Genomic DNA, 144,179 nt, shown 5'->3' on the forward strand with positions numbered 1-144,179 from the left:
CATTCCCTTGGAGTTTAAAAAAGAGACAGACAGTGAAGCGGTGTAAAAGAAATAATTCGCTTAATCTTTTCCCAATCCTGGCACACACCTTGTCCTTTTAAGCTTTCATTTTGCTTCTTGGCTTTCTATCCTTTCATAGGAAAGTTTTTGATATGGATTTGGAGGATCCACAACTGTGTAAGACATCACCCATTTATTTTCGAAGTGCTGTTTGCACCAGTATGCCAGGCCGTGATCAAACAAAGGATAAGACAGAAGAAGGTAGGAGGCACAATATTTAGCTGTCTTCATGGTCAAGAACTAGGACATTCTTCTCAAATTTCTTTATCATCTACCCTTTACTGCTATACAGAAGTGGGGAATTTCAGTAGATGCTGTTTTTTCACCCCACATTATTTGCTGAACCAGCCAAAATTCTTCTCTACATGTAGTAAAAGTACATGATTATGTCTTCCTTTGCATCTGGTCAAGATGGGCATACACAGTAAAGAAAATTAAAGTTAGATATTGGTCCAAGTCAGAACACTGAATGCTACAACTGTGGTTCTGCCCAAGTGACCATTAGGTGGTGCATGATTATCAGACTTTCCTGACACACACAGAAAAGTTGCACCATCAGTCTGTTTGGTTCAAATAGAGTGCATACAGCTCTCTAGGTTTTCAAACAAGGTTTCCCAGTCCTAAGAGATGCCAGGGATGGGATTTGGGACCTTTTATTTGTAAAGCATGTGCTCTACTACTGTGCTTACATGCTGGATGATTACTGCCCTTTACCCTTTCCTTTTACAGTTTGAGTAACTTAATCACTGTCTTGCACTTTTCTAAGAAAAAGCCAAAAGGCACAATCACTGAAACATAATTTAGCTCTGTAAGGTTGTCGAGCAAAGTCTGAACAAATGTTAACTGCTAGTTAATATTTAATATCTTAACATTTCTGTCCAGAGTTTGCAATCTGTCAAGTGGTATGTTATCTGTCATATGATACATAGCATGGAGTCTTTTTCTTAGAGCAAATGTTCAGTGGCAGATTGCAAGAATATTTAATCTCTAGAGGTACTTGACACTTAGTTTTACTGATAACTTTTTGCAGCTGTATAAGCAATTAAATATCAGTTTTCAATATTAGCCTTGAAACAAATTTTTAAGGGGTTCATAATTGGCAATGTGGGGGGGGGAGTTTTCTAGCACAAGCAACATCAAGTTCATTCAGAACTCTTTCTAACAGATAACTATATTATGGGTTTTCTGGGATGATATGGTTGCAGGAGTTAACAAAGTTGCTCACTAAAATTAACTATACATATCCCAAGTATATTGCAGGTGAGGCTGCAAATACTAATTTATGTTGTAATACCATTTATCTGAAAGTTTGGACAGGGTCACTGCCTAAATTACTGGGAAGCAGGAGCATCTACCTGCCCCCCCCCCCCACCACACACACAACTTTTGTGATGGTCCTCTATAGCCTTTTGAAAACATTAGCTATAATTTTCCTAAATTTAATTATAATCAGGTGTAAGATTTTGGATTTAATTGATTCCCTCCTTCCTATAACATGAACACTGATGAGCAAAAGTTTGGTAAGTTTTCCCATGGGACCCATCAAGATGTAATCAAAGTACTGTTTAATGCTCCAATTCTATGAAATTGTGGAAAAGGCTGCAGAATGCAGTAGGAATTGCAGGATTCAACTTGCTGCGAACAACTGCCTTGGTTTGATTGTTTTTAACAAACAAGTTTCTAGTCTGTATTGCTGCAAAAGCATAAGTGTGTGAGTAATGTCTGATGAAATCACAAAAGTATGTTATGTCCTGTGGTATCAAGAGTTCAAGCAGCAAGAGACTCTTAGAATGCCCACAGAACTAAGGCTACAATTCTATACAGCAGCCTTCCCCAACCTGGTGCCTTCCTGTTGTTTTGTATTATAGTTCCCATTTTCATTGACCACTGACCATACTGGTAGAGGCTTTGAAATCTGTAGTCCAAACTTCTGGAGGGGCCCCAGGTTGGGGAAGGCTGCTATGCAGACTTCTCTGGAAATAGTCCTCTGAAAATGTATGCATGGTGTTATACACAGCTGCAATCATTCACATGTTTATGTAGGAGTAAGATGTATCTAAATTTGGAGACTTCCAAGTAACTGCATTGCACTAAGCTATGCATTGTGCCAAGTAATCCAGATTTGCATCATCCACCCAGCTGCAAATACATTACTTTGGCTCAGAGTATCTTCCTTTAGCTCAGAGTATCTTCCTAGAGGTTTTTACAAGTGGTTCCCAAGCCGTCAGTTTTATAGCCACTTTCTAGGGTCAGACCATTGCTTTAGCAAGTGAACCATGTTTTGTTCCTTCAGACTATTCTTTGGGATGATATATGATGTCATGTTATAGAGCTCTCATAGAATTCCTGTAGCACCACTTCTTGTAGAACCACTACAGATGTAGAGAAGAGGATTTAAAAGAAACCCATGCAGATTCTTGGTCATGGTTAGGTCCTCATGTTTTACAAAGTCAGAGGCCCATCCACAGGGTTGTAGGACTATTGGTGTGGACATCTGTGAAAGCTGGTATTGTGATCCTGCACAGTTCCAAGCCCCGCAGAAGCTCGCTCGTGTGAAATTCTGTGTGTGGCCTTCTGCAGGGTTAGTTTTAAATAAATTAATGCCACAATTAGTCTGAATCAGGGATGAGTAAATAATATGCTTACAGTTACAGAATTGCCTGTACACGTAAAAAGAGGAAGAAGAGATTTGAAAGTGTTCCAGCTGTACTGCGTTTCTGGTAACAGCATGGGGGAACAGATCTTGCTTGATTCAGGATGTGTGCAAAGAATATTGGTTGACCCTCAAGTACTGGGTAATATACATGCAAAGTGAATATTTACTAAGTGCTTGTTGTTACTGAAGGAACAATTACTTTGTTCTTTTTACTGATGTACTTTGTACAAATTTGGACAAGTTTTGGTTCTTTACTGAATGGGTGCACTGCTTAAGCGTACATCCATGGGCAATGTCTGCCCAACTCAGTAGGCAGTATAGATAGGTGACTGGAGAAGCAGAATTCCAAGCACATAAGCCTAATTTGGAAAATCCTCTAAACCAGGAGTAGGCAAACTTTTGAGCAAATGGGAAATTTGAGAAACTAGCCTGGTACACCATAAAATGGCCGTCGTGCGTAGGCGTGGCCTCAAAGGACGCAGTAGCCTGTGCAGAGACATTCCAAAGAGATTGAGATGGCAGCATCCAGAGGCTCTTGCTTGACTTTGGAGCAATTCAGGCCGCCAGTAATAAAATACAAAAACACTTTCAAAAAAGAATTGGGAGGCTTAGGGTGTCAGTAAGCGCCGCGCTACCTACCAGTAGCCTCCCTGGTTTGTGATGCTTTGGACTAGAGTTCATGAGCCTCTGCCAGCATAGCCTAGAAGCAGGGCCGGCCAGTGCAGGTCGCCCGAGTGAGACAGCAAGCGGCACCCCGCGCGTCAAAACACATCCAGACCGCCAACGGCTGCTCGCCCTTGACGCAGAAAATCCCACAAGCCCGTCGCCCCCACCCTTGGCAGCATTTTGATAAGTTTGCAACTCATAAGTCGATCGCGACACCCATGTTCAGCTGCAGAAGCTCAGCACAGACGTTGTACCAACACTTCTGCAATACGAGGAGTACGGAAAGGGAGTGGACAAGGAGGGAGGGAGCTTAAATAAAAAGAATTAAAAAAGGTGAAGCACGACCGTGTAAGCCGACTCCTGTGGAACTGCTGCAGGCGCTGAAGCCAAAGGGGAAGGGCTTTCTGTTTCTTTTCACTCGTGGCTGCAAGGAAGGAGGGCAGAGTCGCGCTGCTTAGACAAATGTGGCTCTGCCCGAGGCTGCAGGACACGATCTGGAGGACTTTATTCCCGCTCGGCCGAAGGAGCGAGGTAGAGGCTGCCCGCCATGGCTCTGCCGGGAGGCTGCTGGCGCGTGGCTCTCTCGGTGTTTTTCCTCACGGAGGTGCAGGTAAGGCTCCGGGGGCTGGAAGGGAAAGGCACCGCTGCCTGCAGCTCTGTCTCAGAGTCCCTGGAGCTCCGAGAGGGGTGCTTGCTTACATCTGCACGCTCTGCTCGGAGGCGCCTGCGACGGCTTAGCAAATAGGTAAAAGTGCAATTTCCACAACTTTTTGCAGTTGGGGGAGTGGGAAGGGAAGGGGACGCTGAAGCGGCTGGGGAGAGCTTTGCTCCGCATATTTGATTTCTGAGAGAGATGTAACGGGTTGAATCCAGACACAGATTGAAGACCTATACATACCTGGAAGTAAAGCCCACTGAACTCATTGGAGCTTACTTCTGAGTCCAAAGGCGTACGATTGCCTTGTAAATTAGTCGCATTTAATTCCTGTTCAATCAAACTGGTTGGCCATGACTACATTTCACATTGATTTAATTGGGCCTGGGGTGACTTTCCATGGAGCCAGCCAATCTGCTATTGCTTGACATTTACGTCCACATTTACGTCCCCATCCTAAATAAATTTTCTGTGCAATAATTCCTGTTGATTTCGTTGAAGTTTTAAGTATGCTAAGGATCACCTTTCCATGCAATAACACAAGGATACAGAAATGGGGGGGGGCAAGGTAAAGGTAAGAGGGATTGCCCGTTTGGGGTGCACTTGCTATCCCCCCTGCGTGTGTCCTCTGCACCGTTTTTTTAAATGGACTGCAAATAAAAAGTGGCAACATAGATCAAAGATTGGAAGTGAAAGGTACCAAGTAGCTATTCTGGCCACCCGAAAAGCTTCCTCAAAGGTAAAATCTTGGCTAATCAGCAAAAAGTCTGTAGAGGGAGTTCTAAGGAGAAAGCAGCACTTCCGAGATGGCTCAAGATCCTGCTGCCCTGGTTCACATCCTTGCAGAGTAGAAGACCCTAAGTAGGGCTTCCTCTGATTACATTTAAGCAAGGAAACATATGACAGGGAATACTCTGCAAAGGCAATAAAATAGCTCCAGAGAGAGGCACTGAGAGGGCGGCCATACTTCAATCCTTTGACACTCCTGCAGCTCTTAAGCAAGGATAAAAATCGACCTAGAGCCCCTTCTAAGATATTGAGCAAAACAAGACAACCTTGTCTGGATATATGAGACTGGAAAGGATTTCCGAAAAAAGACTGGCAAGGGATGTAATTTTCATGTGGTGAAAAACAACCCTAGTAAAATGCATACAAAGCACTGCTCTCCATTTTCTCTTATTTTGTATTTTCCAATCAGCATTGGAACCCACCCGGTAGTTCATCCAATTCTGGTTTCCATCGCAGTCCATTTTTGCCAGTGTCCTTCCAGCTGGAAAGATTCCGCAATGATGTGGCTTTCACCACTTCCCTTGGGAAGCTTTCCTATAAATCAAACTTTATTTACATATTAAAATGCTTTCTATAAACAGGGTAAATTTTGTTTTTATTCCTCACCTCCACCCTCCCTCAAAAAAGGTTTGACTTATTACATACCTCCCAACTTTTCTCCCTCTTTATATTTTCAGTATTTTATAAGTGAATTGAGTGGCTCTGGCTGCATAATAATGGCAAATCCACAAAGAAAACCAGAAGGAAACCAAAGCATTAATTCTGTTCTTTTATAAAGACCGAGTCTGTTACTTTTCAGACAATATCATCCAACTCTTAATGACAGCCAATTAGCAAATAAAAATACACAGTATTTATTGCTGGTCTTGAGTTGTGGCTACAACATCATGAAGTAACCAGGTAGAACCTCACCTTTGCTAGAGACATGGTGGGTGATCTCGGGCTGTGCACAGCCTCCCACCAAGTTTCATTAGTGGCTTACTTTATATGGTGGTTGTGAAAACTGAAACAATATAATGCATGCCAAGCACATAGTAGATTTTTAAAAATACCTGTATAAATACTGGAAATAGTTTTTGTCATCATTCAGAGTGAGTGTTATGTGTTATGTATTCAGTGTTACAATGCAAAATTACTACCTTGAAATGTTTGTTTGACTTTTATTTTAAGGAAATGTTTTAACAGCTACATGAGTAACAAAAAGCAAGTATAGCTTTTCCTACTATATCATTTCCACCAGGGGAAATGCTTCACAATTTTTTCTAGCTGAAAGAAGGCATGTGTACCCAGATATTTGCCTCTTTAAATAATATCATCCTGTACAAATCCATAAACTAATATCATGGTATTTCACTATGCACCAAGGGTCTTAATTGTAAAATAGCCACATGCAACAAATAACAATAATCCACTTCAGCTCCAGGTGTTTCTGGTTCCCATCCATGTCTATTGCAATGCTATGTAGAATGACATAAAGATAAGCACATCTGGACCTGCTGATCCAGACTTCATTAATGCAGGTTATAGTCCTCATGCACTAGGATGTTGGTCAAAACAGCCTTAGCTGGCAATTGCTGGATTTATAGTTTGTTGTAGGAAAAGTAATTGAACTCTGTCCTGACTCCTCACTGAAGAGATCAAAGAAAGCTGCCCCTGCTGGACTAGGGACCTTGGGATACAAGTAATCAGGGAGCGAACGACCAGAGCAAGTGAACAGGAAGAGTAAACAGCAGTTTGGCAACAGAGTTCAGCAGGGGAGATCCCTAACCTTTTCCTTTCTGTCTTCCTTTCCAACTTTGTTCCACCCCCTGCCCTTGATTTTGTTCCTTTAATACATTCCCATTCAGTGGTAGGACTGTGTTGTTAAACTTTAGGAAAGACAGGAGAAAGCACTGGTTGTTACAACAGGCCCAGCAAGCATGAATCAAAAAGGTAACAGAAAAAATGGACTGAGAAAACATCCCAGTGGTGGTAACCTGCAACATCTGTGCAGCGGTTTTTCTGCCTTAAGTCAACATGGCCTATATGTGCAACAAGCACAAGCTTGTAGCCCTGTTAGAAGAAAAGGTGAAAGCATTTGAGCAGCAAATGTCCACATTCAAGGTAATAAAAGAAGATGAAGAGTTTTTAGAAAGAACATGGAACTGCAGCAACTAGGAGTAGTACAGAAGCTAGAAGTGCGACAGCAAGCTGAGGCAGAAGAGGAGAATCCTGGGGGAAGGGAAAATGAAGAGGAAACTCCCAGGGGGCGGAATTGCTAGAAGACACTCTGCACCAGTGGAATTAGCAGAACTATGGAACCGCTTTCTGTTACTCAAGGATGTGACTGGAGGACAGCCTTTACTGGAAGAACCAGAAGCCATCCCATGCAACACTGAACAAGAGGCTAAAGGTCAACCAGGTACTGGCAGTGATACCAGGGCTTGCGAGAACAAGAAGAGAAGGGTGTTAGTTGTGGGAGACTCCGAATGGAAACACATGTATGTCAGGAAGACCCGTGGACTCGTCAGGTACGCTTTCTCCCTGGAGGACAGATCAGGAATACGACTGACAGATCGCCAAGGCTCATATAGCCCACTGACATGCACCCCTCCTCCTCGTGGGAACAGGTGACACTGCCAGGCGGAGCTTTGAAGAAATCATATCAGACTGATCTGAAAACAAAAAAGGACATGAATAGGAAGTGGAAGGAAGGCCAGGCTACAAAGAGAGAATGCGGGCAGGCAGCAGGAAATAAAAGGGATAGCATCAGGAAGGCTAAAGCTAGGGATGAACTGAGGCTAGTGAGAGATGCTAAAAGCAACAAAAGAGCCTTCCTCAAATATATGCAAAGTAGAAAAGAAAAGAAGGGGGATTTCATCAACTCAATGTGGATGGCAAAATGACAACAGATAACAAAAAAGGCAGCAATGCTCATCTTTTGTGTGATTTTTTTTTTTTTTTGGTAAAATAAAATATTAGTAGTTCCATCCATATAATATGTTGTATTTGATAGGACAACAAATATCTCCTTATGTATACCAGTAGGTCATACTTATCCTCAATACAAAATGGAAAAGATAAATTAGTAAAGATGCATATTAAATATGTATCTTTATTAATGCTTACATATTAAATATGTTACAATTAAAGGGCCAACAGGAATGAATTAATATATTAAGTGGTTAATTTCATACTGTACTATAACACTTCTGAAGGTCAACACAATCCTAAATTATACCAGCATGATTGTTGTTGTTGTTGTTGTTAGTTGCGAAGTCGCATCCAACCCATCGCGACCCCATGGACAATGATAGTGGACGTTAATTTCAGCCTTGTATGTCAGGCTTTTATCATCACTCTGACATCCCCCTTATTACTTCTGCTTGGACTTGAGTAGTGCAAACAAACCTGCACTCATGTAGTGAGGTTTTTCCATGGCTGCTGCATCCACAGGTATCCTGTCTCCCAAGTGTGGGCGTGTTCTATGGCAGGGGTGGACAGACTTGCTCGACAGAAGAGCCACATATGGTGAATGTCAGATGTTTGACAGTTGCGAGACATTAACAGATTTATTTATTATGACCAAGCAGACATTGTTAGCATTATTGGGCTAGTTACTGCTAGTAGAGGTCTTGTGAGTCTCCATCTTGGTCTTGAGGCATTGAAAATCCAGCTGATACACTGTCAAGACTATACAAATTAGCTGTTGGCTGGGCTGCTGTTTGGTGCTCAGAGCTGAGGTCACATGACTGAAGCACCTCAATTGGTTATCACAGCAGCAAACTTGCGCCTCATTCCCTGCTTTTTTTCACACAGACTTGGCTGCCAGGCTTAGCTGCTCAGAAGTGAATTTGTGTTGGACCCCTCATTTCATGCACCAGCTTGGTTGCTCAGATTAGAAGTTGCATAAGGCTTTTTCGGCCCTTCTGTGAGCCACAAAATAAACTCTGAAGAGCCACATGTGTCTCGTGAACCTCGGTTTGGCCACCCTTATTACATAGGATGGAGGACGGTAGAACTGGCAGAAAACAATAATGATTGGTGCGCACTGAAGTATCTTATATTTGTATAAGTTGTATGTCACAAACAGGCAAATCTTTCAGATCAGTTTTATTATGGTGTTTATATTCTCTAACAATACAAAAGTTACTGCTGTTTGATATGTAGTATCTAAATCAAAATTGCTCTTTCAATATATTTTCCATGCAATTGTCAGGCTTTGCTAGTTCATGAGGCCAATGTTGTGCGATCCCCTCTGTAATGACTGCGTGTGTTTTGTTTTCCTACATTCGTAGCAAGAAGAAATTAGCTGCCTCCTAATCTCAGGGCTAGTTAGTGTGGTTTATTTTTCAGCACTTGGTTTCTTGCAGCTGAATATCAGAGCTGCTCCACAGAAAAACCACACACACACACACACACACACACACACACACACACACACAGTTGCTTGTCTAGCCCTTTATGTTTAAGGCTTTGTGTTTTGAGGTGATAAGAGAATTATGTCTGTGGGGCTCACACACACTCTGATTTTTTTTGCACGTATTCACATGGAGTTCCTGCTTGATGCTGCATGCATTGAGTGATGGAATATGTCAGTGTTGAAGCCAGCATTGTACCTAGGGCAAAGCATTCCTAAGGTATTGGCATGCTGAGCCCATAAATTGGCTTACATTGTAGTGATCCAAGTAATTCAACCTCCTTCTACCTGGTACCCTCCAGACATCTTGGACCTCAGCTTCCCTTGCACCAGGCATCATGGTCAAAGATTTTGGAAGTTCTAGTCCAAAACATCTGTAGTGCACCAGACTGGGAAAGGTTGAAGTACCAGGTCACATTATTACAGCTCAGGTTCGATTCTGTAAGTGAAGTGGAACAGCACCATCTGAAATGCATCACTGTTGTGTCCCTGGGCAAATCCTTCCCAATATTCTGGCACCAGATGGCCTGGTAAGCCACCATAAAAGAATACACCTTTGGGGAAGGAAATATCCCTTCTCCCTTTTTAAAAGCATTTCCAATTTTTTTAGGACAGAGGAATATTTCCGAAGAGTTTCCCTGCCCCATTAAAAAAAAAAAAAAAACCCTAGATATAGGAGGAATGAGAAGGAAAAGATAGAGTGGGAAATACTTCCTTTCCTGACCCAGTCTCTGGTGTGGCGGGTTCTGGAGTTTATAAACTGAAGCTTCACCAGAAAATGGATTTCAGGAGGATATGTGCAAAAATTAAATATTCACAACAATACAACCAATGTAAATATCATGACAGTAAAACTGCAAGGAAAAAGCTAAAAGTACAAGTCTGAAATTTTAAAATGCCAGGGTGAATCAAAAGCTTTTAACTGGTACAATATGCACACTGGACCTACGGAAGTCAAGGTACTATCACAAAGGTTTCTGTGACTAAATAATACCATTTGCTCATAGATGGAACATAGAGAACCCCACACTGATCTTAATGTACAGGCAGCTTAACAGGGGGAGGTGCTCCTTTGGATATTTGGACCCCAAAGCATGTAAGCTTCAAGGAGTAAGCACCAGCACCCTGACCGCTTCAGAAATGATACAGAATGTTGGCACTGGGGCTAGTGATAAGCAGTAGCTGTGCCCCGGGCTCCTTCCTTGGTGCCTGCCAAGATGCCCCACTCCTCCTAAATCTTACTTTTAAAACATATCTATATTTTCTTCCTGGCAGCTGGGATTGCTTCAAAGTGAAGTGGGGCCTCTGGCAGCTGCCATCTTAATTTATCCTGGATGCCTCTGGGCAGGTTGCTTTGTGATTAGTCATGATTACCCATGGCAGCCATTTTGAGGTTGTGCCCAGGATAATTTCTCAAATTTCCAAATGTGCTCACAGGCTGCAAAGTTTTCTTACTCCTGAACCCTACACAAACCATTCAGAACTCTAGCAGCCAAATTCTGTATTATTTGAATTTCTGAACGGTTTTCAAGGGCAGCACCACATAATGGCACATTTCAGAAATCTAACCTGGAGCAACCCAACCTTCCTTTTCCAGTCTAAAGGCTAAGGTTGTTTTGGTGTGTAAGGGGGGCTGGTATGCAATAGCAAGTGTGGCCTATGATAAGAAAAGTTGGAAGGTGCTAATTGCAGGGGGAAAGGGAGGGAAGGAGATCTCCAAGTGTAAAAGAAAAATAATTATTGAGCCTAATAAATTAATCTTATGAACCTGGAGACTTCCTGCCTTTTTCCTGGCCATTTCCCATGTCAAGGAGGACAAGAGATGGGTAGAATAATGTTTCATGTGGACTTCCTTACCATAATCATTCCTTACCATAAATATACCATAAGATTGGTTACAGATAGAGCAAGTTAAAGAAGGAGATCTGTATTTTCTTTTATATTGGTAAGAACATTGTGGGGAAGGAAGGACTGCATCATTCCATCTTTCTTCCCTTCCATCTGGTCAAAACTGGCTAGCTGATTGATCATCAAAGTGTGGCTTTTGCAGATACACCTTAAGTTACTTTGTGGATTATTTATTTAATATGCGTATGAATTTGACTTCTTCTGGATTGAAGTTCAGGTTACTGAGCAAAACTTTAATTTGGCTTTTTGGTACCATGTGTGTGAAGAGCCTAAAATCTGTCCCCTCTAAAAATTTCTTAGGAATTAGCCATTAGGTGTGTGTATATTCCAGTAAGCTTTACAACTCACTGCTTCCTTTCTGAATCTTGCTAAGTCTTTGGGTTCAACCACATCCTGGCAACACGTTCCTCATTCTAATTTTGTACATCTTGTAAAGAACAATATTGCGTTCTGTTCCATAAATTAAACTGGGCATGTGGGGGGTGGGGGCATTGGAAAGTAGTAAGGCTTTCAAACAAGCGATAGATTTTTAACACTAAATCTAGAGAAGTGAAGTAACTCCCCTATAAGCCAGTTGCAGGCAGTCACATCAGGCAGCTGGTAGCTGAAGACTGATGGTTGCACCTTATAACATGTAGCCCTCGAAATGTCCCTGGGCTGCAGTGCCCATTCTCCCTAGCGGTGTGTGATGCAGTTATTGTAGTCCAACAACATCTGGAAGGTCTCACATTCTAATGTGCTACTGAGCGGCCCTCAACTACAGTGTAGGATACTGTCTTGTCACCATGTTGAACTAAGAACCAGCTGCCAACCCTATCAGTTTCTGAATGTGGAACTGGAGATAGAAGATTTGCTTGTACAAATCTTGTACAAGACTTGTTTGTAGAGACCTCAGGCGTCAACATGTCATGGGCTGATCCCGGTGGCAGGCAAGAATTCTCTTAGAATCAAAACATTAGCAGAACTATAAACTAGAATTAAGTAACTCTTGTGTTTTACCCTTTATTGGTTGTCCCTCAGATATGGGCTGGTGGTCCATACCTGGACTCTGCATGCACAGTTTAAATTCCATGAAGGGATGGAATAGGAAACTTATAATAGTTAGACTCCTTTCACATGGGAAGGATTCAGGGACCTTCCCTCCTGCAGTTTACAGTGGTGAAAATCCCAAATTCTCATTGACTGGGTTTGCACAACATGACAACTCATCATGGCTTGCTACCGATGCTGCAAAACAAACTCTCTTGCCACTCTTGTCTAGCAGCTCCTGGACTATTGCCAATGCCAACTGCCCCAAAAGTGCCCAAACAGCAGTTGGGAGCAGCTGGCATTGCTTTTCCTCTGCCCCACCGCAACTGCAAGCCATTTTGGATGTGCCACCACTTCTTTTCCCTTTAAACTTTTCTTTAAAACTATTTTGACAACAATGGACAGTCCCTTCAGATGTCCCAGCAGCATCTCAGAAGAGCTGCCCATGGTTGCCAAGCTTTTTTTTAGATGGTTCCTTTTAATTTTGCCAAAGAGTTGTCATTTAGAAAACAAAATAGAATGAGCCACACTTGAGCAACTATAGAAGTTTATAGTTACGCAAGTGCAGAACAGAGGAGCCTCAAGTGGGCGATATGTAGGGAGGTGTCTGCTGGCAAAGTTCAGCTGGAATCCACCCTTGCCCCTGCCCTACAGAGACTGCAGGTAAGTTTGTTTTTCCCTTTGTCAAAAGGTGAACTGACAAGATGTAGCAGAAATAATGAATGATCTTAGTTCACAAGAAGAGGGTCATCTTAGGGACATGCAAAAGCGCAAATCATCCCATTTACTGGAATACCTTTGACAGCTCTCCATTGCTCAAGTGGGGTTTATAAAGGGTTACAAATGGAGGAGCACGAAAGTATACAGGCACGTAGACCAGTTTACATTCCTTCCCTCCCCCCCCCAAAAAAAAAAAAAAAAAAAAAAGACAGGATTCTTGCCGAGCCCTACCCTGGAGAAGGCAGGGATTGGGCCCAGGGCCTTCTGTCTGCAAGCCATGTGTGGTTCCATTCAAGTACATTCGCCATGCACTCGTACATTCACTGCTTCATGTCCTCGCTCCAGCAGCAAGTATTCGGACCGTTTGAGTATTTCTTCTTCATTGTGGGCTCGTAGTTGTCAAATCACTTCCAACATTGACCCCGCTTTCTCATGTCTTTTCAAAATGCACAATAATGCAATACAGCATGGGTGACAGGGGAGTATCTCTCTTTTCAGCAAACAATGTATAGGATTTGAGTATCTCTTTCTTGTCTGTCCCATCCATAATTTACTCCTTCTTATACAGAAGGCTTTAGAATCAAGGACGTGAGTTTAAAAGAGAAATCATGCTCTCCTGTCAGTTTGCTTTAGCCCTTTGCATTTCCTGACTGTATATTTGCTTTATGGGATGAACATTTTCTGATGTGGTTTATGAGCCTCATTGGAAAGTTGACATCACAAAAACCATTTCCTTCACAGTTTAAGGGTTGTTTTGAATTAAAGACCTGGAAGTGAATGTCTGGAGCTCAAAGGACTCTTCTTTGCCCTATTTGAAAACACAGTTCTGGTTACAAGAAGCTACCTCCTGATTTTTTTTTTTTACCTGATATTGTATAAAGCTGACAAGAGCTCAGCTTGCAGTTTTACGAAAGCTTGAAAAGCAAAATTCCACCATAATACTTATTACACTTTCTGCGGTGCTTACACTGGATATTCTGTGTCTGAGGGTTCTTTTACATGACTGGTAAACAATCATATTCTCTATTCCTTTATGATTTGCAATTATATTTAATGAATACATAAAACAAAATATTAAATTTAGCTTCGTGGAATTAAATAGGGAACAAAGACAAGAAACATTTAAACCGTGAAAAAAGAGTTCACTACCACAGATAGAATCCCAGCTTCACAGTTTATGATGTACACATAGATTCCAGGAAGCAAACTGCTGGTTCAGCAACAGCTCTCTTCATAATCTAGGTTCTCTTGCTTCTCGTATAAAGTAAAAATGGTGTTTTTTACCCCTTTTTTAAAAGTTGCAAAACTGCTTTGGAAATTGGGAAAAGGGATGTTGGTGATGTTACAAGCATTTAGCCAATAAGTGCAACCCACACAGTTCTTTCTCCATTCCAATTGGACCATTTAAAAATGCAGAATGCATTATTTTAGATCCCAGCCATGGAGAGAAGTTTGGGCTGAACAAGACACTACCCTCATTTCACAAAGCAACATCACTTAAAGTTTCAGTTACATTTGAAAGCTCACGTTTTGACAGCTGTCAGGTATAATCAGAGGAGAATATACATTTATCTACTGCCTCTGTGAGATAATGTGCTAGGAGGCAGTCCCCCCTACATTTCCCACCCAAGGCTTCCCATTCCCACACCCACACAACTGAAGATACACAGTTGCACAAATGGGGGTAAAAAAGTTTTTAAAATAGTAACTTTTGCAGATATTGCAAGAATTAAAAGGAACCTAAACATTTTTAAATGCTTGGCAACTTCAGACCTCTGGCAGTCTCCGCAAAGGGAGGGACCGCTGAAGGGATTGTCCATAGCTGTCAAAATACGGTTCAAGAAAGCTCGTTTGGGAGCTGGCTTTTGCAGTCTGAAGGAAAAGACCAAGTTTAAACAGAAAACAAACATGAAGCAAACCAGAAATAGCTCATGATTAAAGCAGGAAAATACATTTGTCCTCCCGTGGAATTTCCCGCAGTACTCCAGAGAGGACTGAGAGGGGGCACAACCCACAGTAAGCCCAATTGTCTTTTGGGTGCACTGTGGGTAGTCATTCACCATGGCTTATTTCCAGGGTTGGTTAGCATGACATAAGAATCCATCATTTCTTGTGATGCGGATCCAATATCATCCATGATAAAGATGGGAAGGGTGTAAGCAGATGGAAAATTGAGCAGGTGAGAAACAGAGCATAATGGAACTTTTATCTTAGTTTTTCAATAATCCTGGAGAGTGGGAATGGAGGGAGGAAACATTTTTCCTGGGTTTTTTCAGATTTTTCCTGGGTTTTCCCCAGGCTTTCACATCTAGAATCCAGTAAAAGCAATCAACATTTTAAGAACAAACCACATGCTAATTCATTTACCTGGTATGCACCTTCCCATCTACTTTTATCAACTTTACTTCCACAAAGGTAATCTCACTAACCTTTTAGAGTGCTTTGAAAGTATCACTAAAGATGTGACCAGTTTGATCCCACAGACATTTTTTACTTGGGCTTCCAAAATGCTTTTGAGAAAGTCCCTCGCCAAAGTCTGCTGAACAAACATAGAATAAGGTGGGAGATCCTCTTATGCAACACTAATTGGTTAAAAAAACAAGCATCAGAGGGTAGCAATAAATGGCAACTTCTCCCAGAGGAGTGATGTAAACATTGGGGTCCCACAGAGGATATTTACTTGGACCTGCACATTTTAACTTACTTATAAATGATCTGGAATTAGGAGTAAGTAGTGAAATGCCCAGGTTTGCTGATGACACCAAATTATTTAGTGGGATTAACACAAAAGGAATTGTGAGCAGCTTCTAAAGGCTCTCTCCAGGCTGAGCCCATGGACATTAAAAAGGGAAACATGGTTCATTGTAAACAAGTATAAAGTAATACCTGTCAGGGCAAAAGCTTCCAGCCTCTGCTATAAGCTGATGGGATCTCAACTAGTAGTGACTGACCAAAAATGGGATCTTGGGGTAGTGCTGGGCAGTTTGATGAAGCCGTCAACCCAGAGTGCAGCTGCTATGAAAAAGGCAAACCGCATGTCAGGCGTAATTAGGAAATGCATTGAAATAAAACTGTCAAGATCATACTTGGGTGATCTTTGGTGCAATCACATTTAGAATACTGGACAGAATACTGTTCTGGTTGCTGCATCTAAAAAGGATTATTGTAGAGCTAGGAAAAGTGCAGAAAGTAACAACAAAAGTGATCAAGGTGCAGAAGGAACTCCCTTATGGGGAACAGCTACAGCAGCAGGAATTGTTTAGCTTAGAAGAAGGAGAGTTAGGAAAGACATGATAGGGATGTACAGAATTATGCATGGTGAGCAGAAAGTGGAGAGGGAGACATTTTTCTCCCTTTTCCATAACACTACAGCCTGGGGTCACCCCATGAGACTGATTGGTGGGAAATTCAGGACAGATAAAGTACTCCACACAGTGCTATGGGTGCTGTTGTCCTCTTGGCCTGCTCCTGGGTTTCCCATGGGCAACTGATTACCCATTATGCCAACAAAGGGCTGGAACACGTGGACCTTTGATCCAATGCAGCACAGAGCTTCTTACGTTCTTAAAGTAGGTGTATTTGGTCCGTGATCAGGATTGGGAAATGTACCATCTCTCTCCCTCGCTGCTTGTCTCCTGAAATCTCCCACACTCCCACAGCCATGGGCATTAGAGAAAGGAAAAAAACCTCCATTTTTTCTTTTGTTTTAACTGCTCCTTCTGGCAAGATGTATCTGGGGAGGGTTAGACTTCACCTTCTTGTGTATAGGGGTATTGATCCATATTGCACCCAACATGCATAGTTTGGATGAAATAAAAAATCGAAGGGTAGCTGCACACTACATAATTAGCAGATAGGGTTGACCCAAAGGGTTGCTCGTTGTCTGCTGTGGCCAGTCAGGGCAGCCTTATTTAGAAGATTCATTCTGTAGACTATAGTCCTCTGAATTTTAGTTTTTGTGGGATAGTCCTTAAATCCCACCTTTCATTTTCAATGGCATGACATTTAGCCTGCATGTCATACGAAGTGAGTGAATAGTTTTCTTGCAAAGAAAATATCCATTCTTCTGTGCTCCACTGCCAACCTTGTTTTATACCAGATGGGGTCTGTAGACTGGAAGTTCCCCATCCCTGTTTTAAAAGGCTGGAACTCTGTAGCAACAAGAAGGGAACTCCTCTACCTGCACAGCAGAGCTTTATATCAGAGCTAAAGCCAGCCACTCTCAAACCTGGAGAAGCCTTTCTGCTGCATTTCAGACTAAAGTCTCAGGGCAAAGCCTGCAGAGCTGACAAATAACAGAAAACTGACATCCATCTTCTCCAAGCATTGAGCCAAATCTGTATCTGCTGCTTTGCAACTCCTCGCTTTGCCAATACTAATTGTCTGTGATGTCAGTAGCCCTGACATTGGCACTGCTGTTTTCCATTCTTCCACTTGCTGGAAAAAGAATTGCATTTGACCAGTAATGTTGTACAGCAGGCTGAGTGGTGGAGAAATGCAATATTCTTTATAAACAGGAGTACTCATTTGGGAAGGAAACCAATTAGCAGCTGCAGTACATTTTCTTATGTGCCGAACCCAAGCATCACGCCCTGTGTTTCATGCCCTTTGCCCCAAAACGGATTTCTACGTACTCCAATGAGACTTGACCCACAGTGTTCCAGCAAAGGAGGCAAAACGGGGCAGCCAGAATAAGTACTGTGCTTCTGTCGTGCAATGTTAAAAGCTTAAGTTCTCATCTGCCGACTATGTCAACTACTAAAACACAGTGCCAGGGTTTTCTGACCCATCTGCAAGATGCACCTGCTGAACACAGGAGGCCGTGCCCCCTAGTTCCAGATAGTTATGGTTACCTTCACACGGCAGGCGTACTTTAAACCAATTTTAAATTTCAGAAGAATGAGATTATCAGTATAGAATAAACCACAAATGGCCTCAGGTTATTGGCCAGAGTGGCTGTGTCAGAAAACCTTGGAAAACCCCTTGGTTGTTCTTCCAGGTTTTGTTCTCTGCAAAAAGAAGTAAGAGGCCCCTGTAATTTTATCTGCTGTCACTGATGTTTCTCACTTGAACAGTTACTTGAGCAAAAAAAAATGATTTTAACAGCCCATGACACAATTTCTTCTGCAGTGAGATTGCTCAATAAATTCATAAATAAAAATTATCTGAGAGTAGCTGTTTGAATTGTGCTGATTTCTACCCTTTCTGCTGTACCTGTTTTTGAACTTGGTATTACCAAAACTGTCTCTCACTTTTTGTAAATCATTTTCATTCAGTCTGATAGGAAATAAATTATTTTTGAAAAATATTCAAAGGAGAACAGTTGGGGGAAATTATCATGGGAGTTTGTGTGCTTTATGAGGTAACTAAAGATTGTGCGTGTCCTGCCTTCGTTTGTCCACTCTCCTGTGTGGCCAGAAGCCAGAAGCATTCCCAACTGTTCAAACTTCAACTAAAGCCCAGAAAAGGACATCATCATGTAAGTCCTCCCTTGGTGGACTTTTTTCAGATCAGGAAATGCAAGCAGCCAGGGAGGCTGCAGAATGATGGAGACATGTGTAATAGAAAGAAAGAACAAATGCAGAACCTAGCCAGCTCCAATGATCAAATCGGCTTTAAGAGCAGCACACAAGAAGTGCTTAGGGAAGAAGAGAGAAGAGAACTCTTGAGAACCCAGTAAAGAATTTCTCCTCTCAAGAGAAATTTGGTGAAATTTTCCCAAATGTTGCTACCCACAAATTGGGTATAGGACTTCTAGAGGTCATATACACGCAGTTATATTTCTTATGTGTTTCTGTACTAGCAGATGGGTAGGAAAGATGTAAGAGGGCCGGTATAATTGCTTGATATAGTACTGAGTGGGACCAGCAAGGATTCCTAGCTCAAAATCTTCCAGACAAACCATGCGCTGAAGACAGTGGAATTTTTCTTTGCAATTGTGCAAAGAAAAAGAGTATACCAACTTCTATAACAGTTTTTACATGTCTATTCCATGTGTTACTGATTTGCATGTGTGAATGCAGTTCATGTGAAGTTCTGCTAATTTCTTCTGCAAAGAGCAGAAAATAAGGCGCATGGAATCCATCTGTCTGAGAAGGAATAACCACTTAAACATTTCACTAAACTTGTTCAGTTCTTCCTACTTGCCTGTCTGGAAACATACAGTTCTTTCTTACTAAGTGCTGCTGAAAAAATATGTCCTGGTGAGAAGAAACTGCAACTTGCTTAGAGGCAAAGGCTGCATTCCTGTACATACTTACCGGGGAGCAAGTCCTGCTGAACGCAGGGGCCTTACTTCCAAGCGGACCTGCGCAAGGTCGCACTGCAGGGCTGTGAAAGTCTAGTAAGAAACTGACTCAAAGTAAATAAATTCTGTGTGTTGACGTTCATGGTTCTGTTTGCATCGTGATATAAAGGAGAAAATAACTCTCTATTGCTTTATTGCCAGTGGCTTATCAAGAAGGTGGGAGATATGGCTGTACAAAACACTTCCATTGTCCTCAGCGGCTTTGTTCCAAGGTGCAGTGGTGACTGAAGCAGTGCAGCAACAACCCTTTCTGTTGGACCCGGGTTGGAGAATGGGCTTCTTATGTTTTACTACAATGGGAACATGGACAGAAAAAAGAGGAACTGTCACTGGATTTAACAAAGAGGTTTCCTGCTCTCCTCTAGTGTTTGTCTCCATGTTCTCTTGCAGATTTGCATACTGTTCCTTAAAGCTGGGGACTTTTCCCCTATTTAAATCTAAGTCATTGTTAAAGTTTCTCATACAAAGAGGAACTTGCAGATTGAAGCCAAAAAGGAAGAAAGCTTGGTTGGTTGGTTGGTTTTTGATCACATTGCGTATGAACTTTCTGGTTACTCAATTGGGTCTGTACAAATGACCATTTATTCAGTGGAGAACTGCCATGGTATGTGTATAGCTGCTTGAGCTGGCCTGCTAATGGTGAGGAAACAGTCTAGATTTGTTGTTGTTGGCTTTTTTTTTAAGCTGGACAGGGGGCTAGTGATTGGAAGGTGGGAGGCCTTGAATTACCCCTTCCTGAGCAAGGTTCTTGAGCAGGTGGTGGCCAGCCAACTACAGGCACTCCTGGATGAGTCTGATCATCTGAATTCATTTCACTCAGGGTTTAGGCCTGGTTCTGGCACAGAAACAGCTTTGGTCACCCATTATAATGATCTATGCCTGGAGAGAGACAGGGAGTGCAGCCCTGTTGGTTCTCCTGGATCTCTCTGCAGCTTTCAGTACCATTGACCATGGTGTCCTTCTGGGGAAACTGTCTGAGCTGGAAGTGAGAGGCACTGCATTGCAGTGGTTCCACTCCTGCTTGCATGGCTGGTTCCATCCATACGTGGAGGATACAGCTCTGTCCTTTGGATTCTCCAGTATGGGGTTCCCCAGGGGTCAGTTTTGTCCCCCATGTTGTTTAACATCTACATGAAACCACTGAGTGAGGTCATCCAGAGTTTTGGGGTCTGTTGTCATCAATATGCTGATGACATGCAGCTCTATCTCTCCTTTTTGCCTTCAGCAAGGGAACAGTCATATGTGCTGAACGGATGCCTAGCTGTGACAACTGAATGGATGAGAGATAACAAACTGAAGCTCTACCAGAGTATAGGTTATTGAAACCAGGTTATTCCTGTCCCAATAGAGGCACAGCTGGCAGGAGGTCCTCCGTGCCACTGAGGCTTCCTGAGACTCAGTTGACAGATGTGTCAACTCCCAGCCTATGAAGCTGCTCCTCCAGGGAAGTACGGCCTCATCTCAAACAGGTTGAACACCCTTCATCCCGTCAGAAGAGCTGCCCACTGTCAGCGCCTCACTCTTGTCTGGATCGAATTTGATTTGTTAGCCCTGATCCAGTCCACCGGTACAGCCAGGCACTGATTTAGAACCTTCACAGCCTCAGCTGTTGAATATGAAAATACGTCTTACAGGTATTGACATAGTAGTATAACCATTCATTGGGTAGAAACTGACTTCTATAAAACATGAAAACAGTTTTTTGGTTGCATATTATTAAGATTCAAAAAGGATAAGTCCATCAGTCATCCATGAAAGTTAAGAAAGACAAGAAGCAGCATGCTGGATTAGATAGGCTCTGGCAAGCCAGTTCCTGCCTCCTCTTGAGCAGTCAGAGGCAGGTGCCCCATGATGATTGCTCGCTTGCTTCCTTGTCCTGCCCAGCCATGTTATACATATGCCAGAGCGCTCTGCAATATGTTCCTTGCATGCTATATGATAGTGGGCTACAGATGGCAGTGGCTACATTGGTGCTTTAAGGGTCCACCTGGGCTAAAATGAACATTTACTAGCACATATCCAGTGTGTATAGGAAAGTTGTTGCAAGTTCACAGACTGTCTTTTGCAATATAGTGATGAATGTATATCAGCAAATTATTCAGTGGACCATGATTATAGTGACTTGAGGATGAGCAGGGACTGGAGGTGGATAAAGGCACATACTCAATAGCATGAGCTCAGTAGAAGTCCTAAGTAGACTTGTGTAGAATTGCACAATTACTGTCTACAAGCAGGTCCTCATCTTCAAGTAGTAGAGAACCAAAACAAAACAGAAGCTTACCCTTGTGTTGGAAGTTGTAACATCCCAGGGCTGTGCGGGGGACATGATGCCTCTTTGGAGAAACCCTTCCAGTTTCTTTCCTGGACTTCCAGAAAGAGAACTCCTAGCATTACCAAACAAAAGACTTAGTGCAGCAAATCTCTCACTCCTTAATGGGTGTGTGTGTGTGTGTGTGTACAAAAAGAAGTTGTGGGAAGGCATGGAAGCAATACAAGCAAAAAGGGGGCCATGTCTCGACCTGCATCAAATTCTATGAATGAAGCACAGTGATTGCTCAATAAGAACCTAATCCTGAAATGACCAAAGTTCCAACTGCTCCTATTTGTTAGAATGTAGGACAGACACATAAGGTGAAAGTGGCTTAACAGAGTTGGGGGTTACTCACGGGGAACAAACTTGTGTCTTGCATCCTTTGCTGTTTTCTCTAGATAAACATTTTTGTACATTTCTGAGGGGCTCACGAACACGCATCTGGAACCCTGTCAGGCAGTGAGGAAGGTGCTGGGAGAGCAGATTTTGCAACGGGGTGATTTGCAGTGTGAAAATGGTAGACAAACAAAGAAGTGTTTAAGCGCACCTTTATCCTTCACATCCTCTCCAACTTACCTCCACTGCGTCTCAGCAGAAAATCACAACTCTCCAAAGCTGCTTTTTTGGCCTTAGGTCTGGTTTGCCCTGGGCAGCAGCAAATCTGTAGCTTCTCCATAGCATGAAGTCCCTGATGCTGCCTAATCTTGGAAGCAAAGCAGGCTTGGGCCTGGTTGAAATCTGGATGGGTGGCTTAAATGTTGCGAACCGCACAGACCACTTCAGCTATGGGTGGTATAAAAAAGTAATGTAATAGCAATAATCTGTAGTCGTGATGTGGTAGTAAGCTATACTTTTGTGCTATGAAAAGCTCTATCTGTTGATTACAGATCACACTGCCATTAAACTTTACTAGGCATAAAAACAAGCCAAGTGCCCTGAGGGGTTTTATGGGCAGGTTTCTCAATCTCATACTTGCACATGCATGCACAAATATGCACAAACATAGATGCACCGTACCAAGCCTGGTGCCTTCCAGGTGTTTTATTTGTTTATTTAAAGTTTTTATATGCCGTCTCCATTGCTGCACAGCCTCGGGACGGCTCACAACACAAATAAATAAAACAAATAGAATTACAATTACAATTAAAACTTGGAAACACACTGGCTGCATAATTAAAACTATAAATATTAAAGATTATTAAAATACTGTTTGAATAAAAAGGTCTTGGCCTGGCGCCGAAAAACAAATAACGACGGCGCCAGGCGGACCTCTCTGGGGAGCTCATTCCACAGATGGGGTGCCACCGCAGAGAAGGCCCTCCTCCGGGTACTTTGCTTCCTGATATCTCTTACGGAAGGCTCTCGGAGGAGAGCCTCTGCTGCCGATCTCAAGGGGCGGGAGGGCAAATATGGCTGCAGGCGTTCCTTCAGGTATCCGGGTCCCAAGCCATTAAGGGCTTTATAAGTAATTACCAACACCTTGAATTGAGCCCAGACTTCGATGGGAAGCCAGTGAAGTTGGTAGAGGACTGGGGTTATATGAGAATAACACCCAGTCCTCGTCAGCAATCTGGCTGCTCTATTTTGCACCATCTGAAGTATCCGGACTGTCTTCAAGGGCAGTCCCACATAGAGCGCGTTACAGAAATCCAACCGGGAAGTAACCAGTGCATGCGTCACTGTCGCTAGGCAGTCGTCCTCCAGGTAGGGACGCAGCTGATGGATCAGCCGAAGCTGATGGAAAGCACTCCTCGCCACCGCCAACACTTGAGCTTCCAAAGTCAGCTCCGGGTCAAGGAGCACTCCCAAGCTGCGGACCCTGTCCTTTAGAGGGAGTGCAACCCCATTCAAGACAAGACCCAAGTCACCTACCCAGAAGTTCGAACCACCTACCAGCAGGACCTCCGTCTTGTCTGGATTGAGCTTCAGTTTATTGGCCCTCATCCAGCCCATTACCTCAGCCAGGCACCGGTTCAGTACAGCCACTGCCTCACCTGGATCAGTTGAAAAAGAGAGGTAGAACTGGGTATCATCAGCGTACTGGTGATTCCGCAGCCCACACCTCCGGATGACCTCTCCCAGTGGTTTCATGTAGATGTTGAAGAGCAAGGGGGACAGAATAGACCCCTGCAGAACTCCATGGCATAACTGCCATGGCGCAGAGGTAAAGTCTCCCAGCACCACCTTCTGGAGTCGGCCGTCAAGGTAGGAGCGGAACCACAGCCAAGCAGTGCCTCCTACTCCCAGCCCCCCTAGCCTATCCAGAAGGATACCATGGTCAATGGTATCGAAAGCCGCTGAGAGGTCCAGGAGAACCAACAGGGACGCACTCCCCCTGTCTCTCTCCCTGCACAGGTCATCATACAGGGCGACCAAGGCAGATTCAGTACCTTACCCAGGTCTGAAGCCGGACTGAAATGGATCCAGATAATCAGTCTCATCCAAGAGAGCTTGGAGTTGTCCCGCCACCACCCGCTCCAGCACCTTGCCCAAAAACGGGGTGTTGGCCACTGGTCTATAATTGACAGCCATCTCTGGATCCAGGGACACCTTCTTTAGGTCCGGCCAGCCCACCACCTCCTTTAGAGGGGCAGGCACCCGGCCTTCCTTCAAAGATGCGTTGATGACCTCCCAGATCTAGGAACCAATCCCATGTTTGACTTTGGATAGTAGCCACGATGGGCAGGGGTCCAGTACACAGGTGCTGGTACATACTTGTCCAAGCACCTTGTCCACATCATCAGGCCACAATAACTGAAACTCATCCAACAATGTGTGACCAGATGGTAACATTGGCACCTCCCCTAAGGAATCTGAGTCACTAGCGGAGTCCAGCTCGTGACGAATCTGAGCGACTTTCTCCTTGAAGTGCTGGGCAAAGTCGTCACAGCGGGTTATCGATGGTTTTGTACTTCAGCTCCCATCAGCCTCATCCAACCTAGTCAATGGTTAAAAATTCTGGGAAATATTTGGAAGGCATGTTGGGAAGTGCAGCTATTTTGCCTGTGTAAATCATAAAGAAAAACCCGGCTAAATCCAGCTGAAGACCTTTGTGACCCAACATCATGTATTCTACAGCTCTTAAGCAGATCTAGGATTTATTTACTTTATTTATTTGTTTGTTTGTTTGATTTATATGCTGCCTGATTAGCCATAGACTCTCTGGGCAGCTTATGTACATGGCAATATACATGGCTATATGGCAATAACTCTCTCCTAGGGCCGTCAGAGAAATCCTGCAGTGGAGCAGCTTTACCTGAGGTGTGAAGCTTCCATGGACTTGCAGATCATTTTTTAATTTTTCATAAAAAAATAAAAGATTAGCATAGACTGAAGCACGAACATCTTCATTTTTCCAGGCGTTTGCACATTTTAAAAGTGTGAATTCCCACAAATGTATACAAATGCATTTTTGCAAATCCAGTTTTGTTAATAAGCCAACAATGGAACAAAAGCACCTGACAATCCCAAAACTTAAACAGAATATATTTTACAGAGTCTGTACTTCTCTACTCTCTCCCCCTGTTATGCTTAGCAACTGGTATTCAGAGTCAATCATCTTGTGATCCCAGAGATTATTTAGCATACAGCCATTCTTAGCATTCTCCATGAATCTGTCTAATCCCCTTTTAAAGCCATCTAAGTTGGTGGCCATCTCTATTCTGTGGTAGTAAATTACATAGTTTAACTGTGCAGTTTTATATGCATAGCTAATCATAAGCATTCAAGCCAACAGTATGTTGAATTCTTATTGTGTCGCCATGTTTCAAAACTGAGTTATTTTTAGATGGCATCTATATATTTCTGTATATTGAAATCCAGGTGTATTGGGCTATGCAGCATTTCAGCAAGCCAGCCAAATAATTCCAAACAGTTACCTAAAGTTATTATAAATGTATAGTTCATTATTTAGCAAACGTAGAAGAGAGTGAATTAGATTTCTTTTGAAAGCTGGCAGTTTCCCCTACTCACTGAGATGATCTTCTGTTACTGGAATTTATTTAAACCCAGGAAGCACATGTTAAGAAAGCTAATATTTTTATGGATATTAAAATGATATCAATTTATTTTAATGGTAGCTATTGTGCTTTCAATAAATTTAAAAAAGTGCAGGGAGAGGTTAGTGGGTAGTTGATGAGGTTGTAGATGCTGCCTTTGGGTGTGTTACTGGAGAGAGGTTATTTGTTTCAGAGAATTGGAGGCAGTTTGGCGGAAAGACTGCTGCTTGCAATAGAAATCCTTTTCACTTTTGTGTCTAGTAAACTAGTATATCAAGTTTTTGTAGTGTTTCAAAGTTCTGTTTGACCAGAGGCAGTACAGGAACAAGACAAATATGTAAGTACATTCTGGAAAGTACTGCTTTTCTCAGATTCGTCACTCTCTTAAAGTGCAATCTTATTTTCCAAAAGAAAAACTATTACAGTTCCCAACATGCTCTAACCAGCACATCTTTATCCAGTCTTCTTTGGGCTGGCATCTAACTTCCAGATTAGCCTTTTATTGTGCTATTTCCTTGCCTCATTTGCAGAATTTTATGATGAGTCCAGACACCATCAGATTCCTTTTGTACCCTTCCCATGTTTTCCAATCACTGTTGCTTTTTTGTGCCACAGCAAATCCATTAAGGAGAGAGATATGAATAAGTTGCATAAGGTCTTCTGATGGTTGTGCTACAAGCCTCCCATCTGGAAGCACCCTCGCTTATACTTCCTCAGCATAGCAGCAGCAGCAGGAGGAGGAATCACAAGCGACAGAGTAGGAAAAACACAGGAGAGATGCATGTCCTGCATTTTGTTTCCATCCTGCCAGAAATAAGACAGAAACCGTTATCCAAATGTGGCCACCAATTGCACGCAGGTATCTATATGGTTTCCGCATTCCCAAGAAATTACAGTTGTAGTTAACATGCAAGCTAATTCGCATTCAGAAGTGACACTCTGATCCTTTAAACATTCCCTAACCTAAGAAAGACTTACTGTGGTGTCATTATTTGTCTCTTTTCCTGTCCTTCAGCTGTCCTTACAAATCACCACTCCCTGTATCAGTGAGCAACACTATGAATATTTGGGACGATGCTGCACCAAATGTGAGCCAGGTAAATCTGCTGAGGATGTTCTTTATATTCACTAGTCAATGACTTTTAAAAATAATAGTCAAATGTCTTGTTCATGGCTTTGTTTTCTTTTTTCAAGTCAGATGTTCCTTTCTTGTGTGTGATTTGTGTTGCCATTTGCCATAAAATGCAGAATATGTTCCTGTCTAGGGAATGTATTTGGCATAAAACAGAGTGCAGAATGGGGCTGCTGTCCATTCATTCAGTTAAGGATAACTCATCAGTAAAGACCACAAGGGGCATTCTGATCCTTCTAGTGCCAGTATATTTCTTTGGTGCTGTTATGCTGGACAGCTGCCATTCTGGACACACTTACGTAGGCGTTAGTACCACTGGATTTGATGGGGCTTATTTCTGAGTAGATTAATGTATAGAATTGCATTGCTGAAACTTGCCTCTGCAATGAGCAAACAAGATGAACTTGGGCACAGTGCTCTCTCTGTCTTTCCAACTACCACTTCAATACAGGGAATAATACTGACCTACCTTGCAGAATTAAGGTTTACCACTAAATACTGCATCTGAAGGTCTTTAAACATGTGTAAGTACTATACAAATGCTGTACTTGTGAATATTATTAAGAACATTTCCTAGAATTTCACTTGGCCAACATTCCCAAGGCTTTTGCATCACATCTGCTTTCAGAGACTCAGGCTGCCCATGAGACCCATTCACTTCACTCATTCCTACACACGATACAAATTTCTTCATGCCTTTTCTGTTCCCTCTGCAGTCTATGTGCTTTCAGCAAATTTTCAGTAGAAGAGTCATGCAGATGTGTAGTTGAATCCTTCATACTCCTTGGGTTTCCCAAAATCCCATTAAGATTGCCACCTCTCTACTATTTTTTGCAAGGGTTTATTTTTATCTGAATCATTAAATGTGATGATGATGATGATGATGAAGAACAATAAGTATACCACATTTGAGTTAATTGCTTTCCAGTCTTTCTGACTGCTCAGGATCTTTATATGGCAAAACAATGATTATCTGATATGACTTTTCCTAATAGATCATGCCATAGAATTACATGTCAGGAGATGGTCATATATTTTTCTCAAGTATTAGCAACTTCAGTAAACAGGTAGCATATTCAGTAAATAGTGTCAGCTTCTACTTGCCCTCTTTGTACCTGAAGATGTTTCATGAGTTTCTCTATTACCACAAGGTCCCGGATGTTCTGTGTTCATAGGAAAAAAGTAAGTTCGCGTGCTGATTTCTAGTAGCAGCTTTAACAAAGCCAGCTACTGTCCAGGAAAATATCAGGGTGTCTTGTTTTTGTATTAGAATCCATATAAAAAAGTAGTGGTCCCAGTTTTGTGGATAAGATTGCCTTTTGTTGTGTGATCTCACTGACCTGGACCCAAAACATTTGCACCACTGGACAATCCCACTGCTGGTGGTGTTTGCCCTTGGATGCAAAATGTTCCTATCCTTTTAGGGTCCGCATGGCAGGAAAGAAAAAAATGGGCAGGTGCCATTTCCCATATTCCACACTTGCAGTGAGACGTCTGTGCAGAGTAGGTGTTTGTATCAGCTTTTGGTAGCCAGATTCTTTACTTTTGCAAACTCATCTCAATTTGAAGTTTCTGTTAAACTGGAGTGACCAGGACTATAATTACACATTTAAGTTACATTCCTTGCAAGACTCTAGAAGATTTCTTGTGTAATTGAAATTAGTAACTAATATATATATTACCTGTGTATATGTATATGTTTAAATGTGCACATATGAACATGCACAAACAGAAGGAACAGCCACAGCACACGTAATCAGAGTGTTTCACAAAGAAATCAGGAAGGATAATTAGAGATCATGATCCTGGATAGATGAAATACAGTCATTTCAGCTGACTGCCATTTTGTAATCTGCACATTGGTACAAAAAAGAGATCCAGTTTCCCAGGAGTAAAAAAACACAATTTAAACAGAGTTTGTATCAACAAAATGTTGATATGAATAATTAAAGAACAGCATATCAGAGCCCAAATCATGATCAGTGAGCCAGTACATTCAGGAGAAATGAAGGTGTTACAGAGCAGTTATTAAGACCTTGAATCATAAAGAAAAATGATTAGATTAGATTAGATTAGAGAATGCTTACCGGGCTTCATGAGCAGGGAAGATAATTTCCTCTTAGGTGGAGTCATGCTGGAAGAAGAGAGTGTTTCTGAGTTCTTGACCCTTTCTATACCTGGAAGTTTGTTGGCAGTTAATTGCTAATTTACTTTCCATTTTGGTATAGAATTGAAGTCTGAGCACAATTGCAAGGATAGTTTTGTTTCTTCCTTTTCTGCTACATAATCTCTAGGTAGCACTGTGATAGAGCAGAATACTGCAAATACACAAGAAGAAATTGTGCTTCCTTTCACAATTAAACATGACATTTTCCCTACTCTAAAAGTCTCACTGAAAGGACTAGTTAGACACAGAAGCCAAACTAGGAGGGCTGCAACTTTGTCTAAAGAAAACTGTAAACAGTCATGAATACTTCAGTTGGGGGTGTCAGAGAATATTAAGTTCCATTATGACTGGCAGCTGATAATAGAACCTGAAAACTGAATGCTTCAGCTTTTCTGCTACTGAACCCACTCCATTTCCTGGAGGCTTCAACTCATCCCTTATTCTCAGGGCTGGTCCTGGCCATGCAGGTGCTACCAGGGTGACTGCAAATCACAGCTCCACCCTGTGGGGCAGTATTCTTGAAACAAAAATTTGAGAATACATACTTCAGTATTTGATGAATGTTGAATATCACCGCTTCAACCTTGCTAGAGTCGAGCCTGTGGGAAAGCGCAGCTTCAGAATGCAAGCTATAAGCAGTCTCTTATCCTGCCCTCAGGAAAGTACATGTTTGCAAAATGCACCACAACTTCAGAAACGGTGTGCCATCCCTGTGGTCCAAATGAATATATGGATGTCTGGAATGAAGAAGAAAAGTGTTTGCTTCATAAAATATGTGATCACGGTAAGGAAACACAGGAAATGTTTATACTTCCCATTAGAATACTTAAGCACCTGTGTGACCATATTAATAAAAACAAAATGCTAGATTTGGGCAAGATCCACCTAGTTTTAATTTTATATGGGCAGTTTAAAATCTAGCCATCTGACAAGGAGCTGGCTTTTAGAAGAGTGGAAAGAGATTTGGATTAAGGAGAAGGCGAATGTGAACTGCAGGGAAAGAGGAGTGGAAGGGAGGAGAAGAAAAGGCTTCTGAAATTTCATGGGCAATACAAGCCTCCTACAAGTAGAGTATTGGCATATGCAGCAGTGATGCAGACTTTTAAAGGTGAGACTTTGCCAAAAAAAACTCAAGCTTCCTTTTGTTAAGGTTTCACTGCCGTCCCATATCTATTCAGCAATTGCCCTATATTTTCTTCTGTGATACCACTGGTAGGCAACTGATCTTTTCCCTGTTCCTTAACCACAGACACAACAGGGAGTTGTCCCACACCTGTGTTAATGGGACCACAGTAGAAAATGACTCAGTATCCCACACGAGCTGGGAACTCTGTGTGCACCTCAAGGCACCCAGCAAGGATTCTGAATCAGGCACCCCTGCGGTGTGGACATGTTTGATGAAAGGCTTGGTGCTCAAAAGGCACGACATTGACTTTAACTTCCATGTTCATTACATGTATAGGAAAAGCTTTAATAGAAGTGAATCCAGGAAACAGCACCTTTCAACGGCAGTGTGCCTGCACGGCTGGCTACCACTGGAGTGAAGACTGTGACTGCTGTCGGCGAAACACCAAATGCCCACCTGGTTATGGAGTGAAACATCCTAGTAAGACCTGGATTTAGTTTAACATCTCTGGGACCTTTTCAGCATTCATATTATATCCCCCATTTCCTGCAACGCTTCTGTAGAAGTCAGCAGCCTGTTTCACAGGCTTACTGGGTCAGCAGCGCTCTTTGTGTGGTGAATACATCCACCTTCAGAGCCAGTGTGTGTAGTGGTTAGAGTGTTGGACTGGGAATCAGGAGACCAAGTTCTTTGCCCTGGTTGACCATGAAGCTCCCTACATAACGTGGCCCAGTCACTAACTCCCAGCTCAACTTACCTCTTATGGCTGTTCTGAGGATAAAATGGAGAGGAGGAGGACCACGCAAGCAGCCTTGGGCTCCTTGCAAGAAGGGAAAGGGCAGGATATATAGTAAAAATAAGTAAATAAAAATTCATTCAACAGGTGTCCCATGTTGGAGGACAACTCAGGAAAAGTCCAAATTCAGAGTTGCCACAGCATGTCTCCCCCACTTTTTTGATGGGGGGAAGTGACACAAATCAAGGCTCCACATGGAACATCTGGCTCACACTTAATCCTGGTCGGGCATGCATGTTAATGCACATTGCGCACTCCCATGCATGTGAGGCAGATGACTGGTCTAATACGTATATGAAGAAGGCTAAGGAAAAGGCCAGAGATAGTGCAGTGCTTGAATTTCATTCTGAACTTAAGTCTGATTGCCTATTTCTCTTCCTCGCAGGAGATGATAAAAATAGCATGCAGCAGATAACCCACATTTTCCAGTTTTTTGCTTTGTTTTAGTGGCTTGGTGTATATTCATATCATGTGTCAGTCATGCTCAACACTGTTTAGAGATCAGGCTAGCTGAATGCAGCCTCTCTCACTATCTAAACATGTTTTGGACAGTTTCACATAGAGATTTCTCTAGATGTCATGACAGAGGCCAGTCTTCTTCACCCCTCTCTTTTCAAGCAGATCAGGGCAAGAGGCATCTAACTGCAGTCTTTATTTTATTAATATTGGCAGCTAGGCTGATTTTGTGATCCAGAAGAGGAATATTGCAGAAGTGATTAACAAAAGACACTGGTAAAGTTAGAATGCAAGCTATTTGGGAAATGCAGCTTATGCTAAGAAGTTGGTTCCAAATGGAATCTCTCTCCTTCCTGTCCAACTAAAAAGCTTTAGCTGCACCCCCAGGGTGCTTCCTGCTGCTTGTGAGTGAGATGGTGGGAATACTGGCCCTTACTCAACTGGTCTGCTCTTTTGATATGACACTAGACCAGGACCAGGGGTCGGCAACCTTTAACACCCAAAGAGCCATTTGGACCCGTTTCCCACAGGAAAGGAAACACCGGGAGCCACAAAACCCTTTTGACATCTAAAATGAAGATAACTCTGCATATATCATTTTTTACCTTTATGCTATGTATAAAAAAACTATAGTGTGTTGCATTTATGAAATCAGTGAACTGCTACAGAGAAAACAAATTTTTATTTCTGCATGCAACAAAAACATTTTGAACTCCTAAAAAAAACCCAAGGAAGTAGATCCATATCTTCATTAAGATTTAGCTGCAGCTCTTGTTCAGTCACTAAAAACTGTTATTTTTAATCTTACATTATAAACTAGTAGGACTTCTTTCATATATTTTGAATAGGAGAACAGCTTTCTGCAGAGTCAAAGTCAGTGCTAAAGGGCAATAACTTGGAGTTACTTTACAATTTCTGCTAAAACTCCATGTACTTCAGAAACATGCAAGCTGTTGTTCAGGTGAAAAGGAACTCCCAGCTCTTCAACCAGTTTTCACTCTTGGCTTGAATTAAAAGTTTAGCTGAGCTTCCAGGATCATAGTTAAATCATAGCTGATACAGCATGGATGGGTTTCCTGGAGGGTGCAGGTATGGTCAAAAAGAAGAACCATTTTGTAAGCTTTATTATAATTGACATATTATAACTGATACTTGTCTTAAGTCAGAAAAGTGTACTAAGATTTTGTTTAGCGACAGAACTTGTCTTCTTACATGAAATGAGTTGCTTTTGTTTTTTCTTGTTTGCACAGTACAGCAAAATAAGAATACAGAGTGTCTGAAGTGTCCCACAGGATTCTTCTCTAATGTCTCTTCTGCAACCGATGCCTGCAGAGCATGGACTAAGTAAGTGCCCTGAACCCCTATAATAAAATAACAAAAAGGCTGAGGAAATAGCCCGAAATTTTTTGGCTTCGGTTTTTTTTCCCCCTTAGGAATATTGTGGAGAACTTGATAATGTGCTTGTGCCACTGTTTGCTCCTTGAAGGGTAGAATCCAGAAGCCCTAATTTTCATGTTCATGCATATTTATTTCATGCAAATGTGTGCACAATTTAATTTGCCCTCTTTGGGCTTCACCATTTTGCAATAAAGGAGAAATACTTTCCAGTAGCAACACTTACGCATCCATTTTTTATCCCACTTTCAGACTTGCAGTGAGGAGGAAGAAAATTGGAAGAACAGAGGGACAAATTGGGAGGAGAGAATATTGCTCCTCCTCTGAAATTAAGCAGACAAATTGGCCTTCCCTTGCTACCATCTCTGTTAAAATTATTTTAGCGAATAAACTGAAAAGATTAATCTGATTGATTCCTGAATTACAGGAAGCCTATTCAGGGCAGTAAAAGTTGCAATAGCCTAAAGATATGTGGTGGCTTAATGACAATTCCCCTCTCTCTTTAGGCATTTCATATGTTGTTGATTAAGTTCTGACTCTTTCCAAGGAACCTAGGATGGAGTGGGTGTGAAATATGCATTCTCACTGTGTATCCAAAACAATCCTGAAAAGGAAGAGGGAGGTATGCTGATATAGCAGCTTGTCAGAGAAACCCCACAAGCACACCCTTTCTTTTGGATACTACTAACAGCCAAAGTTTTCTTTGGGCAGTTCACAGCAATTCCTGTGGTCAAGATTTCCCTGGTGCCATTCTCACAATCTGACATTTGAGAATCACAGGGGCTGACAGGCTAGGAAGAAATGTTTACAACTCTTTTACTAGACCTTGGAGCCTCCTTCCCCAACCTGGTGTCCTCTAGACCAGTGGTTTTCAACCACTGGTCCACAGACTGGTGCCAGTCCACAGAAGAATTCCTGCCAGTCCATGGGGGGGGGGGCTCATTCCACTTGCTACAGACCAGCAGGGGGGCTAGCTATGCACCAACACCTCTTCCTTGGTTGGCATCGCATTCATGGGGGGTGCGCTGGTGCCACCAGGGGGGAGCCAGGGTGCGAAGAGACAGCATGGTGGGAGTTGACTGAGGGCCACACTGCACCAATTTCAGTATTTTGTTCTTTTGTTGGAATTTTTGTTGCTTGGTTTCTGGTTGTTTTGGAGAATTTTCATTTTTTTGGTATTGTGTTTGGAAACGAATGCACAGAATACTGTATTATGTGTATGGTGATTTTTATTTCTGCCTTAGTGGTCCTCTAAGTTGGTTTTCCTGTTTTCACTGGTCCCCGGCTGTGGAAAGGTTGAAAACCACTGATCCAGATGTGTTGGGCTGTGTTGGGAGGGAGGATGGCTGCCTTGGGTGCTTGTTCTCAAGGACTTTTGGTGGGTTTCAGAGGAATCAGAATGTGAAACAGAATGTGGGGTGGAGTGGGGACAGAAATGTAGGTCAGGCCGAGACACTGAGATGAGAGGAGTGGAGGCACTTATCTCTAGGCCAGACTTCCCAGGTGGGCAGGCAGCTGCTGGGAATAACCAAGATGTACAGTTGGTGGAAGAGGACCTAGAACAGGAGACTTCCTTGCGCTCAGGCGAAGCAGCCCTGGCTCTTGACCTCATGACATGTCATCAGTACAGGAGGGTGGCCCAAATAGAGGATTGGCATGTGGAGAGGAGGCATGCTCAGTTTCAGAAGGCCCTTCCTGAAGGGAGCATTCTGTGTATGCTCAGAGATTCATTCTAGCTGTTTTGTGCTGTTTGGTCAACAATTATTTGCAAGATAAACCATCTGTGGCTTTTGAATGTACGAAGGAGGAACTCCAGCTCTGTGCTAACAGGGATACTGACTGTACAGCTGAGACACCACGAGCTTGTTCTGTATTTCTGCAGTCCCCTATGCATAATGCATTTCCATTTTTTTCTTTCTTTCTAAAGCTGCACAGCTCTGGGAGCTGAGGAAAAAATTCCTGGGAATAATTGGTCTGATGCAGTTTGTAAAATGCAACAGAAGACCTTTTCACAAGAAGGTAAATGCAATGGTAAAAATAGTTGTGCATTTTCATAGGATTTAACTTGGCCTTACCCAACCCTGATGCCTGCCAGATGTGTTGGATTCCTTGACAGGAATTCCTGTGTTGTCCAGGAATTAGAGATGCTGTAGTTCAATATGTCTGAAGGTCAACAGGTTGGGAAGGACTGGTTACTCACTGGGAGTAGAGTTTAGGTAGTTGGACCCTGAGTGCTTGTTAAATATGACATTTCTGTCCTCAAAAAGTAGACTGTGGCCACAGGCAGGAGTGGAGGTGGGCAGGAGGTGAGTCAAATTACATGACCCAAATGTTGCATAAGAAATAGGTTGCAGGTTTATTTACTAGAAGTAGGTTCGCAGTTGCAAGTTGTGGCACACAGGCTGAACATCTTTTTTCTGACAACCCATGTGCCTCCAGAAGGATTGGTCCCACCTACCTGTTGGAGAAGGTAAAAATGCAGTAGCAAGCAACTGATTCAGCCATTCCCATGGCTGCCACCTAGTCCCCTAGGGTCATGGCTAAGATATCAGACACCAAGGGACACTGGCCTGTGACTTGTAGTCCCGGTGTCTCTCAAGAGTTTGTGTTGTTTCCTCAACTGGAACATTGATAAGCCAAACACTAATGTAAGTTCTCTGGGACTTCATCTTCAAAGTCTGGGACAGGATTCATTCAATTTGTTTTGCATGAAACCTAAATTGTAACTGTAATTTTAGTTTTGCTCTGCCTGCTTTCCAATGAAGCTTGTAATATGGCACACCACAGAATTTAACAGAGAGGAACAACTACTAGTCCCAGATTTTTTTCCCAAACCACTGACATTTCTTTTATGAACCAACAGATGCTCTAAAAAAGAGAACCAGCCCAGAAACTGTATTACTCCTTGAATCTAAGCTTTCAAAATGCATTATCATGATTTGTTCGTTTTCCAGAAACCAACAAGTTATTTTATATGCTGTTTGCACCACTCCTTGTTGCCTTAGTTGGCATTGCTGTCCTCACAATTTACTATTGCAATAAGAGGAAAGCTCTGTCAGGTATGTAGCACCCACTTATGACTTTTCTTATGAAATCTACATGTCGTCAGTGCATTTTCTGTTTAAACTCTTAATTTACTTTCATAAAGGCTAGTATATGAATTGAATCACTATGTTTTGTTTTTAAATTAATCTTTAGCATGTTATCAGCTTCTACCCATAAGGTTGGCCTAATGTGAAATAAATAAAATGTTTAAGTCCAGCATTTTACCAAATAGCTAGATTCTTTTTATTTGACTTATAACCATTACAAACAACAGAACTTCATATATCATACAAGGACAGAACATAAACATAAATCAAGTTATTTTAGCAATGAAGTTGCAGTTTTCACAAATATACCTTCTTGATCCAAGGTTAAGGGCTTTATCCTTGTTAGAATGTTCACTTACAGAATACTTCCATCAGGTTATTTGTTTGATAAAATCATAAAGAAAATATGTTTAGGCACACATGTGAATCTTGTGAATGTGATCTTTTTGTGTTGACATGAATGGGGCTCCAAATTCATAAGAAGTTGCTGAATCAGGACTGTTGGCTTCTTCTGTGGAACTCTCCCATTGATGCATAATTCACTTCAGTTGAAATACAGTAATTTGATTCCACTAACTAGAGTTGAACAAAATAGACTTAAATCCAAGTACTCTAACATGACTGGGTTGTGATGAGGGTGAGGCTATGAGTCAACTTAAAAGCATGTCAGACTGGCTTAAGTGGTTTTGTGGCCAGCCCTGTAAATTTGTACTGCCCTCCAGGAAGACTCTTTTGTATTGATTGGAAAACATAATAGCTTCTACTGCAAATCAAACTCTGAGAATATTTTAGTGAGATCCCAGGGCAGTCCTTGCTCAGGATTCTCTCTCTGCCTCTGCACCTGCCATCTAGTGTCAGACCTATGTGCAGATATTTCTACCATTTTGCATGCAGTTTGGCTGTCTCACAGATAGATGGAGGACAGACCCTTTGCACACGGGGCATCCCAGGCCCAATTCCTGGCATCATCAGGTAGAGCTAGGAAAGGATTCTGCCTGAAATCCTGAAGAGCTGCTGCCTCAGAATTAACAGAATAAATGGGCCGATGGTGTGACTGGGTATTAGACAGCTTTCTGTGTCCCGGTCCAGCACTTCCATCTGTGTGTAGCAGCCCAGATATTTTGCAAAGGGACAAGGAACAAGACGGTGCTCTCATTCCACAGCTTTCCCAGAAACCAGCTGCACTTGCAGCCGTACCTTTCTCCAAATGGTGATGGGATAGTATTCTCTGTTGCACCTGAGGGAAGCATCCTAGTTTAGAAGAAACAGGGCAGGCCAGGTGGCACCCAGGTCTCACCCCTGCTACCTTGATGCCACCTACCAGCACCTGCTGCTTGACGCAAGTGCCTCATTCTGCCTAATTGTAGGGGAGGCCCTGATAACAGCCCTTAAGGGACTATTTGCTGCTTCTGCAGTATCTGTCATATTTTTACTTGCCCCTTGGAAAATATCTTGATTTGCAAAGGGCTTTTTCCTGTAAAGCACATAAGTCATGGAAATAGACTTTCTTTCAGTGGAGCCAATGAGATTTTTTTTCCTTTCAAGCCTCCCTAATGCTATATATAATTGTTCCTTTGGCAATTCATGTGATTTCTGTTGCAAGAAAAGAACCAGCCAATCACACGCACACAGCTAGATCATTACCAGGTCAGTCATAGCCTGATGGCGCATGAGATGGAACAAAGACCCCGTTGATACGGAATGTTCTATTTTAGGCATGGACGATCCAGAGAGACACATCTTCCATTTACAGAGCAAGCAGAATCCTTGCAGAGGCCATGTTCACATCAGTCTTTGCACAAAATGCAAAATTTCTGAGAAAAGTAGATGTTAAAATAAATGCAACTATAAACTGGATTTAGAGAATTTACTGTGTTTCCCGCCTGGTAATTTTTTGTGCCTGGTGATTCCTGTGAAGTGCTTAGTTCACAATTAACAGCAGAAGCTCAGTGAAATCTCTTGCCTTAAGGGTACTTAACTGTTTGATAGATTGTGCTGAGTGGGTTTAACTGGACACAAAACCAAATTATATCTGTAATCCATTAATCTTTTTAGGGCTGAAATAGGTTGGGCTGAGTTTGATTGATTGATATCATTAATTTATATAGGACTGAATTGCTATCAGCAGTGTTGGAAGTGCTGATCAAGCAACATTTATATCAAGAAGCCATGTGGTGGGTCAGTTGCATAGCTCCTTCCCATGCAGCCACAGCCTGGACAGGCAGGTGTCTGCAACTCAAATCTTGTTGGAAGAAACACTGAGGAAATGGCTCCAGCTTGGCCACTGTGATAATGAACGTATTGTGAATTGTGATTCATTTATGGTGTGCTAAAATCTAACTGATTTCTTTGTTTCTGCTTGCAGAGGATTTACAATACTGGGCTCACACACTGTGCAAGCAAATAAAAGGGACAAAGGTGAAGTCCAAGGCTATCCATATTTCCACACTGCTTTTTTATTTTTCCAGTCTCTTCCTCTTGATTTTCTTGGCAGCTGGAGAGCTCTAAGTGGTGAAATAAGGTCATAGATTAATTGACAACTATTCAGTAGCTGCCACACCACATAAGGAAGGGCAAGAGGGAACAGTGAGGTTGCAAGGAACAAAGAACCACAAAGGGTCTCCTGGCATTAAGTCATGCAGAATTATTTGTTCTCAGCAACTTCTCCACAGTTTGCTGTTGGGATTTTGCCTTAATTACTAATTAACTATTATTATTTAAACAGGTACATTTTACTCTAAATGATTGGGCTATCCTTGAGGATAGCCTAGGCTCTTTAAAATCTGAACAAAGATCTGTATGATCCATTCTACGTAAGAATTGTTTTCCTTACACATGATTACCCAGTACCTATTTAAGTTTTTACTTAAACAGAACCATGTTTGTGTTTGTTTTTAGCAGGTTTTGGACATTTAGCAGTCCTGAAGCAGGTTCCCATAACTATTGCAATTAGTTGTTTGGAGGCTAAATCTCACCTGTTCTGAAAAGTGCACATTGTCTGCATATATGCTTGCAAAGCAGAATCAAAGCTGGATTAGACAGATTAATGGGCTATTATCAATGACTCTTAGTAATTCTGGCTAGATGGAAGCTCCATGTTCAAAGACAGTATAATGCTAAATCCCATTAATGCTGGAAACACCTGATTGGCCACCATGGAGAGCTGGACTAGATCTTGGAATAGATAGGTTGTTGCTGCAATTTATCATGGTTTGTACATTCCCAGATCAGAGTTCTATCTCCTGGCCATTATGCTAGGCCATCTTAGGATGATATAGTATACGATGCCTTCAAAATAGATAGCAATTCAATTACAAAATGGTGCCAAATTTCTATTTGTAATTCCTTTGTTTCTTTGCAGGATTCTCCTCGTGACACATTTGTAAATGCTAATATGGGAAGTCCTGCTGGTCTTCGGCTTCTGGAAGGGACATATTTATTGGACCATGATGAATATTCCTTTCTGGGTGACTTATGTTGCTCACATGAGCACATGCTGACTAGGAAAGCAGGTTCTGATACAGTCCACTATGGATCAGGAGAAGATTTCCCAACCATGTCTCTTTCAGTGGTGTCTGAAGATGACCATTTCAGGCAGATGCCTATGGAAGATGAATATATGGACAGAATGCATCAAGGCCCCCATTATTTACCTTTACTGAGTCAATCTGAAAGCCAACCCGTGTCACCTTTCTCGGAGCCACTGGAAGTGGGGGAGAATGATAGCATAAGTCAGTGCTTCACAGGAATGGAAAGTTTGGTGGATCTAACAAGCCACTGCTCCTGTGGAATGGACCACCTTCAGGCTTCTTCACAGAAATGCCTGCAGAATCCGTCCCCCTGTAGCAACATGAGGAATGTTGACAACCAAGACGGAGCTGCCTCTTTGTTAATGCCAGAGGAGAGAAATGTTTGCACTGCCTGTGGAGCATCATGTAGAGAATTCATCAGCAAGCCTGGCAGTGCCACAGAGTCTTTCAAAGATAGTGGACCTTCTGCAATTGGCAATTGTGGCTTGGACTCTCTCTCTGTGGATCATAGTGGTTCAGGAAGCAATGCTGATACCGAAAGTGACCCATCTGATGGAAATGATACAAAACCTCAGAATGCAAAAAGAGTGTCTGAGTCAAACTGGAGCAGTTCCGATTTCCCAGCAGCGTCAGGTAAGCCTACATCCAGACATCTGTTATCTGCATGGTGAGAATGGGTGTGAACCTTCTAGTGTCAACCTTTCCATCGTACTTTTGGTGAAATCACATGCAGAGGGACACATAACAAAGCATGGCCATCTCCATCATGAATTTCCTTGGGGCATCTGACTAAATTCTGTAGGGAGACATGTGCCTGGTAGAGAGACATGGGATGGGTTCATACGATACCATAAGCCACCCTATCTGTAATCCAAACTAGCTTGGATTCCCATTTACAGGGGAAGTTGCACTTTGAGAATTGAGCTCAAATGTCAAACTGTTAACCTTCCATTTTATGAGGGTTAATATTTTCAGTTTGGGCTGAAAACTGTATGGATGCTCAGCTGAACTGTCAAAGTGAAATTATAGAAACATAGAAACAGAGCAAGTCAGAAGGGGCCTCCCGGGCCATCTAGTCTGACCCCCGGCTCCAGCCGGCTCCACTCACGACATGCCCACCATGTGCATGTCCAGCCTATCTTTGAACACCCTCACCGATGGGGCCTCAACCACCTCCCATGGAAGCCCATTCCGTACCCTCGGGGTCCTAACTGTCAGGAAGTACTTCCTGGCATCTAAATTGAACCTTGGTTCCCTGAGCTTTGCTCTGTTGGAGCGCGTCCTGCCTTCCTCTGCAGGGGAGAACAGGTCTCTACCCACCTCCGTGTGACACCCCCTCACATACCTGTATGTCGCCAACAGATTCCCCTCTTGAGTCTCCTATTCTCCAAGCTGAAAAGGCCCAGTTCTCTCAGTCTCGCCTCATATGGCTTCCCCTGCAAACCGGCCACCAACCTTCTTATGCCTCTCAGTGGGAATCCCAGCTGGTTTTGTATGTTCCCAAGAGACTAGCACCCCATGGGAACTTGCAAAAAACTGAGGGTACATTTGGGACATGTGACTTCTCCCCTCAAATCCCAAGGATCCTGCTGCAAAAGGGATGAATGATCCCCACAAACATGCACAAGCGATATGAAACACTCTGGGCTTTAGGACACGTTGGAACAGTGTTCCTTTTTGGCAGATAAACAGTGGGATGGGATGGGATGGGATGGGATGGGATGGGATGGGATGGGATGGGATGAGGGGGCAATGATCACAAATCGCAGGTATCTTGATTTTGCCACTAACCATGAATTGCTCAAGAATCAGCAAAAGCATGAACATTCAAGCCCCAAATCCCATTTTTAAAGTGAGGTCTGTTTTTCCCAAAAGTATCCAGGTGCAAATAGGATATGAACCCATATACTGGCCTGAGAAAAAGAAAACTGGAAAGCCCATCCAAACCCCATTTCAAAAACTGAGGGCTGAGTTTGATGCTAAGTGAACCATGCCAACCCTCTGCCAGAGGAAACCCCCTCCCGTTTTGAAGGTTCTCTTGAGGGTGGCAACAGGGGCACACCTGCGAAACCAGGGTGGAGGGGCACTGTGGACACTTGATCTTTCGCAAAGAAACCAGGGGCTCACCCTGCAAAAGGGGGGAAGAGCCCCTTCCCACAATTGTGATGATCAGCTGGGGCTTTGACCTGTCAAGGCAAAAAATGCACAAGTGGAGAATACGGACTTGCAGCCAGGGCAGGTCCTGAGCAGGGTCTGTACCTGCTGGATTTGGGCAACAGGCACCCACCCTAGCCACACCTAGTTCAGGGACTCCTTGTACTAACCTGATGTGAACAAATTGGTTAGGCCTTGTTAAAATAAAACAAGTGCAGTCATTTGCCCGCATTATTGATTAGAAAAATGAAAAGGGGACAACAATTGGCAGCCCTGGGGCATCCTTTATATTCCCCCATTGGAATTGTGAAAGTCCATTTTTTTCCCAAATGGTTTTTTTTAAAAAGGCCAGCTGCTGTGAGCCCAAAATGGTCCTTGGAGAGTAAAGGGAGCCTTTGCAGCTTGTGGGGAGGCTGGCAGTGGCTGTTGCCTGCTAGCCACTTGGCAAGGTTTCTAACACTCTCGCCAAGCAGCTTACCTATAGTTATGGTTGACCTACAGTGGGTCATATTGTTTGGGTTTGGACAACGGGACACTCATCCTGGGTTAAAGAGACCTTTCCGCAAGCTTGGTTTGCCAGGCTGGCTTACACCCTAAAAAGAAGCCACCCTAACAAGTTGTCCCAGACTTGCCTGACATGAAAGTTCACCGTGACTTATAAACCACAGACAGTTGTCACATCGTGTGAACCGAGGCATTGAAGTAGAAGCTAGAGGTAGCGTAATAGAAGCCCCTCACTGGGAGATGCTGCCTGCAGCAACAGCTTCATTTGTTTCATGGTAAGATTTGCCCTTCCATATTAATCCTGCACTTAATTTGAAGGACTGGGTGAATGAGCCAGGAATTTTTATTTTCTCTGAGATTCTGGAAATGGTCTAGACCCAGTGTGGTCACATGCTGGTGCCAGTGGTTTTTCTCCACCCAGCAAGGAAACCTCTATGTTCTGGCACTCTCTAGTCTGGCTAGCTAGCTGGCCAGCCAACTGTTGTGGTGATGGTGGAGGAATAAAAAGCAAATTCCGTCACCAGCCAAACTCCATTTACAAATAGAAATTTACTACTGAGCAGATAAAAACATTAGTTACGATTCTTTTTAAAAAATAGTTACCTTCTTTGCTGTATATAAACACTTGAACAATAATAACCTAGTGCATATTATGCAATATATTAAATATCCTAAATTAAGTATAAGAACTGGAATAGTTTGCATGCTGGCCCTGAGTTCCAGAGCTGGCACTGCACCATTAAAGATTTCAACCTTTAATTCCCTTTTTGCATCATTCATTCTACAGCCTCAGACCCACACAGTTAGAGATTCTGACAAACACTGGAGTTCTCTAGGATTTAATGTCTGATCACATGCCATGATCTGGAACCCTTGTCTGATCAAAATTTAATCCTAGATTGTTCTTCTACCACTGGTGAGGAACATTCAGAAGGCTTCCACTTGTGATACGAAGCTTAGAGGAGCCACTTACAGATCAACTAACCAAACCAAACAAAAAAGGAAATTCATCTCCACAAATAGGAGAAATGGGTTGCCAATTTGCATCTGGTAATGTATATGTATAGATGCAAATTTAGAAATGATTGTTCTAATTTAAATAGAGATATGGAATATCCTGCCACAGTCTGGAAACGTTGGCAAGGTGGCCTGTGTCATCTTTAGTGTGGTACCCAGGTGCTGTTGATGGGCAACTTCAAGGCCCATTTCTTCCTTTTGATGGTTCTTTATACTGGACTTGGAGTGGTCAGCCTTTTAAATAGAGATTAACTCCAGAACAGAGTATGGCTACCTTATGAAGCCTGGAGGTCTCTGCTAGGAAGCGGTTTTCAATGTTGCCATGTACACTCGATGGAAAGCTGGGCTGTGTGACAGCTACAGCGCCCATGGATTTGAGTTTCCCAGAGTGCAGTTTTCATGGATGTGACTCACAAAGCCCTGCATCCTTCATACTCTTTCCCATATTCCTCTGGTCAGAAAGCAAAGCACAGTTTGCAGCATCCTGAGATCTCTAGGCCCTGTGATTCAGTGATTCTGTGCCTAGGAAGAACCTGACAGAACTTGGACTTCACTGGGACCCAATCTGAGCTTTATTTGGAGCTTTGGTCTGCGATTTTGCTCTGGATTATTGCTGGACCTGATTTTGGGGAGCCTGCCCCCTCTGCTGATTTATTTCTATCAGTGACATTCAAATACAGTCTTTCAGGTCAGCACTTCACTTGGGAAGTACATAAAATATGGCAGAAAAGGTCAACTCTTCCTTTTAACTTGCTGAAAGAACTAATTATTTCAGGGCACAGATATAGTGCCCATGGGATTGGACTTTGTGAAGAGGGTAGAATTCACTCCTGCTCCTTTGCCTATAGTTAGTTGAAATGCACAGTGAGGTACAGCTTCTGGATATGTTTTCTGTGCCACACACCACTGGGGCCCAGTACAGATGTAATACTATGCAATCGTTTGACATCGGAAGTGCCACATGGGCTCCTGCATTCCTTCTCCGCAAGACCATTTTCCCAGCTGACCAGAACATGCACTGTGTATGTCCCAATCTTAATGCTGATCCTGGTTAGCTGCAAAGCTGTGGGATGGCTAGAATCAGATCTGAAAGCTTGAGTTTGAATTCACCATGCTTAGTCTTAAGCAGCTGCACATGTAACACTAGCCACAGTCAGCTCCTGAAGGAGGAGGCACGGCCGAGGCTGGCAGGGACACATGAAAAGCCTGCAAGTTACTCTACAGATCCTAACCCAGACTGGGTGGGGTAGATTGGCACTGAATACCTTTGGCCACAGCAGGACAGGTCTTTGTTTCTTCCAGCCCAGTTCAAGCACTGTCACTCTGCCACTGCCACTTGCCGAAGTCGTTACCCAGACTTTCCCACCCTGCTGCCCTTGTAGGGTTGGACTGCATGCCCCTTCATTGAGCATAACCACTGATGATGGGGATGATTGGATCATAATCAAACCCCTTTGGAGGGTGCCACATCAGGGAATGTGGCTGTTGACAGTGATGTGTCACAGGCGAAACTCTGCTGTTACCATCTGAATTAGAAGTTTTCCAGCAATGCAATATTCCCTTATAAAGGGAGCATTTGAGCTCAAATTGCTTTGCCCCATGGCACCAAATTTTCCTTTTGCACCTATCACTTCTTTTCTTTGAAACTTGACTGGCTGAGCACTACCCCCTCATTCTGCCATCTAAGCTTCCCGCAGTGCAGATTTCGTACAGTGCATGTGCACGAATTATAACTGTGTCCTTCCTTGTCTCCTCCCTTGCTCTGACACCCTCTAGGAAATGTGACTGGAAACGGAAACTCCACATTCATTTCAAGCGGACAAGTCATGAATTTCAAAGGTGAAATCATTGTTGTCTATGTCAGTCAGAACTCCCAAGAAGGGTCTGTGCCTCCTGAATCAGGTGATGACGGCTTGGGGAGCCCAGTGCAAGAGGAGAATCTGAACCGTTGTGAGACATTTGCAGGCAATGCTCACCAATTTAAGGAAAAATGTGCTGAAATTAATTCTGCTGACAGCAGGGACCACGAAGGACCTCCCAGTACTGTGAGAGGCTACCAGAGGACTTCAGGGCCTATTGTCCAAGAGGAGGATCAAAACAGGAAGTATCATTGTAATGAAGACTCACAACCTGTCCAAGAGGAAGGAAAGCAAGAACAGTTTCTAAAGTAAGCTTTGCACTGATGAAAACGAATGACTGCTTGTCGGTTTCTGTCACGCAGTTAAAAAGAACACTATCGATCACTCGATGCAGCCTGGAGGACAGGAACTGCACGGCATGAAGCAGCCAAAATCCTTACATTTGTTGATGAGATTGCAAGTTGTTGCGACTGGCAAATTAGTAGTAGGATCTTTGCTCTTCTTGGTGAGTCTCTGCTGTGGAAGCGGAGAGAATACTGCTGAAGGTTTTGATGCCATGTGGTATGTTTCTCTCAGTCTTCCAGCCACAAGCTGAACAGTTGGGGATTTCAGCACAAGATGTGTTGCTGCCACTGCAGGTGTCCCAAAACGGGGGGTTACATTCCCCAGCATCTTGAACAGGCTGCTAGAAGCTCTAGTCTAAACATTTGCAGTTAGCTAGAATAGTAGATTCAGGCTGTGTAGGAACATGGCATGAAAACACCAATTGTTGTGTTCTTCAACCATGAGGTGGCTCTGGCTTCATCACCTTTGCTATGGAGAAGAAAGACAATATTCCAGAGATGTAGTTCTTAGTCCCATGCTTTGAGTGGACCTTCTGCCACTTTTCTGATGGTTTGTTTTAAAAACACCACATCTGCATGCACTGATTTAAATTTTAATTCAACAGCTTGTTCTTTGAAAACAAAATGCATTTGAAAAGGGGCTGCAAAACTGGGAAACTCAAAACTCTGAGTTTAAATAGATCCGTGTCAGCATGTGCTCCAGCCAGTCAAGGCTGTTCTCAGCTGGCTTCTTCTGCAAGGCTGCAGAACTGGTATGGATTGAGTTTGGCTGTGGAGAGAAAAGTGTGCTTGACCAGAGCATGGTGTGTGTGTTCCCAGAACAGCTGTACTAATTTGATTTGCTGCGCAGCCTCTGATTCTGAACTAAAACACCGTAAGAAGAAACTGTAAACTTTGAACATGGGGTGAACCACTATAAATCACACTCTCATTAATAGTGTGAAGGCAGGCTGGGACTGCCAAGCAGCACTTTTCCTGAAGACATGCAGGAAGGACGTGGATGTGAAAGACAGTTGAGGAAGAACGGGGAAAGATGCAGGCATCGCCTGAATTAAAAACCATGCGGGTTGTGCAGTTGCATTGCATTGGCATGCAGACAGCCGTGCCTCTGCAAAATAACTTGCAGCTGATACAAATCCCAGCCTGCAGATAGAGGCTCCTACAAACATAGTTTAAGATTTCTTGGCTGAACTGGTGCTGGCCATACTGAGAACCCAGCACCACGGTGGGAATCTCGCAAAACTATTGAGATGTACATGATATATTCCTTTTATTCAAAATGACTTAAATTACACTCATGATTTTATGAACCAAAAAGTGGATCCTTACCTAGACATTTAAATCAATTTATTTGCTGAACAATCTGAATATTAAAACTTCACTAGTATGTGATGTTTCCCTCAGTTGTATCATTCATAACTAAAAGTTCCAAACTGCCTCAGCAATAACCCTTTCCAAATTTTTCCTTATTTCTAGCTAACTATAGTTCTGCCAGGTTTGTTTAGTTGGGTACAGAGCTGCAGTGAGCCATGCTTCTCCCTCCCAGCAGTATCAGTTTCATCAGCGTTTCTTTGCTAAGTCTTTATTGTTACATAGAAGTCTTTGAGACTACACAAAGCAAAATGTTGAACCCTGGAATTCTGTACCCAAAGCTTTCCTTATGAACCCTTCTGCATCTGTCCCTGGCAGGAGGAGCACTGTGCAACTGGGCATGCCATCACTCTTCCTGTTGTCTCCCCAGTTGGGCCACCGTACAATAGTGACATTTAACTATAGGGTCTACCCCATCGGGGGTCAGAGTTTCCCATCCAACACACTACCCATTTCCAAGTCTACTCCCTCAAGGTCTTGCAGCTCCTCCCCATTCCCATGGCCAAGTTGACTGTTCCGCTTACCTGTCCATGAGCTAATCTCACCCATAACAAACTAGCGGAGTCTCAGGACCTTGAACTGCAGCTGGGGCTGGGACTGTTTCAACAACCATCAGAGTCTGAATAGTCAGTCCCACCAGGAAAGGTAGCCTCCCATGGACATACCTCATCACTGGAATGGCCAGCCCCATCAAAACAGGCAGCCTCTTGTGCACACACCTGTGATCAGACAGGACAAGCAGGCAGGACAAGAGCTGGCAAAGGAAGACAGCAACTTCACTTGACTTATTCCCTCTCCCTCTGCCTTTATATATGGAGACAGAGGGGAAGGGGCAAATAGTGGGAAGGTCTCACACCACTTCTTTGCCAAAGGCTGATGCAAGACAAGAGTAAAGGCATCCCCACCGCAGATACTCGGAAGACTTGAAGAAGAGTTGCATCTTGTTCCACCTTTCACAGGCTTCTTGCTAAAGTCAGAAAGAAGCTACTTCTGCAAAGCCAGTATGAGGCAAGCCTGACCTTCTCGAACTTACCTGCTATTAGTGAGTTATTCAGAGGTGGGAGTTTGCCAGCAGATGACGGGTTATCACCATCGGCAACTTGGTAAAAGGATTTGTGGAGGCCTGGCCCAAAATGCAGCAAGTTGGCAGCAGGGATTGTGGGCGACTGTGGGGCAGTTGCTGATAATCTTCCACCTTCTGCTTCAGGTTTGGTGCATGCCTCCTGAACGTACACCACACAAGCAATCCCACCATAACCTTTTACTGGTTATGAAAGTCAGTTGGGCTGAGATAACACTGCTATACACACACTTTCTTGTAAGGAAACGCCATTGCAGTCACCAATAAACATGCCTAAAAGTGGACTGCAGATTGCCTAAAGCTACAGCCCAGTTTGCATTACTCAAGTGGCCTATTTGCCAACCCCACCTCCATGGTCAGCCCTGACCCACTCAGGATATGCAGAAACCTTCAGGTCAGTTTGTGTGGTTGCGGACCATGCCTGTTCCACTTGCCAGATTTTGTGGCGCAGACATCCTCTCCACTTTCCCACCAGTGATTTAGAGAGTAAAACGGTCCATCTTCCTTAGTGGCTGTGGAAACACTATTCATGTGTTAATCTTGAATATAGAACATGGATCCTCGTTCTATATTCTGGACTAAAGAGCATGGATTCAGACAAAATAATGCACGTGCTTTGTACACCTTTTTCCCTTTCCAACCTGGTATGCATAGAAGAGTTTGAATAGAAGGGTTTGAATGAGTTTGAGGCAATAGTACCAACGTTACCTACTGTACTGATGCGTGTGGGGAAGAGGTCTTTATTTCATAATTTATGGAATAAAATACTGTAAGTATATTTGATTATGAACAGCACACAGCATTCCACCAAAATCCGGAAAAGATGAAGATGAACCATATGCTGCAAATGAGTGTCGGAGAAGAATTTTCTGCCAGCGCTGGGTTGTCTCAGCCCCGCTTCAGTCCATCACAACTTATGCAGGAGCCAGAATGCTCCTAGGATTACTCCTGCTGCCCCCTGCTGGCCTTCTCAGCTGATTCAGCTGTCTCTTGACCGTCCACCAACAGCTATCAGTGGTGGATGCCTGCCTCTTTGCATGGTTCAGCAGCATTCAAGGGCATATGAGTGAACATTGTGGAGACATTCAAGAAGGCATGGCTTACTTCACCCACTTTTAAGGCCAGGGATTTATACTGCTATATGTTTCATCAAGAAGGCTCACATCATCTCACAACATAGAAAGCTGTCTTACACCAGACTGCCCACATAAGTGCTGAAGAGCCTGCTCTGATTCACAATACATCTCCAGGCAGAGGCAGAGGTTTTTCCCATCGTCCTTTTTTTAGTGGGGAGCAAAGTGACTGAACCTGTGCAAAGAACATGATAGCTGCATGTTGTAAGACTAGTCCAGGATGTTCCTGGACCTGTTTCCTTTAGAATTGCTAGGTACAACACAGAGAGTTTGCCTATCTTTTTAAAAGTATGCCACTGCAGCTTCTCTTGCATCAGCCTAGTCCTGTGGACAGCTTTGGATTTTTTAAAAATACGATGCAAGGAGATGGCACCAGCAGCGGGGGCTGAACATTACAATCTGACTGTCAGGTGTGCACTAGTTAATTCAGTTTGTACTCATAAGTCTACATGCTGCTCCAGAATTGAATGTGAAAAGAGTGACTTGAATGAATGATTAACAAAGCCTTGAAATGCCCCTTTATTCCTATAATTTTCTTTTCAGCATCTTTATTAAAATGCTCTAGATGGCAGTAGACATACACTTATCTGCAAGAACTTTTTCACTATGAGCTTTTCCACTGCAATGTATTCTCAAATCCATTTTAAGGAAGGAAAGCTGAAACATGCTTAAGGACTTTCAGGGACAAGTGACATCAAGCTCCAACTTCCCTTATGTCGACATATGGCCTCTTTCATATACTATAGTCCCCCTACCTGCATAAAGAGGGAAAAGATATAATGCACTGCACAAGGGTCTGTGATCCCTGTTCTTGTGTTTTGAAACTAAAGCATGCTACATGCAAATCATCCTAGAACTAAAACACACCAATTATAGATACGAAATTCCAATCCATAAAAAACATAAGAGCAAGCGTTATATTTTCACCCAGTCTGCTTTTACCATTGATCGTAATGCTAATAATAATATTCAAGGCCAGAGATCCTTTTATAATTGATACCTCCGGCATTGCTATTTTTCAATCAGCTGGAACTGGGTTATAGCTAAGAAGCCACATGGCACTAAATATCCCCACTAAAATCCCACATTAAAGTTAAATACCCCCTTTAAACTATCTTCTTTTTCATCAGGAATATGGAAGAATGCACTTTGCAATTATCTAATGAGAGTGCCCAGGTGTTTCACATAGGAATGCCCCTCTCTCAAAAGCACATCTCTTTCAAATCAAAGACTGCATCCTTCCCCATATCTTAAACCAAGCATGATGCTGCATGCTCTTGCAGAGCCTGCCAATTCCTTGGGGAAGAAACACATCATACATTCATTTCCATAACTTTAAGTCCAATCCAACTCTAGCATTTAAAAAAACAACAGAAAGTGCAATAAGGAACATAGAAGGCTTCAGGGCAGGGATGATGAAAGAGCAACCGTATCTGGTAGTGAGCCATAGGGCAGCTCAAGGTGAATGTGGGACATCTATCCCCTCTACTGCTGGCCAAGAGTCACAGAGGAAAATCTCCCAGTCTCTAATCCTGGATCCTCCGAGTCTGGAGAACTCAGGGTAGAAGTAATTTTCTTCCTCTTCTTCTGTTGTTAGCACCACTCCTGGGAGAGGAAGAGCAAACTGCAGGTAGTTTGCAGACATCAGACTTCAGAAGGAACAAAACTAAAGGAGAGAAGAGCTTCAACCTGGCATAGTCTTGTCATTTTCCCTTCTAAGGAGCTGCTTTCTAGAAGGGGAGGCTCACAGAGGAAAAGCTTTTTACAGACTGAAGGGAGTAATTCTAGTAACAAGTGGGACCTGCACAGGAATGGTGGGTGTGGCGGAGCACCCGGATGCCCTTTCCCAGGTCACTCTATTCCATCCCCCACCCTCATTTTGTGTGTTGAGCTGCTTTACAGCTTTTCTTTCTCAGGTTGCCTCCGCATCACTTTAACCACTGATTTTAATTTATTTAATGTTAATGGTGTACATAGTTGTCCTTTAACTCACTCTATTTATTACTTTTCAATGGCCACTATGATGATTTTATATGATGTTTTATTCTTTTGAAGAATTGTTTTTGGTCGCTGTTGTAAGTCACCTAGCGATCTGTCGGGGCAGTTGGCAGCATACAAGCAGAAAAATAAATAAGAATTAGAATTTCGCTCCTTTTCCAGGGATTTGGAAGGGAGAACTATTTTTTCATCTCAGTTCATCTGGTATTTTTCCCTCCCATTTTTTCTGGGTTTCCATGGCCTTTGCATTTTCAGTTCAGTCCTTTGGCAGGGGCACCAAAAGATGGCAGCCCCACTAATTTTCTCCTGTAAGCCTATGTTCTAGCCCCTAACAGATTGTGAACCCAGAGGTGGTTACCTGTCCCTGTTATGAACAAGGACTTGTCATGTAGGGATCGCAATCAGTTCAACACATCCCCTCGGCCCCAATTAAGTGGACAGGGATTTTTAAAATGTTTGTGCCACCTGTGTTTTTTGCAAGACCCTGAATTAAAAATAATTTTCAAGAACCACAGATGGTGGTGTAGGAAGAAGTTGTTCAACAAAGTTTGCTGCAACACATACTCTGCATAACCTAAAAAGGAAAAGCAAATTCTTTCCCACTCCTCTCAGAAAGTGTTCATTCATATGCAAATGTATGTAGATCTCATTATTCTGATCCATCAAATGTAAGTTAATCATACAACAACAACTCTTGGCTATATTTTAAAACCTGTTATTCATCTTGGTAAATGCAATCTTGACAAGGCAATCATAATATCAGAGTATGCAGCAGTTCTTGGCAAGGTTTGTTGATACCTTTTGAAACTGGTATGGCAGAAAAGAGCTTTCAGTTTGGATTTATACAGACTGTTTGAATTCAGTCAAGTACTTTAGATGCATTCTTTGGCTGACAGAAATTGCTCAGCAGGGTGTTTGAGTGGATTTGTGTAATGTTCTATAGACACAGCACGAGGAGTATATAACAGATGTTAAAAATCTGGGAGGGAAAAGGAGGAAAGAATTGCTCTTATCTTGAGCTATTGCACAACATATTAAAGGGCTGTGGCAAATGTGGTTAACAGCAGTTAAGTCTCCATTAAGTGTCTATCTGCTACCCTTAGTTATCGGTTCCAACTCAGAAAACCAAAATTCAACGTGAGGTACAGCTTCAGAATTAACAAAAATGAAAAGAGTTTCACCAAGGGATAAATGCATTCCATAGCTTAAACTATTTTTGCAAATTCTTTCCACGGGTAATAGCTATTTAAAATATATCCAAAGCAATCGCCATTATATACTGCAATGCCCAGGGTATAAGAATGGATCAAACACATGTTTCCATTCTTATGTATGAATGCAATACACTAGGCATGTGAAGTGAAAGGCAGCACTAGTTTCTGTATGAGTGTTTTTAAGCTAGATAATGCAGGGAAGGCACATTCAGGATCAAAGTCATGGTTTGTAAGGGGTTTTTTTAAAACCATTTTCTCTACATTGCAAATTCAGTGAAAATGCCTCTCCTAGCAATTGAGACCTAGCTCTTGGTTGGGATAAGCAAATACATCCCATTGGCACCCATTGGATTTTGAGGAGTGTAACTCATGTGACCTAAAATCCAGAGCTGAGGACTGAACAGGTTGGGAAGAATTACAGACTGTATATAAATTTGCCACCAAATGCCACCATGATGTGCCAACCATCCCATCCTGAAGAGATATGAGCAGATCTGGAAGGAGAGGGTTGCCACTAAATTTACTATAAACAGCCCAAGGAACAGTGTACATGAGAGATTGGTAGAAAACCAGTTTACTTCTAAGGGGAATACAACATATCAGGATATCATATACCACATGCATTGCTTTCACCGATCTAATTAGTTTCATAATATGAATGAGTTGTTTGACATCTAGTTAATGAATCATTCCTATTTTTCATAGATTATTATGTCGAAGATTAAGTTTAAGATAGATGCAATGTGTGGGGGTGTATTTATACATAAGAAATTATACGGATCGAGGAATAAAATGTTATTTATATTAATTTCTACAAAATGATAACAAATATATACACTTTGTTTCACTGCTCAAAAAATATGCCTAGAAAAGTACAGATCTGACTTCAGTGTTAAAATAAGGTGAATGTTTTAACCTTTAATCTAAAGCCCATATCATCCTTCCTACAGGCATTAAGTACTTTAGGCCACAGACCTGAGAGTAATTGCCATTACAGTCGCTGGAGCTCACTTCCAAGAAGACCTGCCTGGGATTGTGCAGTTAAGAGCTTTTGAGGGTTCCTCTGTCAGTTGTGTGTTGTGGGGCTGGGCTCTTTAAGTTGATTTTTAATGACCACTTTGAAATGATTTTAACTTATATGCAATAGCAGCTTTTAACAAATGGCAAAGCAGGATAAAGCAGGAGTCAAATCTACAGTGAGGAAAGGGGAGGGGGGTGTGGAAGATGCAACAAGCACCAGCACCAGCACCAGTGCCCTTTCACACCCCTTCTGCCATTTCGAGCTACCACCCTATCAGATGAGTGAGATTCAGTGCAGATTTTCCGGTTGCTGCTGATCCTCGCAGGAGATGCCACTCAAGCCCGACCGACTTCCACCACAGCCTATGTTTTCCACTTTGGAACCACCGTTTCGTGCTGCACTTTCCCCATTCCCTCCCATTCCCCACATGTTCTGCCTCAGATACACACCTGGCACAGAAGCAAAGCCCCGTCGAAGGCAGCAAGGCTCACCCTGTGCAGGAAGACACAGAGACGCAGGTCCCGCCGATTTCTTCACTCCCTTGCCAGCGAATATATTCAGGCACGCGCACACTTTCCTAGCCGAGAGTAACCCGCGCTGCAGGCCTCCAGCCAAGCATCCACTGTCCCTCCGGAAACGCTCCGAGTTTCACTTTCGTTCAGTAGCTCCTGCACCTGCTTAAGTTTCATTTCTCTGCCTCTCGCGCTCCGTGCGGGCGGATGCCTCCTCCCGTCCTTCCCAACAGAGTCCTTGCAAAAAGGGCACATCCCTTTCCTTCCCCAGTTCGTTCCTTCTTAACTCTTCATGTGGTTGATAAAAATGAGTATTACTTCAAATGCTGGGGCTTACTTTGAAAGCCCAACACATGATGAAAGCCTGTCTCTGTGATGGCTTGGCTTTTCAATCAAGGACGTGCCCAGAAATCTGCACCTGGCAGGAGGCCCCTTTGCGGGCTCCTCACCTTCCTAAGTTTGGTGGGTGGTATCCGGGGAGAAGCCTCTGCAACCCTGGTACCCCCCCCCCCCTGCTCCACCGGAGTGTCTTCCCAGCTGCAAGGTTTCCTTGGTGTCTACCCTGATATCTTTTTTGGGTCAAGAGACGTCTCATTTTATTATTATTTTTAAATGAAAGGCCTTTTAAAACATCACTGGATAGCCCAATCCTGCATGTTTACTCATGTGTTCAATGGAGGTACCTGAGGTAAATGTGCTTGGTGTTGCAGCATGAATTTAAGTATTATTTATTTATTAAAGCTTTTCTATCCTGTCCCCTACAAACCTTTTGGGATGGCTTACAATTGGTTTGGGTTTTGCCCTTTCTTCTTAGGCTTCTGTATACTCCATCCTGCATATATTTTCTTGAATTTTAGACCCATGTCCTTCAATGGAGTAATTGCAGGCTAATCATGCTAATGATAAAAACCAATTATAATTGGTGTACATGCCATCCAATTTTGCCTGGTATGTACTTTTTCCCTTATTTTCAAACATACCCTGCCTTATCTTCAAACAGTTCAAGGCAACTTGCTGCAAGTCAACAATTTACGGTACAATCTGATCTACATTTATATGAATGAAAGTCCTACAACTCACAGTACTCCCTAGCTAGCCATAATCCCACAATCTCCTCTCCTCTCCTCTTCGTAATTGTGTTTTTCCCGGAAAATAGAAGAAAGGAGCAGCTGCATTAAATTCTGCACATAGGCCATTTAGTTTTTGACTGTAGCCTATCTATATTTTTGCCACTGTGGAAGGGCAGTTTGAAATGTTTTTATTCAGGCACCATAAACATATGTTTATTCAGAACAATAAGGTAAAAACTTGCCTTATCATGAATGAGCTCTGCATGCATCCATGAAGTGTATTTCATTGTTTGGGTCTTCCCACAAGCACGAGTGGATTAACAAACCACATCATTTCAATTGGCAATCCTGGTTTGTTGCTCAATCTACAAGCCAGGCTTACAAACCAGGGCTTGTCCTTGGTTTACATATCCTGGCTTGTTTAGGAGTAACAAGCCACAATTCCTAGTGCACATGACATACAAACCATTCCATGGCTTTTAAAAAAAAGCTGCACTAGCAAAAGGAACTTGTTCACAGACCTAATTCCACACACACGCACACAAAGCTATTGATCTATTTGTGCTCCATGCTTAAACACTGGCAATCATTGTACTGGAGAACAGTTGATAAAAATATGATTATGACATTTATGGAATGAGAGCCAGTGTAATGCAGTGATTAAAGAGTTAAATTGGGATTCAAAATATCCAGATCGTGTCCCAACTCAGGCATGAAGTTCACCAGGTGATTTTGGGCTAATCACTGACTCTCAACTTAGCCTACCTTGCAAGGTTGTTGTCATGAAAAATGAGAGGGATCATGTAAGCTTCTATAGGTTCCTTAGAGAAAAACTGCCAAACATAAATATAATGAAATAAATGAACGAAATGGTTTTACGGGCGAAATAGTTTTTTATGCCTTTGAAATGCGAGCTGCGTCTGATTTGCCCCTGTTGACCTGGGAGTTGCAAGGCCCAGCTGGAGCATCCATAATTAATTAGAAAGCGCTTGCCAGCAATGATAGTCTCTCTCTAGGACCCAGCGGGAAGTTCGCCAACAGGGCTGGGTGGTCGACCCGAAGCTCTTAAAACAGTGAGAGGTGACGCAATGCGCGAACCTCCCCTCTGATTGGCTGGAGCGCAACGTTCGGCTTCTATCGCGCCCTCTCCTGTCTCTTCCTCTTCCCCCTCCCCCGCTTCCCTCCCGTTCAGTTCAGTTCGCGCCGGTCCAAGCGAGGAGGAGAGCGGCGTTCGGGACCTGCGCGCTTTAGTCTTCCTTCCCCCCCCCCCCCCCGTTCGCTCTTCCTTTGCTGGCACGCGGGTCCTCACGCGCTCCCTCAAGAAGCCGCTGAGAGGAGGAAGAGGAGGAGGGGCGGCGGCCATTCCGGTCGTCGCCACCCCTTCGCCGAGTGCCGTTGCAAAAGCCCCTACCCTGCCTCAGCTCTGGGTGGGAGGAGGAAGGCGATGAGCGGCGGCGGCGGGTCTTGACGACGACAGCGGCGGCGCTGTGCCCGCCCCGTTCACTCCCCTTTCCCCTCCCTTCATCTCGAGGATGCTGAAGATGAAGCTGCCGGTGAAGCAGCAGCAGCAGCGGCAGGCGATGAGCCATAAGGAGGTGGAGGAGGACGGTGAGGGAGCGGCAGCGGGCGTTGCGCTGAGGGACTGCGCCGCCGCCAGTGCCGGCCTGGCCAGTCGCCCGCGTCGAAGCGGGGCCGGATCAGGGACAGCGGTCTCGTCGGGCGGCGGCGGCGGCCCTGCTCCGCTGCTGCGCTGCCTCTGCGGCTGCTCGGCCGGAGGCGCCCGCGAGGCTGTCTACGAGTGGTTCGGCCTGGCACTGGGCTCGGCTCAGCGGCTGGAGTTCGCCGTGGGGCTGCTCGACCTGCTCAACCCGCTAGAGCTGCGCTTCCTGGGCTCCTGCCTGGAGGAGCTAGCCCGAAAGGACTACCACTGCCTGCGGGACTCCGAGGCCAAAGCCAACGGCGCTGGGGCGGCTGCAGGCGCCGCCGACGCTTCCTCGTCAGGAAGCAATCCCAGCCCTCCGGGCACCGGCCCCCCGCAGCAGCAGCCGCAGCTCCTCGCAGCGCCGCCGCCGCCGCCGCCTTCACCTCCTCCCCCAGCGGCTGCAGCGGCTGGCTCGCCCCCTCCCGCTGCTCCCCCGCTGGGCGGCAGCGACTTCCGCGACCCGGCGGTGCGTTCCAAGCTCATCGTCTACTTGGCGCTGCTGGGCTCCGAAAATCGCGAGGCTGCCAGCCGCCTTCACCGCCTCCTGCCCCATGTGGACGCCATCCTGCAAAGCTGCCGTCCCCTCGGCCCGCTGCGCCCCAAGGAAGAAGGCGAGGAGGACGAGGAGGTGGCCGTGACGGGGCCTGGGCCGGTGGAGGGAGGCCTGGGGCCGGTGGCGCAGGAGGAGTTGCTGTTGCTCTTCACCATGGCCTCCCTGCACCCTGCCTTTTCTTTCCACCAGAGGGTCACGCTCAGGGAGCACCTGGACCGGCTGCGGAGGGCCCTCTGCCGGGACGTCGAGGAGATGGACGGGTTCGCTTGCCTTGCGAGTCGGGTGAGGATATCCCTTGCGCAGCGCGGCCCCTTGGCAGCCCCCTCGGCCCCTTGCTAAACCTGCGTGTCATGAATGGAGCCTTCCTGCCACCATCTTCCCCTGCCAGGACCGGCTCCTAGGAGAACTTTCCCTTGTGACATAATAGCGCTTTGAGTCGGGACAAGCAACTGGAGCTGGGTTCAGATCTCTCTTGCCTTCTCAGCGTGGCCCTCGTTACATTAGTAGTTGGACGGGGAACTGGTGGGCGGGCAGAGCTGATTCTGCGCGTTTGTGAGTCAGCTGGGCCCTGAGGGCGGCTTTATGTTTTCCATAGCGTGGGGTACTCGAAGGGTTGGAGTCTTGAGACATCGTAAATTAATAGATGCATTTCTTGCAAGCGTGAGATCTGCTCTTCACAGACCTTCTGGCCTTGTAGAAAGTGTTCCCAAATTGTTCCTTTATACATAGAGCTGGAGGAATTTTCCTGTTAAGTTTTCCCAAGTCATGACAACCTTTAAAAAGCTTATTGGTTATCAATGCAAAATTATTGTGAGCCAATACAGATTCCTTCATTGTTTTTTAATATTCTGTATTTTCACTTGCTGTTAGCCAGCTTGGAGGTCTGAGGTTAAGTAAAACACAGGATATAAATATTTAACATCAATAGTTCTGGCTTTAACGGCTATAAAATCAGCCATACCAGCTTTTAGGTCCTGTCACATATATTTAAAAAGGTGTAAAAATTAGGGGCTCATTTGCTATTTGGAAAGCATAGTTCACAAAGCCCCCCACCTTTGTGTGGTGCTGAAATATCTAATCTCCATTAAAAGTTCATTTTCTATTATTTCTAAAAGACACTGCAGCATTGTTAGAATTATATAACTGCCACAGTGGCTTGCATGCACATATGGGCAAGAAATAATTTTCAGCAGTAACTTAAAAGTTGTTACAGTTGAAATAGGAATATAAGAAATGTTCCCCAGGAGCAAACAAAAGAGCTATCTAATCTAGCATCTAATTTCAAATTGTAGCTAAGTAAGAATCACACTTACTCTCATTCATTCACAAATACATACACCTGTTCATGCCCTCCCTCTTTTCCATTTCTCACCCCTAGTTTTATTCTTGCTTCTCCTTCACCCCATTATTTGTGGTAGGGACTTTGAAAAAAGTCTGCATTGCATGAATGAGACTCTTCTTTCTTTTTTGCAAGCATAGTTGGGATTGGGAGGAGGAGGCTGTGGGCTGGCAGTTCTCCACGCCTGCTCTATTAGGTAGAGTTCTAGGCTCATCCAGCTTCACAGGTGAATTTGGGAAAAAGGAGTGCCAGAAGCACACAGAGCACACTACCTGCATATTTTATGCAGCACAGTGCAGCCATGAGGGAATGGGAAAAGGGCTTGATTAATTTAAGTGTGTGCTCCTTTAGAGTATTACTCTGGTGTAGAATGTAATGTTTGAAATGCTTGAAAAGCATATTTCAGAAGGTCTTGAAATAATCATACCTTGTAAATGAACTAGAAATGTTTGTTGTATGCTTGTTTGGAAAATAGTTGTCTTTTATTTTCCATACTACATGCATGTACTTCTCAAATGAAGTGGTTAATTGTAAAAATGTCCTCAGAGTTTCCTCTGAGAACTTTTGTATTAACCATGATTTTGGTGGTGTACCACCACTTTGCTTCATGTATCATGTATTTTTGGAATGGAAGAAGGAAGAGAAAAACAGCTTGAAATTATTTTGTTTAGATGAACACTGAAGTTTATTAACCCAAACAAAAAACATGAATCTGTAGGAAACCAAAACACATTTTCTAAAAGAATATGCTGAAGAACACTTAGGTCTCCTACTGAGGTATACATTCAAACACTTAGATCTCTTACTTCAAGTACATACAAAGGTGTGTTAGTTGGATTAGAGAGATTGGGGGGGGGGTGTATTATGCACCATCAAGTCATCTGCAAGTTATGGTGACCCTATGAATGAAAGCTCTCTAAAATGCCCTGTCCATGACAGCCCTGTTAAGCTTTTGCAAATTCCAGGTTCCCCTAGCAATTTCCTTGGCAATATAATTCCAGTAGTATTCTGCATATTCACTGGCTTCTGTTCCTAATCAAATACTGATGCTAGGAAACTGCTAATGTTGAATCTGTCATTCTCTTTATCTGTTTATCCACAAGACACTGTTTCTCAAGAGTCCTGTTTGTATGCAGAGAAGCCAAGTTTTTAAAAAACCATAATTTATATAATGACATGATTTCCTTAGGTATTTGTGTCAAGAGAAAGTGTGTAAATCCATGTAAGCATGCAACCCATAATGAAAAACATCTCAGCAAGCATCTTGTTTGAAGCACTTGAATTTGCTATAGCCACATCAAGTTAGTCAAATCACTTCCACATTTACAGTTGACCAGGTTCTGATAACAGACCCTGTGGGTACTAAGTTGTATGTTCAATCTTTGTTTGGAATTGTCATGTGGGTGAATCTGGCAACTAGGGCCATGCTTTAGGTGTAGTAATGGGTTGAGGATATGTTGTCAATGAACCATGAGTCGATGTGAACCCATGAACGTGTAAACTCAAGCCATTCCAACAAACCATGGTGGATTAACCATTAACAAGCCACAGATCACAACCCCAGAAAAGCAGGGATTCTTTTTGTGGGTTTTTCATGGTTAACAGGTCATGGTTTGTTGGTACAGCTGAGTGCACACAACACAGGAACTGACAGTTCAACAACAATCCACAGTCAACCCATAGTTTTAAGTGAGTTATGGGCTGAGTGATGTGGTTTTTTTAGCTCATATAATTGGTAAACACCACAAACTGATTGCTCTCCAGGTTTGCAGAACACAGCAGTCCTCAAATGTAGGTTCAAAACAGTGGCCACATATGCACCATAATCTCATTCATGAAGCCCCATCGAGCAGGGAAAAAATCTCACAGGTGCTGCTATCTAACCTTTTCAGATATTAGGCACATACCTTAATTTGACCCAAACTTAACATTGCATAGATTATAGATGTTCTTGAAATATATTTCTGAGGAATGTTAAGTCGAGGAGTGTGTGTGTCTCCTCAGTGTTTGGCGGGGGTGGGTAGCAATGATTGGGTTGAATTTGATTTAAAAAAAAAAATTACACCGAGTGTGAATTGTGTTCATGCTAAATATTTTTATTTTCCCCACCTCAATTTAGAATTTTCCCCATAACTGCATGCCAAGAAATGAGAGCAATTTACTTGAACAAAGAGCACAACGTGATAAGCTTATGGTGGCCTCCCACAGACCACAGCAAGAAGGTAGGTAACATTTTATGTTTTGGGACATTGTACACTTAGCAGTGTTGTGTCCATTCTTGTGTTGGCTGCAGACTTCACACAATATGCTTGTCATGGGAAACGAGGCACAATCATCCGGTCAGTCTGACGGGGAGCTAGCATTTCTCCCTACTTCAAAGCTGTGTATGTCACATAGTAATCCCAGTTCTTTAGTTCTAAGATGCGGGGTATACCTGCAGATTGTGTGGCAAAGGTGTGTAGATACTTTAGCCATGTAATAACAGTTGTTCTGCCTCTGCTGGTGACTTCCATTTTTGGCTTAGCTTGACCTTTGATCTTCTGAATTCTAGTTATATGCAGTGGTGGGATTAAAACATTCAACCCCTATATTTTTCTTCAGAAAACTTTCTGCTGTTAGATATACAGGTGAAATTAGGCAGCTGGAATTGATATAATGGTCTGGTTCTCAAGGCATTACAGCCCACCATGGCCTAATCTACTCGGGTTTGTAGTACCAGTTTGCCATGTCTTGTTTTGTCATGCAGACCCAGGCCACAGGAGTTGCTTGAGACCTAGACAACCTCAAATACGGCATGGCTTGCTTTAGGATTACCTGGGTTTGCACAACACAAGTCATCCTGCACAACACAATAGTTTTCACTGATAAATTAAGCCAGGTAGGCTGTCCACATGTACAAACAGACTTAACACTAGTCAAATCTAAAATTCCAAGTTATAATTCATTTTTTTTAAAGTGACTATTCTTAGGGAGCACAAATGCTTGTGTGTGAAACTCATAAAGCATATGCTATAGTTACCATATTTTCTTTGTCTTCATTTTACTTAAATCCCCAAATAAATATATGGGAAGCATTTTTAATGAATTAGCAGCAGCAGCTTAAAATATTTGCTGCTGCTAATCATGATGATGATGATATAATTTGAATTGATCTTTGGATCTCATATAATTTTAAAGCATATTTTATTGATTTTTCCTAATTCAGTTCAATTACTTTTAGCTACTGAGAAAAGATACATCGCATGCAAAATTAAAATAGCATTCTTTAGTTTTGTTCTTTAAAAATCAAGTAGCTAAATCAGATCTCAGTCATTTAGGACAGTGGAAAAAATCTAATTTTTCCCCAAAAAATCCACATCACCAGCTATTTGTCCAGCTGTAGACTGTAAGCATGTCTATTTTTGCCACTTCTAATACTCTTTCATAGGCATATTGTAACAAAACATAGCTCTTTACAGCAGTGAAGAGATTAAAAGGATCTGTCTTGAGGGTGTGGTCATTTACAAAAAGCAAAGAGAAGGCACATTCTTGACACCTGCTTCCATCCCCTCAGCTCTCATTCATTATTATATCTGCACCTGGTTTGTGATCCTGGCTTTTAAAGACAACAGGCCAGGATGCCTGATTTTGGTAACATTCTAGCCAAACTATTTTCCCTTTGCTTAGTGTAGGGGTGGGTGACACACATCCAGTGGACTGCCTGCAGACTACATGACCCCTTGGACCATGTATCTCTCCTTTCCACTGCTATTTATCATCAAGCTGTCAAGATACTGTTGCAGAAACATGGGCACCTTGTTGCCAAAATAAGGTTCATTACTGCTAAGGAAGTTTAAAATGCCCATATCTGAAAACTAGTGGGATTTGGCTTCCTTAGGTATCTGTCACTGGTTTTTGGCAGTGAACTGATTTTCTTTGCCAGCACTCAGCAGGTTGTGATCCTTGGATGAACATGTCTCCTGGTCTCTCATGGTTGCTATGCCTGATTAGTGGTTGTGATTGCAGGGAGGAGCAAAGTGGAAGTGAACAGGCTGCTTGTATTTCTGTGCTGTTCATACATAGTGTTGTTGTTGTCGTCGTTAATATCCTGTCTTTTTCTGTCAAGGAACTCAAGGTGGCTGAGTGGGGACTAGAACTCAGATCTCCTGAGTCCCAGTCCCGCACTCTGAACCACTGCACCACAATGGCTCTCTAGTAAGTTAATCAGTTCAGGAGAACCCTGGCATATTGTTCCAGTGAATACAACCTGTACTTGATACTCTAGGGCTTGCATACACCTACAATACTTAATTGCAGAACTTGGATCTGTAGTGCATTTCTGGATTATTACTCTCAAACACAAGATGGCTCTTAGTGCTAGCAGCCAGAAAGACATTTTGCATCTCTCCTGGCTTCCGTGCAACCAAATTTTTGTGGTAAAGAGATGGCAGAAGAAGCAGTTGGAAAACCATGGGTTACAAATGGAAGCCAACAACATCTGGACCCCCAGAAATATTGCCAGAATATTGTACAGTATAAGTCCTGTCTGGAAGCAACTTTTAACTACCTATGTGTAGTGTTCAGCATGTGCAGAAAACTTTCTCAGTATTCCCTGGAACACAGTCCTTTCACACGGGCCAGTATTCTTTTAATATTACAGATGTCAGGAGGTTCGAGTTTAAAGAGCAACACAGCTAAGGCTACTCAGTGAGTTCATAGCTGAGCTTAGACTTGAGTGTCTTCTATCTTGTATCTCTTGCTCTTAACTGCTAGTACAGGAATACACTTAGGTCACCACTAGTGTATCTTGATGAGTGATTATAACCTACCCTGTCTTACTAGATCTAGTTTTCCTCACTTATATGCAAAGGCCTTCTCCCCAACATAAAACAGAAATCAAATAGTACTACTAAAATGCAGTTGTTGCACTGTGTTCATTTTTCACCATTTTCGTTCTGGTTTTCTGCTCTTTTCAAACTAGGCTGCCTCTGTTGCATAAAATAGAAAGGAATGTAATCCTATCATATTATTATGTAAAATGTAAGGATGTAGTTTAGAAAAGAAAGGGCTAGATGTGCCTTATTTAAGGTGCAGTGTGCCCTTTTTGCTGTGTAATTACAGTTAATTCTGCTTCTGTGGTAACTTCCCTATTTAATGTTAGCTCTCTTCTAACAGTCTTCTAACAGATACTCAAATTGGTTTTCCCTTTCTGTACTTCCTAATGAGAGTGGCTATTCCATACTCATTTGAATGAGGAAGGTAATATGAAGGCCACTGCATTTGACTAAAGCACTCTTGACCAGTGTTTCAATATGTAGAAGGACAGGAATAGTGATTCCAAAATTGTGGATTTGCCCTTTTAAAGTTAGGTCTTCTGTAAGTCTTGGCAGTACTTCAGAGTGTTGGTGTTGTAACTCAGATTAAGTTATACATGGAGTCTTAGTGCAAATTGTCCTTTTGTACCATTGAAATCCTTGTGATACATGGCTGTCACTGCATAGCATATGCAAATATATGTTGGCATCCACATATATTGAGCAACAGAAAACTGCCACCATTGTATAGTAGTATTAGATAATGAAGGCATTGCAAAACTGAATGACCAGGAGGAGGCAATGATGTGTTACTAGTACCTAAAAATTATATTAAGGGGACTGCTGCTTCAGTATATAGCAAAATAGTTAAGTATTGAATAGACATATGTTAAATTTTGGAAATGTTTGTGAACTGCTGAACATCTTTGCATTTCTAATTTGTATTTCAGCTGTACATATTCAGAAGATAATGCTGAAAGGTGTACCAAGAAAAAGATCTGACAAGCATCTGGAATATACATTTAAAGTAAGCTTCAGTCTGTGGGCTATAATAGTAGTAATGCATTTCAAAATTATTTAGGTGTAGAATATTGGCATACAGATTGTGTTGGCACATAATAAATCATAGTTTCACACTGTGTGCACAAGTAGAAAGGGACTGGTGCAAAGTACCAGGCTCGCTTACTCCCTGCTCCTCCCACTAGGGCAGAAGGAGGTGTAAGACAGGATTCCTACTTTACTTTAGTCAAGTCCTGGCTTGTTACATGAATTCAGAATGTGGGTTAAAATAAATCATAGTTTAAGCTGGACAGAATCATAAACCCATGGATTGTTTTTGAAATTGTGCAGAGTTTATCTTAAACCACATTTCCATAATGTGTAATGACAAGCCAAAAATTAAACTAATCCCTGATTTATTTGTACTTCCAGCCATGAGGGGGAAGAAAAGTCTTTGGACTGCCTTCCACTTATGTGCATAGCACTAAATCATAGTTTAGCAGTGGGTGTGAAACGTTCAACACACTCATGGCACTTTCGCAAAAGCTAGTTTTCAGCATGCCTATAGTCTAGCTATTTCAGATTGATGCTAATAGCATGAAGTTAGATCTCTGTGTTGTTTAACATTATAGATAAGGTGAGTTGCTTGTAACTGATACTACTTCTGAATGGTGTATGTTGCTGTACTGAGCTTTGTACCAATGAGAATTCCAGGAAAAGCAACCTCTGTACTCTACCAGAAGAATAAAAAATATTTTAAAAGCTGTAGGCTATGCAGGGAGGCACTGTAGCTCATTCAAAATGGCTTCAGGTTTTCTTTTGTGCTTTGTAAAAAGACATCAGGCTCCCTCTTGTGTTCTGTCAGTATTTGTTTTATTTAATACTTAAGTGCCACTTAATAATAAAATTTCTAAGTGCTTTACATATAAAAACATTAAAAATCAAAGCTTAAAATACACTATTAAAAGCAGTTTCTGTAAGAGCAGTACAAACAAATGAAACAGAGCAGTATCATAATTAAGTGCAAGCCAGTGAAAGCCTGCTTGATTAACTGTTTACAGGAAGGTTTTAAACCAATTTCTTTCTTGCAAACTGCCATTATGAGTGTATTCCAATGAGAAATCCTGCTTCGTAGCTGTTCCTGCCAACATTCTGTTGATCACAAAAGGACCAACAATCTCCTCTGAGTATCTTAAAGGTCCACTGCTTATATATAGGGGCAGGAAGTTTGCTGGGTGTCATGGTCCCAAGTTCTTTAGGGCATTGTTTGCCAACAGCATAACCTTAAGCGTAGCTCAGTAAATAATAGGCTGCTAGTACAGTTCTTTTAGCATGGGTGTGAGTATATTTGGCTGCCTGACCAAGCACACTAAGGGCTACTTTTTGCACTGGCTGCAGCTTTGAAACCAGGCACAAGGGCAGCTCCACAGAGAGTGCATTACAGTAATCCAATCATGAGGTTACCAATGCATGAACCACAGTGGTTAGGCTTTCTCTGTCCAGGAACAGATGATGATGTTGTTCCAGTTGAAGTTGATAACGGGTGCTGTGAGCCACCAAAGTCACCTGGGGACTGACAGAAGTATGCAGGAATACCCACAAACTAACAGTACTTTAGTGTTGCAGATTGGAGGGGAGGGGTTGTTTGCGATACACATGTACTACTTTGCCCGTCATTTCTTACCTGTAATTCCAACTTTCAGTAGGTACAAATGGGTCATACATATTTTGGCTCAGTACTGCTGGAAGCAAAGAAGCTGGGCTTTGCTAGCTAATAAGAACAATGCATGGCAATCAAGCCTAGCCAAAGCTTATGGAAACTTGGCCTAATATACACTAAAATGGTAGCATCAGTAAAAGCTTTCTTGAGTGCAAAGTAAGATGCAAGAGAAGATATTGGGCAGCTTCAGGATATATAAAAGTAAATGGGTACTACTGCATAGATAAAATCTGGTTAAAATACCTTACCTGATCAAGCAATGATGAGCAGTGCATAGATTCACAAAATTGGACCCTACATAGAAATGACAGCTCTTGAGTTATTTTAGCAGTTTGTAAATGCTGGGAACGATAGATGGCAAAAGAAGAAGGGGGCGGCAGAGGATGAGGTGACTAGATGGAGTCACTGAAGCAGTTGGTGTGAGCTTGAGTGGACTCTGGGGGATAGTGGAAGACAGGAAGGCCTGGAGGAATGTTGTCCATGGGGTCGCGATGGGTTGGACATGACTTCGCGACAAACAACAGCAACAAAATATATTTTGTTGCAGTAGTAAAAACTTCAAAATATTGTTGAAAATGCCAGCTTGATGCCAAAGCTCCAAAATATTCTAAAACTGGTAAAAACAGTGTTTTCTGTTCCCTGATTTTTATTATTTTCAACTACTTGCTGCATATATAAAGACTTTCAGTCCTTGGTGCATATTTCAAGGAATTTATTTCAGTATGCCAGGTTTAGAAGGTAAATCTGAAATAAGCCAGCTTTAGAATGGGATCCAAAGTTGCATCTCTCTCTGTTCTCATATATTGAATGGTATAGAAACATGAATAAGATTATGATGCAGCAGCAGCATCTACCATATTCCATGGTCCAGTAGTATAAAATGTATCATGCTAGTCTGTGAGAACTAAGTGTTGCTATATAATTTATTTTTTCTGATCAGGTGATTTGGTCAGATCATTCTACATCATACGTAACAAAAACACACCAGGAACTTCAGGAATTTCTATTAAAAGTAAGTATTCAAAAGAAATTGAATAATGAAAATAGGCAACTAGTTACAGTGTGGTATCTTAAAAGTACAATGCTAGTTTCAGTGCTGGATCAGTAAGTTTTACCCAAAAAGTTGTCGATCCAGCGATTACCTTGTTCACATGACCGGAAAACTCAGCTTCATTTTCTTAACAGTCTGCTATTTCATTTACCTGTAGGATTTGTCATATTGTGTGAACCAAGGTGACAGGAATTATATGAAGGTCGACAGCTGGTGCTTATTACACAGTGCAGACCACTTTAATAAGATTAGCTAGAAAGTGATTTCAAATTGATGAGTAATAACAACTGTACCTTTAGATAAATGTTCCTTGTTTCATTTATAAGTATATAGGTGCATGGCTCAGTTGTATTCAGCCACTCCATAAGAAAGCAGTTTGGGCTTTGGAGAAAGGATGATAGCATGGAATGTGAGAGCTTGTAGAGATATTTATTACAAAACAGGAGACATCTGTATTGTGAATGCAAGTTTAATGACAGTTGGAAAAGAGTTTTCCATGGTATAGGAATCATGATGTGATGAGGTAGGGGCATTTCTCTTTTGTAACTGAACTGGTTTTTGACTGATTGTGATGTAGGGAGAAATTATCAATTTGGTGATCACTATAAGATTAAAAGTGTTAGTTGTCACTATTTTTCATCACAGTATAGCTGATACGAAGGTGACATCTCTTGATGCTCTTAGGAAATTTGTAATAATTTTCTAATAATGTATTCATAAATTCTTGAAACCAATCTTTATAAAAAGTCAAGTTAATTAACAGTGCTCTTGTTCATTGTAACTTTGGCTAGTTCACGATAAAAATGTGTGGGAAGCATAGTAATAGAAGGAAATAAAGAGAAAACCAAGTGTTTTGAAAGGTGTCCCAGCTCGTGTGAAAAGGAGAAGAAGCAGGGGCAGTTGGCTGCTTTTGTATATAAAGTGGTGCACCATTTAGGCTGGCTCCCGTTCTGCCTGGGAAAGAATAGAGAAGTGGAGCAGAAGAAGGTAGTGCAGTCTACCTCGGGATAATGCTCCCAGTTCACCTTTCCCATGGGTTACTGGTCTTCCACAGGGGAAAAAAATGGGAAAAACCTCAAAACTACTTCTAGCATAGATCATCAAGTACAATTAACTATTGCACAGTATGCATAGTATGATGGCTTCTTCCTTGTATAAAAAGAGATCTACCTTCTATTAGAGAATGGCTAAGGGCATAAGGGAAGGTCTCTGGACATAGGCATTATTAACTGAGAGGCCAGAACATATGAATGTGGGAAGAACAGGTGGAAATTTGACTCCTCATGCAGACCACATGGGAAGAACCATACTGGCTGCTCTCTGAGGTTTGAAGTCACCTTGGAGAACAGTTTGGTGGCAGGATAGGAAAGAGGCTGTAGAGGCTAGGTATGAGCTATTCAGCCTCATCTGCTGCAGTGCCAATGTGAAATGGGGGAAAGAAGCCCATCCATTGAAAAATACAGGGTGGGAGGACAAGGGAACAAAGATGACCCTGTTCCAGCCCCTGCCCTACATTGCCTGATTGGAAGTTTCCAGTCTGGGGACTTGCAGTCAGTAAGGGTACTGTCTGTAGGATTGCTTGCTAACTATGTTAACACCTTTTTCTTATCTAAACCAAAAAGCTCATGAGTATTTCTGTCAGGAAAGAGGGATGGTCTGGTAGTGCTGATACAATAAGAAATAGATCTTGCAGTTTCAAATACTTTTTTATGACTACCTTAATAGAGATTTCTTTTATTTGCCAATAATTAACATTATGCCTCTTATCAGCTTCCAAAGGATCTTTCTTCAGAAGCATTTGACAAGACTATTTTAGGAGCATTAAATCAAGGGTTCCAGAAGCAAGAAGAAAGGCGACACCCAGACTTAGAACCTATGATAAGGTAAAACTCTGAGCAATTAATAAAATTCTTATTACTGGAGTACTTAATTTGACTTGTTTTTGTAGTTTCCATATTGTGTATGTAATTAGAGATCTACATAGACTGCTTCCCTATACCAGATTGTATTATTGGTTGATCTACTTCAGTATTATCTGCATCAACTGGTACTGCTTTTCAGGGTTTCCAGTTGATGTCTATCCCAGCTCTACCTGGAAATGCTAGGGATTGAACAAGGGATCTTTTGCATACTGGGCAATAAGTAAGAAATCAGTGAGCTAGTATATCTGTAGCTACTTCTTTCAACTCAAACTAATATTTACAGAATTCTGAGTGTTGGGTTTCATCTTCCCACTCTTTTATTTGAAGGGGGGGAAGAAAAATATTGCTATTCTTCATTTGAAGAGCAGTGCTAAACAAGAGAGCAGTAATTGCTTTAAATAGTTTCCCCCACTTTCCATCAGCCCTGGTCAAGAGAGCCAGTGATCAGGAATACAGGTAGTTTTGGTTCAAAACACCTGCAGGATTCAAGTTGGTGTAGATTAGCTTAAAATATCAGGAACTTAGAGGGGTGGCTTAGTAGTGCACATGGGAGTTGCCTACAGGGTAGTTCCCATATTCCTGGTTATGTATTTCTACTCAGGGATAAACTAACAAAAATCCCTGGGGGAATGGCAGAGTCATTTTACACATGTGTAAAACTGTACCCCTAAACTTCATATTCAGCTGAAAGTGCATAAGAATATGTATAGAATTGTTCTTGCCTCCCCTTTGGGGCATAGTAGTTCCATTATCACCTACCAGGTGGCTTAGATACAATACTTGCAACGTGCACATGTACAACCCATGTTCATGGACCTAAACCACATGCTGTTCAACCCATAGGAGAGCAGTGCAGGTTGCACTGTAGTGTATTAGAATTCATTCTCTTTGGCACTCTACAGATTTATTAGTTTAGAAACAATACAGTAAACTACAATTCAGGTTCATAAAACCACACCAAAGCGTTAAATGAGAGCCAGTGTTTAACCTTGACCAAGTGTCTGACAGAATAAAAATATTCGGGATTCCTTAAAAGCCAGAAAGTCAAAGAAAGCATTTGGGGAGAAGGTAATTTCAGAGATGTGGAACTGATGTTTTATCTGACACAAAAATGCTCAGAGCACAGAAGTAGGAAAGACTAATCTTCCTCTTCTGGCGAGCAAGCCTGATCTCTCCCAAAATCTTAGTTTCATTCAGCCTGAGCCAGTATCAAGTGTGCATGTAACAGATATTCATATGTGTATTCCTTGGAATATACTTTAGCTGTCTGTTATGTGTATATGTGGTGCCAAATGTGTAATGTATGAAGCTGTCCTTTTTTGGGGGCAGAATTTGTTTCCCTCTGCACCCCACCCCAAATAGGGTATGGATTGGAAAGGGATGAGGTCAGGTTAACTGTTAACTGGTCCTGCTTTTAGGGACTTACTCGCACATTTGCCATATACTTGTTTGAGTTGAAGTATTTGTTAAGTTAATGAAAAAGTAACAACTCAAATTAACCTTGGTTGGATTTTAAAAAATATAATGTATTTCCATATATTTTAGGCAGCTGTTTTCAACTACATCACAAGCTTTTCTGCAGAATCAGAGAGTAAACAGCTTCTTTCAGTCTCTGTCCTCTGAATCTTTGCATGCTCACAGTAAGCAATTTCTAATTTTTATAATTGTATTATGAACTCACCTGCAGTGATTAATGAATCAAATGGACTGATTCATTTTAAAAGACCTTGGCATTGTCTTCAGTGACTGAGAGTTAAATCCAAATTATTCACTTTGACTTGCATTGTAGATCAGCCAGTATGCGTTGGCAAATATTCACCACATCGGTCTGAGGATAGCTGTTTTGTGTTGTATCCAGTGGTTGCACAAGCAGAAGGCAATTTGTGTGGACACTCTTTCTGCTTTCCACCTTCAGCCACCTGTATCCCAAAAACTTTCTGCAGAGGTGGGAGTGTTCCCAAACCATTGGTTGGTTGGTGCAAGACTGCAGTAGGAGGATGGAATTGCCTACAATTTGGGGGAGGATTGTGCAGGGAAGAGGAAGATCAGTTGGACACAATGCCTTCCATTGGGTACAGTCACATATTTTGAATGCTATGGGTGGAAAGCCCTTATTTCCCACCCTTGACACAGAGGGACACGTGGCCCTCTGGATATTCTTGGACTGCAATACCCATCAGCTCTAGCTAGCATAGCCAGTGATGGGAGTTGCAGTCCAGCAATATTTTGAGAGCCTCACATGATCTATGCCTTTTGTTAACAAACAATACAGGGCATATTCTACTTAAAGCCATATTTTATTAGCATCTGGTACTTGGCTTTAGTAAATGCAATCATGTACTTTATCGGCACAGTTAATGGGTTCTGCCTACCACATCTCTTTAGAGCCCAAACCAGAGTTCTAACTCTTGGGTGATTCTTGATGATTATGTACTTACTTCTGAACGCCTTAGAAAGCAGCCATTTCTTCAGTGGGTGCTATTTCATGTATACTAAAAACTTGCATTAAAATGTGCAGTGAGCTTCTCATTTCTGGCAGCCAAGTGCAAAGATCTGAGGGGATATGCAGAAATGCAGTTAGAGGCTTTCAAAAACTACTGTTTCATTATTCAAATGGATCTGTTTCCAGTGGTAGGTACATTGGAATGAGCTGTTCTAATTTAAGAGGAATTGGAATGGAAAAGATACGGAATTATCTATATGTACTTCCAGGGTGATTTGTGACCTGTAGTTTTATGTTTTCCAAAATTATTCAGTTGTCAACATAAGCTGTAAACTGATGTATCTGAAAGGTTTTCAGAATTTTATACTTGCATGTGTTGATTTGAATGAAAATCAGGTGGATCAGTAAATAGGAATATATGAAATTAATACCGAAGGCAGATGGCCTAGTAATGGAACATATTAGAATTTATTGAATTAGGCTGAAGGCCCTATCAAAATGAACAAGGTAAAAGACTTTTAAAATTCCAAACATAGAGCCATCTTATCAGCTCCTTATCAGCTTAAGATGTTGTTAGGAAAATGTAATTTTAGCTATTGTTATCTATGGTTATCCATTAATATATTATTTTCTTGTATTGCACCATACAAAATTAGTCCAGCATTAGCAATTAAGAGATTAATGCAGTTAGCAGCAAACTATGCTCAATTTGCCATAGTTTCTACTTTTTCATAATTTTCAGTAAACCTGTCTAGCTATTCTAATTGCATTTTTGCTGAAGTTTTTCACTGTTAACTTTCAGATAACTTCCAGTCTACTCTGAAGACATCTAAAATTCCAGAACTTTTCAAAGAGGACAGCTCAGAAGCTTCAAGTCAGGAGGAAGGTAAGTAGTAAGATTTTGGGGTTGTCGTTGTAGTATTCTTGTTTTTGTGAAAGCACAGAGCATCAGGGATAAAAAGCTATTAAGAAATGACACACCAAAGCATATTTCTCATAAAAATATTTGAGGCAAATTTTGGGGATAACATACTATTTTGCTCAGATACTAAGTGTCTTTATTTTGACTGTGTAGCAGTTGCACATGCCACAAAGTATACAGTGTACACACTGGGCACATTTGTCCATCATACTAATCTGCCATGTGAATAACAAACAATGGGTTGGTCTCTGAGGTTGCCCCTTCTTCCCTCAGTCCTTTATGTCATATCCCACAGAATTTAGTGGCTTGTCTCTTTTCCACAAAACTCTTTTCTCTGCAGCCACCTCTATACTGGATCCTTGGCCTGCCCGACTTATAAAAGCCAGCAAGGAAGGAATAACTGGCTAGGTCAAGGGGGTGATTCACGTCTCTTTGCAACAGGGGGTGTTCCCATGCAGTCTTAAAGAGGCAGTGGGGAGACCACTTCTGAAAAAACCCTCCCTTGACCTGGAATAGCTGAATAACTTTAGGCCAGTAGAAATCTTCCATCCCTGGACAAGGTTCTCTCATTTTGCCATTCTCTCCCAAGGCACTGTTCTCAGGAAAGTGGAAAAGTATGAGCCACTCCTTATATGGGAATATAGTGTTTTGACATTTGTCAAAATCCAGACTTCCTTTTAAAATGCAACTTTTGCCAGGGCTACCCAGGACTTAGTGACAGGGACACAGAATTATATATATATCTATGTGTCCTTATCAAAATACTCTGATTAGCCCTATAAAAACCCTTTTTAAAAGGAACCCCAGCTAAATTTAAAATGGTTGAAAAAATTGTGCAAATTTCTTTAATTTGTTTGATCAGTTGGTCAATTGTTCTTTTAAAGGAGGGGTGGCTGTCAACTTGGAGGGACTGTCAACTTGGAAATAGTGAAAGGGAATTTCTATAAAAGGAGAACGGAAAGTGGGGGAAAGCCATGGTGAGTGAAGCAGGGCTTGTGATTGTGGGGGACACAGAGCTGGGGCAGTCCTTCCACTGTGCTTCTCATGCATTAGAGTGGCAGCTGTCACTGGTGGTGGTCTGCGTGAGCCCAGCAAGCCTGGGGAAAAAAATGCCAATCTGCCAAATGACTCAGTCACTGCTTATAACAGCACATGTTGAGTTTGGTTGCCCGGGTACAGAGGACATGACACTCCATTGTGGCTTCAGCAACCCCTGGAAGAAGCCATGGATTGTCAGGGTTGCTTTATTCTCATGAATAAGCCACTCTAGTGGATGCAGTCCAGGTCTGCTCAACATGACTATTCAGTGTGGCTTGTCACCTACAGTGGGTTATCATGTCATGGAAATGTGGTAATTTTTGGTCAGAGCAACCACAAAGAGTGTGCAGTAAAGTTCTCAATTTCATCTCGGAATGCCTCCACAACTGGGGCACTGAATCACTATAATTCTGATCATTCCTGAAGGTGCTGCCTGAAGACCTCTCCACCCTTACAGTTAAAACCTGCAAGGTTCTACCCTATCTGCCATGTTACTAATACATTGATGAAACCACTTGTGAAGTTGTTCAGGAGAATGTATTAATCAGTATGTTGATAATGCCCAGTTCTTTCTCTGGATTTCTCATTCCAAGTTCTAGAAGAAAAGATGGGATTTTGAGCCAGTATCTAGACTTGGTGATAGACTTGAAGAGCCAATAAGCTCAGTCTAACAAAACACAGAAGATTACACTAATGTAATACACTCTGTTTGGGCCTGCTTTTGAAAATTGTTTAGAAGTTTCCTGCCCCAAAAGCAGCAATAAAGGCACTGGGGCACAGAGCCTCTATCTCTCTCAATTTTAAGTTTTCTCATTCCCAGTTGCTTTCCAAGATTAATTCAGATGTTAGTTTGGATCTTTAAAGCCATAAATGAACTAAGATGAAGGCACCTGAAGGCACTTCAACCACTTTCTTACTCCATAGCCACTTATACAGTGTATGGCCAGGCAGGACAGGACCTGTTGTAGTGACTCTGGGTCCCTCTGTAAGCTGCTTTTGCTCTAAAGCATAGCAAAGTTGGAAGTCAAAGCATCTTCCAATAAACAGTCTATATAAAATATGTGCAATACATATGCAGTACTTTCAAAAAAGTAGCAAGAATAGACAGGTAAAAAGGTTGGTCCTAAGCTTGAGAAGCCAGCTGGAAGGAAAAGTTCCTCAGCTTCTCCTGAAAGCTTGAAAAGTAGAGCTAAGTTAGGGAGATGCTATTGTGCTTTGTAGAGCTCCTACAGGCAGCTCATTGTCTCCTGTGAACAGAACACTTCTGGATGGACCTTTGGTCTGATCAAGTGTCGTGGCTTTTCTGTTCTTAAGATATTTCACAGTGCAAGGAAGGCAACAGATGCTAGGCCTTAACAGATGGTCTTTCTCTGTAATCTCTTGGGATTAAAATTCAGTTTGGAGGAGGATTTCTGGTTTAATTATAGCTAATTTAATCAATGTTTTTCCCCCATCCAGAAATGATACAGCACACAGTGATCCATAAGAAACATAATGGGAAATGTCCTGTAGCCAAGTAGGTGTTAAATTTAAGTTATGTGTTATTCTTTTCTGATATCAACAATTTCATCTGATACTTTGATTCCTGTCAGGAGCTTAGAAAGTCACATGTTAACCTAGGATTTAAATGAAGGGGAATAAATCAATATAGGGAAGACATAGCTGGGGAGTTCTAGGTTGCGGTGCATTGCACTGTGATCTTGGTGGTCACACACAGCTGTGATCTTAACTTGGTATTTGACATAGAAGGTGAATGAAAAAGTAGTAAAACTGAGCGTCTGGCGTGAATGGCTGTGAATGCGAATATAAAACTTGTGCTAATTTGTGGATCTGTCTCTAGTTTCAGCAGGGAGGGGAAATCAGTGCAGTACATACCTTCTACATAGATCGGTTCAAGCAGCTTGAAACAGAGTCATTTGAGGAATAATTAACATGAGCAAATGATGTTGGAAAATCTAGAGTGAACTAGTATGCTGCCGTAGCTTTGCAACTAACAGCTGTGGCTGAGTGCCTGAGTCTGTCCAGTGCTTGAAAACACCGCACCTGTCTCAACACCCAGCATTTCATCTTTTCAGCATGACTTCTGGGCCATCCCTGCCGTGGCAGCCCATATTAGTTTGGCTGTAACATTCTTTAGTCGAGCAAAACACAACAGTGCCACTGAGGCACACATACTTTCTTACACGTTTGCTAATCCATTTCATTAAGACTACCAGAAATTATGTGGGCTGCTACTAGCTTGCCAGATCGTTACAGTTAAAGGGCAGAGGGGCGGAATAGTTGTGCTGAAATAGATATTATATAGTTGGATTTAGGCAGTTGCTACTTGTCCCAAGTGAACAAATTAGTGGTGTTCGCCATTTTGTGCTAGAAAAGAAGCTGTAGCCAGAAACGTGGGCTTTGAAATCCAGCAGAAACCAGTGGCTTGAAAACAGTGCATTTTGATTTCCTTGAATGGATTTTCAAGGCTGAAGAGTCACAGAATCTTACATATCTTTATAACAGCATCGTTAATTCAAAATGTTCTTCACTGGATGGCTTTGACACAACACATTCTGAACTCAATGGTGTGGCAGACTGGAGAAGAAAAGGTTGTGCTCTTCAGCAGCATCCAGAGCATTGCACATTACTTGACCAGGTATTTTACTTTTTCATACCAGAAAGTGCATATTAGTTAATGACAACAGAACTTCATACTGGGAGACATGGTGGCTTCCAAGTCTTACTTAATTCATGGGCTTAACTTTAATACTTTTTATTTTAGCTATAGCGGTTTGTTTTGATAATTAGCTGCATTGTTTTTCACAACTTAAAGAGGGGGTGGACAACTTGTGAGCTGAGCTGGAGGTACTTGGGGCTATTTGATAAGAAAGGGCATGGGGGTAGGGGACTTGAAGTGAAATTATGACCCAGAGGTTTCTGGAGCTTTTGCATTTTTTCAAAGAAGGGCACTTAACACTTCATAATTAGGGTGTGATGTTTGACTTGAGCAGTGCTACTCGTTATCTGACTTTGAGTGCAAAGCAGTGGTGCATCAAAAATAAGTATGTAAGCCTCTGCTGTGCTGCTTTTAGACTGGATGGTGCCACTCTATGTGAAATTGAGAGTTCAGTTTGTGTGATCACCATCCCACCTTCCAGGCTCTTGGAAGAGAGAATTGGTATCTCTGAGAGGGAGATTTATCACAACAACAGTCCTCAAATGGTGATTCTGGGTGAGCACTGCCAAGTTGCAAACAGCTTCTACGTGCTTTTGAGAGGATTATGTAGGGACTGGGGTTCACTGGAATTTGAGGTGCCAAGTAAATGGCTTAACATAATTTAAAATCATACTGGTTCAGTGCTTTAGTGTCTCTTTTCAATATCAAATTAATTCGAGTTTTGCTCAGATAACTAGGAATTAATGTGAACTGTTACAGTGGTTTATTAACTACATACAGCGATAACTGGAATTCTAAACTATTTGTGCACATAAGACTATGACTGAACTGTTTACCTCACATTTTATTGTGCAAACAAACAAACTCTGCCCTGAAAATAGTAGCACCAAACTTGGCTACTCAAAAAGCAGCACAGTGGATTTTAAGGGCTGCACAGAAGGAGGGGGACTACAGCTTGCTTTGTGGTTTCCCATTGTCAGCCTTACTCTAAATTGTTAACTTTTCGACAAGTAATGCTTAGTTACCAAATGTTCATGTTGTTCCTTTGGCCAAAGTGAAATTGTTGAATTTATTTGGGCTTTGATATGGAAGTCTTCTCATCTACTATTTTATTGTCTAGCACACAGGGGAGAAGAGGAGCTTGCCTGTAATAAGCAAGAAAAAAGGAAAGCTACAACCAGAAAAGTAGGTGTTAATTTCACTTTTAAAAGAAATTAAATATTGTTTCTGTTTAGTGGAAAAATGGTTATTATAAGTAGAATCAAGTGTGCCAATTTCTGTTAATGGAAAAGTGAACCCTTTCAGGGGCATTTAAAGAATTAAAGTAGTAGTTGGTGGTTTTTTTCATTTTCAATTTTAGATTGACAAACTGAGTGGTGAGGGGAAAGTGAGGAGCTACAAATATACTAAATAGAACATAGGGTCAGGGTTGGGATTTCTTAAAAATTTCAATAACAGTTGGGCTTTGGTGCCTGCCTGCTGCACTTAGAAACACTTGAATTATCGTGGTTTTGGTTTTTTTAAAAATAATGGGTGTCTTGGTTCTGTGGCCACCCTTTGGCAAATTCCATAGGAATTTCCTGATATTCCTTTGCAATACTGGGTGTATTTTACAGTATTTGCCAAAGGGTGACCGCAGAACTTTTTCAACCACTGATTTCTATCAGTGAATCAACAGTTAAATTGAAGGTTGAAATAAACTGAACAAGTTCATGGGCTCTTTATATATTTCTGCCTTTGAAAAAGAGGGTGCAGTATAAGGGAGAGGAGGCTTTTCAAGCAAAGTTATTTCACAGCTTGAAATTTATTGATTTGTAAAATTTGTGTGCCGTCCAATTACTTGCGTCTCTGGACGGCTTACAACATAAGTAAACTGACAACCCACTCTGGCTGCAAGTTAATAAAATACAACAATAAATTACAATATCAAAACATATTAAAATATTGATTAACTAAAAAGGTCTTGACTTGGCGCCGAAAAACATATAATGACAGCGCCAGGCAGACCTCTCTGGGGAGCGCATTCCATAGTAAGGGAATGCTATTTCTGAACATGTGCAGAAGCATCATTTCAGGCTGTTGATTGATTGGGCAGGCAAGGGTTGTTGTGGGAATAAGTTTGAGAGCAGGAAGAAGAGAATATAAGCTGTTTCGAGTTCATTGAAAGAAAAAAGCAGGATATAAATCTAATAAATATATAAACTGTTCCACACTGACTCTCAAAAATTGGTTCATATATTCTCTCAAACTAGAGACAACTAGGTTGATCCTCCTGCTGCTGCTCAGTGATAGCATCCTGAGAAAACATAAGTTATGCGTTCCTGCATGGGCATTACTCTTTTGTAAGTCACCCCCCCCCCATACACACAGCCCAGCCAGTAGCTGCTGTACCACAGGTGATAATGGGTGTGACTGCTGCTTTTTTAAAAAGGCATGTGGAAGGAGGAAATTAAAAAAGAAAAGCAATGCAACTACCACAATAATAAAATGAGCCCCAGTAATACTGTAATTCACTGTTCTGTCCAAGAGGGCCTGTGAATAGTCAGACAGAATATTCATTTGTACTTCCCTTTTCCCTAGGACGGAAGGTCTCTGGAATAGATCCTGTTAGTCTACCAGTATAGGGACCTGCTGGTGGTAGATGAAACTTTTTTTGCGGAGTGGAACATGTACCTCACCTCTTAAGATATGAGAGAACAACCTTCATTTGCCAGACTCACAACAAAGTTAATGCTGTGTATTCATGGTGCACAGATGCCGACTTTCTATCTAGTAGGCTAATTAATGGTTTCCGGACACATAAAATATATAAATACATGTTGTAATTCATTTTAATGTATTACATTAATATAATTATAGTGATCACAGTAGTGATATTAAACAAGTAGCTTTAGTGCTTTAAGTCTTGCCCTACACAGCCTCTTTCCCTGAATTGCTTTGTCTTGAACCTAATGATATACCTAATTTTACCATGAGAAAATTATCCATTCCTTTTGACAAATGTTTGTTTTGTTGCACAGAGATAAAGTAAAGAGACCTGACACCAGGTTAGCTATCAGAACGAACTGCGTAAGAGTTGCAGATGCTCACAATCTTCACCCTGGAATACTAAAAGGTAAGAAACTTACTTAAGAGACTCTACTAGTACCATGGAGCTTTTCTTTAAAATCCTGTGTTAAATTATACAGAGCAATGTAATCATTCAATATGCAGTGTACTGTGTTTAGGAGTGCAGAAGCAAGATAAGAAATACTCCACTTGGAGATGTTTCTTAATCAAAATCTAGTTTCAGTCAGTAAAATGTGTACTGATAGGTTCTTCTTCTTCATAGTCTTTGTGTCATTAGTTCTACATATGGGTACTGCACCTGTACAGAGCCAATTTGGGATGGTTCAAGAACTTCACCCAGGAAACTGCTTTTCATTTCCCTCAACTCCAGTGGAGTTCTTGTACTATCTGTGTAAGCTTCAAAGGAGAAAATGAATTCCATCCGGTCCAATATTCTTCTGAGCACTAATGCTGCAGAGGCTCAGGGAACATACTGAGAGGGATCTTAGTGAACTATTCAGCTGTTTTTGTTAATGATTAAATAAGGAGGCTTTTCTTAAATAAAGAGCCCTTCCTTTTACTTTTTTCTATTTAAGAGGATAAAAGCCTGTTTTATCAGTAATCCATCTACCACTGTGCCTGTGGCATGTTCAAAAAGTGCCGTAGGGATCAAATAGGTAGAGAAAAAGTACTCCTTTTAGAAGAACCAGTGTTTGATTACCAGCCTTCTCGAAAATGGGGAATAGTGTACATAGTATGCTTTCACAGGAAAAACTCAATAAGCCTGATAAAACTGGTAATGCACTTGCAGCCTAACCCTGGAAAAAGGCACTAGTGGTCACCATAGCTTTGCATACTAACTCAGAGCTATGTTTTATTACAGTTTCACCCTTGAGTCTCACTAAAATCTCCAACTCCAGTCATCCGCTTTCAAGGCATCCACAACTAAGTGAGGTTCAAAATCACCATAGTTCCCCAACCTAGTGGCCATACTGGCCAGGGATGATGGGATTCAACCCAACATATCTAGAGGTTATATTTAGGAGTCCCAGAAGGAGCCACTGCATTAATCCTCTCCGTGAGCCTTTTCTTCTTCTGAATTAGTTGATTTTGTGTATTTGGAAGATCTGGTTTGTAATTTGTAGCCTACTTAAGAGTCCACTAGGAATTCCAGTCAGTCAAAAACAGAACCTTAACAGATTTGAACACTTGAATCATTCCAGTGATTAGGCGACTTGTGGTGGTCTGTACACATTGACCCACAACTCCTGTCAGCCCTGACCAACTTAGCCAGGAGTGTGTGACCATGAATGTTGTAGGCCAATTTCTGAGGGACCACAGATTGCCTTTCTCAAATTCTCTCTTGTTGCACTGGTCAGATCATATAATCCTTTCCAGAGAGCAAAACTGAAAGAATCAGGCACATCTGTTATGCAGAGTGTCTCTTGGACAGTTCGTTCAATTCATCAAATAGATTGTTGTCACTTTGCTACTTTTTCACACCACTTTCCTGGGACCTTAAGTACTAACAGCACATAGATTATTGAGTTAACCCTTGCTGGGGCTTCCATCCATCTTACTCCCCACATCTACTTATAGGTCAAACCCTAAGTGGCAACCAATCAGTGGATGTACAGCAAGATGATAATTCAAACAGATACTCCTGTGTGGATTCTATCTCTAGGTTTCTGCACTGAGAATTCCTGAATTTCATGGGATTTACCCCTCATATTATGGACCTGATAAACTTAGAAAGAAACTCCTGTTCTGATTGACCCATTGCTTTATGATCTATGCATTACTGCATGTTTGCCGCTCTTGATTAGAAAAACGGGTATCATGTCTTGGGACTATGAAATACCCTTCATTAAGTAAGACTTAACAATGCTCTAGAACAGATCAGTGTGAATCTTGTGTCTAAAGAACAGTCATGTTTCTAGAAAAGCATGGAGAAAGCATTTTGTGGTTACTGCATCTTCCTCTAAAAGAATTGGCCAGTATTGATGATATTCAGCAAAGAGTCTCTCTTACACTGAGAAGCAATAAATGTCCACCATATAATAGCAGTTCCACTATCTCTGCCTCTTGATGCAATGTTCCTGACATCCACTACTTCTGTAATATAAATGCAAACATTTGATCTAAATAACTAGTTCCAGAACTTGCCATTTCTGAGTTCCCACAGCACAACCACCAATTGTGCAGAACAGTCCATAGTGTAATGCCATGCCATCCAAACCCAGACTACTTCCCTCAGAATAGCTTGTTTGTTTGAAGCTACAATTGTTATGTTCATTGTCCAAACATGTGGGTGCTCTTCTTTCTTTAGTAGCTGTACAATGTAAGAAATGTCCCAAAGGTGGAAGGCTATAAGAAGTGTCAGTGCAACATCTAAAACCAGACAGTCACCTTGTTAATGGAGAAAACTACAGCCCACTTGATTTTGATGCACTGACCTTCACTATTTACTGGTGTGTTCCAGTTGAAGCTAGGCAACTGACAAAATGCAGCTGTCTGCAGTGTAGTTTATGTGCAAGCTCACCTTTTACTCTTGCTAGCTGTTAACTGACAAGGTAAGAGAACAGGTGAGATCACACATTTTTAACAGACTTAAAGTGTGTATTACAGCTATACTGAAAATTGTTGGAAAAAATAATGAAGATATATGCATACATTCCCCCCCATTTTTTAAAAAAAAGGATAATGAGCCAGGAATGCTCCAACGCATTGCTTGGGAATCAGTGGAGTTGCTGTCCCAGGCCATTGACAAAAAATGATGCACCAAATTTGTAGCAGGAAGGGTGAGATGAGGGGTTCTGCCATACAAGACCTGGAATACCAGCTGGAAGACTGTTGGGGATAGAAGGGGAAGAACAGCTCATGGAAAGCACAGTTAAATATCTGGCATACCATGTTCTGTGAACAACCCAGACACTGTGTAGCTTATTTACAAGGTGAGTTGCTGCATCAAGCAGACTTGCCCAGTGACTACAATCTTGGCATGTTCAACATTGATTGTTACCTCTTCAGCATCAAAGCCTGTGAATAGAACATAACATTTTTTACATCAGCTAGGCAATCTAGTGTACTTATGCTTTCAATCCTGTTACTTTGCATGCATAAAAAGATACTATGACTTAGCTTGCTTAGATTTTCAAAGATATCTGATTTCCAGTGGCCACCTTTTTTGTCATCTACCCTGCTTTGTTTACTTTCTTGTCTGGAAAAATTCTGGAAAACTCTAAAGCTTGCTTACAATTTGGCCTAGTAAAGGTATTTCTCCAGTAGGGAATTTGGATTTTCTTTCTTATGTTCAGCATGGCTACCTTTGCTTTTTGTTATCATTTCTAATTTCAGGAATGTCTTCCACATACAGGCAGATCCCAGGTTACGAATGAGTTCAGTTCCTGAGAAAATGGAAATTCATCTTTTAAGTTGAGTTTGTATGTAGGTCAGATCCCATATAGTTGGTCCTCCACATTCATAGGGGTTAGGAGTGCAGGACCCCTGGAAAAACTCGGAATATCTCTGGTCCTTACACCCCTTCAAATTCACCAGCACTTCGTCTTTGCACCAAAGAAATGGCAGAGAGATTTCCCTTGGATGGGCATGGCAAGAAGGCATGCTTTGGAAGCCTCCCTCTCTCTCCTTTCGCATCTCCTTTCTCTAAGGTGATGCTTTGGAGTCCCTCCCTTTCTCCCCTTTCACTTACTCTCTATGCTAAGGAAGTATTTTCCACAGTATTTTTTAAAGTAATAGGCTTCATGGCTGGTTGTTCATAACTCAGATGTTCGTAACCCAGAGACTGCTTGTGCTTTCTATCTGTGAAGTGCTCTAGTTTGGTAGGTATTGCATTTCAGGAAGAAGAGCCTTTTTGTTTGGTATGTGAATCCTAAGAATTGTCTGCATTTCTTTACCATTTCCAGCACCCCACTGAATGCTGATTGCTGTAATAAAACATCTGTTAGGAACTTGGCAAGCAAGTGATTCCCTGTTGAGTCAAAGGTTTTGCTACCCCAGGAATGATTGTATCCTCTGCATATGTTAGCAGAAACACCTCTTGGAAGGGCACACTGTCTGGCCTCTATCTTTGACCTCATCAAATATGCTCAGTACATACTCTGGAGAGCTGGCAAAGCATTTGGCAGGGTAATCCTTCACAGCCTGGTGCCTCTTAATCACTTCTTCCATGTGTCAGCAAGCTAGTTTGCTTAACTGTCATTTACATGCAACTTCTCATCTGTGCAGTTGCACACCTTTTCCTCCTTTGCTCCTGGAAGAAAAATTTGCACTTTGGAAGGAACTTTGCAGGAAGGCATTCTCCCCTCCTAAGACAGTTATAGATGATAATGCCACTTCCTTTTGACAAAAGAGGATAAAAGAGCTCACTCTCTCAATAGTGTGCTAGAATGTTTCTGGAGTTGTCTCTACTGAATAGTAGAGACAATACTTAAACAGTAGCCAGTGCAACTCTTTTCCAGGCCAGTATGATGGGGGTATTCAGAGTTCATGAGCAAGACTATTTCCAAAATTGCATGGGCTAGAGCAGTGATGGCGAACCTTTAAGAGACCAAGTGCCCAAACTGCAACCCAGAACCTACTTATTTATCACAAAGTGCCAACACTGCAATAAAACCTGAATACTGAGGTTTTAGTTTAGGAAAAAAACCAACCCATACATTAGCATCTTTTGTCTTAAAAGAAAAACACAATAACAGAGAGAAGCCATGTTCACATTCAGCGCCCCCAAGTTGGGGGACGCCGGGCTTGCTTGCGCCTGGGCACGCGCACTCCCTCCATTCTTGCCTCCAAACCAGCCAATGGGAATGCCACAGGAGCTTCGGCGGCACTTGAAAGTTTACTGGAGGGGCAGAATGGAGGGGAGAGATACCTAAACTAAAGGTGAGGAGAGGCTATCGCTGATCCCTTCCACACTTACTTGGAATCTTCCTCGAGGCGCTCCCACGGCACTGCCAGGCCTTGGCAAGTGGGGTTCGGTGCAGAGGGGAGTTCCCACCACACGCCCACTACTCTCGCTTTGCAGCAGTTCCATCCTCCACTTTTCCTCGTTTTGGCCTGCCTCCCCAGGAAGTGCCATATCAATTCCGGGCACCCTCTCTCTCCTCCTCCTTGCTCCAGCTGCTGGTCTGCCACCTCAACCCCATCGCTCGCTCCTTTCACCCAGCTTCCCCCCTCTGCAGCCACCGGCGCAGGAGCCCAGCCCAGGAGCGGGCGCACGGCTACCTGGCTGCGCCTGTAGTTACTGAGTGGGCAGGGTCCCGCCACTGCACTAGGAGGGCGGCTTGGGCGGCCGCTCACATGCTGTGGGCCGGGAAGAGGAGGAGGCCAGAGGAGGGCGCCACTGCCAGCACTCGGCACACCCATTCACTGCTCGCCCACTCCCTTGTGCACCTGCCTCTGACCACCTGTTCAACGACGCCTCTTCCAGCGAGTTGTGGCTAATGAGTGACGTTGTCGCCTGACGCCATTACTCTTTCCGAATGCGCATGGCTGCTGGAGCAATTTGGCTCGCATGCCAACAGAGAGGGCTCTGTCTGCCAGCTGTGGCACACATGTCATAGCTTCACCATCACTGGTCTAGAGTCTAAATAATCATGCATTGATCATGCACCCAAGAAAAGCTTTTTTATCCTTGAACATGAGCTGTACATCTCAGTCGCACTGTTGTTGCAACAAAGTGAATTATTATAGGTTAAGGAAGATTGGCTGTTTGAATAGAAGTCAAAAATCCCATCATGCATGTTCAAGTTTCCTTTATCTAATGTAGTTCTTGGAATCTCATTCATAGATTCTGTGTTATTGCAACTGCACTCTTGTGCAGTCTTAAGGGTTTTCATCCTCAACAATTAGAGTATAATTATTGTTTTGAAAGTTACAGTGTTAAGTAGAACTATGTTCAGAGAGCTGCACACTTTGGTGTTTAGGTAGCAGGTAAAAGATACAGAAAGATGCACATTAATATGCATACTAGTTGATGGTGTTGAGCAGTAACCTTGCTGATGTGAAATCTCTTCTAGATTCAAATTTAGACATTGTAGTTGGACATGACACATGTGGAGAAACCTCTTCAGAGAGTTACAGTTCTCCTTCTAGTCCACGGCATGATGGAAGGGAAAGCTTTGAAAGTGAAGAAGAAAAAGACAGAGGTTGGATTTGTGTATTTTAAAATAATATGAATATGTAGAATTCCTTTAGTGTGCTTCTCCTGTCATTTGGATTGGTGTACCCAGGTATTAGACACCAGGAATAGGCTTAGCAACCATAGTGACAACAAGTTGGTATGTTATAAATTCTACAAGAAGATTCAGATTCTGGATCCTCTGCACGGTGCGAGAGCCTTACTCTTAATTCCACATTCACTCTTTGATCCTACTAGGGAGCCCATCCCTAAATGAATAATATATTTGCAAAAACTGCAGTACCTCTTCAGAAATGTTCAGAGCATCATACTACAATATAGCATGCAATCAACCTTGCAAATTCCTAAATACTATATTTCCTTAGCTATGTAAGCATGTTCAGAGTGGCTTCAAACATTTCTTTTGAACCCATAAATCAACAGGTGGCCATTCTAATTAGTTACATCCTTTACATCTATCTTATAGATCAATAGATCTTTACTCTTCAACAGTAAGAGCTCTTGCTTTATGTTTTTCTTATAATGTAAGTTCAATTTATAATGTGAACATTGATTTTGTCAGAGGTGGGCCTTTAACCCTTCTTCCATACTGATTCTGATCTGCTTTGCCTATTCTTGGATTGATGTAACTTCTAGTTTGAATTTAGTTCACACATTACAGTCTACTGTGGCTTAATTTATTTACATGGGCTGTTGCATTGTGCCAGACATCCAGCTTCCTTTGGCTTGCTGTGCCATGCAAACCCAGGCAGCAGAGGTTGTTTGTGGGTTACTGAAATACTTTTAGTAAATTACATTTATACCCTGCCTTTGTGAGGAATCCAATGCAACTTAAATAGTCCTTCTCTCCTCCATTTTATCTCGTGGCTTATTTAAACATTATTTGAGGGTTGTCTAACCATCAAACAAGCCCTGCCCCCTGGGTGGGCACCCAGCATAATGCAACAGCACCCATGGGTAAATTAACAAGTATCAGTGATTGCTGTGATATGCAAGCATTAACATTATGTATTACAAGCTTTAAAAATTGGGCTTTTCAATACTACTTCAAAAATTTTACTTTGTTTTCAGTGATTTGAAAACATTGTTTTTGTGTATCTCTACATAACTATTTTGTAGCTTTCTCATTTAAAAATTAGCTCATCCATGGAGGATAAGGCCATCAGAACCGATGGATTCCTGTAAGCAAGTAATGGGAAATTGAAATCAGTGTAAATTAGAGTCTTAATCTTTTTTCCCTGTACTACTGTAGAATTCACCTTGTGGTACTTGCTCATGGGAAAGATGGGTTTTAGAAACTTGATTATTTAATGATGCCCTATTTTCCATAGACACAGACAGCAATTCTGAAGATTCTGGAAACCAAAATGTGATGAGGTTTACTGGTTATGGTTCTGCAGACCTCAAGCCACCTGCACAGATTTCAGTGAGATCAGACAATCAAAATATCGCAGAAGATCCCTTGAGTTCGCAGTTCCAACACATTTCTTTTATGCCTTCTCTTCACTGCGTGGTGCTCAATGGTGCACAGAAGACTGAAGCGGTAGTTCCACCACCCATTTCTGCTGATGGAAAAACATTGGGAATGGTGGTTGCAAATTCAGCTCCTGTTGGAATAGGTTCAGCTGGTGAATCTGAGAAACATGTTGAACTTCTGTCTTCCCATTTGCCAGCCACTTTCCTTACACCCACGGTCCAACCTGGTAATCCTGCGTTGCACTTGGCAATACACAGAATGAAAATATCTTCACAGGCATCATCCGAAAGTTGTGCAGTTAGTGGACCACAACAGCAAACGGGAAACTTAAATATTGGATCACCAAACACTGCCTTCATTTCAGTGCACAACCCAGGTAATTTCCCAGGATCCACAGTTCCTACTACAGATCCAGTCTCCAAACCTGCGTCCCATATGATGGGCCTAAATCAAATGGTGCCTCATGTTGACGGAAACACAGGCGTGATCCCTCAGCCTCCCAGTCTAAAAGTAGTTGTTCCTGCAGCAGGTCTCTCCACAGCACTTCCACCAGCTCCTTTTACTGTACCAGTGACTCTTCATGCTACCAGTGTATTGCCCAATCAAAGTACAACTGTCCTGAATACTGTGGCGTCAACACCACCACCACCATCTGGTTTGTGTGTGAGTCAGGTCCAGCCTACTGTTCCTCCTGCAATACCTACCCACACACCAGGTCCTGCACCCAGCCCAAGCCCTGCTTTAACACACAGCACCGCACAGAGTGACAGCACTTCTTATATTAGTGCGGTTGGAAATACTAATGCTACTGGCACTCTATTGTCTCCACAGCAGTTGGGGTCTGGGCCTTGTGGGTCTTGTGGTCGCAGATGCAGCTGTGGGACCAATGGAAATCTTCAGCTTAACAATTACTATTATCCTAACCCGCTTCCTGGACAAGTCTACAGAGTTTCACCCATCTTCCCTCTTCCATCGTTTTGCAATGGTAGCTACCTCAACCAAGCACATCAAACCAATGGAACACAAATTCCGTTTTACTTGCCTCGGGGCCCGTATGCAAATGGGATGATGCATGACCCAGTAATAGGGAGCCAAACCAACTATGGTGTGCAGCAAATGCCAGGATATGGGAGGTTCTATTCTATGTATCCAGCTCAAAATGTAGTTGCCAATACTAATGGATCAGGTCCCAAGAAGAATGGGAATGTGTCCTGTTATAATTGTGGTGTTAGTGGCCACTATGCACAGGACTGTAAGCAGTCGTCTATGGAGGCCAGTCAACAAGGTAATCCTAACTCCCAACACAGTTGCTTCTAAGTTCACTTATCTTCTGTTACTGACCGTGCTGTCCCCATTCTGCTCTCTGTGAATTGTATGATTGTGTGTATGTGGGCGTGCAGGATTGACTGTAAAATCATTTAGTAGTTTGTAATAGGGCCAGATAGTTACAAGCGAATCGGGCCATAGGGCAGTGATGAGCGGGGAAGCAACCCTAGCGCATTTCCCTGGATTTTTAGAATTTGTGCTGCCAAAATGTGACTGTGTCTTGTCAATGCTACATTTCAAAGCAGTCAGACAAAAACTTCTTCACTTTTAAAACTCATAATTCACACATGCTGTATATGTTCTGTGCTTCATTAAAAATGAGCAGGTCATTCATTGTACCTGTGCATAGCTAGAGCTTGTTTTCTCTCTTCTTCCCTACAAATGTGACTGACCAGAAACATTTGAAACAATATATATAGATACACATAATAAGTCATGAATAAACCATTAAAACCAAGGGGTGTGATCAGTTTTATATCTTTATTGTTGTAATTATTTGTAATTGTAACCTGTCTCCATTTCCACCCCCTCTGGTTTTTCCGGTTTGTGTTTTAGCTGGTGAAACTTGAACAGAGTAGACCAATTTGGCAAACTGATCATTTGAAGCTTTATGCTCAGGAGTAGTCCCACTGAAATAAGCCCAGTATACCAGCATTACAGGTGTAATGCTATGAGGATGAGTCTCATCTCATCCGGACTTGCATACTGCCCCCCTTCAGTGTGTCCATGAGGAGGAATTTGGAATTTCACTTCCATTTTAGCTTAACTTGGGCTTGCTGTGCCATAGAAATCCACACAGACTTGTGCTTAATCTTTGTTACTGGAAACAAGCCAACCTCAAACCAGACTTTATGAAGTTAACTTGTTATCACAAACCATAATTAAGATTAACAACAGTTTAGGGTTCTGATGATACAGTAAACTGCAATTAGACTGAAGTATAATTATAGCTATGCTGGAGGAGAAAGGGGAGTGTATGACACTGCACTTATTCAAAGAGCCAGACCATGGTTTAGCTTTGTCTGAAAGTAGCAACTATACGAAACAACAACCCAGTTTTTTTTTTTTTTAAAGCTTGGATTATCATAAATGAGCCAGTGTGCTGATCCCCATGGCTTGCTTGATCCAGCTTGGCTCCTCCTGCCAGTAGCAGTGACTAAATAATCCAGGGAAGCTTTTTTTGGTTGCTTGTTACGAAAACTAAATCCAGAACCCTAACTTTTCACTCCCCTGACAAGCTAGAGTTGGGTCCCAGGATGTATTCTCAGATGGAGCCAAGTGGGAGTGATCAAACCACAGGGACTAGTTGCATGCGAACTGGCCCACTGTGTGCTTGTTGGTGGTTCAGGATGACTTTATTTACAAACTTCTAGGCAGGCTATGTAGATCTATAAAGCTTTGGATATGAAAATTGCATTTTTGAAAGAGTGTTCACATTGGGTTAACAATTTTTTTTCTCTCATCATTTTTATTAAGTGTAAGCAGTGACTTAGTAAGTTCTTTTTCCTGTTCTAGGCACTTACAGATTGAGATATGCACCTCCCCCACCCCCTTCTAATGATACGTTGGATTCTGCTGACTGAAACCAAGTAAACATTGCCTACATACCAAAATGAAGGTTGGGAAATTTGGGGAATTCTTTGGATTTGAGAGAGTCCTTGTGTGTGTTTATGTTCTGTTGCATTTTTCATTGCTCATGAACGCCTCTTCTAATACAAAAGAAGAAAGCGGTTTTGCTCCTGGTCTGACTTACATAAAGCATCTTGCTATCTCAGCCAATCAAATCAAAAGAATGAATAGACTTTTGCACTGAAGACTTGAGACATGCAATGTTTACTCGCTTGTTTGTTTTTTGTTTTTAAGATCATTTAACTTCTGACTACACTGGTTGAACAGCCATATGGTTGAAAGGAGAAACTGGGTCATGCTCTTAAAAGTAACATTTCCCTTCCCCCCCCTCCACTTATGCTGCTATTCTTCTTTCCCACCTTTGCTGAGTCTGTATGCCTTCATGGGACTGAATGGATGTTCAGCTGTTTAAATAAATCCTGCCCATAATTCTAGTAAATCCCTATGCTTGTGAACAGATGGGGGCATTGCTTGCTTTTTCTTAAGAGATTGAAAATTCACAATATATACAGCTCTTATGTGCCTAAATGAAAGGGGGAAAAACTGGGCAAGGTTTTAAATTGTGTGAACTTAGCAGATTGAATAGAAATATGTTGAACAATTTATGTTTGTTGTAGTTTTTTTAAGCCTGTTGGTTCAAAGTGAGTAATTGGTATCAATGCCATAGTTTGTGTTTTTGCATTTGTAATAGAAGTTGGCAGCAAGTATCGTTTATTAAACATATTCTACTTCATCAAACAAAAGAAACATCATGATAATTTAACACCATCCTCTTTAGGCTCTTACAGTGTTGTGTTTAGAATGTAAGTGATTTATTTCAATCTGGACGAAACCTGTGTGTATTCTAAAAAAAATCAGTCAAGTATTTATATACTAAAACCAGTCTACCAAATAGCAATGCCACTTTCTTATGACAATGTACCACTGTGTGATCATGATATAATGTGAAAGACTCCAATGAGTGTGAAGATTGATCATGTTAGTGTCATATCACTAAGTTTAACGCTGCTGTATCTTAGTTCTAAAAGCCAAGGTGTAATCAATTGCTTCCAGGTGATTTTTGATTTCTTAAGTGCACTGAGTTTATCTGGAAGAAAACTTAAAACTGTTGAAATCAGCACTGAACTACCACCATGTGTATTCCCATAGGTATCACAATTCAGAGCAAAAATATAGATTTTACTTATTTAAAAAATAGATATGCAGCAGATGGAAACAAGTCAAAACAATTTTGATTAATTCTAATTGCTAAACAAGAAACTTGAAGAAACTTGATTTACATTTCTTCATAGATAGCATTTATATTTATAGCACCAATATATTTTGAAAGTGAGGATGTAAAAGGGTAGATGAGAGCTTTAATTTAAAAGAAAATTAGCATAGAAAATATTTTCATTTTAAAAATTATTTGTGCTTGGTTTGGTGGACCATATTCAAATGAAATAACTGCTTCTGAATTTAGTGAGGGTGTTCAAAGCACCAGTGGACTTGCATTCTCAATTACCTGCCAGTTTACTTTATGGAACTTATTTTATGATTTGAGATACTGTACTGTAAATAGGAGGTATATTGCCTTCTCTTTATTTGTATGTTTACCATATACTTTGATATTTGAAATGTTATGTACTGGAAAGGTCACTTATATTTCTAGAAAGAATGGATTTTATGCAGCATTTCTCCTTGAATTAACAGCAATAAAAAAGGAAAAAAAGCATATATTTGAAAATACTGTACTTAATTATTCATGGCAGTGATATTATGCCTTGCCCATTTAATCATTGTAACATGCTCCAAAGATCTCAGACTTGAAAGGAAATTATAGAGATGACTGGGGAAGGTAAGAGAGTTTCTAAACTAAACTTGCTACTAGCTCACATGTAGGCTGGAAATGCCAAGGAAAACATCTGGCTCGCTGCTTAAAGGGAAACCAGCCATGTTGGAATGCATAAGTTCCCCAGACAGGTTACAGTTCCTGGTACAGCAGCCACCATCATGGCAGCTCTCACACAGTTCTTAGTAACATCTTCCATATTGTTAAAATATACAGTGGTACCTTGGCTCACAAACGCCTCAGTTCACAATCAAATCAGGTTGCAAACAAATTTCATAAAAATCTTGCTGAAGGTCGCAAGCTCCACATCGGGTGACGATCACGAGTGTGCCCGCCTTCCCTGCACGGGCGCAATCGCAGTCATGCCGTGGGGGGAGATGACTGCAATTGTGCCCATGTTCTCTGTCCGAGTGCACTCATGCCCGCCTCCCCCCCCCACATGACCGTGCCCATCCCCCTGCATGATTGTTGGGGGGGGGGTAGATGGCCATGATCGTTGTTCTTTGTCACATTGCTTCAAATTTTTGTGAGTAAAAAAAATAGTTGCAGAACAGATTCACCTTATTTACATTGACTCTTATGGGAAAATTTGACTTGGCTCACAACCACTTTAGGTCACGACCAGAATCCTGGAACAGATTAAATTCGTGAGCCAACGTTCCACAGTACCATGTGGATATACCACACAGGTTATTCACTACTGGAGCAGATGGATTGTATACTGCCCATGTAATAGCGTGCATACTGTGATGTGCAAATTTTGCACTTTACCTTAACCAAATACAGCTGAAATCTTCATACTTTACTGGGAGTAATGCAGGGCAGAAGCAACTAGACTCTTGTCAGTAATGTCAAGTGAACCTTACTTTAGAGTTTGGAACTTTGGCTGACTAACATTGGGCACAATGTCTTAAATAGCCATAACTCGTTGCTCCTTCCAACAAGTTATTCAGTACAGTAATGCTGCATATGGATTTAGTGACTTCTGTTGCATCATTGTAAATTGCCAAAAGATGTGAAACACTTGATCGTTGGAATTAACAACACCCAAACAATTCAGTGTAGAGCAGCCACTGGATGTTTATTTGGCTACTCCAGCCTTCCCCAGCCTTGTGCCTTCCAGACGCATTTGAACTGCAACACTCAGAATTCCCAGTCAATAACTCTGCTGGATGGGAATTCTGAGAGTTGTGGTCCAAATGCCTCTGAAGGCCATCAGATTGGGGAAGGCCAGTTTACTCTGTGGCTGCCCACAGGAATTGGAATCTAAATAATGAGTAGTTGGTCCATTTCTAAGGCTTGAGTAGGGGTGTTTTATTTCATGGTTGCAAGGAAAAGCTGAAATGTTGACATTGTAGCACAAGAGTGGATAATCTGATTCAGGTTATCTATGGTTTCTGAATGTTTTCCTGTGAACATGTAATATAGTGGAGCATATTGGTGAAAAGGAACTGACTAAAAACCACTGATTCATATCCTAGTTTGGCTGTCCATTTGCTTTGAAGCCTCAGAGCCTTTCATATAATATGGAATGGATGCTTGTCTGTTGTATGGCTTTGTGATAGGGATTGCCCTCCAACACAGAAAGATAGCTACATTTGTTGGAAGTTTTGTTCTTACTAGCCTGAAGCCTGCTAGTGAGTGTATTCTTCTATTTGTCCCTACCCTTACAGTAGATAGACAACACCTGTTCCAGAAAAGGGAAAAAAACATGCATTTTTTAGGGTTCTGCTTATCAGCCCATTTTGCAAATAACTTTGTTGCATCGGGCAGGATAAGCTATAGGGTTTGGGGGGAGGGGGACCCCCGGCAGCCTGGCTTGTCCTTGGCTATCAAGCACATTGACACTGGAAAATCAGGTAGGAGGAGTGTATGCCCAAAAAGACCCATCTGAAACTTCCATCTCTGAAGACAAGCAGGAGATGTGTCTGAGTTTTTCTGTCTCTTTCCCTGCTCACTGAGTCTGACGGGGATGTTTCCATGCAAGCAGAGGTAGCTGCAGGAAGACTGCCTCCTGCGCTTGCTCTTCTCCCTAGCTGCTCTGCAACAAGGCAACTTCACCCAGCAATGCTCACTTGCGACTTTCTGGGATGGGGGCACCAGAAGCAGAATAAGAGCTAAACTTGCTTTCTTGTTTCATTGAAAATGACTGAGGCTGGTAAGGAGGCAAGAGTTTCCTCACAAAGGGGAGACTCCTTGAGCTAAGCCAGCAGGGCCAAATGCTGCATTTGCCTTAATATAATAGTTGCAAGGCAATTTAGCACCTGGAGAGGGAGGCAAAGGTGTCTGACCATAGTTTGCTTTTGATCTTGTGACTGCATTTATTCCCCAAGTACAAACTCAAATGCTTTGTCAAGTCAGTACTGATCCATTAACATTAAATGAGATGACTGCTTCAGCTGAATCTGCTTCTCAGTGTTAAAACCTAGGAGAGTGAACTGCACTCTTGAGTGACTGAGGCTGCAGTCCTGTGCCCACTTGTTTGAAAGCGAGCCCAATCTGTGAATGGCACTTTGAGCATGCACAAGACAAGGCCTGCACTATGCTTGCTCCAGAGAAGAGCAAGCTAGATACAGTGGTACCTTGGCTCACGAGCTTAACCCGTTCCAGGACTCTGGTCGTGACCCAAATTGGTTGTGAGCCAAGTCAAATTTCCCCATAAGGGTCAATGTAAATAAGGTTAATATGTTCTGCAATTAATTTTTTTTACTCACAAAAATTTGAAGCAAAGTGACAAAGAACAACAAAAATCGCGGCCATCTCCCCACCCCCAGCGATCGTGCAGGGGGGGGTAGGGGGAGATGGGCACGGTCGCGCCAGGGGAGGCGGGCATGGGCGCGCTTGGGCAGGGAACATGAGCACAATCATGGCCATCTCCCAGCATGAACGCGGCCATTTCCCCACTCCCCCCCCCCAGCACGACCGCAATCACACCCGTGCAGGGAAGGCGGGCACACTCGCGATCGGCACCCGATGTGGAGTTCGCAACCTTCTGCAAAATTTTTATGAAATTTCTGTTCACAATTTCGTCGTGAACTGAGGCATTCGTGAGCCAAGCTAGCACTGTAGTAGCAATACTCCACTGTGCTGTTAGTTAATATAATGCTAAGAATTTTCTGACCATTAGCAGTTAGAAAACATATTAAATAATGTTTCAGATAAAAGTATAAAGAGTGACACTGGGGTTTTTTTTTACAGAAGTACCATTGGTACTGATTTGAAGTAAGTAAATACATATAAGATTTTCTGAAATATACAGCCATTTCTCACCAGTGTGTGGGGTAAGGGACCTGGAATGTATTGTGCCCTTTTCCTGACACAGGGCTTGGTGTTAAAGGGTAAGATGTGGGAGGGGTGCAAGTCTTCCTGGTGGTAATATTGTCCAGAGTACTGGCTGGGCCTGAAAGGAGGAGCTGGGAAAGGACTTCTCTGCCTGTCCCTCTGCACTCCCAGCAACTGCCCTAATGCTGCTATGACACTAGCAGGATAAGGGTTACTTGATTCCTCTATGCAGGACACTCATCATGGAAGGCCATTCCTTTTTTATTAAAGCACTGGGGCAAGGGGAAATAACACTAGACTAACCAAGAAGCTATTTTTGTCAGATGTAACCAATTTTTCAACCACTCTGTGAAATACATCTTTCATGCTCAGTATTCCACCTTTCTGAATGTCTCTATTAGTACTTCATTTTTTCTATGCAATAGTACTTGCTTTGAATCCTACAACATGTGTGTGTGTTAGCAGAAATTGTAATTTAAGTAATATCACAAGTTTGGATAGAAATTCTTTGTCTGAGATGTTGTACATGTTACAAATTCTTTCCCATGCAGATAACCAAATCATCTGGGGAATCTAACATGTACAAGTTTGGCAAGGGAAAAAAGCCATTATTACATCATGATGTCTTGTGTTTCCACGCACATTTCTGGGCAGGCTGTTTTCACATATGCTGCATTTGCTATTGTTGAGTAATATGAGGAAAAGGGTGGAAGAAAGGATAGAAATAAAATTTGATATGTATGCTCATTCACATTTCCTTGAAAAGGGGAAGGATTACAGTAACCAACATAAATGGAAGAGTTATATCAGACAACGTAGAAGCAGACTTTATTAACTTTTCAATTTGAATTTTAAAAATTGTAATTCAGTCTGAATTACAAAAATTCATTAGATCAAGGTTCAGACTCATTAGGCATTTGGAAATTACACACCTAATGGATCCAACATCGAAACCAATTCCAAGGCTTGGTGGCATCCCTACTTAGGGTGCTCGGCAGTAACAGAACAGCATGGAAGACTCATTCTAACGAGTGACCCAGATGCGAGGGTCAGATGTAACCAGCTGGAGAAGCTCCACACATTTTACTAGACTGATGTGTGGGCCTGGCAGTGATCAAATTACAGCTTGTTCTTTTGGCTGCACCCAATGGACCGATAAGTCAATGGCATAATGTAAAGTTTTGGCTGCGGTATCCAGGCGCATATGAAACTGCATGGAAGAAAGGAGAGCTGTACTATTTAGGGAGAATGAGCTGTTACTGGGGCCGTCTTTAGCCAAATCATCGCACTGTGGAGGAAAGACTGTACAACCTCTACATAATTTTATCCTACTGGCAGGCAGCACTGAATCCTGTATAAGGAATAATGAGTCATGCTGAAAGTTGGCTGGAATCTCCCTTTTAATAAGCAGAGTAAACTACACCTTTTCCCATGGATCAATAGTTCAGTGATAAAAGTTCTACGAGTAATAAGATAATAGCATGTTCCTTTAATACATGGGTCCTCAAACTACGGCCCGCAGGCCCATTTATCTGGCCCACCTCAGGGGTTCTGGACTCACCGTGCCCGCACCTGCTGCCCTCCTCTCCCTGTGCGCGGGGAGGTGGCAGCTTGCTCGCATGGAGATCATTTTGGACTCGTTTGGGGAAAACGATCTCCAAGCGAGCAAGCCACGGTCTCGCATGCATGCATGCCGCTGCCTCACCGTGCACGCCCACCCCCTCCTTGCCTCGTCACACATGCGCACCTTGCTGCGCCCCGCCCTCGCTTCGCCTCCCCTCACTGTGTGCGCCCGCCCTCGCCTCAGTGCACCTGCTGCCCGTGTGCCCTGCCCCCACCCCCTCGCCGGCCCGCGCACACCACCAGCACCACCTTTCCGGCCCACGCCCAGCACCGGCACTTTTCAACTGGCCCCCTGTTGAAAAAGTTTGAGCACCCCTGCTCTAATGCCAGCATTAAAAAATGGGACTCAGCTGTGGTCTGTACAGCTGAACTTTTTGGTCCATGAGAGTGTCTGAATCTCCAGAGGCATTCAGGGGATGGTGCTTCCAGTCAAAGCCTGAAAGCACCACTCGCCCCTCTTCTTCCCTCACTAAAATTAAGAACTGACATGCTGCTTAAATTGCTGATGATTACAGTAAGTTTCGTTAGTACAGCCTGATCATATTTTCCCAACACTGTTGGCATGGGATGCTCAGCAGAGTCTTTATAGCATTTCCTGTTGAAAGGGAGTGGGAGATACATTATCTTACATGAAATTTTATTGCTTTGCTTGCAGAAAACATCATTGCGTACATAAATGGCTATAGCGTTCGTTTCATTTCTTTAGGGCACCATCCAATGTGGTTGCCTAGAACCCCCCAAAAGCAGAGGATTACAGGCATTCAGTGGAAGGTGGGAGGAATTCTGCATGAAAGCAAGGATTGTCTCCAGGCTCCCCTCACTCTCCAAGACATTTTGACAGCTGATTTCAGCCATGTATGTTTTGTTTATCCCCTCCCTGCCCTCAGAACACCACTTCCTCCTCATGTCAGCTCTTCAAATGATCTTCTAAGCCCAAGTAAGAACTATGCTAGCAACCTCAAGGTGTTTTTCCAAATTTAGAGCTGGGACTTTCTTCTCCTATGGCTCCCCAAACACTGTCAGGAGGCCATAGGATTGTGCCCTTGAAGTATTTGTACACTGCTTGATATCCTACAGTTGCTAAGCCATTAATTGTGGTGGTCATATTTTGCTCAGGACTTTGTACAAGTTAGGTAGCACGAAGCTTTGAATAAATATTGCTCCTTTTCCTTCCAGTTTTCATAAGCTGAAGCACTACCATTGATCTCTATTCACTAAGAAGCATATTAACATGTTTGTACAATATAAGTATCTGTACTTAGATAGTCCTGGCATAGAAATGCATGCACTTAATCATTTCCTGTTCCAGATCACTTTTGAATGACCTTTAATGAAAACTTGAGAAGATGTGGGGGGTCATGTGTGGAAACAGCATCAGATCACATGGTGCTGTTCAAGTTTGCATGTCACCTCAGGTATAATAAATACTGAGTCACTTTTCACTGAAGCTGATAAATCCCAAGTGAGGAATACACAAGGGTGAATCATCCCTTGTCAGAAACAGAGATGCTGTGGACCCGACCAAGAACTTGTGGAAAGGTTTAGGGGAAGAAAAGCACCCTCCTGTTTCCAGAGCCAGTTGGATGAGGAGGTGACCAAAAGGAAAGGCAAAGATAGAGCATGCCCAAAGTGATAGTTTTGTTGCATTGACCTTCTTGTATTGAGCTTTGACCCTTGGATTCTAGGCGAAGGCTGAAGAAGTTTAAGTTGGTGTGGGGAAGTTGAGAGTGAGATGACTCCCCTAAAACCATGATTTGCATCTCATCTTTCAGTCTTGATATTCAGTGCTGGTGTTTAACTTTGAAACATGTATTTTACCTTGTGTAGAATGTGTAGTGTCCCTTTCAAACCTAACCTTCACAGGACTGTTACTTGTCTCTAGTAACTGATCTTCCTCAGTTCTCATTTTTATTTCAAAATCAAACCCAGCTTTCCTTTTGAACTTGCTAAGGCATCTTGCTTCAGTGGCACCCATGAATATGTACCCAAATACTGCGTAGCTCTGTAGTTGTGCGTGTGTTGCTTCCCTTTGACCCAACGAGTCAAGCACGTTCCTCAGTGCTTGAAAGGGCGAAAAAAGTCCCTTGATATCTGCACATTCAGAAATAGGCTTCTCTTGTGTTCTGCACAAACCTGGTTTTGTTTGTTTGGATGTTTGCATATTCCCCAGAAATTGTTTCATCTCTGCTGAAACATTATTTTTACAGCTGGCAGTGCCTTTGATACAAAGACCCGCCACGAGTTCTGAGGGACAAAAGAATGGCGAGGCATCAACAGCTGTCCGATGATCTGGGACGGCGTTTCTTTTGAGTTGCATTGTGGAGCTGGGGATGGAGGCAGTGGCAGGAATCAGAGGTAGAAGATCTTTGCAAAACCAGAATTGATGGCAAGGCGCAGTGGGATAAGGCATAACACACAAGACACCACTCATCTCAAAAAGAGAGGCATGAACTTTCCCAGCGTTTTCTTGAAAAGGCGTTTCAGCTCTGTTGTTGCCATTGCATGCACATGGGCCCAGCCCTGTTCCTCAGCAACTCCAGTCAGTGTGGACAATTTTAAAGTAGACAGACCAACGTATCAGGCAGCTCCCTAGTTTCCTGTCAGTAAAGCAGCACACAAGCTCAAAATGGTAAGCTGGAGTGTGTGTAAGGTTTCTGCTCGCCTGTAGTCTGCTCCACTGGAGGCAGTGCGCTTGGCAAGTGTGCAGCATGCAGAAATTCGGCCACCGGAGCATTTCCCTTTGCTGCACTTCCACAGCAGGCAAGTCAAGCAGCACAGCTGATTCCCTCTAGGCAGGTCTTGCCTGGACGGTGCTCAAGCTTCCAACAGCCTTAGAACTTTTTAAACTGTGGCTTCTATGAAATTGTGATCCTCAGTTTCCTCTCAGCAGTAGAAGCATTGCTGGAGTGGATCTTTTGTTCATGCGCTGCTATCAGCAAACCAGAGGAAGTGGCTTCCATGGATTCTCCCCTCACCCTGCAGCTTCCTAGCACCCTGACCTTTTTCTCTGCAGGGGTGGGAACCCTCTGCAGTGTGGTTAGGCCTACAGCGGGAGGAGAGAATGAGCCACTTGGCTTTTACTGGTAGTCTCCACTGGATCTTGGTCCTGTCCCAGATCTTGGTAGAAGGCCAACTACCACTCAAAGATGCTTAGTTAGGATCCATGCCCATGTTTCTGATTTTTCAAGACATGAGGCTGTGAACAACTTTCTTAATCCAAGACAGTGACTACCAGAATTGAGAGAGAAGGTAAATATTGGACAACTTGCAAATGCAACATACTAATTCAGGACAATGTAGTGAGGTGGGTATAATGTAAGCCATCCAGAGACTTTAGTATTGGATGGCATATAAAAACCAAGTTAAATTAATAAAACAAAAAATAATGCTGGACTGGATACCAGGAGGTCTGGTTTCTAGTTGTCCCTCCTCCCCCACCTCCACCCATGAAACTTGCTGGTGACTTTGGGCCAGGCACAGACGCTCAGCTCAACCTACCTCACAGGATTGTTGTAGTGAGGACAAAGTGGAGTTGTGTAACCCACCTTGGGTTCCTCCCCAGAGGAAAGAAAGTGGAATAGAAATGCAGTGTGGTGAGGATGAGAATGTGGTCCAGCATCGTTGGAGTCTGCAACCCCCCCCCACACACACACACACACACTCACTGAGTAGAATGGGGCTCCAAGGCCATCTAGGCGAAGATTCTTGCACCTGGAAGAATTGTACCAATTCAGCCCAGCGCACAACAATATACAGGCAAGAGGAACGGGCGCATCACAAGGGAATTCCTCCAGGCACCTTGGGCAGAGCATGGCCTTCGAGATAGTGAAGAGCAAGGCAAAAAGCCTCAGGGTTGTTTGGCATTATGACACACCTTCCTGTATCTCGGATGGAAAAAGGAGCAAACTTTTATCGTGTATCAGGAACACGAGACATGGCTACCCAAAGCCTCCTTGCCTCTGCATCCTGCTGTGATAAAGTTTACTCAGCTGTCTGCCCTGTACCAGTCTTTGCAGCCAGGCATGCTAGTAAGACGACACCCAGTCTTTTAGAAGGAAAAAATTATGCCTGTTCTGATAGAATATTTAATCTCCTGGTGACTGGTTATACTGAAGAAAGCGAGTTTAAAACAGCTTCTGCCACTCTTCCTATCTTGCTAAGGCAGCCTTCCACAATGTGTCATCCTCCAGATGCACTACAATGCCCATCAGCCCCTGAAAGCATGACCAATGTTTGGGGATGATGGAAGTTTGAAACAGCTAATGGGCACTAGATTAGAGAAGGATGAAGAAAGGTATTACAGGAGATGGGAAAGAAACCTCTGCCAGAAATCAGGGATGAGTTTCAATGGGTTATTTAAATCCACATATATTTGCCTATGAAAGAAAGCAACAATTCAAAAGGAGAGGAGTATACTTTCTCCTTAGATTCTGTTTGCACATGCCAAAAGTATTCTATTATTTCCGTCAATCTGCCCAGTTCGGCAGGCACCTTTGTGTCATAAATCAGTGTGACATTGCAGCTCTATTGGTGCTCTGCCCCTCCAGCAAGCTCAGAGAAGCTCTCATTATGGCTCTTGGATCCCCTCCCATCCACACAGTTTATGCAGTCCAGATGTGCTTAGCATAGCACCGCCATTGCACTGTGTGTGTTATGGTGGTTCTCTGGACCGCAGATCACACGCACCTGACCCCAGTAAGCTGTAGCTAAGGTGGAAGCAATGGCACATTTATCCAACTCTCTCTCGACTCCTGGCACGTACTTTGTCAGTGTAACCATTCCAGGGAATCTGCTTATTGAAAGCAAGACCAGATTGCTTTGTAGGTATCTCTTTGTGACAGAGGAGAATCTGTACCAATTTACAGGTATGTCTTTAAGGCAAATGCTTCTCCAGCACTTCACTGCAGTGGCAATTAAATAGCAGAGCTAGTTTGTCTATTCACCTGAGAGCCATTAAAAAGAAAGTCTTGCACATTAAACCTGAGGCTAGAGGACAAATTTAGTTCACTTTGCTTTTACAGAGAACCCAGATGACAGCATCACTAAAGAATTCTTTTTTGAGTTTGTTCTAATCTTAAGATATATTTCTAATACTAATTAGTTCAGTGTGGCTAGACATTGCATTCTTGCGGCCTTTCAGAGCATCTGTCCCTTTAATAAATCGCTTCCTTCTTGCCCCTTTGTTCTTAAGGGGCTACTGGTCCTATATTTTTTTTAAATGTGGTGTCAGAGAAAGAAAGAGAGTGAGAGCAAGCAGCTGTTTTCACTGAAGTAAGTAAACCAGTGATTGAAGTCTCCTCTGGTCCCATGGGGGAAAACTATCTAACTCAGGATTAATTCTGGATGTGGATGGACAAGAAGTAACTAATTTCAGGTATTAAAACTGCCTTTTATAAGGACAAAGAGGAAGCTACTGCTTAAAGAAGCTGTCTGGGAGAAACCAAGTTACTATATCCAGAATACAGGATCCTGGCCCCTGGGTTAGGTTTGCTTTATCTTTTGGAGCATGTAGTTCCATATGAAATGCAATGTAGAGCCTCCCTTTCAATGCTCAATGACAGCAGACAAATAATATCTGGCAGCATTAAGGAACTTAAGGTGTAAACATGGTGGCTGGAGAGTTGTGATCTGCTGGACCTGATTAGCTTCCCTGCATTTCTAGAGAAAGGTAAGGTTCTCCCCACAACTTAGCAGGACAATAAGGTGACTAGCATATGGTGTGACTTTGCAGGGACTGTGGTAAACTGCCACCTGGCAAGTAGATGTCTATACAGACCCTCTGGGTTGGTTCCCACAATTGCTGGTTCCAGGTTGGCTTGTTTCTCCTGTTGCCCGTGCCATCTGCATACTGGCTGGATTCCCTGGTTACCCTGACCAGCACATCTTCCAATGTGATCTGATCCCAGGTGGAATGGCTGGTTTGAGGTTGCCCATGCGTTGTTTGGGGGCAGCAACCCTCAAACCTCCCCTCTCCCCGCAGGCTTGGGCAACATGGTGAGCTGTGCCAGCAAGGGGACCTGGGGAAATCAGTTTGGTGGCTTGTCCACTGCACTGGAATTCAGTGACCTGGGTCTCTCTCTTCTCAAGAGGAAGGTTAGACAGCTGCTGGATGCATGTGTGCTTCTATGGGACTAAATTTGCTCATTTGTCTCCGGATTGTAGACAGGCAGCAAAATAAGCAGCTCTTTTCTTAAATAGCTGAAGTGTAAAAATCAATAAATGTAACATGATGATGTAATTATGGCTGCTGCCTGCAGGCTGCTTGCCACTGGTGCTTCTAGAAGACACACACAGATTTCTTTCCTTTATTTCTGAGCACCCTGAAGCCTGATGAGGCTGCAACAAATGTGAACTGAAGCAATTTCTCTTCCTTTTAAGCATGTGTTATTGTGTCTTGGGATGAAAAACACAGTAATAAAACTGATAGCATCGCTCAGCATGTGTCGTGCATTCACACCTGACCTCAGGTCTCCCACTTGCCATCAGGTTTCAGACTGCCAGGTATAAAGCAGGCTCATCCTTGTGGCCTCTGCACTCAGGTTGTCCATCTTGATCATTTACATTTAATCTTCAAACTTACAGATATACCTTAATACATCTAGTATTCTCTTTATTGGATTTTAAATGTGACTATATGGTTCTTCCTCAGTGGCATCAGGCCCAATGCACCAGCCTTTTGGCTTTTCTCTTTGCAGAAAGAGATGCAGGGTCCCTAGCTTTGTGTGCTGCTTGAGCAGCAGGCAAAGGTAACTTAAACAACCCTTGCATAATCCTGAAACAGACCACGGATTATGTTTCACCCTTGCATATCCTAGACTCCTTGGGTTTATGCAGCAGAACAACTCCCAAGCAGAGCTGCATATTCCAAGTGGTGTCCACAAAGATCCCCATGCGCCACAGCTTCATAGCTGGGATTGCTGCGAACAGCACCACTGTGGCCAATTCGGGTTATTCTAGGGGCACCTTCTCTTTTCCATGTCACTGGTCAAGAACTTTGTCAAGCTAAATACTGTTGCAGAAGTGTAGAAGTCATGCTGGAATGAGAATGACATAAAGCTGTTTAAAAGCTGCATCAGACTTATGGATAAAAAAGAAGAAAACTGAGGTTACCCAGTTTTTACTTTACTTTTTACCTCAGGTATCAATAAAACATGACTTATCTGTCCTTTTGAGGCAGAGGAACTCTAATGATTTGGCCTACTTACCAGACGTTCTCCCTCTTTTCTTTTTCTTTTTGTTTGCACTAAAACATTCATCACTGAAATGTGAAAACTTGAAAAATCTTATAAAATGTGTTAAGCAAAAGGTAATATCCAATGTTAGCTGTATGTAGAGCACACAGCATACATTAAAATGAATGGAACTTAAATGAGTTGTGATTAAATTAAGTTTCAACTCTTGTAAAGTCACAGCCTTGACTTTACAAGAGCTGAGCAGGGCTGCTAAGGAAAGGACATTTTGGAAGGCTTTCATGTGTAGAGTTGCTATAGGTCAAAGATGGCTTGTTAGTACATAACAAGTTGGGTCTTATTCATTTCAATGGGTCTACTCTATGTAGAAATAGCACTGGCTAGCATTCATAGTTTTGAAAAACCTCCCTGGACATGTAGCATTACAGTGCGTTGGAAATCAAGATACATGTTGAAAGTTTCCTCTCTCCTCAAGCTGTTGGGTCTGTCTCAGCCAGGTGATGGCCTCTGAGACTCACGCTTTGGAGTCCATTCTCAGGATCTCCAGGTGGCTTCGAGTCATCAATCTCAAACAAACCTACTTTTGAATTTCACAACAGTATTTTAAAACTACTGAAAAAGAAATGCAATGAAGTAACCTTCCAGGCTGGACTGCAACTTCTTCTGTCTTGGCCTTCATGGGAAGAAGCCAAGTTGTCCCTGGCTGACTTCCCACCTAAAGAGCCAACTGGATGAGATCCCACTGGCTTTTTGGCCAGGGATCTGATGAGATCAGGCATTGGGCCTGCTCTGGATGTTACCAGAAGGGCCAGACTTACCAAACATTCCAGGGAGGAGAGGCTGAATCAGAATCCATCACTATATTTTGCACTAGAAGACTTGGACTAAACCAGTACTGGAAGTAGCTAGTTCACTGCAGTCAGTAATTGTCTCTCACTGGATAAATGCTCATGTGTGGTGATCACATTGTCTTCTCAATTCCTCACACATTGGAAGTGGGTTCCATCCATTCTTATTGTATCTTTCTCTTTTTACTGGCTCTTGAATGCATTTGCAGAATAATAGGATGAACCTATCTCTGCATAGTTTCTCCTCCTGCCTCCTGGCCTGTGCTAAGATAGCTTCCAGCTGAGGATAACATTTCACAAATATGACTTTGGTGCTTTCTGTATATGATGCTAGCTTGCTTTGGGGCAATTAACCAAAGTTACAGTAGGTGGAACTATGGTTAAGTGCTGTGGTTAAAAATATGTAAGGGCAAGAAGCAATGATGAATGCCGCGTTGTGGTTGGTTTTCTCACTTGTGCAAGCTGTGTGCACTCACATGTTACTCATGAATGTGCTCCTTCAGAGTGACATGTGAACATATCCACGGCAGGTTATCACCCAGTGAAATTAAGCCACAAAACACAGGTTAATTTTTTACAAAACAGAGCATGCTGAACTTTCCAGTACACAGAAGGTTTCACTTTGCCTGATCAATGTCAACTACACTACATTTACAGAAAACAAAAAGAAGGGACATGTTGCTTTTAACTGTACTTTAGCTGTGCTGATGTTTATTCTCTGCTCTGTTTTCTTGGATGCGTTCCTGATCTTATCAGACATTTTAATGCCTTGTCTCCTTTCCTCTCCTCTTTCTTTTTTGGTATGTGCTATTTTTCTCTCTCTCCCTCTCTCAGTCTCTTGACCCACCTGAAGACCAATATGGAGTGTCCTATAAATAGGAATAAATAAATAGGAATACTGAATGTCAGAATGTCATGACACAGTCATGATTAGATGTTCATTTGAACAAAACTGTGTATACTGAAGCACATTTTTGTTTAAATGAACATCTAATCATGACTATGTCTGATTGAATTGAATCTTGTCAATAACTGAAAATAGATATATAGTGACTCTTTTCATTTCAGTCTGACACCTCCTGTTTCCTTTGGAGGGGAAAAATGGATTCATAATATGGTTTAGCAGACCGGGGGCGGTTCTTTTTTTTCTTTTTTCTTTGGTTAAAAGTACCTCTACATCAGTTGGATTCATGATGAAAGAGGCAGGGGGCAATTCTATCCATGTTTAGACAGAAAAAGAAGTCCTAAAACTCCCCACACTCCATAGCCAGCCATGCTGAAAGTCATGGGATTTGTTTCTCTCTAAGTGGGCCTAGAACTGAACTCTTGCTGTGAACATGCTAGGTAATTCTAAGTATTCTGTTCTCATGGAGTCCAGCGCATTCCCATCTGTAATATGGATGATAACAATATGTATTTAAAGCTCTTTTTCATCCTGCTCTTCAAGGCCAAAACCCACTCAGAATGGCTTACATTTTAAAGAATGCCATCCCTGTTCTGAGGCTTACATCTCAAGGACACAACTAAAGCAGAAAAAAGGGAACTGGGTTAGGAGCTGGATTGACAGGAAAAAGCAGACGCCATGCTGGAGTTCTTAAACGCAGGAGGACCAGCATGCTAGAACACTGTGATGGTTGAAGAGGCGCCCAAGACAGCAGGTGCCTCAGGGTGGCTGAGGGAACAGCCCCACAGCGTAGTTGGATGGGTCACTGCCAGGTAATGCCTGCTTATCAAGCTCTTTGCAGTTCTTGGTGGTATTTCTGCATCATCGCATTACATGCTTTGCATCTACACAGATCCGATGGCTGGGAAGCTTCTATAGTTGCGCAGGAGCCCCCTCCCTCCTGATCCCAGGAAGCGTGGGGAGATGCTCCTGCCCAAGCCCTCAGTTCCCTTTGGACCACCATTGCACTTAGATCAGGAATTCCTTCACTCTCTTCCGCTTAAGTGCATGGCATTCTTTTCTCTCATTCTCCCCATTTTCTTTGCCTAAAGCAGTGGTCCCCAATCATTTTTCACTTGAATCCCCCTTGGCAGCCCTTTTCCATAAATTGTACCCTTCATATTAGCAAAAAGCTTCTAATCATTATCATTGCTGTTATTTCAGATTTATACATTGTAACTGTAAATAACTATCCCAATAATACAATTTAAAGGGAATGGAATAACAAGGTGAACAGCCAATGCATATATATTTTCATTCAAAACTCAAAAGGTACAATTAATTCAAGTAAATACATTACAGAGTATATAAGGTACTTTTGTTACTTTAATTTATTTATAATTGAAAAACTTTAATATGTTTTGAAATCATATTTAGGAAATACAACACATATTTTACACACAACAAATGTTTAATGCAATTGTTGAACTTGTTTCGAGGCACATAGTTTTTTGAAATCAGTTTCAACTAATATAAGATACAGTCTTAGAGCTGGAACTGCATTTGGCTTAGTGTGGTAAGCACTGGAAGTGAAGCACTGGGCCAATTGGCTCAAGGCCAACTGTGGATGAAGGCCCTGCAAACGGCGAACTCTTCCCGAGAGGGACAGAACCATCCTTCTGCTTCTCCAGTGTCAGGTCCCCTGCAACGAGGCCGTTCACCAGGGAGCACTCTCCACTCCAAATGCCTCCTCAGCAGCAGAAAAGGCATGGGTGAGTTTGAGCGGGGAAATGGCAGCTGGGGAAAAGGCATCCACTCCCATTCCTTCAGTCTTAGTGGTTCCTTCAGAAGTATTATCTTCTCTCTCTCTCTCTCTCTCTCTCTCTCTCTCTCTCTCTCTCTCTCTCAAAAAGCTGTTAAGGGTAATGTTACCTGTGACTGTGTGTAAGGTCTGCTTTGGCCCTTTAGGTGGCAGCAAAGACTCCTTCCTAGCATTTTTCCGATTGTCCTTCCAGAAACTCTGGAGGCTCAGACTAATGTTGTGCATTTCTTCTCTGGGTAATGGCTAGTTTAGCCTTGAGGTCTACCCAGCAACAATGTCAGGTGTGTGGGTAGAGGCTTGAGGTGAAAGAATAGCCTGTAACGCTGCAGACTCAGAATTGCATTTTCTTAAAAACATCCCTCATGATTCCCCTTCTGCTCCAGTATTCCAATTAGAAAGCTAGAAAACAGGGAGATGAGGCTCTCCCCATATTCTACTTAAAGGAATTTTGTGTATTTGGTTTTTTTTCCAATGGTAAAGTATCTGGAATAGTATTCCTCTGCATTGGAAGTGGTGGGCAACTCGTGGCTTGCCAGATGTTTTGCCCTATAACTCCCAGAAACCCTAGCCAGTGTAGACAGTGCTGAGGTACAGTGGGAAGATGGTAGGCCAGCAGTCCAGAAGAATATGTGTTCTCTACCCCTGAAGTTACGAGCACCCTGAGATGTAACAGTCTACCAGGTCAGGACTATACCACCTGCAGCAGCAGCAGCAGCAGCTGCTGCTGCATATATACAGTAGATCCAGCCCTGAATTATCTCCATAGTGTGTGACACCATCAGACAACAAATAAGAAGGTGCAAGAAAATAGAGACGACCTCACCACCAAGCAGAGTGAGGCAGCTACCCCAGGCAGCCAATTTGGGGTACCTTGAAGGAACAGCAAACTCTTACTCACCTTTGTTGTTCTCATTGCATTCTTTTCTCCCAAGGAGAGGAATATGTGGCGCTTTTGGCCACAGATGTCAGCATGGTGTAGTCTGCTCTGGAGCATACCTGCTTTGTCTAGGGGAGAGCACACTTTGCTGTTTTGCCTCCTCCTCTCAAATGGCCGGCCTGGCTTGCAAATGTGACCACCATCCATAGTGCTTCCGTGTGACCAGAATAGAGTGTGGCCATTGGCCACGTCATGAAGGCCTTCTAAGCCAGGGCATCAGGGCTGATCCTCTCTGCCCTGGACTCTATCCAAGAAAAAAAGGTCTCCAAGCATCTCTAGTTACCACTGAGCAACTGGGTCTGGCTGCCATTTTAATTTCCTCAAATGCCCTGGAGTGGTCTTATATGGGAGACATTGTGGAAAATTAAAACACTAGCTGGTCTCACCATTGACTTGTGTACTGTGACAGCTGTCCAAAAAGACTACCATGAGTTACCAGTGAAGGATGCAGTCTGGAAAGCACTTGGCCTCTGGGCTTACCAAGTAGCTCATGAGCAAGGAAATGGGCTCTCACACAAATCAAGGCAGTGTTGTACTGAAAATGGAGAAGTGAGCTGGACAAATGTTAACAGCTTGTATCTGACCAACTAGAATAATTTCAGACCCAACTAAAGCCTGCTTCATATGTAATACTGTGTATTGTGACTCTGTGCTAAATTCCATTTTGGGTAAAATTTTGGGGACTCCATTTGAGTGGCTGGTGAGGCCAAAGGCAAAAGTGAGAGGGGAGGCTTACCAGCATGTTTAGCTTAAAGCTCTTACTTTCGGTAACTAAGCCATAGGAGAAACTTTGTAAACTTTTATAATGGGTAGAGGTTAGCCATGATTGCTAGTTGTGGAAAGGGGTAGAATTATCAGAAAGCGGGCAGAGGGGAAAGATACTCTGTCTGTCTCTCAATCAGTCAGTCAGTCAGTCATTTATTTATTTATTTATTTAGGAGACTTCTATGCCGCCCCACTCGCTGAAGCCTCGGGGTGGCTCACATCCATAAATAAACTTCCATAGAATAATATAAATTAACAGTATAAATTAAGTCGCCCTGGCCAAAGAATAAAATGAATAAATACTATTAACAATTAAAATGACATTTGAATAAAAAGGTCTTCGCCTGGCGCCGAAAAACAAATAACGACTTTGCGAATGGTCACTGTGCTGTTTTACATCCATTTAACATTACAACTATCATATGAAATTTTCTCCCTGATTCCGCTGATAATTTCCCTACTCTCCTATCTTTGAGTGTGTATGTGCATGCGTCCCCCATGTATATTAGGCAGAAAAACTAAAAATGGAGATACCGTTCAGGAGTACCTACACTTGTTCCACCGGAGAGTCCATATTCACTCCACCCTGACCTGTGTGCTTGATGAGGTTTCCTGATCATACAGGCCTTTCTAAGCGTGTTCACCCAAACATATGTAGAAGCCCTTCAGACCTTTCTGCAAAAATCAGGGTGATTTCAGACCCCCCATGACCTGCCCCTACTGCTACTTTTAGCCAATGCCTCAAAAGGACAGTTGATAGTGAGAATTACATTATTAATAGCGGTGACTCACAAAGGGCTCCTTTCAGTATTAGAAAGATGCCTGAAGGCGACAAGATAATGACAACCCAGAATATAGGTTCAGTATGGGTTGCCATTGCTTTGTAGGGTTGTTGTTGAAGCATGGGTTGTTGTTGTTACATGCAAATCCATGGGTTGATGTTGGGTGAACTCTGAATTGTTCATACTTTACAACCCATATTTAAACCACAGTTCAGAGTTTGTATATAACAGCAACAACTCAAGATTCAGTCATATACTAGGTTGTCATTACATTGATTTTAAGCTAAACCTCTGTCACTGATTTGAATCACAACAGTTTTGAACATGGTTTCAAATAGTGGCCCTCTTGTTTCTTTCAAATTAAAAACAAACTAGTTCTCCTAGGCCTCCATGTCTACCCACCTTGGATATCCCAGATCAGATAATAATAATAATAATTATTATTATTATTATTATTATAACATTTCTATGCCGCCCCTTGCCGAAACCTCGGGGCGGCTTACAACATGATAAAATACATTGAAATACAATAGTACATAATAAATTACCATTAAATATAAAAATACAAAAAATACATTGATTTACAAATACAAAATTAAAATTATCAGTATAAAATAAAAATATAGGAGGAGAAAGAGAAGGAGGAAGAAGTTGCCCAGATAATCCTGCCAAGTTCTTGCTGGCAAGCCTTATTATTTTTATTTTGCTGCAAAATATACACCCATTAAGTCCTCCCTCTCCCCACATCTTATTTGTTCTAGTGACACTTCAGGAGGGGGACGTGTTGAATTTGTTACCTGCATTTGTGTGTAATGCATACTTTGAACTGATGTGGTTCATTGTTTTAGTTCTAATCTATGCTATTGTCTTTTCTTTTTTAATGTTTTGACTACATCATGGAAAAAAGAACCTTTGAACCTATGACATTCTATTGGATAAAGTCATTATCTGTCTTTTAAAAACAGCTGATTTAAAAAGATCAAAGTTTAGAAAGAATCAACCCTGATATAAAGATGGGGCAATTTTGTCTACCTGTCTATCTATTTCTCTTTTCAAGTTACAGCAACTTTGATAATGCAGCCGCTAGAGAAAGGAGGTCATGTTAAATACATGACTGACATTTTTGTGGTTCATTTGTTAACTTTTGGGGGAAAACCTGTGTCAAATTAGTGGATTCTACACCTTAGCGAATTGCCTAATTTGGTGTTACTTATTTTAGATCGCTACCTTGAGGGTTCCTTTTGGCACTGTTGGAACAAGGTGGTGCTGCTGCATAGAAAATGCTGATCCGAGCTGATCTTTCAGCCCATCCCTTCCGGAGCTGAGGGCAAAGGTCTTAATTGCTACCGTTTTCACAGCAAATTCCAGGGCTGCTTGCTTCACAGCAGGCAAATTAAGGGTGCTGCAGGCAGGGATTTTTTATTGTTTGAAATAAACATGTAGGCCCCAGTCAAGCAGTAACCTGGAGGAGGGTTTATAACGCCCAACACATCGGAAGGCTGTTTAGGCAGTCCAGGGAGGAGGCGGCAGGTTAAAAAGTGCTCACCTTCCTCACAGATCCCCATTGCTGAATTGGGGAGCCATCAAGTTCGTGTTTGTAAACACACACGCATGCAGAGTGAGCGAATACTCCAGTAAGCTCCACAGCTGTGATGTGGTGGTGCATTCTGAACAGCAGGTGTTGAGGGAGCAACCTTATAGACAGCTGTGTTAGCATCCTAGCAGTTTTCATCTCTATCAGGAGGAGGTCTTTTGTAAAGTTACTGGGGTTTCAATGTGCATTCAAGACCTGGAGACCCCAAGATATTTTGTATCCCAACAGCGATAGAGCAACACTATATGTTGTTGCTGCAAAGGTTTATCTCTTTCCCAGCTATTGTGGAAACTGCAGCTAAACTCAGAGGGAACAGAACATTCCAAGGGGGTGGCAATTATTATTACTGCTACTACATTATATTTACGCCCCATCTTTCTTCCTCTTGCAAGAACCCCAAGGCAGCTTACAAGGTCTTCCTCCTCTCCATTTCAACCTCACAACAACAACAACAACAACAACCCTATGAGGTAGGCTAAGCTGAGAGTCTGTGACTGGCCCAAAGTCAATGAGTGAGTTTCATCTCTGAGTGAGGACTAGAACTTGCATCTCCCAAGTCCCAGTGTAACACTCTAAGCACAATGCAGCACTGCCTTTCTTAGATATCTAAGAAAGGCAGCTTACAAGGTCTTCCTCCTCTCCATTTCAACCTCACAACAACAACAACAACAACAACCCTATGAGGTAGGCTAAGCTGAGAGTCTGTGACTGGCCCAAAGTCAATGAGTGAGTTTCATCTCTGAGTGAGGACTAGAACTTGCATCTCCCAAGTCCCAGTGTAACACTCTAAGCACAATGCAGCACTGCCTTTCTTAGATAGTGTCAACAACACTGCTAGTGCAGGGCACCAAACCACTGGACTGGATGGGGATAATGGGAGTTGTGGTCCAACATATCTGGGAGCCACTCACTTGCAGAAGCTGGTTGAGTACATGTTTCTGAGTGCTTGCCAGTTTCTTGCGTACACCGTCACAGGATGGGGAAAGGTTTTTTAGGAAAGGAAATCATGGACATGCATGTCAGAACCTACATGGCAGGAAGAGAACGAATATAGCAAACCCAGTTTAACAATTCTCAGTAAAACGTGTGTGTGTCACTGCCATGTCAGGAATTCATAATAAAGGCTACTGCGTTTATTTTGACAGATATAAAATACACACAGAGACACAGGTGTGTGTGTGTGTATTACAAGTCATCTCTTATAATCTATAACAGCTGTGATGCTGTTAACTCTATTCCCTAACCAGCAAGAAATGCTGCAATGCAAAATTGTGGCATTCTAGCCCAATGTTAGCTTGCTGTAAAAATCTACTGCTCTACTAAATCAGCCACTTTCTTGCTCTCATCATGTTTGGTGCCTGCGGCTGTTGGGCTGCAAGGTAGTAGATGGACCACCTGGAGCTTTAGGAAGAGTTCACCTAAGGAGTAAGAGGCTGAGCAATGGGCCCCAAGATCACTTGCTCATATGCTTCCCTGCCCTCCCTGACAAGTACCCGTAGGGCAGTGGTGGGGAACCTATGGCACATGTGCCACGGCGGGCATGCAGAGCCCTCTCTGTCGGCATGCAAGCCAAGTTGCCCCAGCATCGCCCCAGAAGCAGAGCATCGGATAACAGCACACACAGGGGCCATGCGCATGCTCGGAAAGGGGTAGTCTTGACTTGTCCGAGCTTTTGCATGGCCGGTCAGTGCACTGCCAAGGATATATAGATATTTGCTAGGACTGATTGTGAGTTGTATTTTCTAAACTAAAACCTCAGTTTTCAGGTTGTATTGCAGTGTTGGCACTTTGCGATAAATACATGGGTTTTGGGTTGCAGTTTGGGCACTTGGTCTCTAAAAGGTTCGCCCTCACTGCTTTAGGGCAACCTGTTCTCACACCCTCCACCTCATCCCACCTGTACATTATGAGTGTGAAAATGTCCCTCTTTTCCCCAGCTAGGATGGCCACTTATGAATGAAAAAGACGTGCACATCTGGTGCAAATCTGCATACAGTTTGAAAATGTTAATTGCACAGCATGTATGTATCCCAGTGCAAATTTAGCAATAATTAAAATTTAAATAGAAAGGCAGCAAATCTCACCAGGTTGCTGTGGTGTGTGTGCCTGTCTGTTGACTCTGAATGGCTACAGATCTTATGATTCATTAACTTTAAACGGGATTGGCCAAGAAAGCCCTTCAAAGAGAGGGTGGCTTCAAACAGGAGACAGTCCTCTAGAGTCCTTTCAGAGACCTGAACACCCTAGCACTGTTGCCCCTCTCTCCTCTTGCCCAGAGTACTAAGCCCTGAGGTCATGTCCCTGCCCCTTCTAGCTCGATGGGACCCACTGAGGGGAATTAGTAGGCTGTGGGAAAGAGCACTGAGAACTACATGAGCAGGTTTCACATTCTGGAGCTCAATATAGGTCCTAAAGAGTAATTGTGCTTAACATGTGCTACTGCCAGTGTGGGGAGCTCTCTAGCCCGCAGGGGTGGTTATGTTTGGGGGGTGGGTCATGGGGCCACTTTTGACCCCCCTGACCTTCCACAGGCTGTACTCTTGCCCCTGAATACAGTCATGGGAAAAAGCAGGTGATTTACTATCAAGGAATTAGGCAAATATATGGAATTAGAAATTGTGTGGAGGAAAAATCAATACAGATCATTCCATTTTTAGGCCATAGACAAAGCCTTGCGGGGAGAGTTCAACCATGCCTCTAATTTGTACTTTAACAGAAAGTAGAGGTGAAGATTGAAAGCAGAAGCAGGGGCACTTTACTGGAATTTGCATAGTCTGTTGCTTTCTTCAATTCATGTTGAGGCCAGTAAACCTGTTTGAACAATACAACAACATTTCTTTAATAGAGGGTTTGGTATCTGCTATTTTTCTTTTGGCAGACACCTCCATTCTAGCTGGTCACAGCCTTGCTGTCTTGTAGCGCTTGGAGTGTTTTAGTTTCAAGTATTTGGAATCTCCCCCGAGGGGAAGCTTTTTCTGCAGGGTGCTTCACCTTAAAACGGAAACACCTATACACAGAAAAAGGGAAAATAAAACATTGCAACTGGGCGCCTGACGTTATGCAACTTTCTAGCAACATCTTCTGGGTTGCCTGCTCTTTTAACAGGTGAAAGTTTTTCCTGCTGTGGAGTTACAGGGAATCCCATGCTGGAATCTGTCACATTACTGCTAAATGTGAAACTCAACTGGAAGAAAAGGGAAATCTTCTAGGTATTTACTGTGCAGTCAGGATGCAAGTAGGATTCTATCTATTGGAGCCATGGCAAAAATACGTGGAAGCAAAATGTCCCTTCATTCACAGGCGGCAGCCCAAATTCACCCTGGCCAATGCTCCGGCGGCTGTTGGGCAGGAACAGAGTGCAGTGGCAATGGTGCTGTCCAGCGGTGGGCTTGCTCAGAACTGATCGGGCTTTTTATCGGAAAGTGGTGGGCGAGGGCTTGAATCTTATCCATCCTCCCCAGTGATCCTGACGCTATAAGAGAAGAGCAGTGGGGGGCTATTTTATTTAGTCATTCATTCATTTAAAATTATTTAGAACCTATGTTTACAGGCAGAACCCTCCCATATTGCTCAGGAACAATGCGTGCTTTAACTTCATGCACCCAGTGATGCAGTCATTTTTTATTATTTCATTTTATTATTTTGGCTTTTATACCCCCTTCATTAGCACAGAGCTCTCAGAATGGTTATATAATAAAACCTATTAAAACAGTATATTATACAATAAAACCACAATCAATTGCTGTTGTAATCAGTTTAAAAACAGTACGCCAATCATAAAACAATACAACCAATAAAATTCAGTCAACGTAAACAATAACAATAGGACCAAAAGGAGACCCAACAATAAATGACAATAATTAATACCAATTCACATATACCAGTACAGTATAATAAAAGCCGATATAAAACCAGTTCAAATTGTGCTACCACAACAAGGAGAATCTTTGTACCAGTTAGCTTTGTTGTGCATCCTGCAAGCTATATCAGGGCTAAATACATTCTTTTGTTTCACATCAATTCACTAAGGCATGGTGACTAAGGAAACACAAAATTTGGTATCATAAAGTTCTACTTTAATTAAATGAATATGTTAGAAATGGAGCCTCCGCTTTCAGGGGCAATATATCTTTCAGTGAGACATCAACAAGAAATTGTTATTTTTGTCATACATTGCTTGGGAGCTTCCTGGAGGGTACTCAGCTGACCACTTTGAGCAAGAATATGTTCATTTTAAATGGACATTTGGCCCAGTAAAGCAGTTAACATCTTTTTATCTGTATCATGGGTTAGCCACAGGATGGAACTGGAATGTGCCAAGACTAGCCTGGATGGGAATTTGGGATATCATGAAAAAGTATAATTGGCTCTGTTGACAAGAGTATTGCAGTTGTCAAATAAAATATAGTTCAGTTTGTAATTTAGAGCAAACAGAAATGGTATGTTGAAGGACAATTACTTGTTTATGATGAGGCCAAAATGAAATATCTGTTAGCTATCTCACTGTATTTCTTTTGGGTGCTTATTGATGGCACCCTTTATCTTTTTTGCTCCTTCTGGTGGAAAAGAAGAGAGAAAGAGCTTCCCCTTCTCTTTCTGACCTGCATGGGTGGAAGCCAAACTTTCCATCTGCCATTATTGTACTAATCTTGGTGGAGAAAAGTATTCATGTTTTGAAAGGCAACACAGAGGAAAAAGTCAAGCAATAATCAGCATTAGGCATCTATTGTCCATAAGGTTTCTGCAACCAAGGACAGATATTTAAAACTGACTCAGAGGACAGGGTCGCACAACATAAGGAGTCATGGAGAAATCTTACCATCATGTGTCTGTTGTGTCATCTGGACCCAGTTCCAGAGTTCTTGGATGGACTTTTCGGAAACCACAGAGAGAATCAGTGGTGTGTTCTAAGCCTTCCATGCTTCACTGTGGTTTCTCTAGTCATCCAGAACTGGGATGACCATTTTATCATTGTTGGTTCAGAAATAGCATTGTTCTGGCAAGAGTGGCCATGGAAATGGCCAGTTCTAGCCTTTGAACTCCATGGCACTCCTCTCTCTTAGCAACAGATGCATTACCTTATTCCCATTGGCTGAGCGATATGTCTGCCTCCCCATTTACTTCTGGAAACAGGGCAACTGCACAAAAATCAGAGGGAGGAGGCAGCAATTATGGTAAAACTGTTTATTTTAATTAAGTAAAAATGTGCCTGCCCACCCCTTAAGATCTGAGGTGGAGGTTCTTCTTTGGGAGCCCTCCTTGAACGAGATTAGGAGGGTGGCTACCCAGAGAAGGGCCTTCTCTGTGGTGGCTCCCCAATTGTGGGGAGTTTGCCTGGTGTCGTCACTCTATTCCTTTTGGTGCCAGCTACAACCTTTTTATTTTCCCATTATTTTAATGTTCAATTAGATTTTATTTATTTATTTATTTATTTAAAACATTTCTATGCCGCCCCATCGCAACAAAGCCTTGGGTCGGCTCACAAAGAATACATAAATACATGCATAAATAACAATAATATAACAATTTAAAAAAAAGTTTAAAAAACCCCCTGTGCATTCTTGGCTAAAAATTTTAAAATCCTAATTGATTCAATAATTTAACAATTAAAATAAGTTTTAAATAAAAAGGACTTAGCCTGGCACCGAAAAACAAATAACGACGGTGCCAGGCGGACCTCTCTGGGGAGCGCATTCCATAGGTGGGGTGCCACCACAGAGAAAGCCCTCCTCCAGGTACTCACCCTCCTAATATCATTCACAGAGGGTTCCCAGAGAAGGGCATCTGTTGCTGATCTCAAGGGGTGGCCGGGCATATATGGACGCAAGCGTTCCTTTAGATACCCAGGACCCAAGCCGTTGAGGGCTTTATAGGTCATAACCAACACCTTGAATTGGGCCTGGACTTCAATTGGGAGCCAGTGGAGCTGACGGAGGACTGGGATTATATGAGAACAATGCCCAGTCCCTGTCAGCAACCTGGCAGCTCTATTCTGCACCAATTGAAGTATCCAGACCGTCTTCAAGGGTAGCCCCACGTAGAGCGCGTTGCAGAAATCTAATCGGGAAGTTACCAGCACGTGTGTCACTGTCGCCAGGCAGTCGTTCTCCAGGAAGGGACGCAGTTGATGTATCAGCCAAAGCTGAAGGAAGGCGCTCCTCGCCACCGCCGTCACCTGAGCTTCTAGAGACAGCTCAGGGTCGAGCAGCACTCCAAAGCTGCGAACCCTGTCCCTCAGAGGTAGTGCAACCCCATTTAGGACAAGGCCCAAGTCCCCCATCCCGAGGCCCGAACCACCCACCAACAGGACCTCCGTCTTGTCTGGATTGAGCTTCAGTTTATTGGCCCTCATCCAGCCCATTACCTTGGCCAGAGACCAGTTCGGTACAGCCACCGCCTCACCTGGAGCAGATGTAAACGAGAGGTAGAGCTGGGTGTCATCAGCATAGTGATGATTCCGCAGCCCAAACCTCCTGATGACCTCTCCCAGCAGTTTCATGTAGATGTTGAATAGCAAGGGGGACAAAATGGACCCCTGCGGAACTCCATGGCATAGCTGCCACGGCGCAGAGCCATAGTCCCCCAGCATATTCCCCCAGATGTGGGTTTTATTTAATTGGAATTATTTGGATGCTGTGCTTCATTTTACTTTATGCTGCTTTTACTGTACGACCATCCTGAGCCTCCAGTAGTTGGATGGTATATAAAAGCTTTAAACAAATAAACGGATGGACAGCTCTGTGGGGACTGGAGCATCTGGGAAGCCCTGCAGATTGGTAGCTCTACTCACGAGGGGAAAGGCAGGGACTGAGCTCACGCTGCTCTGGACCAATCCGGAGGAGGCTGCTGCATATGTAGGTAAGAAAAGGAGGAAATGGGGATTTTGCGTGCAGGAATTACTGGAAACCTGGCCAGGCTGGGAAGGCTAGTGGGAACACCTAACAAGGCAATTGTCTGGCTGGCGAGCTGAGCAAAAAATCCACACACGTAGAAATAACACAGGATTGTTTGCTATTTCTTCTCCTGCAGCAGCTAAGGAAAAGTTGGTGCCCTTGTTGCATCATCAGTGGCAGGGATTAAATAATTGGCGTGATGGGGAAAGTCGCGGGCCCTTCATTAATACTTCCGGCCTTACCCTCTTCCCGCAATTTTAGCCAACTCATCTCGCCACCCTGCAGCAAAAGGCAGCAGGGCTGCCCTCCTTGTAATCTGAGCATTGTCCTTTTGTTAAATGTGTACAGGGTTACCAGGATATTGGTTATCACCTTAAATGGCTTTACATAAACTGGTGATTAACACAGTCAACTTCTTCTTTTGTCCCTTAATCACCCGGGCCTGTAACAGTAGCTTGACCTGCCAGCAACAGCAACTGATAAAGTTCCCTGGTCTCCATGATGCGGGAAGTGTCGCGGGTGCAGTTCTGTAGATCCTTAAAGGCATAGGAACAGGCTGGGTTGGTGAGAGGCGCCCCGCCTCGGCGGTCAGTTGGCAATCCCGAAACAACATGCTGATGCTGAGGATCTTTGTAAATGGCAGATAAGTGAAAAGCAGGTCTGCGAGGAAAATATTTGAAGACCAGTAGGAATGACTTTGCAAGCAAAGACATACTACTGTTAAACAGCTCTTGTTAACAATTGCAGTCTAAATCTCAGAGGTTTATCTCCTGAAGTTGCTTTAGTTCCTGCTGCTCCTAAGGCACTTCTTCCACAATAAACTTTTAACTCATGGGGTTTTGTGGCCTGAAGTAGGAAGAAAATTGCATGTTTCTAACAAATGCATCTTTGCCAAAATCTCCGTGTTCGCATTGTTAATTAAAGAAATTAGGAAGGTGAATAGGCTCATTCTTAAAAAAACAAAACAAAACAAAACTGTTTTTGTGAAGTATTATATAATTTGGTTCTGTGCCTTCTTTCTATGCTTTGTGATGCTTTTTCTGTGCATCTGCTAGAGTGGCTGGCTTGCTGCCTTTATTGTTTATTGCACCCTTGACAAATACTGCAGGCAGGCAACTGGACTGCACAAAAATGAACTTAACCAACATGTGTGGTTCATATGGATCCGCCTGTTACACAATCAGCCTGCAAGCCTGCCTGGCTGAGGGAGGACGGGACTTCAGTAGAAGACAGGATCGCAGATTTCGGGTCTGGATTTTTATGCAGGCTTTACTTGCTGAAATAATTTCCTTCCCTACACCACTCTTTTGCATGTGGTCCCTGTGCAGTCTCGGCACTGCCTGGCCGCTACGATTCAGGTCTTCATGCAACAGCCTTTCCCAACCAAAGCTGGAACTGCCAAGGACTGAAGCTGGGATCACAGGAAGCATATCTGTGAAGACAGAAGGGTATCCTTTTCACTGTCACCCACCTGGTGTACAGAGGGATGCATGTGAGGGAGACAGGGCTGGAGCTCTGCTTTCCCTGTATGCATCTAACCTGGAAAGTAGAGCACCTGAAGGACTGGCCAGCCCCCTAGGAGACCATCTGCTCAACTGCCCTGCTGCACAGGGCGCTTGCTGAAAGAGAGCCCCAGGGTCCCCGAGGGTCTCTGTGGCATCAGGCCCCCTGGATCAGCCCGCATGTGCTTCACCTCCTGCTGCCTCCCCTTCAGTCTTTTTGTCTGAAGCTGTTGTGTCTTTGTCTTTTTCTCCCTTGCAACAAATGCTGTCTGCTTCCCTGTTCATACATGGCTTTTTGCAAATGTAGTGGCCTTGGGAGACAGGGTCATTTTAACACATACACTCACAGTCTTTAGAACAAGTATGAATTAACATTTGCTTACTTGCTTGCTTGCTTTTTTGGTTGGGTGACTGAGCCATAGATCTTTTCGATCTCTCGCACTGGCCCTGGTGTTTCCTGCTTCGCTAGGTAACCAATTTATGGAACCAAAGCCAAGGACCAAACGAGAAGTGATCTTAGGGGTGGAGGAAAGCATAGGGAACAGGAAATGATTTATTTTAAGCCTTTCCTCTGTGTTGCAGCCCTGCCCCATTTCAAATCACCCCTACCTCCTATTATCTGTGGAGAAGAACACATTCAGGCCCAGTAAAAAAACCCAATAAATAAATAATGAAGGTGCTTAAAACAGTATAGGGTCTTCTGGCATCTTAACTGCAGTATCAAGTTTTATAGAACAGGGTGACTTCAGCAAATGCATGAAGTGCTAAATATTGTCATTTAAATTCCCCAGGACACTCTTCTGCTGAAATAAAAGTTACCATTCTGCAACAAAAGAACTTTAGAAGAAAACTCTAGACTTTCATCGAAGAACCCAGGTAGGATGGCTAGAGTTGAATTCTGTTTGTTTAGGCTTGAATCAAGACATTGATTTCCTGTCTGATCACAAATACTGATTATTATAGGAAAGCTAGAATGATTATTATTGACAGTTAATTAGCAGTGTTGTAAATGGGCAGTGTACTTACTCTGTATACTTCTAAACTCAGGTGGTGTTTCTTTGTGTTTCATAGCTATTTGTCCTCTCTGTTTCAAGCTCTTTCCTCCTCTATAATATACTCATATATGCATAAATCTGACAACAGAGAGTAACAGTTCATTTGTTTGGTGAAGTAGCCTCTGGCACATTAATGTTCGTGCCACAATGAATGGTTTCATTTTTCTAAATGTTGCAAAGTGGTTTTTTTCCTGCAGCAGAGTAATATGGTTACATGGAACAGCAGGTAACAGCAGGTAACTTGCAAAAGCATTATTTTATATTATCACTTAAGAATTTGCACAGTTTAGCTAAATTCCTTAGTGGCCAGCTCCAACTTCCTACTAGTACTACTGATACAGATGCTACAGCCAATGAATATGAGAAATGTTCCATCAACCAGCCTTTTACCCATGGTCGCTTTTAGCCAGAATGAAAGAAATCACCAAAATCATTCAAGCATCTCTGGCATAATATCTAGTTCACCCCTATGACACTATCACCCAATGGGATTCCTCAGTGTGGATAAAGCGCTGCACAGCACGGTAGCTTTGGCCACCTTCTTTCCATGGTTCACCATTTCCTTCACATGCCTATTTTGCAAAATCCATTTCCTCTAGAGATCAAACAAAATTAAGCTGTAAGTTGTGTAGTAAAAAATGCCCCCGTAAATGCAAACTTCCAGCTTGATAGACGTGCTGGTTCCTTGGCTGGCTTCAGCTCCACTTCCGCTGGGTCCCTGAGGCCCGCTTTCTCTCACATATTCTCAGGACATTTATGTTACTATGTGAGCCACGTGGGGCTTCCAGTCAACCAGCCACACGATGTGGCACAAGTGGCTGGAGTTTCTTTTCCTTCCCATCTTCCCATTACGCCCTCTAGTTTAGTGATACCCAGTGCGGGGCCGTGGCAGCCCATGAGCCCCTAGACATATTTTGTACCATCTGCCACCTACACTTCCCATGACGGTCTCTGGCTACATGATGGAGCTCATAGAGATTCTTGGGAAATGAAGACAAGAAAGAGAATGGAGGGGGGGGAGGTGCGGGATGGTGACAGAGACAGAGAGCACTTCTATGGGTGGTGATCCAGGGCAAGAGAGAAAAAGAGATGCAGTGGGAATTAGTTGGCTGGCAGGGGAAGGAGGGAGAAAGAGTTTGCCTTCTGCAAAACGTAAGTAATATTTTCCAGTATTTTCTGTGCAGATGCATAAAATACTATTTTAATCCCATTTTCTAAGGGGGTTTATATTTCCCCACTCATGAGCATATCCAGTTCTTGCTGCTGGTACACTGATAATCATCTCTTGATTTTTTTCTTCACCAGATCCTCTAAAATAGAATCTAAGATATGAAAATAGGGAGGGGGGTGTTGCAGAAACCTGCTCTGTTAGAACAGTGGTCCTGCACTCTGCTGGAAGGGGCCCATGAAGTCCCAGTCAGGGGCCAAAGATAACCCAGCCCAAACTTCATTGGAAAAATCAGTCGAGAACACGCTGGTGTTTGCCATCTTAAAAGAAATATTCCCAACATCTATATCTGCAACAAAGACGATATTCTTTTCCACTACAGACTGGTAAATGCATCAAAATTAGCTTGTTCTCAAGCTAAATTTGACCTATTTGGCACTCCATTAAGATCAAATTGGCCTACCTATTTCTCTGCAGCAGTGTGTTGCTGAATTTTGGTGTTTTGTTTTGTCTGGAGGGCAGCCCATGGTTGGGATGCAGGTACAGAGAGGGCAGAAATGTCCCCTGGCTCTCCAGAAGGTGCCCACCCCAGTTTGAAACCACATACACACTTTCATATGCATAAATACCAACCATTCATCTTGCAAAAATATTTTGGGGACAGCATGTTGTGGGTGATGTTGAGGTTGTTTGTCAACAGGCATTATTTACAGATGGCTTTTTCTCAACAACCCAGAAACTAGCAGGGCAGCTCTCTCTCCCCCCGTTTCTCAGCTTTTTCTAGGATGCTAAAATGGAAGCAAGCAGCTGCAAGCCTGCCATTATAAGAGCTTCGGGGTTTTATGGGTCAACTCCTCTCCAATGGGCAGTATTCATTTGATGCAATATATAAGTTGTATTTATTTAGCCCAAGATATTCTGGTAGACTGCCACTGAATAACAGCATAGAAATAAAAATAGAGAAAGCAAACTCTGCTAAATCTGTATCTCCTAGATTCCCCCTCCTTCCACTAAATAATTCAGAACTGACTTCATTTTCCATCATTCATCATTCTTCACTTGGGGGGAAAGGGCAGGAGCATGGGGAGGAAGCTTTGCAGGTGGCCAGAGCCGGTGGCCGCATTGTCTTCGGTAAGGTCAGCCAAGTGTTTTCTTCACTCTCCTTGTTGCTGAAAATGCTGCAAATGTTACTCTTATCAGAATTGGGACACCAACAAAAAAAACAATAACCTGCCACTCTATAAAGATAAGATGTTGCCCTGCTCGCTTGGCTGTGAAATGCATGTCTTGGCACAATCAGACATGCATCTCCTTAACTCTGGAGTGTGAGACACATCTGGGGATATGTAGCTATAGCTCCCTGAGTAAACAGCAAATTTTCTTCTCTAAATTATTAACAAAATGTGTTTCTTGATAGCCAAAGAAGGAGACACCGTGTGTATGTGTGCAAGAAAGAGGGAGGTGGCCTTTTCCTTTCCAGATGTTTCTTTTCCCAAACTGGAATCCCATAATGCTTCCACAGTTGTCGCAGGGGATCCAGACCACTTCCCGTAAGCTTTACTGTTGCAGGAGAGTGACATCTTCCCAGCACTGGAAACAAAGATGTTTTGTTGTTGTGAAATGGGGTTGCCTGTGCTGCCTGGACTATCACTGGGTGAGCCTAACAGCCCCCTCCTGGCCAGTGCCGGCTGTCAGTGCTGAGCAATGCATGCCCCTGCAACCTGCATAACTCAATGTATACTGTGTCATCTTCAGAGCTGCATCCAAAGTGTGCGCGCTTGCCTTCTTGTTGAAGTGTCTTTGGAAGCTTCCTGTCCACAGCGCTTGCCCAATACGTTTAGAAGCCTGAAGTGCCGAGCAGGCGGCTGCCTGCCAATCTGCCTCCTCATCCCAGGCAGCTGAAAGCCTTGCAGATGGGCCAGTGTCCTTCGCTATACCTGTGGGCAGCAGGCTTGCAGGTGTGTGTCTGTGCTGCCCTGTGCTTTGGCACGCTCTGCCCGGCCCTGGTGGTGCCACCTCCGGTCAGGCCAAGGAAGCAGTCCAGCAGCAGCAGCACCCCTGCGGGCACAGCACAGCCTGGCGGTTTGGTGCAGACTGGCTTCCTCCCTCCTGCTCTCTGCACCGGGGCCTCTCTCCATGCATCGGAGGAAGGCGGTTGGGTGAGTCAATTAGCAAAGCAGCCTTGCTGAGCAATAGGCAAGTCTCCCCACTGCCAGTGCATGAAATGTGGACTTCTCAGAGCAGCCCACAAACAGGCATCTCTGTCCCCAAGCCAGCACTTGTTTCTCTTTTGCTTCATTCTTCAATATCCCTCTGGAGGCCGTGCTGAAGCATTTTTCACTTGGCCACCTAGGGCCACTGAAGACCACCCTCAGGACCTTCTAGAAGACAGACAGCCTCCCTTTCTACCACCAGCTTGGCTCAAGCCTCAGGTCTGGGGACTCCTGGGAGCCCGAAAATATTCATGTATCACAGCTGTGAGAGCTGCACCCCTTTCATTAAACGGATGAAGAAGCAGGAAATACACCAGGGTAGAATACATTCTTTGGAATCCTGCTTCCTTCTCTTGGGAACTCCTAGGCTTGTACTAACCTTTTCCTGATTTTCAGCTAATGGATGGAAGTGTTGCTGGATCCTTTCTCATCTTGCAGCATTCACTGTATAAAAAGGCTTTTCTAGTCAAGTTAATACATTGGCTGTTACACGGGCGGCCGCTCACTGTATCCATAGGTAAAACCTTAGCCTTCGTTCAGGACTTTGAATGCTCTCCACATACTGGATATCAGAGTTATAATCATCATTTTTTAAAAGTTTTAAATAAGCATCCTAACTGTGACAGCTTTGGAGAATTTCACAGTTTCACAGTAAAATGAATGGCACTGTAGGTGAGTGATAAGTAAAATACTTGTTGAGAAAAGGAATTTAAGACATCAAAAGATGGAAGGGAGAAGTCACTAATAACAGTTTTAAAATTCTAGTGAAGTTTCTTGATTTCTGAGTTCTTATAATATTCATGTAATTGTAGTCATACGATGTATGCAAATATATATTTGTTGTCAAAATGAAATGCCATTACTTGTCAACATTGGCAGCTGCTTTAGGGACCATGTTTTTCTAGGAAGCAGTTGCTGTTCCAGCTTTTTATCAAATCATGCCAGAGCATCAACTGCTGAATATTTCAATCAAATCTCATTTGACTATTTTAGAGTATATTGATATTTGCCATCTAAGCATCAGGTGATAATCTGGTGAATACATGACCTCAGAGACACACACAAGAGAAATTTGGCGAATATTGGTTGAGACCAAAATCATTTCATTTGTGATTAGGATGACTTTCAGTCACAGCACTGTACGCCATCCCATAGACCAGGCATGTCCAAAGTCCGGCCCGGGGGCCAATTGCAGCCCGTTTTCAAATTTTGAGCGGCCTGCAGCCTCTTCTCCCCGCCGGCTCAGCCTGTCACTCATCCCCGCCGGCCGGCGTTTTTCCCTTCACCGCACAGCGGTTCCCACAGCTGTCCCCTGTTGCCTCCTGCTCCTTCAAGGCTGGTGGTTATATTTCACCAGAAGATGGCAGCAGACCTGAGTTAGCACTCTCGCCGTGTGACCCTTGTGACACAAGGCTTGTGTGCCCATTTCTAAAATGGCGACTGTAACTAAAAAATAGGAAAGTTGACAGTGAGGGCCACCACTTCCAGGTCAAGTGGAAATTGGAGTATTTTTTCACTGAAATACGAAACAACTGTGTCTGCCTAATTTGCCAAGAGACTGGCTGTTTTCAAGGAATTCTATATCAAGAGGCACTACCAGACGAAACATGCTAACTACAACAAGCTAACTGGGAACGAACGCGGCGAAAAATTGAAGGAACTGGAAGCTGCTTTAACAGCACAGCAGCGCTTTTTCACAAAAGCCCGTGAGTCAAATGAAAATGCCACAAAGGCAAGCTACGAGGTGGCAACGCCGATTGCCAAGCACTGCAAACCTTTTACTGAGGGTGAATTTATTAAAGACTGTGTGATGAAAATGGTGGAGAAAATTTGTGCTGAGAAGAAGCAAGAGTTTGCCAATGTCTGCCTGGCTCATAACACTGTAGTACAGAGAATTGAAGACGTTTCTTCTGATATTAGGAGACAGAGGCAAAAGGAGTGGAGTTTGACTTTTTTTCGTTAGCCTGCGACGAAAGCACGGATGCATCTGACACCGCTCAGTTATTGATTTTTTTGAGAGGAGTGGACAATGACATGAACGTGAGTGAAGAGCTACTTGACCTCCAGAGCCTTAAGGACCAAACAAGAGGAACAGATTTATTTGTTTCTGTTTGTTCCGCTGTAGAGGACATGAAACTACCGTGGAATAAAGTCACTGGGATTATTATGGATGGCGCACCTGCCATGGCTGGCGAGCGAAGTGGATTATCAACCCTAGTCCGTAACAAAGTCAGCGAAGAAGGAGGCAAAGCTATAAAACTCGACTGTATTATTCACCAACAAGTTCTCTGTGCCAAACATCTGAAATATGATCATGTTATGAAACCGGTGATGAAGGCTATTAATTATATTCGCTCCAAAGCCCTGTGCCACTGCCAGTTTCAAGTTTCTACTCGACATCCAGGCTGAATACGGAGATGTTGTGTATCACAACGAGGTAAGATGGCTCAGTCGGGGGTCTGCACTGCAGCGCTTCTACTCTCTTAGGGAGGAAATAGGACAATTCTTGGCAAAAAAGGGACAACCGATGCCAGAGCTATCTGATCCTGTTTGGCTGGCTGATTTTGGATTTTTAGTTGACATACCACGACATCTGAACGTGCTGAACACGAGCCTTCAGGGGCAAAATGCAGTGGTAAGCCAACTGTATTCACATATCAAAGCCTTTGGGACCAAGCTGCTACTTTTCCAAAGGCACCTGTCACAAACGCAGCCCAATACCACACATTTCCCATCGCTGCAGGAAATAATGACTAGTTTTCCACAGAACAATATGAGTGCGCAAATAAGGAGGTATGAAGCAGACATCTCATCTCTGGCTGAGGAGTTTCAACAGCGCTTTCGGGATTTTGCAGCTATTGAAAAGGAGATCGCGCTTTTTTCATCTCCTTTCTCTGTGGACCCTGATGATGCTCCAGACCACCTGCAGCTGGAGCTCATTGAGCTGCAGTGCGATGCCGAGTGTCGCAGTCGGCACCAGCAGCTCCCTCTTGTCAACTTTTACTGCCAGCTGGATAAAGACAGGTTCCAAGAGATTCGAACATTTGTTAAGAAAATGCTGAGCTTGTTTGGTTCGACATACTTGTGCGAGAAGACATTCTCGGTTATGGACATTAACAAGAACCGTGTGAGGACGAGACTAAGTGACTTTCACATGCGTGACATCTTGCGCATCAAAACCACTGTTTTTGAGCCAGACCTGGCCTATATAATGCAGTCGAGATCTCAGTATCACCCTTCACATTAGTGCAGTTAAGTTATTTGTTTAGTCTTTCATAAAATAGTTCATTTGCATTTAATGTTAATGGTTCAAAGAATGTCAGGCTGAATGGTCGGCCCCCACACATTTTCACCTTACCAAATCTGGCCCTCCTTGCAAAAAGTTTGGACACCCCTGCCATAGACTGAACATCCTATAGTCTGTGCCTTAAGGGTTCAGAGCACTTCTGAGCTGCTCCATTTTTGTTTTTTATTTTTGGAGGGAAAGAAAGCCCAAGTGGTCACTTTTCCTTCTCAAAAAAAAGAAGAGTCTTGTGGCATTTTAAACACTAACAATTTTATTCTGGCATAAGTTTGCATGGATGATGTTTATTTATTTATTATAAACATTTCCAGGTTGTATTTTAAGGCACAAGCCCTCGATAGCCCATATTGCATGGAGAGTTTCAAGTTTATATATGCAAGTATGTGTGAAAGATTTGTAAACTGGTCAGAAAGAAATTAAATGCAGAAAGTTCTGTCAGTGAGTAGCTTCTTATTCACACAAACATCCTAGCAGTGGGGGGATCTGATCAACACATGGTGTGGAATATAGATTTGTTATCCCAGTTAAAGCCTTTGGAGATAAAATGAAGTGTTCCGTTTCCTGCTGACCTCCCTGTTCACAATTCACTTGCTTCCTGCTGCCAAACTCACCTGATATATGCTTATACACACCTGAAATTCTCCATCATGGTCCATGCACCTGCTGAAGTGGGCTCTTGTCCATGAAAGCTTATGCTAGAATAAAGTTTCACAATTTTAGCTGTCACAAGGCTTTTGTTTTTTGTTTGTTTTTTGCTATTAAATATCATGGCTACCCTGCTTGATATTTTTGTTTTCAAAGACCTCTGTGTGGTCTCAGAGAGAGAGAGAGAGAGAGAGAGAGAGAGAGAGAGAGAGAGAGAGATGCTTTGGGGACCATATCTCCCCTGGAAGGCAGGCAGAAATATGTATAATAAATGCATGAATCATCTGTCTAGCTCTAGCAGTGTCAATTGCTCGGCTAAAGATCCCCACACTTGAGACTGGCCATGCTCTTTAAGTAATGAATAGCTATTTCATCTGTCGTATAGAATGCCATATATTCTGTTACTGGCCTGAAGTGTGTCCTGTAATTACACTTGGAATCCTTAACATTTTCTGCATCTAACCAGAGGTGTGATCTATTTCAAACATGAATGAAAGAAACAGGCCTGGGGTTATTTGTTAATAGAAAGCACTTTGTCAGTATCTCTGACAGGGTTGTTATTTCCTAGTTATATATTTGCAATGTAAAAAAATGAAGTAGATAATTCTGCCTCATGGATTGCATTTAGTTTTATTTAGAGAAGAATTATTAACAACTCTTTACCTTGTATTGGTTCATGTCTAGTACAAACATGCTATCCACAGTCCAGGTGAATGTCCATGTGATGCTTAAGCCATTGTCTTTGGAATGTCTGGGAAGGTGGAGGCACATGATTGTCATAAAGAAAATACCAGTCAGTTTTGTAGGAAGGATTTTCTGCCCTGCTGAGACATATGCGGGTGGGAAGTCATTCCTCAGTCAGATTGGAGAATTGAATCCAACACCTTCAGTCACATGCCCAACATGCTGGTAGGGAAATACATGCCACCTATGGAGATGGTGTACATAATCTCCTTCCCATTGATTGCAAAAGTAGGAGAATTGTAAAACACAAATGTAACTAGAATAGGAAGGAAACACCAGTGCCCTTTCTCCCCTCGCCCCCCACCCCTTCCAGCCTGTTGGCATTGGCTTGGTAGGTCTTAGGATAAGGTGGTTTGGTCCCCTTTAGGCCTCTCCAGTTTAGTAAGTAGAATTGCTATTGCAGTCTGGATCCAATCCTGTTTGAAATAAGACATAAAGGGCACAATCCTGCCCTCCTGGTGCAGGCTTCACACAAGAAAGGGGAAATTTTGGAATTAGGAGAGTCAAAGAGGCATTTTCACTCTTCTAACCACAAAGCACTAGCTTTTAGATGAAACCCAGCCAGGACATGATGAAAAAGTCTCTGCTTGTCCAAATACAGAGGGGGAAGAAATAGGCTATGAGCATATGTTGAAACATGAGGGCTTATCAAAGCAGCCTAAGAGCCAAAATAGAAGATGTACACACCAGAGACGTTTGGGGAAAGGCATCATGTATACATATTTCTGTGCAAGTGCTAGGAAACCCCTGAGCCTGAACAAGAGAGCTAGAGGGCCTAACTTTAAAGGAGAACCTAGATATAGTGAACATTATGGAAACCTGGTTTAATGGAGAGAACCACTCATCTCTTGATATTAACTGGGACTGGGTTTGACTGGGAAAGACATACTGGAGAAGGCAGTGGTGTTCTATATGTCAAAGAGGGCATAGTCTCCATCAAACAAGAAAACCAAAGAGGGGCAGCCTCTTCCACAGAAACCCTATGGATCTGGTTCTATTTAGGCTTGGTTCCATTTAGCTCGCCTAGCAGTGTCTGACCAAAAAAAGGACTTTGGGATTGTGCTGGACTGTTGGATGAAAACATTGGCTCAATGTGAAAAGGGCAAAATCTGTGTCAGGCATAATTAAGAAAGGAATGGAAAATAAAACTGTCTGGACCAAGCTGGGCTTATACAAAACTGTGGTGCAGGCGCACTTAGAATACTGTGCACAGTCCTGGTCACTGATAATGGAGGATAATGAGTTGGGAAAAGTGTGGAAAAGTGTAAGGGGTTCTTGACCGTAACCCTAACCCTATCCAGGGACAATTAGAACAATGGGATTGTTTGTCTTGTTATGTGCTGTCAAGTCATCTCTGACTTATGGTGACTGTATCGTTGGATCTGCTCCAGAACGACCCATCGTTATAAAGTCAAAGTTGTGGTTTCCCGTTTGGAATTGATTCATCTTATATTTGGTCTTCCTCTTCTTCCTCTGCCTTTGGCTTTCCCTCATACTATTGCCTTCAGTGAGTCTTGCCTTCTTATGATATGCTCACAGTACGATAGTCTCAGTTTCATTATTATTTTTGCTTCCAAGGCAAATTCTGGATTCATTTGATTTAAGATCCACGTCTTTGTCATTCTGTCAGTCCAGGATATTTGCAAGCTCTTCTCCAGCACCATGTTTCAAATGCATCCATTTCGTTCCTGTCAGCTGTCTTCACTTTTCAACTTTCACACCCATTTAGCGTGGTTGGGAATACAATGGTGTGAATGATCTTGGCCTTGGCCTCCAGTGAAACGGCTTTACAATTTTCTAGTTCCTTCACTGCTGCCCTTCCAGTCTCCATCTTCGCCCAATGCCTTGGCTGCAGTCTCTATTTGAATTGCCTAATGAACCAAGGTAAGCGAAATCTTCACAATCTCAATTTCTTCACTGTTGACATTAAAGTAGTGTAAGTGCGAATGGAAATACTTGATAGAGGTGTGTATAACTGCGCATGGTATGGAGAAAATGGATAAACAGACATTTCCCCCCTTTTCTCATGATACTAGAACCTGGGATCATCCCAGGAAACTCAGTGGTCAAAGATTCAGCACAGATAAGGGGAAGTACCATTTCACACAGTACATAGTTAACCTATGGAATTCCCTGCCACAGAAAGTAGTGAAGTGTGGAAGTCTGTAAAAGGGGGTTGGGCAAATTTATGGAGAAGGTGGCATTCAGTGGCTCCTACCTCTGATGGCTGTATCCTCCATGCAGGATCCGAGGCACTACACCCATGTGCACCAGTTGCCAGGGAACCTGGCTGGGGGGGGGTGGGGGCGGCGTGGTTTCCTGCCTATGGGTGCCCCGTGGACAGCTGGTTGAGCACTGTGTGACCAGAATGCCGGCCTAGATGCACCTTTGTTCTCTGCCCTTCCGCAGGGCTCTTTCTATGCTGCTGGAGTGTGTTGTGGCCCACATCTGTTGGTTTTTCCCCACAGTTACCAGCCACCTTCACACAAAAGGACCCAATGAGCAACACCCTCCCCCCACAGCCATATGAGATTCCATCCATTCCTTTTCCATTCTCTGCAGTTACTGAATTATATCAGGAGGAACTGAGAAATTCTTAGTGGGGAGGAATTTGGAACTGAAGCAAATTCTTATGTTATTACTCATGTCAGTTTAATGCCAGATTGCTAATATCTGGCAGAAATTAAGCCTATGATGAAACTGCAGCTGAATCACCTCAGAACAATAATTCATTCAGCTCTAGGTTACTTGGTGTGTGCTCATCTCCCTACCAGCACCCGCCCACCCACACACACGTCGTAACGTCTTCGGTCTCTTTTCCATCCTTGTTCAACAAAAGGCAATGGCTGGTTTTAAGCATTTTGACTCCATTGGTGTAGTTCATTGCTTATTTACTGTAGTTTTTTCCCTCCTTTCAGACAGTGATTGTCTCCCAAATTAGCTCACATCCATTAAAAAAAAACAGACTCTGTTTTTCTGTTTACAAACTAAAACGATAAAATGCATTGCAGGCTAGCACAACCAGAGAGCACCAAGCCGGGAAAAGCAGTCCTGAATATATTCCATCTTACAAACTCAATGGCTGATTTCAGAAGGTGGTGCTGGGGGACTATGGCTCTGCACCATGGCAGTTATGCCATGGAGTTCCGCAGGGGTCCATTTTGTCCCCCTTGCTATTCAACATCTACATGAAACCACTGAGAGAGGTCATTACGAGGTGTGGGCTGCGGAATCATCAGTACGCTGATGATACCCAGCTCTACCTCTCATTTTCCACCAATCCAGGTGAGGCAGTGGCTGTGCTGAACCGGTACCTGGCTGAGGTAATAGGCTGGATGAGGGCCAATAAACTGAAGCTCAATCCAGACAAGACGGAGGTCCTGTTGGTGGGTGGTTCGGGCCTCAGGATGGGGGACTTGGGCCTTGTCCTAAATGGGATTGCACTACCTCTGAGGGACAGGGTTCGCAGCTTAGGAGTGCTTCTCGACCCTGAGCTATTTCTAGAAGCTCAGGTGATGGCGGTGGCGAGGAGCGCCTTCCTTCAGCTTTGGCTGATACATCAGCTGTGTCCCTTCCTGGAGAACGATTGCCTGGCGACAGTGGCACACGCGTTGGTAACTTCCCGATTAGATTTCTGCAACGCGCTTTATGTGCGGCTACCCTTGAAGATGGTCCAGATACTTCAGTTGGTGCGGAATAGAGCTGCCAGGCTGCTGACGGGGACTGGGCATTGTTCTCATATAACCCTAGTTCTCCGTCAGTTCCACTGGCTCCCGATTGAAGTCCAGGCCCAATTCAAGGTGTTGGTTATGACGGATAAAGCCCTCAATGGCTTGGGACCTGGGTATTTAAAGGAACGCTTGCGTCCATATATGCCCTCCCGCCCCTTGAGATCAGCAACAGATGCCCTTCTCCGGGAACCCTCTGTGAATGATATTAGGAGGGTGAGTACCCATAGGAGGGCTTTCTCTGTGGAGGTGCCCAATCTATATCTAGAGAGGTCTGCCTGGCGCCGTCGTTATTTGTTTTTCAGTGCCAGACTAAGTCCTTTTTATTTAAAACTTATTTTAATTGTTAATTTATTGGTTATTTATAGGATTTTAAATCTTTTAAGCCAAGATGCACTGGGTTTTACTATTTTTATTGTATAATTTGTTATATTTGTATATTTTGTTCTTGTTGTGAGCCGCCCCAAGGCTTTGTTGCGATGGGGCAGCATAAAAATGTTTTAAATAAATAAATAAATGGCATGCATAAGACTAAAGGAAAACATCGGGTTTTCTAATTAATCAGGGTTTCTTTCTGTACTGTTCATCACCTGCCTTTTTTCCCACAAGGAGATAATGTGTGCTGCCTTGGGCTCCTTAAAAGGTGGGATATAAATGTGACGAAGGAAGGAAGGAAGGAAATTATCTGGCACCTGGTTCATTCAGAAGTGGTAAATGTATCTATGGAATGTACCAATCACCTTTAGACTGCGGGTGTGTGTGGAGGCTCACATCACTGGATGCTCCACCATGCATGAAAAGAACACAGAAAGCATTTCACATGGGAAAGGAGACATTAGGAATGATTTCTAGTCTCACTTTCTACCTGATGACTTCTTTTCAACGTAAAATCTTTTTTTTTTTAATCTGTTTGTTCTTGGTATGATTTGGTTTTCAGTCAGTTGGAAGTTAAACCATTCCAGTGTAGGTTTGTCACCTTTGTGGGTGCTCAGTCATGTGAAGATACTGAGTTGTAAGTCCTACTTGTTTGCAAGAGCTGAGCAGGGATGCCAAAGCCAGGGCATTTTAAAGGCTATTCATTCATCAGGTCATCATAAGTTGGAGATGACTTGATGACATGTAACAAGTCCTACGTAGAGTACAGCCAAGGAACTGAATGGAACTTGTGCATTAAACCAGCATTGGATTCAGCGCTCTGCAGTTGTTGTTGTTCATCAGAGAACTCTGGGTATTGGGTGGTTTAGCAATTATAAAATACATGGAAAATAAAGCAGTAAGATGCTTGCTAGCCCCTCTTGAAGAACAGGCCTTACAAAATGTAGGAGACGACTGAGTGTTTTCAATACGCAGCATCTTGAATGGTCAAAGATGAGGTGACAGAAATAAAGAGATTTTGCTCTGTTTTACATTGTTTGGCCAGGGACTGGCTTTCTAGACCAACAGAATCATTAACCATTCAAATAAACAGGAAGTAGCTAAAAAGCCTTTCTTCTCACCTTTTGGACTAGGAGATGGTCTAAAAAGGTGTTAATTAAAAAGGAGATTGTTCCTGATATCCCTGGCAGACTTGAAACATTAAAAAGTTTCCTGTTTGTGGATCTGGAAATATGGGGAAGCTATGGGGTTATCTGCATGGATGCCAGTTATCTTAGCCAGAAGGGGTTTTTGAGATGCATGACCCTGGAATGGCAGAGCTGGGCACAGGCAGTTAGGCCAAGAATCATACAATAAAAATGAAAAATTGAAGAGTCTTGCAGCACCTTAAAGACTAGCAAGTTTATTCTGGCATAAGTTTTTGTGGACATTGCCAACTTCATCAGATGCATGCACGATTAACCACAAATTGGCAGATTTATATACATGTGCCAGGGCAGGGGTAGGAAAAAAATGAACTGCATTGTCAGATGGAATTGAAATGCAAAAATGAATGTCCAGACAGTGATGATTACCTGAACCGCTGCCATTCGCAAAATGTGGGGGTGACAAAACAGCAATCACTACAGCGGCAACCTGATTAATATGTCATGTGATTAAAAACAAGAAGGAGAAAGAATCAAGTCCGTTCAGCCATTTTGCATTGATATCTGTCTTTGACCATTCCTTTGCTCAAGAACAGCCACCTGCAACTCATTGATAAAGGACAGGCTTGTACTTACGGCCAATTCCTGGGTGATTGTTTAACAGCTTGTTCAACTTCTAAACAATGCACAGTTCTCCTGCTACCACTCAGACTGACAATCACTGGTTAAACAGCCCAGGAACCCAGTCAGAGTGTGCTGGGAGTTTGAAATCCCCCCCGCCCGCACACACACACACAATTTCTGAACATTGCCCTCCCAGATGTCAGACTTGTTTCCATGTATGCTTTTATTCATAGCCTGCTAGCATGTCCTTTGTCCTTTGTGGTAGGTCATTGCGGGCAAATGAAGACGCACATCACTTGGGTAAATGTGCACAGATGTGGGTGCGGTGATTAAGCCCTGAAATACTGACAAAGTAAGTTCGGAGTAGATGTGGGGACACAGCTGGGTCTTGTGCCTGTATCTTTTTTGCAAGGTCTGTTGTTGCTGGTGAATATCCTTTGCCAGTTGGGCAACTCTCCGACGCACAAGTTGTCTTGGACAATGACACCCTCCTCTCACAGGTCTTTGGTGGGAGGTACAGCCATCCATCCTAAACAGAATATTCATAAAGGTTTGCTTTTTGTCAATCTACTCACCAGGGCAATTGAGACCCCCACAGCCTTGAGTCTTTGCTTTGCTTTTTTTTTTTTTTTTTTGGAAGAATGGACAGCATTTGAAATTATACACTAATGGGATTTCTCTGGGAATCCTCTGCCAGTTGCATGCTCTCTGGCATGGGAAAGCATTTTAAAAGGATACAGGGAAGATGCCATCCACCTACAGTGTAGCAGGTAGTCCTGGACCCAAGTCCCAGTGTTCGTTTGTTTGTATCTCATTTTCAGCCTGGAGGCTATTGGGTTTGAGCCCAGCTCCTTTTCACTTGCCTCCCGCTCCTTTGTTTCTTCTCAGTTGCAAACACTTGTCTGCAACTGGGATTTAAGGGTGCAGCTCAGAGCAGAGTCCAAGTGGATGTTTTGAGAAGGAGTGGAAAGAATGAGAAACTGAGACATCCAACATCCTTGGAAAATATGCATCCTAAATTCTTGAGATGCAAGCTTGCAGGGTATGTAGTATTACCTGGAGTAGTTACAAGAATCACGACCTACTTGGTTGTTTTTAAGGAACAAACACCAAGTATCATAACCCTGATTCTAAGCTCTAGCTGCCCACACCCAAAGACAAGTCTTGGCACTCATAGCTGAGTATAACATGATTGATAAGAAGCAACTGTTCAGTAGTCCATGGTCCAAACAATCATCTGTTTTCTCTGCCTCCGTGTCAGCAGCATTGTTCTGTTTAATTCGCAACAAGTGAATCATTTAAATGATGTAAATGAACCTGGCCCAAGACATGGAAAGAAATCACAGGGAAATAATAACGATAAGATCCCCTGCTGTTTGGACGCATCGCTCTTTCCCTAAAGTAGGCTGCATAAATATTGATCTTGCCTTGGTGTGCCCTAGATTCATTTACTCAGCCATTACTAAATATGCTTGAAAATGAAATCAATCTGGTTTTCCTCCAAGCAAATATATTCAGTTTTGAATGCACAATGAATGTTTGACAGTCTTGGCACTTGATTATGTAACAAAAAAATAATGTGTTATTTGTAGCTACCCAATGTTTAAAGGAAATTTGCAGTACTTCCTGTGCAAACAGTGTTAATCTTGTTCACCTTGTGTTTGAGCTGATTCTTCCTGATTAGAGTAGGGTGTAAAGCAACAGTGAAAAGTGCAGACTGTGGGACCAAGATCATCGTTCCAGGCACTTGCAAGCTGGTCTTCCAGGGTTTCACTGGGACCATGCACTTTCCCTGGTTCCAGTTCCTTTCCCCGACCACAGATTTTCTGTGCCAGTTTTTCTGCAGTTTGTTCCTCATTCTGAAAGGTTGAAATGTCTCTCCTGAGGCTTAGTTACCAGCATGAGAAGCTTTAGCCTGTGATAAGCTGGAATGTTTTATATTTTTGGCCCTATTCCTTTTGCCTCTGCTCTTGTCCCCTTTATCTTCAGCCCTGTCCAATAATAGAATACTTCCCCTGGGGAGCATCTCCAAAACTGAATTTGGCTGTCAGGATCAAAGAAGTAAAGGAAAATCTTTTTTCTGATCACCCACCAGTTCTATTTTTGAGACTGCCTGAGACAGCAGATATGGGGAGTGGGTGCTGTTTGGGACCCCTGGCCTGTTCTGCATGCCCTAATCTAGTCTGTTTCCTTCAGGTGTAGCAGAGGACCTGAAGCCAGAGAGAAACATCATCAGCCTTTGAGTGAAGTTCAGCTAGTGGCCTGCTCCAACAGACTCTGTTCCCCATGAGATGTTTAGAGAAATTCATAGACCCATGGGATTCCCTGCAGAAAACAAAGTCATCTTTCTGAATGCTTTCCAGTTCCAGTCCTAGGAAACACACACACACACAACACAACACAACACAGAGAGAGAGCGCGCGCTTGATTCTATTGTTCTCACTCCACACTCAGTGAGCATATTCCTTGGGGAGTGGGGGAAGGTAAGCTGTTTTCCAAATTAGTGTGTCTCTGAGGACATGTATCCCTCAACTAATCTCCGTAACAGGACAGCATCTGTCAAGGAAAACATGCTCAACCAGTTTGATCCATTCTAACAATTTCTTCTGACTACCTAACTCAAGAGCTAATTCGAACAATTAGGGGAAGGGAAATGAGGCATCCTGTTTATTTTCCCACCCCAGGCATTACCAGGATTATTCTCTGCAGGGGTCTGAACCCAGCAAGGGTGCAGGGGCCACAGCAGGGGCTGAACCTGATGGCCTTCATGGCCCCTTCCAACTCTGCTATACTATGAGAGTGGACTTAGAACATATGGCTGTGGTGGCTTGTTCTCCTTTCCTGACCTCTGCAAAGTTGTATGAGTGTGGAAGGACTAACCCCCGGTCCATAAAGCTGTGTAAAACTTTAACCCTGTCAGAGCACGTGTGCTTTATAATTAAAGTGCCCTTGCTGTTGAACAAGAGCATAGAACTTTTTTTTCAGGCTGACAGCTGAACTCCATTTTGCAGAAGTTCTCAGGGACCACATTCCAGTGGATGCGACCAAAATACCACCATCTTTTAGCTGGTTTCTGCCAGGAGCTGAGGCTTAGGAGGGGTGTGATCTGGGCTCTAGTCCCTGCTTGGCCATGGAGCCCAGGGGGTGACTTTGTGCCAGTCACAGACTCTCAGCCCAACCTACCTCACAGGGCTGTTGTTGTGGGAATAAGCTTGAGAGCAGCAGGAGGAGATTGTGTAAGTTGCTTTGAAGTCTTTTTTTAAAAAACCTAATACATAAGTACATTTTATAATGTGTAAAACTACAGAAAAGCCAGGAAACCCCAAGCAATTTGGCTGAAGGAAGGGGGACTGGACAGGGGAAGAGGTTGGCCTTCTGAGGAGCTCCTATGAGTCAGACTGAGATTTCCAGATGATCTGAAGAAATTGTGCTCCCCTTGTTAAATGGTGCCAACTTTGATCATATGGTCTGTTGCTCACAAAGAGATCTGTTTGTTTGGCAAAAGCCTTTTCTCAGCACAATCTGGAAAAGAGAGTCCCTCCAGGGAATTCAGGGAGTGTTTATTCTAGATTGTTCAAGAGACTTTGGCCAAGTTTGCTGATAATACCTCATTATTTAGGGTGGTTTATTTAATTATTTTTTTATGACATTTGTATGCTTCCTCCCAGCCCAAGGGCTTTCTGGGCAGCTCACAGAACAATAACAAACAGAATAAAAGCAGCGATTTTAAAAAGTAATAATACAACATCTTAAAACAATAATTAACATGGCAACAGGAGACAATATACACAATAAATAACAGTAAGCACTAAAAAGCAAGTCAAATCATGTTATACTAAAAACAAGCATGAAATTGACATGTTTTCACCTGGAGAGGGAAGCTAAGCTTAGGATGAGGTATGTTGTAGAAAAGGCCCCTTTCTTTGTTATTTCCCCCTTTACTTCATTTAGTGGGGGCTCACCTAGAAGAGCATCCATGGAAGATCTTAATGGTTTGGTAGGGATATATGGAGACAGGCATTTCTTCAGATAACCTGGCCCTAAGACATTTAGTGTTTTGTACATTAATGTAAGCACTTTGAAATGGGCCCAGGTGTCAACAGGAAGTCGGTGGTTAAAATGAAATGCAAAGGCTCAAAAAGGGTTTTGGCAAACTGGAAAAATGAGCACTAAAAGAACAAATCAAGTGTAATGCAATGCATTTTGGGGCAAAAGACCTTTTTTATGACTTTTTGGATGGTCTGCTAGTCAGCGGTGCCTGGCTGAGCGCATGATCTTGGGTAAGTGGTGGTAAACAATGGAAAGGCCAATGCTGTGTACGGCTGCTGTGAAAAAGATACATGCCATGTTGGGCATAATTAGAAAAGGAACTGAAAATAAAATTGCCAATTTCTTACTGCTCTGATACAAAATCTGTGGTTTGGAATGATCTGTAGCATTCATCATCACACCTCAGAAAGGATAATGTAACATTGGAAAAGATGCAGTAAAAGCCAACCAAAATAACCAACTACCCTATGAGGAAAGAGTAGAATATTAGGGTCTTTTAACCTTAGATAAAAGGCAAACAAAGGGGGTCATGGTAAAGATGTATACAATGAATGCACATAGGGGAAGAGGAATATGGGCAAGTTTTTCTTCCACTCTCATCATACCAGAACCCTGGACCAGCCAATGAAATTAATGATGGGAGCTTTGGGACAGGTGACAAAGGAAATGGTTTTTCACTCAGCGTATGATTAAACTCCGGAGTTTACTATCCCAAGATGTGACCGCCCACCAATGTGTATGACTTTACAAAGGAGTTAGATGCATTCGCTCATTCATTCATTCCTATACCACCCCACGACTGAAGCTCTCTGGTTGGTTAATTGCATAATTCTACTCTCAATCTTATTCTCGCAACAGCAACCCTGTGAGGTAGGTTAGGCTGGGGGTACAGGACTGGCCCAGAGTCTCCCAGTGAGGTCCACAGTGGAGCCCAAATCACTGGAGTCCCAGTCCTGCGTTCTTAGCCACTGCACCACTTTGGCTGTAGAAGATGATGCATCATTCATAGAGGATATTGATTTCAGTAGTGACTAGTCACGATGGCTATAGATCTGCCTCTAGTGTCAGACAGCGCATGTATGCCTTTGTGCACCAGCTGCTGGAAACAATGCTATTCCACTGATGGGCTGCGTATACACCTCCTACAAGCAGCTGGTGGGCCACTGAGAGAACAGAATGCTGAATTAGATCGTCTTTTGTCCTGATCCCACATGGCTTCTCCTGCATTCTTTAGTATTTAGCATCTTCTGCACTCACTTTTTCAGCTCTTTTAGTTTTTCCCTTGTGGTTGCAAACTGGTTCTGCAGGGAACTTACTCAACCATTCTTGCTAATTTATTGTTGCAGAAATGATACTGATAATGTTCTGCAGCAGAAGTGTACAGCTGAATAACCATTGGATTTCACTGATATGGAAATGGCAAGGGCCATTTGGCTGAAACAAGACTGACAATTGGCTCACACCTATAAGGAGTAATAAAATAACCTCTTTTTTGCCACCCTGAAGGAAACCTTTTGAATATATGGAAAGGGTGTGTTAAGGTTTTTTGTTTTGGTACAGCTGCACTAAGACCATATACCCGGGATAATTGATCCCTGGGTAATGAGTCATCCCTCATCTGAATTGCCTTTTGTCCAAGAGTGGTAAATTTCTAGTGAGGAAGATAGGAAGTCTGAGGTAGGGATAGTATCAATTGTAGACAGATATGTTATCTGAATATAGCTCATGATCCAGGCAACAGGGTGTCCTGCTAGTTTTCCTAGCTTCTTTGTGAGGGTCTGTCCTCCTGTGATTTAAAAGCTGGCAATGAACCCACATCATATAGCAATCATGAAAAAGAAGCTACCCACTGAATTCTGTCTACAACCTCATGTTTATTCTCATATGCAGCTGGTCACATTTTTTGGTAGTTGGAAAAATATTGTGCAGTGGAAACATAAGGTTTTGAGTGGCTGGGAATATGGACTTTGGTAAGGTTGTTCCTTAAAAGAAATATTATAAGGAGATAAGATGTAGACATAGAACAGTAAGGTTATCACTGCTCCTTCTGAGCTTTGTACCTTTATACTGATATGTTATTGGAATCAACTGCTTGGCTAGTCAAAACTATGTATAAACAACTCATGTTCTTATCAACTCATGTTCTTATCAACAGCAACTGTAAGCATAGCACTGGGGCATGCAGCAGTACAAACACAAAGAAGACTACACAATTGTCTTATGTGCGATGTTTCTTGTCACCCTTTACCTATTAAATCAACATTTCCTCATTTAGGATGTTCAGGTCATTCAGCACCATTCACTGGGTGAGATGAGCAGTGATGCTTGGAGGGCCCAGAAAATCCCTTTAAAACTCCTTGGCTTTCCTTGTTAGCTGTGTCTTTGGTTCGTGCTCTTGTTTAGTCATCCAGAAGAGCACTGATGCTCTAGGATCCTGTTCAGTGAGAGGTGGCATATGGTGATGGATAGAGGAATTCATTTTCTAAATTAACAGTTTTGCTTCTGGTTAGAGACTTCAACATGACACTTGTGCTGATGAGATGTCCTGTGTTTGCACGATGGGGCTTAGCCACTAGAAGCCATGCCCAGAGTGTTGCCACATTGCCATATTCTTTGCACTGTTGTTGTTAGTTGCGAAGTCGTGTCCGACCCATCGCAACCCCATGGACAACATTCCTCCAGGCCTTCCTGTCCTCCACCATTCCCTGGAGTCCACTTAAGCTCACACCAACTGCTTCAGTGATTCCATCTTGCCACCTCATTCTCTGCCGTCCCCTTCTTCTTTTGCCGTCAACTGTTCCCAGCATTAGGCTCTTCTCCAGTGAGTCCTTCCTTCTCATTAGGTAGCCAAAGTATTTGAGTTTCATCTTCAGGATCTGGCCTCTAAAGAGCAGTCAGGGTTGATCTCCTCTAGGACTGACCGGTTTGATCACCTTGCGGTCCAAGGGACTCGCAGGAGTCTCCTCCAGCACCACAGTTCACAGGCCTCAGTTCTTCGGGGCTCAGCCTTCCTTATGGTCCGACTTTCACAGCCATGCTTTGCAAATTCTTTGCATAATGCAAGATAATGGTCCAAATGGAACAAGGTCTTCTTGGAAATATCACTGATGCTGTCGTTGAAGTATTTTCTCATACTCTAGCGAGAGTTCTGCAAGATCAAGGCCCACACTTGGCGCTATAGGAAATGCTTCTAGTTTACTGAACGTTGTAAGGTGACAAAGGCATAATAATCAGGAACAGATCAGCATCAGCTTTGAAGAACTCAGTAAGAGAGTCAACTGCTTCATTACAGATGGTTCCAACAGCTCTTCTGTCAGACGCATATTGGTGGTTCCTTGCATCTCTTATTGTGCTTTGTTACCAGCTGAATTCCTTTCAGTCTCACTTTCCATCTGACTATGTAACAGCTTCAACCTTGAAAGCCTTGACCAAACCACCCAGTAAATACTGCCCTTTCAAAGCCATTTGCTTTGATTTTAACAGCACTGGCAACTTCTTTGTATCAGGATGGTGACTGCATCTCCTTGCAGCTGTTTTTGCTACTACTGATTGTAATTACATCAGCCAGACAGGATAGAAATAAGATCTTACCTTCACTGAAGAGGAATGCAAAAACCCATGTGCTGCTTCTCTTCAGACTTCTGCATGAAGAGGGCTAGGGAATGCCATGACAGTAGGACTGAACAATGTAGTGAGAAGGAAAATTCTGTCCACCTGGCCTCAAACATCTTGGGGAGTGCAAGGAGACAGCTGTTGTTGGCTTCTGCAACGTCCAGAAGTACTCCGAATCTGAGCCCTGATATGTGGAAATCCATCCACAGCCCTACAAGTTGCTGGAACATGTGTCTAACTGCACAAAGTTATCTGTTGATCTCAGTGTAAGCACCAGAACCAGCAGAGGAAGACTTGATTCTGTGACACTGTATCCCATATCCTCATATACCATACAACTCTTCAATGTATTTTGCAAGACAGCAAACATTGTGTGAAAGAATAATTCTAGTTGCCCTTCAGATGAGCAAATTTGGAGGTCCTCCATGATATATTTGTGAGAAGGCATCTCAGTCCTCACCTATAGTTTAGGGAGGGAACATAATTTCCTCCATGATTTGGAAGGCATCTCTATTTTCCTTTTTCTTACTTTCCTATCCTTCCTCCTTTCCTGTCTCTCTTTCTCTTAATTTTTCTAATCAGTCTAAGTTAGTCTTGCTTTCGTGCTTTTATTTTTTTTTCCTACTAGAAGAACTCAAACTGAGTCCGGAGCTTACTATGTATGGGCCAGAGGCTGGGGCAAGTCAGCAGGTCCAGGTCAGAGGCACAGAAGAGAGCAGTTCGATTTTGCACACACACACACAGAGAGTGAGAGTCGGAGCACTGTTCCAGGGCCGGTTGACCAGAGAGACGTTGCTGCGAGGGTTGTAGCGGGCTGGAGTGAGGCAGGGTCTACTCAGAGGAAAGACAAGAAGGACAGAAAAGGGCACAGGCTGGAGCGAGGCATAGCAATGCAGGGACCCGAGCACAAGGAGCCACCAGGACGACTCGCATGGCTGTGGCAAGGAGCAGCAGGGCAGGGAAGCCTTTGATGCTGGTCTCCAGGGCCTCCAGCTGCACTGTGTGATTGCTCCATAGCGGTTCCTGCAGGTGCACACAAAGGTGTTCCTGGGTCTGTGAGGGTCACTCAGGCCCTGATCCTGACACATACTCTGTGTTGTCATTACAACACAGTGCTGGTCTGTGTGTTGAAATTATGGGCTATTTCAACTGATGCTTTGGGAGTTTTGTGAAATCGCCTTAAAGATTTCATAGTGGCCTGTGCTTATAGAAATAATTATTAATTTATTTATGCCTGCCAAAATCTCAATGGATGCTGACTGGAAGAAATTCAGTGTTCCCCACCATTTAAAAAAAGAATTTGGGGTATTGCCACACTTATGAAACTGACTTCTTATATTAATGCCAGGAAAAAAAAATCAATCTGTTGAAAAATGAGTAACATTTGTTGCATTCTGGAGTGGTAAATTGCAAGGTAATATTTGTCCTTTCTCTTTTTTCATTCCTGTTTATTTCAGAAGGAATTTATTTCTTATTTGATTTTGTATATTTTGCAATGTCCTTCTAAATAAAAAAAAAAGGAGGACTAGAATTATATGCAGTGGCCACCCCAACAGGCAACTGTAATCTCTATTACCATAGTCATTCTAACACTGTAATCCTAATCGTGTCTATTCATAAGTAAGTTCTATTGAGTTTAATGGGGTTTACTCTCTGGCAAGTGGTCCTCTGACTGCAGCTGGAGATTCTCAGCCACTTTGGCAAGTGCCCTGATCTTCTGCTACTATGTCACCAGGCAAGAGTGAATTTTGTGCAAGCAGCCTTAGGTTGGGCAGATAACTGAAGTTGGAAATGCTACCATTTTGGAAGACTGCCAGATCTGCACAGTGTGTTGGAATGGAGCATGGTGCAGTTACCTGCTGCGTACCACTGACCTGAGAGTCCACTTCCCTTACAGCAACCAACAGATGGCATGTTGTTGTTGTTAGTTGCGAAGTCGTGTCCGACCCATCGCGACCCCATGGACAACATTCCTCCAGGCCTTCCTGTCCTCCACCAGCCCCCGGAGTCCACTTAAGCTCACACCAACTTCTTCAGTGACTCCATCCAGCCACCTCATCCTCTGCCATCCCCTTCTTCTTTTGCCGTCAATTGTTCCCAGCATTAGGCTCTTCTCCAGGGAGTCCTTCCTTCTCATTAGGTGGCCAAAGTATTTGAGTTTCATCAACAATTTGTTTGCATGACGCTTTGGCACATGAGATTGTGCCCCAAACAGACAAGAAGAAAACAATGAGAAGGATACACAACAAAACATTATCAGCCCAAAACATGAAGTTCAATGACAATTGCATGTTAGAGGCCAGTATCCAAAGA

The 144,179-nt window shown here is 42.9% G+C and overlaps 2 protein-coding genes across 4 annotated transcripts; both read left to right on the forward strand.

Moving 5' to 3' along the window:
- The first annotated feature begins 3,588 nt into the window (after positions 1 to 3,588).
- Positions 3,589 to 46,457, forward strand: TNFRSF11A (TNF receptor superfamily member 11a). The gene is made up of 10 exons (XM_044426530.1): positions 3,589 to 3,992; positions 26,514 to 26,595; positions 29,456 to 29,581; positions 30,260 to 30,403; positions 32,426 to 32,519; positions 34,498 to 34,589; positions 35,525 to 35,629; positions 38,028 to 38,080; positions 39,024 to 39,825; positions 44,644 to 46,457. The coding sequence occupies exons 1-10, from the start codon at positions 3,930 to 3,932 to the stop codon at positions 45,036 to 45,038; spliced, it is 1,956 nt and encodes a 651-aa protein (XP_044282465.1). The 5' UTR covers positions 3,589 to 3,929; the 3' UTR covers positions 45,039 to 46,457.
- A 9,234-nt stretch (positions 46,458 to 55,691) lies between these two features.
- ZCCHC2 (zinc finger CCHC-type containing 2) lies at positions 55,692 to 120,071 on the forward strand. Of its 3 annotated transcripts, none has more exons than XM_044426492.1 (14): positions 55,692 to 57,007; positions 60,184 to 60,286; positions 63,808 to 63,884; positions 66,517 to 66,588; positions 68,398 to 68,510; positions 70,095 to 70,189; positions 71,795 to 71,878; positions 74,411 to 74,468; positions 75,458 to 75,590; positions 76,732 to 76,796; positions 78,632 to 78,726; positions 84,698 to 84,826; positions 86,151 to 87,581; positions 119,995 to 120,071. In XM_044426492.1, exons 1-14 carry the CDS (start codon positions 56,003 to 56,005, stop codon positions 120,057 to 120,059), a joined length of 3,525 nt encoding a protein of 1,174 aa, XP_044282427.1. In that variant the 5' UTR covers positions 55,692 to 56,002; the 3' UTR covers positions 120,060 to 120,071. The 3 variants fall into 3 exon arrangements, with proteins under 3 accessions (XP_044282427.1, XP_044282426.1, XP_044282428.1); XM_044426491.1 differs by lacking the exon at positions 119,995 to 120,071 and adding an exon at positions 89,138 to 90,967; XM_044426493.1 differs by lacking the exons at positions 84,698 to 84,826; positions 119,995 to 120,071 and adding an exon at positions 89,138 to 90,967.
- Positions 120,072 to 144,179: the final 24,108 nt, after the last annotated feature.

Source organism: Varanus komodoensis, unplaced genomic scaffold, assembly GCF_004798865.1.
Source record: "Varanus komodoensis strain SLA01 unplaced genomic scaffold, ASM479886v1 scaffold17, whole genome shotgun sequence".
NCBI classification, from domain to species: Eukaryota; Metazoa; Chordata; class Lepidosauria; order Squamata; family Varanidae; genus Varanus; species Varanus komodoensis.

Bases quoted from the DNA above. Each gene is read 5' to 3' on its own strand.
- TNFRSF11A (XM_044426530.1), top strand. From the start codon at position 3,930: ATGGCTCTGCCGGGAGGCTGCTGGCGCGTGGCTCTCTCGGTGTTTTTC. The intron at 30,404-32,425 runs GTAAGACCTGGA...TTGTTTGCACAG, and splicing joins TTATGGAGTGAAACATCCTA to TACAGCAAAATAAGAATACA. The intron at 35,630-38,027 runs GTATGTAGCACC...TTCTGCTTGCAG, and splicing joins TAAGAGGAAAGCTCTGTCAG to AGGATTTACAATACTGGGCT.
- ZCCHC2 (XM_044426491.1), top strand. From the start codon at position 56,003: ATGCTGAAGATGAAGCTGCCGGTGAAGCAGCAGCAGCAGCGGCAGGCG. The intron at 60,287-63,807 runs GTAGGTAACATT...TTTGTATTTCAG, and splicing joins CCACAGACCACAGCAAGAAG to CTGTACATATTCAGAAGATA. The intron at 76,797-78,631 runs GTAGGTGTTAAT...TTTGTTGCACAG, and splicing joins GGAAAGCTACAACCAGAAAA to AGATAAAGTAAAGAGACCTG.